This window comes from Balaenoptera ricei, chromosome 10 (assembly GCF_028023285.1).
Source record: "Balaenoptera ricei isolate mBalRic1 chromosome 10, mBalRic1.hap2, whole genome shotgun sequence".
Lineage (NCBI taxonomy): Eukaryota > Metazoa > Chordata > Mammalia > Artiodactyla > Balaenopteridae > Balaenoptera > Balaenoptera ricei.
Window position 1 is genome coordinate 90418827 of NC_082648.1, and position 105350 is coordinate 90524176.

Consider the following 105350-nt stretch of genomic DNA (forward strand, 5'->3'; position numbering starts at 1 on the left):
GTTTTGCCGGAGGTGCTGGTCCCAGCCAGACCCACATAACAGCCCATTTTTCCTAACCTGGTTTTCATCAACCACCGAGGTCCCAGGAGCACCTTTTTACCTGCCAGGTGCACTGCTAAAGTGGGCGCGGAGAGAGGAAAGAGGAGGCCAGGAGGAAAAAGAATGTTGGGGTATGCAATTTGGGATTATTTTGAAATAAAACAACATAGACCATAAAGTTAAATAATAGGCCCAGCCCAGGACTGGCACCGGGTGAAATACTCAGGAGGTGTGAGTTCCCCTTCCTTCAGCTAATTACAGAGAATTAGCCCTGGCGATGCCTGTTCCCAGAACATGCCTAATTCACTGCAAAAGGGAGAGTATAAGATTCTCAAATTCTGCATTTAGTGTCCCAGTCAGGGCTAATATTCAGCCAGAATGCCCAATAAGACTGTACTGGTTGTTTATAGCAAATATCTACCCTAAGTGGATCAGGCCTTTACTTTCTACTTATGACATATTTTGAATATTACATCTGGTTCCAAATATTCATTTATTTAATATACATGCATGAATGCCTGCTGTATACCAGAACCTGATCAAACAGCAATGAAGCCTGGACCAAAAAAAAAAAAAAAATTGAAAATGCTCTCCCTCTTTATGAAGCTTACATCCCAATGGTTGAGACAAATAAAGCAGCACAATACGTAGTTGGTTCTATGGTGATAAATGCTATGGAGAAGAAGGAGGAAAGAAGGCAGCAAGTACAGGAGTACAATTTTTGAACTTTTTATTGAAATATCATACATGTAAGGAAAAGTGAACAAATCGTACGTGTTCAGCTCAACAAACTTTCTCCAAGTGCACATACGCAGGTAGCCAGTTGAAGACACAGAACATGACCTGCGCCTATGGGGCTCCAGTTCACAGCCAACTGCCCCAAGATGTAGGAGTCTCTGGGGCTGTTGACCAAATATTTCCAGCTCTCTGCCTCTTGGACCTGAAGACTGCTCTGCTCTGCCCCCCCCCCCCCCACTAGGTGCAGCCATTTATTTGCTCTGGCCTCTGTTGTGTGAGCAGAAGTGGCCAGGGTCACTTCCCCATGGTCCATACCAGGCTGTGGTGATTGTGGAATCCATGTGGCCATGGAGCCTCCATCGGCCTGGGTCCTGGGGGCCTGTGATGAGCAAAACACCCCTGCTAAACCCCAGGAGGCATGTGGCATGGGGACAAATAAGTCTTCTTTGGTTAAGTCACTGAGATAAGCAGCTTGTGACCTCAGCATAACTAACCCATCCTGACTGATCATGAAGGTGATACCTCAGGAGAGATCTGGGGAGATAAAGGAGTGAGCCTTCTGGAAACCTGGGGGAAGAACAATCCAGAGACAGACAATGCAGAGGAGGGTGTGAGGTGTGAGGAACAGTGTGTCAGGATGGAACCCCCAGAAGCACTCCCTGAGACAAGGATTTGGATGTGAGTGATCCAGCTGGTAGGCACCCCCAGAAACACTAAGACGAGAATGAGGAAGAGAGACAGGGAAAGGAGGAAGCCATTAGAGGGAGGGTTCTTTCGTGAGCAGGTTACCCCCGGGGCTCAGTCCCACTGGGGACATCGGGAGATGGTGCAGAAGAGACCTCCTAGCTGTTCCCCTGGGGTACCAGGAGGCTGGGGTGTTTGTCCTCCAACACTGACTGCTGGCTGAGGCTGCTCCCCACGTGTTAACTCCAAGGCAGGCCAAGAGCTGTGGGCACCTGTCGCTACCGGGAGGGACCGGGACCAGGAACAGAGCACAACAGCATCCGCTACAAAGAGCAAGTGGGGCTCGAGAACCAAACATGTACGTGTAACATGTGTAAATTACAGGAAGCATCCAAAAACCACGGGCAACATCCCCAGATGTTATTCAGGTTCTCACCGCCTCATCCGGACCCTGCAACTCCACTCCTACCTGTTAGCCCTGCTCCAGCCTTTCCCTGATCTAATCCATGCTTCCTACTCAGCCAAAGTGGCCAGTAAAACATGAGAATCTGACAATGACACATCCCTGCCTAAACTCCTTCGTGGTTTTCCGTCTCTGTCAGGATAAGCTCTGAGCTATTTGGGTTGGCAGACAAGACCCTGCGTCAGCCTGCCCCACCCAACTCGACACGCCGTCTCCTCCACTCACCATCTCAACATTGATGGTCCAGCCACACCAGATGGCTGACCACCCACTGCCCCTTGTTCTCTCAAAGCCCTCGACCTTCGCAAACGCTCTTCCCTCTGCCTAGAGTTCTAGTATGTCTCCCCACCACCTATATTCACCACGTTGACTTTTATTTGTCATTCAGCAAACATTTATTCAGGGCATACCATCTACCAGGCATTAGGAGACACAGCTGTAAATAATCAAACCAACCCTCCTGCACTTAATGAAGCTTCCAGGGTGGGGGACGGGGGATGGGGTAGAGACCAGTAATAATGGACTTGAGGACACGGGGAGGGGAAAGGGTAAGCTGGGATGAAGTGAGAGAGTGGCATTAACATATATACACTACCAAATGTAAAATAGATAGCTAGTGGGAAGCAGCCGCATAGCACAGGGAGATCAGCTCAGTGCTTTGTGACCACCTAGAGGGGTGGGATAGGGACGGTGGGAGGGAGATGCAAGAGGGAGGAGATATGCGGATGTATGTATATGTATAGCTGATTCACTTTGTTATACAGCAGCAACTAACACAACAATGTAAAGCAATTATACTCCAATAAAGATGTTAAAAAAAGTAAGTAGGAAAATCAAATAGTAGTAGGGACTTCCCCGGTGACTCAGTAGTTGAGAGTCCGCCTGCCAATGCAGGGGACACAGATTCAATCCCTGGTCCGGGAAGATCCCACATGCCGCAGAGCAACTAAGCCCGTGCGCCACAACTACTGAGCCTGCGCTCTAGAGCCCACGAGCCACAACTACTGAGCCCGCGTACCACAACTACTGAAGCCCGTATGCCTAGAGCCTGTGCTCTGCAACAAGAGAAGCCACCACACTGAGAAGCCCACGCACCACAAGAAAGAATAGCCCCCTGCTCGCCGCAACTAGAGAAAGCCCGTGCACAGCAACGAAGACCCAATGCAGCCAAATAAATAAAAATAAATTTTAAAAAAATCAAATAGTAGTAAATGCAGTGAAGTGAAAAATAACAATGTTCCATGACAGAGAGTGATGGTCAAGGTTGGGAAGTGTTGTGATAATTTTGATTGGGTGATCAGGGAGGGCTTCCTGAGGAGGTGATATTTGAGATGACTGGTTGGAATGAGAAGAGGTTGTCAGCCATGTTAAGAACCGGGGCAGTGTGCCCTAGGCAGAGGGGTAACGAGTGCAAAGGCCCTTAATTAGCAAGAATTTTGGAGCGTTGGCATAACTGAAAGAAGGCCAGTGTGGTGGGGTATGGAGAGCCAGGGGAGAGAGGCAGGACACGTGCTTGGCAGGTAGAAGCCAGGCCAACGTGGAGGGCTTTGCTGGCCATGGCAACAGTGATGGACTTTATCCTACCATCTTCATCCAGGTGACGCCGCTCTGTGCCTCCTTCTCTATCCTGCAGAAAAAGCTGAGGGAGGGAGGAGCCAGTTCTCCTAGTGCCCCTTTCATACCATGAATAACCTTTGACACAGAGGTCCCCACAGAGGCTTCAGGCATCTATTCTTGGCCCTGCCTCTGCCTGGCTGTGTGACTTTTGACAAATTATTCACCTCTCTGTACCTCGACTTTCTCCATAAATTTCTGTTCTGTCCTCTGAGTGGTACTGAATTAACTCAGCCTTGCAGGTAAATTAGGAGGAACAGCAAAATTTTCTCCTGGCAGGAGAGTGTTTCATGAGTCCTCCCTCTGTACCACAGTCATTGAGAACCTGGGTGTGGTTTTTTTTTTAAAGGTAATTTTAATAAAGTTTAATTAATGCAATGACAGCCATAAAGACAGTATTTTATGGGTCCATATATGAGAGACACCTGAGTAGGAAAACCAGGGATTATTTTATTTATTTAGTAAGTTAGTTAGTTAGTTAGTTCTTTATTTATTTATGGCTGTCTTGGGTCTTCATTGCTTTGTGCAGGCTTTCTCTAGTTGCGGCGAGCGGGGGCTACTCTTCATTGGGGTGTGTGGGCTTCTCATTGCAGTGGCTTCTCTTGTTGCAGAGCTTGGGCTCTAAGAGTGCGGGCTCAGTAGTTGTGGCACATGGGCTCAGTAGTTGTGGCTCGTGGGCTCTAGAGTGCAGGCTCAGTAGTTGTGGCGCACGGGCTTATGTGCTCTGCAGCATGTGGGATCTTCCCAGACCAGGGCTCGAACCCTTGTCCCCTGCATTGGCAGGCAGATTCTCAACCACTGTGCCACCAGGGAAGTCCAAGAACCTAGGTTCTGAAGTCAGACAGACCTGATATTGCATCCTGGCTTCACTGCTTTCTTGAGAAAATTATTTAGTCTCCCTTAGCCTTGGTCTTCTTAGTTGTAGCATGGAGCTTATAATTATCCCTACTGCATAGTGTTTTGTGAATGATTTTGTGAAGTAAGGCCTTTAATCGCTTACCATAATCTGCACAAAGTGAAGCCCAATTATAATTTTTTAACGAACCCTTCCAACGCCATCTGGGCCATCTCATTGCTTCCTCTCTATGAAGGCTAAGATTTGCTTTGCAAGGATTCCCACCCATCCTCAAAAGGTTACTCTCAAATCCAAATGCCGTGGAAAGACAGGGGTCCTAAACTAGGATTCGAGTCCCATCTTGGTCAATAACAGGCTGTCTGACTTAAAGCAAGTCCCCTCTGTCCTCTGAGTCTCACCACATGACTTAAGGCAACTGCCTTTCCAAGAGGCCTGTGGCAGACAGAATAATGGTCCCCCAAAGATACCCACACCCTAATCCCTGAAGCCTGTGAACATGTTACCCGACATGGCAAAAAGGATTTTGCAGAGGTAATTAGGTTCAAGACCTTGAGATGGGATGGGGAGATTATTCTGTGTCATCTCAGTGAGTCCAATGTCATTACAGGGGTCCTTAATAGAGTTAGAGATGCCGTGATGAAGCAGGGTGTCAGAGTGACGCCATGTAGATTCAAAGATGCTACACTGTTGGCTGAAGACAGATGACGGGCCCATGAGCCTCTAGACGCTGGAAAAGGCAAGGAAACAGAGGCTCCTCCAGAGCCTCCAGAAGGAACCCAGCCCTGCTGATACCTTGATTTCAGCCCAGTGAAACCAATTTTACACTCCGACTTCCAGCACCGCGAGAGAATAGATTGGTGTTGTTTTCAGGCACTACGTTTGCAGTCATTTGTTACAGCAGCCGTGGGGAACCAATACAAAGCCCCTCTGTGCATGTTCTCTACAAGTGTCTCTACCTGCTTGCTCTCCTGCCCCTAATTCCCCACCGCTAACATTTAAGGTGAGTGACCTGGCAGGTCAGCAGGTAGTTCAAGCTCTCGTAGAGGGGAGAAGTATAAACACAGAGCTTTATTACCCAGAAGCCAGGGATCACTGAACCTTCATTAGACCAGAGCCAGATGGCACAGAACTGAACCGGGAGCTTCAGAATCTCATCTCCCCAGAGCCCCAGAGCCTGGAGAAGGTCAAGGAATTTATGATCTTTCCAACAAACACTTATTATGCTTTCCACCCTTACTCAGAACCAAAAGAGTTTGCCCCGACCAGATCCATCCTGGCAAAAAAAACAGGACCGTCCACAGGAATGTAGCAGAGCCATGGCTCTTTTGCCTCCAAAGTGAAAAGTGCTAAGGAAAAAAAAAAAACGACAGCCTGCTTTCACATCACTGCCAGCTTTTCCCTCATCCTCTGTCATTACCCTGTGTTGTTGTTGGTTCCATGTGGCTTTCTTTTTTTCTCCATACAAAATGTAATTTGCCTGTGCTTTTGAGAAAGTTCTTGGAGAAAGTGCAAAAAAAAAAGTTGTTTTTCGGGATCCCTCCCCGTGGTTTAAAACTGTCAGGTGCCAGATTTTTCTGTGGAAAAGTTCCATAAACATTCTGCCACGCGGAGCGCTCTTGCCTGGCACCAGGAGCGTTGTTTTTGGCAGCCAGGCGGTTCACCAGGGGCACACCTGCTAAAGGCAGCCCTCCCTGTGCTCAGCCAGAGCTGAGGCTGATAGAGAGAGAAAAGGAGCGGGCAGGGCAGGTGGGCAGGGCGGAAATGAGAGCTGGGGGCTGGGGCTGGGCTGGGGGCGCCCTGGGCTTAATGGGACACACCTGTTGGAAACAGCCTCGCAAGGGAGCCCTCGAGTCAGCTGGGCACTTTTTAAGACCAGGTACTTGGAAACTACAAACCAAGAAATAGTGATGATAAAGAAAACAAGAGTCTCGTGTAAGGAGAGAAGGGTGCGTTGATGGAAGTGGATGGAGAAGGAAAAGGAGGAATGGGAAAGAGAGACCGTCAAAAGAAAGGGGGAAGGAAGGATGGAAGGGAGGAAGGGAGGGAGAAACAGAAACCATTAATGTTGGGATATACAGATTATTTTTCAGAATGTATAGCTGGGAAAAATATTCACCCCTCAGCTCTGACATATTCTGAGAGATACAGCGGTCTGTGTAGCTCACATCATTTCAAGATTTTCTCTTTTCTGGGACACTTGAGATATGGGGGGAGGAGGGCAGCCAGTCCCCCTCTTCCTGACTCACCCACCATTGCTGAGGCACTGGGCTCTGCTGGGAGCTGATGCATTGGGGGTGGGGAAGTGGCTCCCAGCCTCTGGGTTTTCCTTCCCTCCACAGGGTTTGCAGTGGATGAAAAATGCTGCCCTGGAGGATGGAAACCCAAATCCCAGGCAAGCCCCTAACTACCAAAATGTGCCCACTGGAATAGACTAACCAGACCCCATCTAGAAAGATGCTAGGTTAACTGCTGGTGTTAAATGCCCAGTGGAGGATTCGGGACCTCATTAAATTATAGATGATGGGAAGCTGGAGAGAGAGATGCCTTTTAAGGGAATGACACTGGTGATCCTTGGCTGGATGGATTACAGAGAAGGTAAAGGAAATAGTATGGAAAACAGGAGAATTTCGTGAATTTTCAAAAGGAGAAGAAAGATACAGAAGCTTTACAAAAACAGATTCATTGGCTTTCTCTTTCCCATCTTCATTCTGGAAAACTTAGAAAAGGATAATGAGGAAAATAAAAGAGATTCATAACCTTACCATCAAGAGATATCCTTTTTTTTTAATTTATTTATTTAATTTATTTATTTTTGGCTGTGTTGGGTCTTCGTTGCTGCGCACGGGCTTCCTCTAGTTGTGGCAAGCAGGGGCTACTCTTTGTTGCAGTGCACGGGCTTCTCATTGTGGTGGCTTCTCTTATTGCAGAGCACGGACTCTAGGCACATGGACTTCAGTAGTTGTAGCACGTGGGCTCAGTAGTTGTGGCTTGCGGGCTCTAGAGCGTCAGCTCAGTAGTTGTGGCACACGGGTTTAGTTGCTCTGCAGCATGTGGGATCTTCCCAGACCAGGGCTTGAACCCATGTCCCCTGCATTGGCAGGTGTATTCTTAACCACTGTGCCACCAGGGAAGCCCCAAGAGATATCCTTTTTAACAGCTTTATTGAGTATAACAAAGGGCATATGTTTAAAATGTGCAGTATAGTAAGTTTTGATATATATGTATATACCCATGAAACCATCACCACGATAATGTAATGATCATATTCATCACCCCCGCCCCAAAGTGTTCTCCTACCCTTTTGGAATCCCTCCTTTCTATCCCTTCACATTTTGTCTCCTCTGTTAGCTTATTGGCTATAATTTAACTCTTTGTTTTTTAATTTAGTGAATGCTCTAGGGTTTATAATAATCATCTTTAATTTATCACAGTCTCCCACCAAGTGATACAACGCCACTTCACATATTATGTAAGAACTTTACAACAATATCCTTTTATTTCACCCTCCTCCTTTTGGTATACATTTTGCTTCTACATGTTATAAATCCCACAATACATTGTTATTCCTTTTTAAACAGTCAATTATATTTTAGAGGGATTTAAATAATATCTATCCATGTAATTAACATTTCTGGGGCTCTTCATTCTTTGTGTAGATCCAAATTTCAACCTGGTATCGTTTTCCTTCTTCCTGAAGGACTTCCCTTAATATTTTTTATAGTGCAAGTTGGCTGATGATAAATTCTTTCAGCTTTTCTGTCCCCTCCTCTTTCAGAGATTCCAGTTACATTTATATCAGGTCACTTGTAGTTTTACCACAGCTCACTGAAGCTCTATTTATTTTTTTCAGTCTTTTTTTCTATGTTTTTTGGAATAGTTTTCATTGTTATATCTTCAAGTTCATTCATCTTTCTTCTCAAAATTTAATCTGCTATTAGTTCCCTTTTGGACGTTGTCATTCTCATCTCTAGAAGTTCAATGTCAGTCTTTTTCTTTATAACTTCCATATCTCTACTTAATATGTTCAATCTTTCCTCTAGCTTCTTAAAAAACATAGAATACAATTATAATAATTACTTTAATATCCTTGTCTAAAACTTCTAATATCTGTGGCATTTCTAGGTCACTTTCAATTGATTGATTTTTCTTCTTGTTATGGTTATATATTCCTGCTTTTTCAGATACCTCCTAGTGTTTTATAAAATGCCAGACATTGTGGATTTTACCTTTTTGGGTGCTGGATGTTTTTGTAGTCTTATAAATACTCTTGAACTTTGTTCTTGAACATAGTTAAGTTACCCAGAAACAGTATGGTATTTTCGAGTCTTGGTTTTAAATTTTGTTAGGCAGGACTCAAGGACAGTTTAATGTTTAATCTAGGGCTAGTTTCTCCTACTACTGAGGCAAAACTCTACTGAGTACTCTACCCAATGCCCTGTGAATTATGAGGTTTTCACTTTGACTGGTGGGAACAGAGACTATTCCCCGCCCTGAGCGAGCTCCCATCCATTTGAGGAGTTCTTTCCCCAACTTTGGGTATTTCCTCAAACACATGAGCTGAAGGCTGTTCACCTGAAGACTTGAGGAGGACTATCTGCAGAATTCCGAAGTTCTCTCTCCTCCCCAGTACTCTGTCCTGTAAATGCTAGCCACTGCGGACTCCTCAGAAGGAGACCTCTGTCTCCTCAACTCGGGGAGACTGCCAAGATCCACCTGGGTTCCCTCTCCCTACACCACAGCCTGGAAACTCTCTTCAGGCTGCAAATTAGGGTAGGTCCAGGGATCGCTTCATTTGCTTCCCTTCTCTCAGGGCTCACTGTCCTTTGTTGTCTGATATCCAATGTCTTGAAAATCACTGTTTCACACATTTGGTTCAGTTTTTTAGTTGTCTTAGATGGGTGGGTAAATCCAATACTGTTACTCTACCTTGGCCCAGAAGCAGAAGTCGAGATGATGAGGGGTTTTGTTTATTTTCTTCTGGAATTATTTTCCTTGCAAATATTAGTCTCTGTAATATATACATGTGTGTGTATATTCAACAAATCTTTATCCAGGGCCTACTATGTGCCAGGTACTATAGTAGTGTTGAGGATACAGTGCTCATCAAGACAGACATGACTTGCAGTCTAGGAGATACATCAGGCAAACCAATGAATGTATAATTACCATAGTTCATCAGCTCTAAGATGGCACTGCTTGTAAGTTGCACCATTATTTTATATACAACTAAAAAAGAAAAACACTACCAATGATACTTCTGAGGCACGTTCAATTGTAAGATGCATCCTGATTTCAGAGACATTAAAGTGTTTAGAAATATAAATATTGGAAAATCAAGGAACTAGAGCAATAATTAATAACAATTATGACAAGAGCTGAGACAGGGAAAGCCAGAATGCCAGAAGACCATATATCAGAAGGATCTGACTTAGCCTGGAGAATCAAGGAAAACTTCCATGAAGATGCAGCATTTGAGCTGGGGTCAAAAAGATGACCAAGTGTTGGCCTGGTGAAGGTTGGTAGTGGGAAAAGTATTCTAGACAGAGGGACCAGATTGTGCCAAGTTGCTGAGGTGATAAGGAGTTTTGCATTGGCAGGAAACTGAAAGGTTCATGTGCTTCTAGTGTGAATTTAGGGACTCCAGTGTAATTTTGGACTTTACCCTCAGAGCAACACAGACACTGTAGGTTTTAAGCAAAGGAGTTATAAAATTAGATTTGTCTTGTTAAAATGTCACTCTGGCTTCCGGGGGAAGGATGGACTGTGGAAAGCAAGGACATCAGGCAGGAGGCAATCACAAGAGTCTGGGCAAGAAAGGACAGTGGTTTAGACCATAGTCATGGCAGTGGAGAGCAGGAAACGTTCTCGAGAAATGTTTAGAAAGATGTATGAGTGAGATCTGGTGACTGGAGGCAGACAGTGAGGGAGAGGGAGGTGTAAGACTCGTGTTTCTGACCTGAGAAACCAGATAGATGGAGAAGCCATTTACTCTGATACAGTTCACTGGAGGAGGAGAGGGTTTCAGAGGAGTAGCTAATGGGCTCGTTTGAGGCACAATGAATTTAGCAAGCTTGTACATTTCATGGTCTTGGCTGCAATCACCACAAAACAGCCCTGGGTTGGAAGGATAGCTGGTGGCTCACTGATGCAAAAGAAAGGCTAGAGACCCCGTCACCAAAAACATTCAAACAAGAGAGAAGCAAAGTTCAAGTGAAAACAGCAATGTTGTGGATGCTGCCAGGGGCATCGCCACCCCTGGATACTTTCCATCTAAACCCTAGACACTCGATTTCTTCAGTATCACTGTAAATGACCTCTGATTATCTCTGCACCTCAAAGGCTGAGCTGAGAGTTCAACGCTCTAGGCTGAGAGTTTGTAATTGGCTGAGAACTGGAAAAGAGAATATCTGTGCCTCTTCCCCCAAATAGAAAGTGTGTTCCAAAGACAGTCTGCTGTGAGGTCTTTAAATGCCAAGTATGTACTTAACCAGAGCTGCTCCAGAACTCAGGAGAGAGGTCTGGGCTTGAGAGAAAACCTTGGTGTCCTCAGCTTATGGAGGTGGCATGCTGAGCCCAGGAACAGGTGGCATCACCCAGGAAGAGAGGATAGAGCAAAGAGAGAGGACTGTCCATGACCAAGCCCTTAGGTCTGGTCAAGGAAGAGAAGCAGGCACACATCCCCAGAGGGAGTGGCCAAGGAAGTGAGAAGAAAACCAGAAGCATGAAGTAACGTGGCCACCAGGGGAGGGAGTGGGCACTTGTAGTGAACACAGCTATGAGATGAGGATGAGGATGAGAAGATCTTGGACTTGGAACCCACTGGTGACTTCCACAGGAACCATGTGACAGCACAGAGGGGAATTCAGATAGCAGGACAGAGGGACGATAAAGAGACAAAAACTGGTGACTCCTTCAAGAAGTTTGCCTGTGGGCAGAGGCAAGAGGTGGAATGGGCACTGGAGGTTTTCTTTTCTTTTCTTTTCTTTGTTTTTCCTGAATAGGAGAGAGAAGAATGTGTTCAAGACTTGACTGGGTAGAGTCAGGGAAGAAGAGGCTGAGGATACAGGAGAGGAGGGGGAGGACGCAGAGTGTCTCATTCCAGGTTGTTGGGGTCATTCATTCAACAAATATCACTGAACACTTGGCTACACCCTCAGACATGATAGCACAGTGGTCCGGAACACAGCCTCTAGAATGTTCAGGTCTTGATTCTGACCCTGACTGACTAGCTAATGGACCTTGGTCAAGTCATGGAAACTCTCTGAGCCTCAATTTCCTTGGCAGTAAAATGAGACTAATAATTTAAAATGCTTCACATGGGCTTCCCTGGTGGCGCAATGGTTAAGAATCCACCTGCCAATGCAGAGGACACGGGTTCGAGCCCTGGTCCGGGAAGATCCCACATGCCATGGAGCAACTAAGCCCGTGTGCCACAACTACTGAGCCTGTGTGCTGCAACTACAGAAGCCTGCGTGCCTAGAGCCCATGCTCCACAACAAGAGAAGCCACCGCGATGAGAAGCCCATGCACCGCAACGAAGAGCAGCCCCGCTCGCCGCAACTAGAGAAAGCCCGCGTGCAGCAACGAAGACCCAACACAGCCAAATAAATAAATAAATAAATACATAGGAAAAAAAATTTTTAATAAATAAATAAAAATAAAATGCTTCACACACTTGTGATGAATAAATGAGTTAAGGCATGAAAACAATAATATCAGCAAACATTTAATAAGCACTTATTATATGTTAGTATTTAGTTGTTTCAGGCAGATGGGCAAATCCAGTCCCTGTATTCACCTCAGCCAGATGTGGAAGTGGAGATAATGGTTTTTTTAATGTGTTTTCTTCTAGGATTTTTTTTTTTCTTTGCATACATTAGAGTCTGCAATGTAGACATGAATATATATGTTCAACAAAGCTTTATCAGGTGCCTACTTATACTATGCTAAGCACTTTCATCCTCACAAATACTCTGTGAGGCAGGTACTATTATAATCACCCCCATTTTACAGGTGAGGAACTGGGGAAATAAGTTAGGTAACTTGCCCCGAGTCACACATCCAGACAGCTGAGCTCCAGAGCCTGTGTTCCTAGCTACTAGGCTATCCTGTCCCCACTAGCTCCAAGAAGTCCAAGGGTAATAAGAGGAAGTGAGGTAAGAGGTCCACAGCCAACAGATGTAGGAACAGGCTGGGAAATGCGAAGCTTGGTAGGAAGCTCCTGAACAAGGCTCCCTGCCCAGAGTTTATACTTTTACAGCTGACTTTTGGGTGAGTCTGGCAGAATTAGAGGCCAATGGAGATGCGTAGACACCAAACCACCAAAAATGCCCCTTCATCTCCTAATGACAAGCTAGACCCTTAGTGCTCTCTTAAGATACAACCTCACTGTCCCTGACTTCTGGGGCACCCAACCAGGGCACCTGATCAAGTGACTTCAGTGGAAAAAGACCCTGCCCAAAATTAGGAGGATGGGGTTTCTAAAGCATAGCAAGGCACTTTTAGTGGAGCTGCTGAGCCAGAAAGGGTTTTGCCTGCTGACTTCACTTTTTATCTCTGCCTAGGGGTACCCTGAGGCCACCACAGGCTCTGCATCAGCCATTTCTGGAAGGAATTTCCATCAAGAAAAAAATAGGCTCCGCTATTACACAATGCAGAGATGGGCAAACCACCAGCGTGTGGTATTTGTAACTGTAAATGCTTTTTCGGGATTAAACAGTGGCACCAACAAGGGCAGGAGCAGGCTACAATGCTGGATTCCAGACTCCTTGGGGTGGTTTGACATGCCTCCCAACATGAGCACGTGACCCTAAAAGAGCTGTTTTAAGGCTTTTTCCCCCTGCTGGATTCACGTAGAGAGGTTTGAACCCTCACAAAAGAAACTTCTCAGCTGCACATACCACCACCCCATTCTCACCCACCCCCCCACTCCCCTCCTCCATTTCTGGTTTCTTACTTACATAAGCCGACTTGGAGTTCTTGGCTAGTTCATCCCAATTCTCTCCTGACAGGCTTGCAGAACCTTAGAGCTGTACATCAGGAAAAATGGGGCCAAGCTTATTGTGCAGATCACAGCTATGTCCTTCCAAGCAGAGTCTGGACTTGAACCTGCGTCTCCCAGGACTAATCTTCTCTGTCCTCTGCACTACACTGCCCTCTTCTGGCAGTGGAGGGAAATTGCCTTTTAGGTCTGCGTGTAGTTTTCAAGACTCTTGAGGCTCTGACACCTCCTCAGGGCAGACTTTCTCTGCAGAGCGACTCCAGGGATTGGGGCTCTCGGCTGTGTCTGCAAATCTCACTCACTTTCTATTGCACCCCTTCTTACCTCCGGAGCCTGGTTCCTCCCTGGGAAGGGTGGGAGGAAAGTAGACATCTGTGGAAGGAGGTAAGGTGGAGCTGGAGCTGGCCCTAGTTCTTGGCTAGCAGAGCCCCCCTGTTCTTGGCAGGAGAAACCATATTGCACGACGAAAGAACCCAAAGATCTTCTCTGATGTAAAAAGCTGTGAAGTTGCAGGTCTTAAAAGAGATTTACAAAGAGTCCCAAGTTTCCATTTCTCGGGGTTGAGAGTTTCCATTAATTCATCTCATACACTGCAAAGGTCAAAATCCCAAATGCCTTTGAGAGCCAGACAAGGGTCCTAAATGGATGGAGAAGCAGAAGTGAGTTAGTGATGGGAACTGAGAGGATCTAGAGGACACAGACCCACCTAGAGGTGCTCGGACTCAAAATTCTCAGCATGCATTTTGTCGGCCAACAACAGGCGAGCTCATTTCACAGGACTCATATTTTCAACTCCCTGCCTTACAGTCAATTTTGAAGTACTACTTACTGAGCACCTTATTGTGTGAAGGGCACTGTTCTCAGCACCTGAGATGTAGTGACTGTGTTAAGGGTCACACAACCCTATGAAGTAGGTGTTATTAGCATCATCCCCATTTATAATGGGAAACTGATGCATGGAGCCCTTGAGTAGCTTTCCCGATGTCCGACAGATAGACATTGTTATGGCTAGGATCTGAACTCAGAGAGTCTGGCTCCAGAACCCAATTCCTTAACCATCAGTATTATATACACAGTACAAGTATGCAAAGTTGTATCCTTGGACATTATGGGACGCCAGTTATATCACTATGGCAAAAAGAATGTGATTTTTGGTAGACAGAGAACAGTCGTTAGTGACAGACCAGTGTGAGTCTGAATCCTGGCCCTAACGATTACTGTGTGATGTCAGGGCAAATTAATAAAACTTTCTTAGCTGCTGTGAACGATCAGCAAATCAGAGACTGCAGTTCTTACTTTCTGCGATAATCGCTAGGATTAAGTGAGATAAATGTGTTTTACCTAATGCATGACATAAAACACAGATACACAATTATGAGTGACTGTTACTTATGTTAATGACTAAGCATTCAGCATTGGACTGCTCTAAAGGTCAGCGCCTGCCCTTCTGAACTAGCTGGACGTGGGAAGGATAAGGCCTTTAGGACTTTCTAAGCCTCTACTAACAAAAGATTCCTATTAACAAAACCCTTTATCATTACCTAAGTTTTCAGAGGGAGCTAATTTGGGGGAGAGTATACATATTAAAAAAAGTGTTCATGTCACATAACAATACACTCATGAGTCTTTTAAATAGTGGGTTTTCTTCGTACCTTTGAATGGTACAACTGGATTTATCCCTCCTTTCTGAAACACAATACCTAAAAAACTGAAGAAATCATTCCTATGATCCCCAACTTAGACACTAGATGGCGCTAAATTCTCACTTCAAGTGGCACCTCTGGTTCCTACAGGCATCAGCCCCACAGATTTGGGGTTACGCCCCAGCTGAAAGTTCAAGAGTTTGAGTTCCTGGTGCATCCGGGTATGTTCTAAAAGTAAACAGACTTCGGATAAGGTTATACAAGATGTCAGCCCAGCCTGGAGGCTATCGCCAATAACAAATCTAACAAATCACTAGCCCCACCCCAGTAAGAAAGACAATATTTGAGCATCCACTGTATGCCAGACACTGATGGGAGCTAGGACCACAGCCTTGGTTAAGACAGAAGTTATCCTTGACCTCTAGGGATTTGCCCACCCTCTAGTTCTTTTTCCCTCAGACCTCCTGCTGCCCACAAGATGCTCCTAAAGAATCATATAAGACGATAAAGTCAAGGAAAGTTGGAGCTGGAAGAGAACTTGGAGATCATTTTATTTTTATCACACGCCTCACTTTACAGACAGCACTGCAGACAGGGGCCCAGAGAGAGAAGATGAGTTATCCAAAGAAGCACAGGCCAGCAGACCAGAACTAAGACCAGCCTCCTGATCCCAGGTCCTTTTCTGCCCTGCCTCTTGTCCTTAAAACTTCAGCCGGGGGTACTTCCCTGGCGGTCCAGTGGTTACGACTCCGCGCTTCCACTGCAGGGGGCACAGGTTCGATCCCTGGTAGGGGAACTAAGATCCCTCATGCGGGCACGGCCAAAACAAACAAACAAACAAACCAAGACAATACCAGCGCATGAGAAACGTAGACCTATGTTCCTGAGCTTCTAAGAGTGACTCCATGGGACGGTAAGCATCTTAATACCAGGCAGCTACGCCCGATTGATAACACGCATTTCAACAGAACATTATCGGGTATTTATACGCAGATAGAGGCTGAGGTTTCCCCACAGCCCATTGCCCAACATGTATTGCTCCTGGCTGTTCATGACCAATACGCTCAGCACGGCCAAGGGGCCACTCGCTTTCCTGCCCAGAATGCAGTTCGCTGCCTGCAGGAACTCAGCTGCCTTGATCCTTTGCTTGCTTCTGGGCATTTCAGAAATTTGCTTAGGCCTGGGATGGAGCCAAAACAACAAGTGGGAGAGAAGAGAAGGAACTAGGCCCTGTCTCCTTAATAGCGAGTCTGTGACCTTGGGGGAGCAACTTACTCTCTCTGAGACTCAGTCCCCCCTCCCCTGATCTATAAAATAAGGGACATTGGAACCCCTTTTCAGCCTTAGCTCTCTAAGGCCTGCCACATGGCTATTTAGCTTGGCTATCATGAAAAGTAATTAGTTATGTTTAAATATAGCACCTCATGAAGTATAGGGAGATGATCATTTGTTTTCTGATATACACTACTTTAAACAATAAAAGTGTGGGTTTACCACCTCACACCATCAGAATGGCTATCATCAAAAAGACAAGAAACAACAAGTGGCGAGGATGTGGAGAAAAGGGAACACTTTCCACCGTTGGTGGAAATATAAAGTGGTGCGGCCACTATGGAAAACAGTATGGAGGTTCCTCAAAAAAACAAAAATAGAGCTACCAGATGATCCAGCAATTTCACTTCTGGATATTTACCTGAAGAAAACAAAAACACCAATTTGAAAAGATATGTGTACCCCTATGTTCGTTGCAGAATTATTTACAATAACCAAGATATGGAAGCAACCTAAGTAGATGAATGGATAAAGAAGATGTATATATATGTATATATATATACATATACAATGAAATATTACTCAGCCATAAAAAAGAATGAAATCTTGCCATCTGTGGCAAGACAAATGTGGATGGACCTGGAGGGCATTATGCTAAGTGAAATGAGTCAGACAGAGAAAGACAAATATGATCTCATTATATGCGGAATCTAAAAAACAAAACAAACAAACAAAACAAAACAGAAACAGAGTCATAGATACAGGGAACAAACTGGTGGTTGCCAGAGGGACAGGGGATGGAGGGAAGAGATGAAATAGGTAAAGGGGAATAAGAGGTACAAACTTCCAGTTATTAAATAAATAAGTCATGGGGATGTAATGTACAGCATAGGGAATATAATCAATAATATTGTAACAACATTGGACAGTGACAGATGGTTATTAGACTTGTGGTGATCATTTCATAATGTTTAACAATATCAAATCACTGTTGTACACCTGAAACTAATATAATATTTTATGTTAATTATAATTTAATTTTTTAAAGTATGAGTGTTTCCCTATGTATTTCATGCCCCTTTTTAAAAAATTTTCATTACAAAACATTTCTGGGGCTTCCCTGGTGGCGCAGTGGTTAAGAATCTGCCTGCCAATGCAGGGGACACGGGTTCGAGCCCTGGTCTGGGAAGATCCCACATGCCGCGGAGCGGCTGGGCCCGTGAGCCACAACTACTGAGCCTGCGCGTCTGGAGCCTGTGCCCCGCAACAAGAGAGGCCGCGACAGTGAGAGGCCCGCGCACCGCGATGAAGAGTGGCCCCCGCTTGCCACAACTAGAGAAAGCCTCACACAGAAACGAAGACCCAACGCAGCCAAAAATAAATAAATAAATAAATAAAAATTAAAAAAAAAACAAAACATTTCTGACATGCAAAAAGTATCAAGAATACGAAGAGATTGGGAGTTCCCTGGTGGCCTAGTGGTTAGCATTCCAGGCTTTCACTGCCATGGCCCAGGTTCAATCCCTGGTCAGGGAACTGAGATCCTTTAAGCCACATGGCATGATCAAAAAAAGATATATGTATGGGGAGATGGATATATATGTGATAGTAAAATGTTCATTGCAGTATCTCAGTGGTAAATGTATGTGTTCACTGCACAATTCTTCCCATTTTTTGTCTGAATTTTCATAATAAATTGTTGAGAGAAGAAAAAAGATATTAAGAATAATATAATGAATGCCCAGGTAGCCCCCACTTAGCCGAAGAGATCAATCTGAATGTGGATAGTCAGTATCCTAGCCATTCCTTGATCCTTTTACTATAATATATAGTATTACTTTGTACGCTTCCTTCATTTTATATACAAGTTTTCATACTATGTATTTTCTTCTGCAGCTTTTTTTTTTCGCTCAGCATTTAGTTGAGCAATCCATCCACACTGATACACAGGATTCTGGTTTAATTCATTTCTATTATTGTTTTGAGGTCCATTGTATGAACAAGTGACAAAGTAGTTATTGATCACGTTACCAGACTCTTTAGGTGTTTACAATTTTTTTAGTCATAAGCAGTTGCCACTATGCCCATCATTTACATGGTCCCATGTCACCTTGTGTCCATATGAAAGGCAAGATGGTGTACAATTCTGTGTGGTAAGGAACATGGCCTGTGGAGCTTCAGGCACAGCTGGATCCAGGTGCTCATACTATGTCATCAGGAATCTGTCTAGTACCATCTCTTGGCTTTGCTTTCCTCTATGCTGGCTTCATTCTCAGTGGTCTCTCCACATAGGGTGGCCCGTAGCAGCTCTGGGCTTATATCCTTCCAGTGGACAGAGGGCACTCCTTTCTAGAAAGTTCCAGCAGCAATGGATAAGATTGGGATATGTGTTCATCTTGAACAAATCAGACCGGGAGAATGGGATTTCTCACTGGCCAATCCTGGGTCATGTGCTTATCCCAGTCAGTCTCATCAAAGCCCAGTGGACTGAGAATGGGGAAGGGGTGATGTTCTGAAGAAAAACAGAGGAGTTCTTGCCAAACAAGGGAGGACTGATGCTGGGCAGGCAAAAACAGAGGTCCAGGACCTCATCAGTCCCTCCTGTATGCACCCCTTTACCGCTACACACGTCACACTACATGTGCCATTTCCATATCTGTGTCCCTTTTTCAGCTGGGAATCTCGCAAGGAAAGGAGGGACCCTTTCCCTGTGGACCCAGCCAGAGAGGCGAGAGGAAGAACATTTCCACCACACCTCACCCTCTTTTTTCATCTCAGAGTCATTGACCAGTAAGATGGAGACCCCAAAATGTGTCATCCAGTTCAAAAATCCTACGCACTCAAACAGATGCTGTTTATTGAGCACCTACTATGTGCCACATTTTTTTTAATATGTGACAGAGGCAAGATTTATCAAATAAGAATGTGTCCAGCCTTCTGTAAATATACTAAGAACAATTGTACATTTTAATAGGGTAGATTTTGTAGTATGTGAATTATTGCTCAATAAAGCTGTTTTGTTTTTTTTGTTTGTTTGTTTTAAGGAATGCCAGTTCTTATATGGTATGATTCCATCTATATAAAAATCAAAAACGGGCTAAAGTAATCTATGGTGAAGGCAGTCAGAAGAGTGGTTACTTTGGGAGCTTATTGACTATGGGGCATAGGAAACTTCTTGGGTACTGAAAATGTATATCTTGATCTGGTGGTTAGCACATGGTGTGTCATGTGTAGAAATTCATTCAGCTGTGTACTTCAGATGCGTATGCCTTAGAGCACCCATGTTATACTTCAATAAAAAGTAAATCCAAGAAGTACGAGGTATTCTTTTTATAAATTTATTTATTTATTATGTTTGGCTCTGTTGGATCTTCGTTGCTGCGCGCGGGCTTTCTCTAGTTGCTGCGAGCGGGGGCTACTCTTCGTTGTGGTGCGCAGGCTTCTCATTGCAGCGGCTTCTCTTGTTGTGGAGCACGGGCTCTAGGCGCACGGGCTTCAGTAATTGTGGCGTGTGGGCTCAGTAGTTGTGGCTCACGGGCTCTAGAGCGCAGGCTCAGTAGTTGTGGCACATGGGCTTAGTTGCTCCACAGCATGTGTGATCTTCACGGACCGGGGATCGAACCCGTGTCCCCTGCATTGGCGGGCAGATTCTTAAACACTGTGCCACCAGGAGAGTCCCAGGACTAGGTAGTTTTAAGTGAAGAAAATAAATCAGTTATAGAGTAATTCAGAGCACAGGTTTTTAACTGGGATTTTCTTCTGAAGCCAAAGGGGAGACACTGAAGGATTTACTGGGGAAAGGACACAGGCTAACTTTTGAGAAAGTCTCTTTCTCAGAGCTTTCGAGAAAGATCACACCAGTTACCCATGGAGGATTCCCTGAATGGGAACCAGGCTAGGGACAGGGGAAGCCAAATAGGGGCTGTTCGTATCCTTCAAGACACGGACTGCAGTTTGTACATTTAGCTCTGTTTCTTTCCACATTTACTGCTGGTCTCCTCCCACCTGGACCACGAGCATCATGAAGGCAGGAACCATATCTGTCTTGTTCCTTGTCATCTCCTCCTTGTCCAGCAAAGAGCGGTACTCTCCAAGTATTGTTGAATGCATATTGAGTGCACAAACCACGTTTCTGTGTTAACAGGCAGGGGGTGCAGTCACGGGTTGCTGCTGGAATTCAGGCACCATCTGGTGATGGAGTGAAGGCTGGGAGGAGTGGGATGGGGATGGCTGTGTCTGGGCTTCAACCCGAGTGGACGTGGAGGGACAGGAAAAGAGAGAGGTGGGGAGACATGGGTGACTCCTGAGCTTCTGGTTCAAGCAATGAGGGAGCAGTGGTTCCACTGACTCCAGGGGAAAGTGATGACTTCAGTTTCGAACCCTGTGAGATGTTAGGCAGTGGGGGCAGGGTGTCCAGATGTTACTGGAAAAACAGATCAGTAGCTCAGAATCATGTTTTGAGGAAGACACAGGGTGATTGCAAAATATTTAACCCCTGGTAAAGCATGGGTGCCCACCCATGAGTACTAATGCTTCCATGAGGGTGAAGCACGATCCTGGAGACCCCACTACACCAAGGTTTTAGCCTATTAGTTGTTGGACTGTAAGGAGGTTAGTGGTCCCGAGGGAGGGCACTCAGGGGGCTCAGGGCTGCAGCTATTTACCAAGCAGCACAGAAGTATTTCAATCTTTTACCCTCTGGTGTGGCTGCACATGAATGAGCACTGGAGCTCTTACTATGTGCCAGGTGCTGTGTCAGGCTAAAGCCTCTCCACCCATGGCCTCATTCAACCCTCACAATCATCCTGTGAGGTGTCATCATCACCATCATCACCATCATCACTATTCTAAGTGACATGGGATGTGGCGGAGCAGTCTCCTTACCAGCGTGCTGCCAGTCTGGCTTGGGGAATTTCACCGCAGCCTATTATCCTGGTGCTGGACCATCTGCAGTTTAATCAATACCTTCAATTACTTGTGCCTATCGCCTGTGCAAAGGGCGGGGCAAACTCATGTTTCCTGAGGGTTCCCATTACTCATGGACACATTCCAAGAGACTTCCCATAGGCCTCTGCAAACCTATTCTAACCACCCCAGCCCAAGCCTGGCAGAACTGGCCACTCCCTATTCTGTACCCCATTACACCTGGCTAGAGCACCTGTAATTCCTTATGACATCTACCAGCTTACATGACTGTCATTCCCACTTGGCTACAGCTCCTTTAAGGATAAGGATCCTGTCGAGTGCATCTTGAATTCACTGATACCTAGCAAAATGTCTGGCTATGGGCTCAATAAATGTCCACTGAATGAATGAGTGAGCAGACACGAGCAAGACTGAATTGTGACTGTTATTTGGGGTGAGATCTATCTCATAATGCATTCCTTTTATTTTCACCACTTGAATTTATATCTAACTACTTCTCTGACCCTTGTAGATGTTTTCAACTATTAATATTAAATGAGAATATATTAAACTACTCCACAGTCTGAGGTTAGACTGCAGAAATGATGGTAAAAGAGCAAGAATATGCCTGATGCAACCAACCAAGCTGACAAGGAACAAGAACTTAATTGGCTCCACACATGGGAGTTTATGCTGTTCAGCACCTTCCCCCAAAGAGGGCAAAACAAGCTATTAAAACATAAACTCTGACCTCAAAATAAAAATACAGATGATTTCTAACACCTATAAAGGGCCCATCCTGATTGCAAACTGCTTTGGGAGAAAGAGTTGTGAAGCCTTAAGGATCTGCCTCCCTCCAGGACGCCGAATGACGTGCAGAGAAGTTCAAAGATGAGGGACCCTCCAGCCAGAAAGGAGGCTTAAAGCTCCATATGCACTCAGGTCTTGGCCTCCCTCTACTCCCTGAGTGGAAGAGAAAAGAGCTCCTGTAGCCTCTGGCTCTGAAACAATGGACGGCAGGTGCTGCACAGGTCAGTGTGACCCTGTACTTGTGCTGCTGGAAGCTGGAGGATGCTGCCACAGTTAAGAGCAGGGGCTGGGTTCAAACCTCAGTCCTGCCACTTCCTAGCTAATGATCATACATGATGCTTCTCAGCCTGCTTCCCCTCTGTAAAACAGGGAATGATACTGCCTACCTCCAGGGAGTATTAGGAGGAATAAACAGAGGCCTATGAAGTGCTAAGCACCATGCCTGGCATACAGGTACTCGATTCAGTAAACAGTATCCCTTATTAAGTGGCAGGTGGATGGCAACCTGGGAAGTAAAGGAAACATGCCCAGGTTTACATGGGGGCCAAAGGTCACCAAGATATTCCAAGACAGTGGTCCTTAAACCTGGCTGTGCATTAGAATCAGCTAGGGAGCCTTTAAAATGCTAGTGCCAGCCCTCTGTACACCCACTGAATCTGAATCCATGGGGATGGGCCCCAGGCATTTCTAAAAGCTCCTAGAAGATTCTAATAGGTAGCCAGGGTTGAGACCCTCTGCTATAGCTAAGATTTGGAGTCAAGCAATGACCTCTAAACAAACCTGCTAATAATCAATCAAAACTATGTCCCCAGGCCTAAGAGGGAGGCCATCTTGGTTTTAGAATTGAAAAAAAAGTCTTAAAATTGAAAACTTCCCCATCTTTCTAATCCTGAATACTGCATGTTAATAACATACATCGTTAAAAGTTACTAAATTCTCAGAAAGCAACCACTCTGGAAAAGTCATAACAAAGCTCAAGTGTTTATTAAGAATTAAAAATACTGTAAATAAGCCATACAGTTCATTTCACAGTAAACTAAACAAACCTTTTTTTTCCGTTTTCTTTTCCTTTTTTTTTTTTTTTTTTCTTTTTTAAAGGGCAAGACAGCCATTAAAGGACAGTACAGCTCAAAGGAGAAGGGAAACAGCAAACAGCTACAGAAAATGCACGTGTTCCTCACTGATGGATGGGGTCTGCTGACAGCAAACCTCTTCAGGGACATCGTGGTAAAATAAAGATGTGGCCTCCATTCCCCAGGGAGGCAGCCCATGCCTTTATGAGCAGCTCTCATAATACATTTCTTTAAAGAATCCAAGGATTCCCTTTTCAGGGATTCTAAACCCTTATTCTAAACACATTATTTGGGGACCCTACCAAGAGGCGACATAGGTCGGCCACAGGGGACTCTGGGGGGGTTGTGCCTTCACATTCTGAACCGTCTGGATTCTTTTGCATAGTTATCATTGAGATGGAGAAATGGTTCAGGAATGAAAAAGACACGTACCCCAGAGAACCAAGCAACTGACTCTTTTCAACTAAAGATGGAGGGGCTTGTCCCCCTCCCAATTCAGAGCTGACATTTATGAGCTGTAACCAGTTTAAAGTGGAAGACAAGAAGTGAGTGACAGCTCATTAAAACCTCGGCCAGAAGTACTAAAAAAAAAAAAAAAAAAAAAGTGAAATGAATTTTCCGTAAAGACAATTAGAAAAAAAAGTACCTCCTCCCCCCACTTTTTTTTTTTTAACGTGAAATCTGCCAGCCAGGCAGGGTTTCTGAGGTTAATCTGCTTCTGTTTATCCTCGGTTGCAGCCACTACGGTTCTTCCCTGACACTAGGGAGAAACATCCCTTCCAGAAGGCACCTCTGATGCACAGGGGCCGGGCCTTCTGGAAACCCACCCAAAGCAGCAGCAGAAGGCCTGCGCAACCGATAGCGCGTGGTAACCATCGTAAATAAATTAACCGGGCACAAAGACACAGAAGGCCCCAGTGGTCCCGGTGGTGTGGCCGGCTCTTCGGGAGGGACCAGGCCCTGGGGGGAGGGGCGCGGGGGCGAACCACACATTTTTTGGTCATGAGAAACTGGACTCGCCATCCGCGCCCTGCACACGCAATCCATTTAGACTTTCTCGTGAATCTTCTCCACTTTCACAAACAACCTATCCAGGTCATTCCTCAGGTCCTCTAGCAAACTTCTGGCTGACTCCAAGTTGTTCTCGTTGGTCTCAATCTTCACTGAGTACGCGACCAAACTGTCCACGGCAGTCCTGAGCATTTTCAAGTCCGCCTCCACCTGGCCCACGGAGGCTCTGAGGTTGTCCAGAGAGGAGAGTCTGTCCAGCAGGTCCTGGGGGGGCGCGGCGGCGTCGCGGCTGAGCAGCGTGCGGACCTGCTCCTGCACCTTCTGCAGCGCCTCCACGGCGCCGGGAAGCTCGGCCACGCGACGCTTCAGTTCGTCCACGTCTCCGACCAGGGAGAGCTGGGCCTCACCGAGGCCGCGCACCCTGCCCGCCAGGCCGCCGGCATCCGCGTCAACGTCTGCGTCGGGGGCGGGGCCCAGGCCGGCCACGCGCTCCTGCAGGTCCGCCAGGTGCCGCGCCTGCTCCTCGCTCTGCGCGCGCAGGGCCTCCAGCGTCTCGCGGTGGTGCTCCCAGGCCGCCCGCGCCGCCTGCACCCCATCTTCCACGCTCTGCAGCCGCGAGTCCAAGCCCTGGCTCTCCTTCTGGAGCGTTTCGAAGGCCTCGGAGGGTCTGAAGACCCCGTCTTCTTCCGGCCTGAGGGCTGCGGCCTTCAGCTGGCCGAGCTCCTCCTCGAGTCCCCGGATCTCCTCGGGGAGGCGGGCGGCCGACTCCTCCGCCCGGAGGACCTTCTCCATGAGCGCCTGCAGGGTGTGGTGCTCCGAATCGGCCGCCTCCTTGAACCTCTGCTGCTCCTGTTTGAGGCTCACCAGCTCTTTGACCTCCGTGTAGACATCAGACTCCACGGTCTGGACTGTGCTTCGCAGGGCCTCAATGTCCTTCTCTTTGGACTTCACCGAGGTTTGTATTTCCTTCACCGCTTCCTTCAAGGCTTTCAAATCCTGCTTGTATCCCTCCGAGTCTTCCAGAGAGGCGACCTTGGCCTTCACGTCGTTTATTTCCTTCTGGCTCCTCTTCTGGACCTCGGTGAAGATGGCGATGTTGTCGTTGATGGACTTGGTGAGCTCAGTCAGCCTTTCCTCCACCGTGTTCTCCAGGGACGTGAAGTCCCGCTCCCGGGCGTCCTTGACCACGTGGATCCCATCCGAGAGGTCTTTGAGGATCTCATTCTGGAGTTTTTGTAGAACTTCACTGATGCGGTTGATCTCGCTCTCCCCTTGCTTCACGGCTTTCTCTGTGAGATCTTGTTTATGTTGGGAGCTTCTCACGAAGGACTCAAAAGTCCCGAACGTGGCTTGCAGAGACTGCACCTGTAACCAAAATCCAGATGTTAACCACGGAGAAGAGCTGATGGGTTTTATGCGATTCAGCCGTATTTCTTTTCGTTTGCCCAGCTTACAGGTCCCTCCTCCTCCAGAACAGTACCATCATTTTTCCTTTAGGGAACCATCCTTGCACACAGCCCATGTGGTTTGGGGGACCAACCCCAAGGCCGGCTCCAAGTGCTCCAGGCCTGACCAATCAATGCTTTCCCTCCACCCACTTCCCCACCTGCTCCTGGAACCACAGTGATTAGCCCGCGGATGGGCATGTGGCCTAAAGCAGACCAACAAATCGATTCCAAAACTTCTCTTAAAACTATTGGGAAAGGAAACCTCTTTCTACTGGGATTGCTAGCTATAGGATGAGGGAAGCCTGGAACAGCTCAGACCAGCACATGACCAACGCCTGCCTACAAATCCAGCCATCACAGAGGGAAGCAGAACTAAGAGATGGCAAGGTCAAGTTCTGAAGACACAATTTAAATCCCTGGATACAGCTATACTGAAGGAACCTACTCTGGAACTTTTTTGTTTGAGCCAATAAATTCTTTCCCTTCCTCCATCTCTGTTTACGCCAGTTTAAGCTGAATTTTTAGCTCTTGCAACTGAAAGAGTCTCAAGTTTTCACAGAAACAAAGCTGAGGCACATGGGTGACACTGGGCAGGGAGGCAAGAGACAAGGTTCGGGTCTCTGCTCACCGCTTGTAGCTGTGTGGCCCTGAACAAATCACTGTCCTCACCTGAAAATGTGATCAGTGGACCAGTGACCCTTAGCATTTTCTGGCTTTGTGAACACATTATGATCCTGTTTGCCACTACACCTTTATTCTAAATAAATTCTACCCTAAACAGGGTCTGACCTGGGATCCACCCCCAGGAGCAGGTTTAATGTACTGAGAGGCTGAGTATGATTATTAATGGCCTGGGCTTCATCCTGATGTGGCACATGGTACCACCTAAAACGCTTTCTTGCCAAAAAAAAAAAAAGAGAGAGAAGAAAAAAGAATCCAAATCTGTCAAGTTTCTAGCTCTAACCACCAATTCACAGAAAACATACAAGAGTGAAACGTGCCATGAGGATACAGTCAAATCCACAATGTAGAAAATTCTGCAGGACAAATAATCAGGATCTTCAACAAAGAAATGGCATATTTAAAGGGGGAAATATAAGAAACTATTAGAGATTAAAAGAAACTTAAGAGATTTCTCAATTAAATGTAACGTGTGGACTTATATGGATCCTGCTTCAAACAAACCAACTGTAAAAGAGACATATTTTTGAGAAAGTCAGGGAAATCTGATTTTGGACTGGGTATTAGGTGATAATCAAGAATTACTGTTAACCTTGTTAGGTGTAATATACTGTGTTTTGTCAAAAGAAGCAAAGAAGAAGAAAAGGAAAGAACGGAAAGGAACTCTTTATTTGTTAGAAATAAATCCCAGAATACTTTGGGTCAACTAATGTGTCAGTCAAAATTAAAATTAGATCACTATCCACGGGGTCTGCCAGGGCCACAGGGGCCCTTCAGAGGGTCTAGAATTGAACTGACAATATTTTCTGAAGCCCTGCACCCACCTGTGCCCACTGAATCTTCCAGGGAAGGACAGGCCAGCTTCTCTGCCCATGCTTAAGCCATTCAGCAGACCTGGGCCATTTCCCAATACCGAGAGCATCAGAGCATCTGAGAACAAGACAACCAACACGTGTGCACCCAACACGGTGGTGGAGTAGAGTGCTTCAGACCCATACTGCTCCACCTCCAGCCCAAAAAGAGCACAACAAAACGGGCGGAGGAAGGGCTGGTGAGGGGATGAAATTAAAATAGCAAAAAATTGATAATTATTGAAAATAGTATTCCCTATATTGATCTCTTCTTTTGTTTATGCTTGAACATTTCCATGATGGACAGCTAAAAAAATAAAATAGCATGGGTTCTGGAACCAGACTGCCCATGTTCAAATCCTAGCTTGGACACTTCCTAGCTGTGTGATCTTGGGCAAGTTATTTAGCATATCTGTGCCTTGGTTTCCTCACCCACAGGATGGAAACAAAGATAGTACTGTACCTAAGTCATAGGCTTGTCTTGTGAGGATGAAGTGAGCTTAATCCACTTTACATATTAATATGTAAAGTGCTTAAATTGTGCCTAACACATAATGATCAATAAACAGTAACTGTCACCTTCATTATCATTTAATCTTTCTTCTGGAGTAGCTCAGAAGTCTGGAGATTCCTAGCCCACCCTTGGCCCAATGCCAAAGGGCAAATGCTATAGGTGAACAGGACCCCGGGCTCTAGTTCCAGCACCACCAATAACCAGCTCTGTGAGCACAAGTAAGTCACACTCATATTCCAAGTCCCAAGTTCGTCATCTATTAACAAATAGGTTTCTAAAGTCCTTTCTGGCTTCCACCGGTCTATGATGTTAAGACAGATTAGAATAAGATTCTCAAGGACTCCAGAATACTAGACGATTTCCCTGCTTAACCAAATATAACCTAGAGCTCACCTCTGAAATTAGGTTATTCAATCACAGAACCTGCCTGTTCTGAGCACAGCATTCAAAACAAAGGTGTGAACAGGTAGGCACACTACCTGCAACATGGCAGACGTTCATCACTGTTTTCTGAATGAATCAAAGAATGAACGCATTTACAGAGAAAGGCCTGATGAAGACAGAGCTGGTCTATTTCCCCCGACCCCTGACTGTCACTCCTAACCTGGGCTGGCTCTTTACAAATGGCTAGGAAGGAGACTAGATCAGAAATTATGGATGAAACCAAACAAATCAACCCGTGACACTGAAAAGAGTACAAAAAGTGTCTCCCTATGATGGTGTTGTGAGCTGTTCACCTTCACATGCAAAGACCTCATTATAATCAATACGCAGGGGACTTCCCTGGTGGCGCAGTGGATAAGACTCCACGCTCCCAATGCAGGGGGCCCAGGTTCGATCCCTGGCCGGGGAACTAGATCCCACATGCAGGCCACAACTGAGGAGCCCACCTGCCGCAACTAACACCCAGCGCAACCAAATAAATATTAAAAAAAATAATAATAATCAATATGCAGTGGATACATGTTTCCCCAACATATGGGGGATACCCACTAAGTGGTGGACAAGATGCCAGAGCAAAGTAACGCTAAGACAGGTTCCCTGTCATCAAGGGGCTCACAGCAGGGGGTAGGAGAAGAGAATAGTGGTGGCTCACATTCAACAGGACACTTGATGTATACCAATGACTATGCAAAGCACTTCAGAGGCATCATCCCAATCCACCCTGATAATAATCTCATGAGTTGGTAGCTCCTATTAATCCCCATTTTACAAAGCAGGAGCCTGGGAAGTGGTAGAACTGAGCATCAAAATCCAAGAATGTCTGACTTTAGAACCTGCGCTCTTAGCCTCCAGTGATACGCTCAGAAGGAAGCATGTTCAAAGTGCACTGAGTGCCTGGAGGAGATGCTGCCTCAGCCTCAAGCCTTGACTCTTAGCCCAGAGTCAAGATGAGAAAACAAAGAAATACGACCAGAGAACTCACTCATCCACAAATAGCTTTTAGTCTCATTAAACTGTCCCCATCAGGCCTAAGCCTACTCCTATACTCTACGCCACCCTGGATCTGCCAGAGCAACCCAGGCCCTTCAGAGGGCCTAGAGCTGAACTACCAACATTTTCTGAAGCCCTGCACCCACGTGTGCCTGCTGAATCTTCAGGGTAAGAACAGACCAGCCTCTTGGCCCATTCAGCAGACCTGGGCCGTGTCCCAATACCGAGAGCATCTGAGAACAAGAGAGACCAGGTGGGCACGCAAAAGGGCAGTGGAGTAGCGTGCTTCAGAGTCACACTGCTCTGACTCCAGCCCCGCCTCCACCGCTGAGGGTCTGCACGTCCCTGAACGAGAAACACAACCACTCCAGGCTCAGCTGGCCCATCTATGAAATGGTGCTAACGCCTCAGACGGTGGCTGGGAATGCCTGGCCCACAGTGAAGACTATGAACAAAATAATACCGTAAGAATATGTCCCTGCGAAGAAGCAAACCCCAGCCCCCACCAAACCTCACAGAGAGGGCAGTGAGAGGCTCAAACTTAGGTTGTCAGAGGGCCCATCCATCACTACTCACTCCTCAATGCAGAATAACATTTCCTGGCCACCCCGGAGGTGCAGAGGGAAGTGGCCACACACTGTGGAAGATCCTGTGTGCCAAATGCCCCCGTTCTGGGCATGTTCTGAGTTCCAAGTCAATGAAATAAGCATCAATTGAACACCTACTAGGTAGCAGGCAAGGCATGGGAAAGATAGCATGATAAACAGGCGACTGGTTAAGAGTGTTCTAGGAGTTCACTGCAGTTTGAGTCCTAGCCCTGCCACTTGCCAGGTGTGTAACCACGCAGAGTTCCTTAGCTTCCTTGTGTTCACTTTCCTCATCTGGGAAAGGGGGATCATAACAGTCCTTACCTGTTGGGCTTGTGACAGTCAAAAGAGATGAGTGCACAGTAAATATGAAGGATTAAATATTAGCTTGATTATACCACTAAATTAAAAGAAAGGTCATGATTTCAATGGTTTACAGCCAGGTGGACTCTTAAAAATCTGGACAGAGCCCTCCCCTTAACGTGGACATGGGAAAACTGAGTCCCCAAAAGGAAAGGAATCTGTACAAAGCTGTGATGGAGGAGGGGTGGGAACCCAAAAGGAGAATAAGGGAGGGGCAGGGAGGAAGCAGAGAGAGAATCAAGTTCAATTTCTTCCACCTCAGTTCAAGACCTCCACCATCTTGGCCTCGACCTCCGCCTCCCCCCTCACAGCTTCCTATGTTACTTCCTCCCCCCTCACAGCTTCCTATGTTACTTCCTCCCCCCTCACAGCTTCCTATGTTACTCTGCTACAGGCAGGGTAGCCACGTGCTGTCCCCCAAACAAACCTGTCTGTTCTTCACTCCTTCTCTCAACAGTTATCCATTACCATCTAGATCTAGACTGGCACTACCCTGGCCACCAGGATACAGGACTGGGCAAACTCCACCCTCTCTCTCTTCTGAACTCGCACAGCAGTCACCCTCAGCTGAAACCCACCTGTGTGCTGCTTCACAAATAGGATTTGTCTTTTGCACCTTCGCACCCTCCACAGGGCCTACGAGGAGCCATATGACCATCAGACTTCACCAAATATTATGATTGATTGGTAAGTGGGTGGATCGAAGAGAGGAAACTGAGAGGCTAGTGATTATACTCCAGCAGTATGTCTATTTTTTAAGAATGATTTGACATTCAGGATAGGCAAAGCAGCACTGCCTACTTAATTCCCTTCGAGAAGTCACCTCCCTTGGCCTGCAGCATGGAGTGAGATGACTCACTCCAGCTGCTCTGCCAGTCTTAGGAGGAAATTCCTAGTCCTGCATATTCCACACAAGTCGATAGAAACTTGGCAGGGCAGGCAGCATGCTGGGAAAAGAAGGCAGCAGTTCCGGGCTCAGAAGTGGTGGCGGGATTTTTTGTTTCGATCATGCAACCAACTTTCATTGAGCAATGACATTAGGGGAGGACGCAGGAATGAGGCTGAGGGAGCTGCACTTGGTGTAGGAAAAAAACAGAAAGGGTTGAACCTGAGCAACTTCGTGTTGAAAGGGAGGTCCATCCATACCTGAAATAGGCCCCTGTGGACCCTGCACTCCGCAGTGGCCTAGACACTGTCATGCAGTCTGCCACTCAAGAGCTGGGGTCTTTATCAATTCACTTAATCTCTAAACCTCAACTTTCTGATCTGGAAAATGGAGTCAAAACTGCCAGTCCTCCCTCCCAGGGTTGCTATGAGAATTAGATAATAAGTGAGTAAGCCCTCTAAACACCATATAAATGTGGTATTATTCACCGGTATGACCTAGTATTTCTGGCCTTTCCTTTCCTCTAAAGCTGAAATATGCTACTTCCAAGGCCCACACAGGTACACTGGTCCAATAAAGGGCAAGGAGCCTAAAGAGATGAGCTATTTCATTAGAACTACACACACGAGTAAGACTACTAGCTTTTCTCTCCCCAGGCTCCAGGTCTACTAAAATCTGGCTCAGATGTCTCCCACTGGGAGAGCAGAGGTGCGGCCTTGCCCGAGGCTCCCAGAGATGCGCTGGCTTCCCTTCCAACCTCCTCTTCAGACAACTCTGCCCATTCAGCGGTTCCTAATCCAAAAAGAATGGGCTTCCCAGAGCCTGCCGGCTTCCTTACAGGTCACCGCTAATGTCCTGTGACAGGCCCTTGGCCCACCCTCCCGGGCCGGCCAGACCATCCTCGAAGCGGTCCATCCCTCGGGGCCGATTCCTCCGCGGCCATTAACAAAGAGGGTCTGGGGACTGCTTCGGAACTAGGGGGCCGGGGCGGGGGCACCCCGGGCCGCTGGCGGAGGACACCGGGCCTAGGCCGGCGAGGGGCCCGGCCGGGAGGGCACGAGGGGGCCCGGCCGTGGGTGCGTGGGCAAGCCGCCGGGCGCACAGGGTCTGCGGGGCCGGGGTACCCACCTTCTGCTCGACGCCCTGCAAGCCCTGACCCAGCTCCTCCCTCTGCCGGGAGAAGTCCTGGTGGCTTCGCCGGACCTGCTGGACCTCCTCCAGGACGTGGTGGACACACCAGCCCGAGAAGGCGGCCGCCGCCACCAGGGCGAGGTAGAAGAGAAAGTTGAGCACCCGGCCGAGCCTGCGCGAGCAGGACGCGGAGGACGAGGCGGCGGCGGCGGCGGCAGCGGCGGAGGACTTGCCGCCGCGGTGGCCGCCCTTGCCGTGCGCCTGGTTCTGCGGATGCTGCGGCGGGTGCTGCTGCGGATGCGGCGCGGGCGGCGGCGGCGGGTGCTGCTGCGGCGCCGGCGGCGGCTTCTTCGCCACGTCATCCGCGCCGCCCGACGGGTGGGCGCCCTTCTCCGAGGGGCTCGCGGCGCCGTGGCCGCCCTTGGAGCCCCTTTGTTTGGCCGAGGGCATGGCGGGCGCGGCGGCGAGTGAAGCCGCGGACTGCGAGGCGAGCGAGCGGGGCGCGCGGCCCAGGAAACTTCCTCGGGCTCCCCCGGGGCTGGGCGAGCGGCACGCGGGCGCTGCTGGCGTCGGAGCGGCCGTGAGAGAGAAAGCGAGCGGGCGGGCGAGGAAGGAGGCCGGACGAGCGAGGAAGGAGGAGGGGGCCTGGCTCCGCCGCCGCCGCCGCCGCGGCGCCGACCCCGCCTCCCGGGAAGGGAGGCCGGCAGAGCAGAGCCGGGAGCGCCTGCCACGCACGCTGGGGCCGGCGGGCGGCCCCTCCCCCTGCCGCCACGACCCCAAAGAGGGAGGGCCGAGCGGGGGGGCGGCTCCGCAGGGTCTAGGGGGCTGGACCAAGTCGGGGGGAGGGGGGCGGTCGAGGGAAAGGTGGCGGCCCAGCGGGGTGTACGGGAGCCGGGGTGGGATGGAGGTGGCCAAAGGGAGAGGGACGGCCCAGCAGAGTCCGGGGGTCGGGGCAGGAGGCAGCCGAGGTGGGGAGCGACCGGGCTGGGTCAACGGAGGCGGGAACCGGCGCCGAGTGGCCGAAGGGAGTGGGCGGAGGGCTGGGTCGACTGGGACCGGGACTGGCGACTGAGCTGAGGCCACGGGGGCCCCGGGGATAGGCGGCCGAGATGGGGGTGGCCAGGCGTGTCGGAGAGGGGAGAGCCGGGGAACACCCGGTGCAGTGGGCCACGTGGGAGCCCCGCTCCTTTCTGGACCTGTGCGGAGAGAGGAAATGAAGGGGGGCACCCCAGGAGCCCTGCCCCTGGGAGTGGGAGCAAAGGGGCGGGAACACACCCCCCCATTCCTTTCTGCTGGGAGTTGGGGAAATCCCCACCCCCCTCCCCCCCATCCCACCCTCCAAGCCTCCGCTGGTTGGACCTTGTCCTTTTCCTGGGGTTTGAAGGCGGAGGCAGAAAGGGCTTTCTGAAAACCAGTTGGCTCCAGGGGCATGTTTAAGGGAAGTTAGCAAAGATTCTCGGACTGTGTGAAGACTGTTCAAGAGAAGACTTGAGCGGCCCACTTAGCCCAGCCAGTCCGCCGTCGACGCTGTTGACTTTTTTCTGAAGGCCTTTCAGCTCCATTTTCTTTTTGGGGGCCCACGCTCTGGCGTCAGCCCCTACCACGGACAGGCTCTGGGCTGCGCGCTGGGAAACCAGCAGCGGCTGCAATGAGAGGGAGGCAGATCAGGGTCACCCCTACTTTGGTAGAAGGAAATATAATAATGCCAGGCTCTGTGCTTAGCAACTTACATATATATTCTCCAGACCTCACTGATAGCTTCTAAGGTAGGAATTATTTTACCCACTTTATAGGAAGGAAACTGAGGCTGAGCCCCGCCCCAACTGATTGGCTCAAGGTCTCATGCACCGTGATTTGAACCTTGGTCTGCTCCTTTCAGAGCCTGTGCCGCTTAATGGGCCCCAGAGAAATTAAGCAATTTGCCCACTCTCAATAAGGCTAGTTAGTGCTGTGGCAGGGACAGAGCTCCACTCTACAAGCTACTTTACCCCTGAACCTGGTGTCTGTGTGTGCCTGTGCGTTAGGAACCCTGTTTCTTCTGCCTGGAAACTTCTCCCTATTCCTTCTTTTTAAAAAAATATTCCAGGGGTTCCCTGGTGGCGCAGTGGTTAAGAATCCGCCTGCCAATGCAGGGGACACGGGTTCGAGCCCTGGTCCGGGAAGATCCCAACATGCCAAGGAGCTACTAAGCCCGTGTGCCACAACTACTGAGCCTACACTCTAGAGCCCGTGCTCCGCAACAAGAGAAGCCACCGCAATGAGAAACCCACTCGCTGCAACTAGAGAAAGCCCACTCGCAGTAACGAAGACCCACTGCAGCCAAAAATAAAATATAAATAAATAAATTTTTTTAAAAAAGATGCTTTTAAAAATCACTCGTGAATGAACACACGTGCCTGCCCTCAAGGGGCCTGCATTACATTTGGAGAAATGTGCAAAAAAATTTCAAAGACTAAATTGTGTAGTTGAGAATATAAATGTAAAGGGAACTTGGAAAGCAAACCACTGGGCAGCACGTGGGGAAGTCTTCTGAGACGGAAAGTTCTTGAGCAAAGCCTTAAAGAGTGGATTTGCATAGGAGGAGAGCAGGGGGGATATTTCTGAGGCGGAAGATTCTTGAGCAAAGCCTTGAAGAATGGATTTGCATAGGAGGAGAGCAGGGGGGATATTTCTGTGGCGGAAATGGGGTGAGGCCAGGACACCTGTCTGACACGAAGGGTGTGAGCTGCGATTAGGAAAGAGAGAGTTGAGCTGGGTGGAGTGGGTCCAGATTGCAGAGGTTCACAGAAGCCAGGCAGGCAGGCAGAAGAGTCGCTATTAGTGTGGGAGGCCAGAGTAGATTATAGCAGGTTCTGGACTAGAAATATAATCATTTGCCCCAGACAGAGAGGAATGTTCCCACTCCTGCTAAATACTAGGAGCTCTTGTAGAAAACACCTAGCTCTGGGCTTACAACTCTGACCTAGGAGAGGGGAAAGGAGATGGCAGAGGAAATCAGAAAACTAACTCATCATGAAGCTGCTAGAAGAACCTTGCTTAAAAACTTCAGCTAGGGGTTCCCTGGTGGTGCAGTGGTTGAGAATCTGCTTGCCAATGCAGGGGACACGGGTTCGAGCCCTGGTCCCAGAAGATCCCACGTGCCAAGGAGCAACTAAGCCCGTGCACCACAAGTACTGAGCCTGCACTCTAGAGCCCGCGAGCCACAACTACTGAAGCCCGCGAGCTTAGAGCCCGTGCTCCGCAGCAAGAGAAGCCACTGCAATGAGAAGCCCGCGCACCGCAACGAAGAGTAGCCCCCCGCTCACCGCAACTAGAGAAAGCCTGTGCGCAGCAACAAAGACCCAGCGCAGCCAAAAATAAATAAATAAAAATTAAAAAAAAAAAAACAATTTCAGCTGAATTCAGATTGTGTTTCAAAATCTCTAGTGCAAAAAAAGTAACCATCCTCCTTCAAGCAGTCATCTGTGTTAGGTCAGAGGTAGTGATAACTTGCAAAGTGGCTTTTGGGGCCCAGACAAGCTCTGGCCTGGGAGGCAGGTGCCCTGCTTTTTAGCCTTAGTTCTGCCACCAAACTAACTCTGTGACCTTGAGAAGTGTACTTAACCTCCTCTCTGGATTTCAAGGTCACCAGTTCTGTATCTCTAAAGGCCTTTCTCATTATTAATCTATTTCTCAGAGAAAATAGTCATCTGATTATTATGAGAAATAATTAAATTTTTAAAAGTTGATTCAGAACATAGGCCAGATATAAGAATGACAGGTTTCTCAACCTTCTGCCTCTACTGAGCCCTGGAAGAATGAAGGGAGGGGGAGGACGCACCGTGACTATCATTAGTGTTTCCCTCTTGCTCTTTTCCTTTGGGAGGTAGTGAAATATAATGGTTAAGACACAGGCTCTGGGATAGACTGACACGTTCAAATTCAGCTCCATGACTGACTGGGGAATGTGACCTCTGTGAACCTCTGTGTCTTCGTCTGTGAGATGGGGGTAATAAAACCTACTTCACCTGGTTGTTGTGAGGGTTAAATGAGAGACACCATACGATACTGGGCCCATAGCAGGGCTCAGTGAATAAAGGGTAGTTAATACAATTTGCAGAGTCACTGAAAGTCTAGCTGTACAGAGCTTCTATGTCTAGATTTCAACGATTTTCTTTCATCATTATTTCTTGGAGCTCCCAGCACCATATGCGGCTTATAGACCACAGGCTTTGATGTGTTTAACTTGAAAAAGCAGCACTGTTTCCCCCTGGAGTGTGGTTCCACTGTGGTGTTCGGCTACACCCAGAGAAGGAGGTTGGTAAGTAGTCATGGAAGTGCACCTTCTAGGGCAGGAAGGCTCCAACGGTTCTTCTTGGAGATTACCATTCTTCTACCCCATTTTCTGAGTCAGCACAACAAGCATTTAGAGGAAGTTCCCTTCTTTTCCTCCTGATTTCTTCTCTTCTATCCCTTTTCCATTTCATCCTCCCTAAAGTGTGTTCAATGGTCAGGAATGTAGGTGGAAAAGAGGAGCCAGAGACATCTCTTCCTTTCCCCCAGCTTATGCAAAGATGCTTCTGAACACCTTGAACTACATGGATCTTAAACTACATGGAGCTTTGTAAGCCTGCAGCCCTCTTGGTTTTCTGCATTTCAGTTAGAGGGTCTAAATAGAAAGCCCCTATTACTTCAATTGCTTCTTCTCTGTTCCAGGTTGACAAGACCCCCAGAGGCCAAGGCATGAGCCCAAATGCCCCACAAACAGGGCCTGTGTTAGCCTCAGTGGTTCCCAGTCCCAGGAGTCCCCCAGCTCCAAACCCTGAGCTCCATGCAGTAGGGGAATTCTTTCTTGGAACTCCCAGCACCATACGAGGCTTCACCTCACTGAGCCCCAGTTTTTATGGAAGAAAACCATAGTCCCTACCTTACAGAGGCAATGTGAATACTCACTTGATTTTCTCCTCCACTCATGGTCTTCCTCATCCCAGCACATGCCAATAACATCTGTCCAGTTGCTCAGGAATCATCCTCAACTCCTCTCCTTCTGTCACCCATCCCCCCACACCCAATATAATATGTTAGCAAATCTTGTTGACTTTACCTTCAAAATATATCCAGCATCTCTGACTTCTTGTGACCTGCACCATTATCCCACAGATCCAAGTCACCACCCGACTCACACTTGAGTTATTGAAATAATTTCATACTGGCCTCCCTGCATAAGCACTTGCTGCTGCCCTATGGTCTTTTTTCAATACAAAAACCAGAGCAATTCCTGAAAATATGTCAGATCATGTCACACCTCTTTCCAAAACCCTCCAATGACTTTTCAAGATAGTCGGAGTCAAAGGCAGTTTCTACAATGACCTCCATGGTCCCCGTGTCCTGGCTCCCTACTGCCTCTCTGATCTCATCCCCTCTTACTTGCCCCCTTGATTACTGCCATCCAGCCACACTGGCCTCCTATTGCTCCTCAATATGCCAGGTATGTTCCTACCTTGGGGGCCTTTTTAATTTCGTCCCCTGTGCCCAGTGAAATTTACCCCCAGGTATCCATGAGGTGGTGTTCTTCACTTCCTCAATTCAAATGTCACCTCTAGGCAAGCTCTTCCCTGATCATCTTATATAAAATAACAACTGCCCAACCTGAGACACTGTCGATCCCTCTTTCCCTGCTTTTTTTCCTCTGACCTACTATATATTTGCTTATTTAATTATTACTGCCTGTTTCTTCTCATTAGACTGGAAGTTCCATGATTGGGAACTTTATTTAGCTCACTCTTGTATCCCCAGTACCTAGAACAATATGTCTGGCACATAGTAGGAGCTCAATGAATATTATGAATCTCTCATTATTTAAAATTTATCTATGTAGGGCCTTCTCTTTCATGAGATAACCACAGTGTCTTATGAAAGGAAGGACAGTGGAGGGGAGGAACCCAGTGAGAAATGACCTCCTAGAACTTCGATATCAAGAGGATGGGGATGATGATGATGATGGCAACGATGATGGGGAAGGGAATGACAAAGAGAGGATGACGGCTAGCTCCGTGAGGCTGTAGGGGAACTGCAACATCACAGTCAGCTGACATTTACGGCTCGCTCACTCCAGGCACTATGCCAGGAATTTCACATGCTTTACCTCCTTCCATGCTCAGTGAGTCTTTGATGTAGGCACCACAGTGGTACTGATCCAGTTTACCGACGAGGGGGAACAACTCTTACACAAGGTGACACATCTTGAGAATGGTGGGAGTTGGGCTAGAATCCAGGCGATTGATCCTGGAGCTCATACCTTCAACCAACACATGAATGTGTAGACCAATAAGAAGACCAAGCCTAGTATGATGAGGTAATTTATCCAAGGCTAGCCAGCCTTCTGATGAAATCCAGACTCTTAATAAGCACCATGAATCTCAGACTGGGAAGGACAGGGGAGGGCTGTATCTCAACCTGACACTGGCGATTTACCTCCACAACTGCTCCTTCTCACCATGCTGCTGATGGACCAATTTTTCACCCCTCAGGAGTGCTGGAGGAAAAAAAAGAATTATGAGAACCACTGCCTTAGCATGACATTAAAAAATCCTTCATAATCTGGGCCCTGCTTCTCCCTCTCTAGCCTCATGTCTTCCTCAAATCTCTTCCTACCCTATGTTTAGCCAGGCTCAGCTTTCCTACAGTTGCCCCAGTTTGCCATATTCTCTCAGGAACTCAGCTTCCTTGACCGTTTTCCTGCCCCACCCCCAGTCTGGATAAGATGTCCCTCCCTGGTGCTATCCCAGCTCCCAGGTGGGTCATAGCACTTACTATGATGTACTGTAATTGCCTGTTTGCTTACTGTCATTCACAGTGAATCTTTCAGGGCAGAGACTGTCATCTGTTCCTTTTTCTCATCCCTAGTGCCAGGAAGTTTGCCTGGATTGAGGAGGTGCTCAGTCCACAATGGATTGGTCATTGAACGGATACAACACTGTGTGAGTTAGAATGCCAGACTTCTGATTCTCAGCAGCCCCCCTTTCAGGGTACCCACTCTTTAATGGGTGGGGGTGTTGGGAAAGTCTCAAAGTTTTGAAAGTTTAGAAGTGGGTACTATGTGGAAATGCAATGTTTTGTGATAGGTTCAGATAATTTGTTAATTTAACCAAAAAAGCAGAAGAGGTGTGTGGGGATGATGGATTCCTCAGTGAATGGAATGGAGAGGTAGCTGCAAAAACTGTACTCTTCAGAGACCATTTTCATCCTGCCCCTGCCTTGCTCAAGAATCTTCCAAGTCTCCTTATTAGAGTCAAACCACAATGGCCAGGAGTGTGTTGGGGGGATGGGGCTGTGAGAACTAAGCCTCCCCACTCACCAAGGATTCTACTCAACCTACCTCTCCCTGACCTACAGCCGCCCGCAAGCCTTCATTCTTTGTTCCAGCTCTTCTCCCCAGCCCTTCCACCTGGAAGTTCCAACTGCCTCCTTCTCTAGGAAAATCTAGTCCCTGACCACCTCCTCCCACCACCCCAGTTAGTCCCTCCATCATGTGGGTTGTTCAGAATGAGGAAGGGTGGTAAGGATACAGATTGGGTTTGATGCTATCTGGTTGTGTCCCTCTGGAAAGTTGTTTAACTTCTCTAGTCCTCATTTATAGTGTAGGATGAATACTTCACAGGATTCATGGGAAGTAATGAGTATGAAAAAGACCAATATAACTGTAAGTTACATGTACATAATTATCACTAATGTGTGCCAACTAGATAAATCCAGCCCCTCTATAATTCAGAGCCTATCTGTGTATTTTCAGCTAGAAAAAAAAAAAAAAAAGCATCCGTAAACTGTGGCTTATAGTACCAATGGCCTAAGGTTGTGGTGAGGTTTCAGTGAAATAATATCAGTAAAGCACCCAGCATGCCCTATTTCAGCACCATGGAGATTATTATGTGATTAGTGTGATATCTTATCCCCACTAGGCCATGGACCTCTAGAGGGCAAAAACTTTGCCTCATTCACTGCATTATCCTTAGTGCTTATTGTTGTGTGGATAATTGACACTAAGAAAACATTTCATGTGATTCATGCGTTGGGCAAATTTGAGCATCTGACCTAGGCAAGGGGGCCAGGGCAGTGAACAAAGCCATCCAAAGTCCCTGCCCTCATGGAGCTTTCATGCCAGCAAGGGAGACCAGACAAATAACACATTAATAACTACAGCATGCTGGATAGTACTAAGTGCTAAGGGCAAAAAGTGTAGTGAGGAAAGGAGAGCAGGATGGCCATGGGATTGGGAGGGGGGTTGCAACTTTAGATTAGGTGGTCAGGGAGGTCTCACTGAGAAGGTGACATTTGAGTCAAGACCTGAAGGAAGCGAGGGGGCCAGCCATGCAAACATCTGGAAGAAGAGTCTTCCAAGTAGAGAAAAGGGTGAATGCAAAGTCCCTGAGATGAATCTGAGGAGCAGAGAGGAGGCCAGTGAAGCTGGGGCAAGTGACTAGTTCGGTCAACAAGTATTTATGGAGCCCCTACTATTTATTGAATAAATGAATAAATGAGCACAATGCCTGGGACGTGGTCGGCTCTCAGCATGTGTTGCTGTTATTATCATCACTGTCATCAACACTCTTTTTTCTTTTTTTTAATTTTTATTTATTTATTTATTTATTTATTTATGGCTGTGTTGGGTCTTCGTTTCTGTGAGAGGGCTTTCTCCAGTTGCGGCAAGAGGGGGCCACTCTTCATCACGGTGCGCGGGCCTCTCACTATCGCGGCCTCTCTTGTTGGGAGCACAGGTTCCAGACGCGCAGGCTCAGTAGTTGTGGCTCACGGGCCCAGTTGCTGTGCGGCATGTGGGATCTTCCCAGACCAGGGCTCGAACCCATGTCCCCTGCATTGGCAGGCAGATTCTCAACCACTGCGCCACCAAGGAAGCCCCATCATTACTCTTATCTCTAGGTCACTCCCACCACCACCCAGTACCCAGCCCACGACCCAGCACCTAGTAAGAGCTCAGTGAACTGAATCTCACTATGTCCCTAACCATTAACACCTTCTTATCCCTTGAAGTTTAGCTTCATTGGAGATATTGTTTCCTTACGGCTGACCTTTTGCTCTGAAAATCCTTAGGTTTTAAAGTAATACCAGAATTGTATGTAAGTGCAGTATTGTATCACTTGGGTTGAATTCCTCAACCTTCAAAAAGGTAGACAGGGCAGTCTACAGTTCAGATTCTGTGACTTCTGATTAGTCCTGGGCCTCTTCGTTTTATAGGGACAAACAGCAAGTGTCTGGGCTCTGGGCCCAGCATCCCCATCAGATTTGGGATATCACCTGGAACCCAGCAGCCAGAACTAGCAGCCTGCTGTCCGCAACTCAGATTAGCCTCTGAAAAGGTTTCTGCCTGAAAGGGGGTGGATGAGAGTGAGGGAACTAGGAGCTCACCAGGAAACTTTCAAACACAGCGACCCTCACGGTGATTTGGGAGGCTTGTCCAGTGATGTGGAAATGATGTGGAAGGAGCTTAAGAGTCACTAATGAACAAACGAACTCCTCTCTGAGTCTCTGCCAGCCAGGAGATTTCAAGTCACTTAGGAAGGAGACTCCTTGGTGAGGTAGGATAATCTCATACTTTTTCTCACAGTGAGGAAGTCAGTATTACTAATTTAAGCCCCTCTTGCTTCAATAAGCCTAGGTCCCCTTGTTCTCTCTTCAACTGAAAAAAATACCATCCCTCTCTTGGTCTATTTCTCTGACACCCAATGAAGGCGAAGCAGACCTCTAATGATGGGAAGCTGGCAATTCAGTTGCAACGTCAGTCTTAATGCATTCATCCCTTCTGCAGCTCAAGCCCCTCCAGGGACTTCCAAGACACCTGTCCTGAAGTGGACCATGACCAGGGGGCAGAAGGGGCCTTCTTTTGCTGTCCCAATGTTTTCTCTCATTGTTCCCAAACACACCCACCCCATAGGCAGCTGACCTCTTTCGCTCTCCTCTCTGGTACCACACAAGTTCCTGCCTTCTAGAATGAATGAATTCGTTCCTCCTCTCCACCCAGGAAAATGCGGTTCTTCCAAGAAGAGAGCACTGGCTTTAGAGCAAAGAAGACATTCTCATTTTAAAGATAAATAAGGCTGGGGCCCAGAATGTTTTAGCGATTGGCCTAAAGTCACACAGCTCGTCCCTATAAAGAGTCAGGGTTTGAACCACGTGTGTCTGATTCCAAACCCCTCTCCCTTTCCACCAGTCCCCACTGCCTCTTGGATGAATGACCTCCAAGGAATACTGACTAGCACCCAATCCCAAAATAAATATTTGGTGTCAATTTGAAATGCAGGGAAGCATGGAAAACAGGTTTAAATGAGTACTATGGAGAGAACAGAAGTGATATCAAACAGAAGTGATATCAATAAATATTTGTCAGACCACTGAATGAATATCAGTGAAATGAAGTTAAGGCAGGTGGATCTTCTGAGAAGGAATGGCGTTTTCCATCCTCGAGAAAGGAGATTCTTTGCACTGTAAACAGATCTGCATGAGAATTTTTTTTTAAATGACTACGCCTGTGTTATCTTCACAACAGCTGTCCTTGGTTTACAGGCTAAGCTGCCCAGGGGCTGGGACTATCTGTGCCACTGAGTAGAGGTGGCCTGCAGTGGAGACAGATTTTGTCTTTGCCTAGTTTATGAAGGCAAGGCCTTGGTAAAGTTCAAAGCATCTCTCCATTTCTCTAAGGGAGAAGGGTTCCTTTCCTAAAAGGTACAGCCTCTCTGAAGGTTTCTGAAATCTCAGGGATTAAAGGACGACCTGGACCTCTTTCCGGTTCTCATCCTGACATGTATTTGCATGCTTTCTCTGGAAATGTCTTACATCAGTTCATCCTGACGCAGCCCTGCGCGAGCCAAAGATTCATTCAAGAGGAAGAGGGGAGAATTAATTAATGTGTCAGGTGCCGAGCCAGGCATTTTATAACTAATTTCCCATTGAATCATCACAACCCTATTAGGTAAATGTTATTAAGTCTGTTTAGGGCAGAAAAATAAGAAGACTCAGTGCGGACAAGCGATCTGCCCAGATAACAAAGCCTGCAAGTGGCAAGAATAGGATTGAAACCTACATCTGCCTGAGTCCAAAGTCCACCCCGCTCTTTCTACTTCTCCCCCAGAGGCTTCCTGGACGTGCAACTGAATTCAGCTTGGCATTGACAACTTTCTCGATCTGCTCCCTACTTATCCAATTAGCTTTAGTCTCCACAGTTTTCTACATCATCAGTGCCCGGGGAGTTTTTAAAAACTAGACAAACCCTGACCCCATATCAAAACTGCTAATGGCTGGCACCTTGATCTTGGACTTCTCAGCCTCCAGAACTGTGAGGAATTTCTGTTTACAAGACACCCAGATTATGGTATTCTGTTACAGCAGCCTGAGTGGACTAAGGCACTCTTCATATTCTTCCTCAATTTTCACAAAGAGAAAACATTTATTATTTGAAGGGAGATTTATTCCAAGTGTGCAGATTTATATTAAGATGTGGTTATGAGGCAGAAAACTTGACTTTCTCCATATCCAGGGCAAAAAAGCTACTCATTTCCTACTGCATCAGCTTGTTCCCAAAGAACAGCCTTGCAACCTGCAAGATTCAAGATTTCCATACAAATACCTAGATTCAGAAAATCTCCCTATTGCTCACACATACGTGAGAGTTGCAATATTAAGCATGAAAGTTCAGGGTCTACAGTAGATATGTAAATGGTAATCATGTTTGTCACTGTAAAATAAGAGTGGGGATTTGCATGATTTGCTATATCGGATGTACAATAGAGGCAAAATCTTTGGGCGTTGCATCTTTTTTTAATAAATTTATTTATTTATTTTTGGCTGTGTTGGATCTTTCTCTAGTTGCAGCAAGCGTGGGCTACTCTTCATTGCGGTGCACGGGCTTCTCATCACGATGGCTTCTCTTGTTGCGGAGCACGGGCTCTAGGCGCGCAGGCTTCAGTAGTTGTGGCACATAGGCTCAATAGTTGTGGCTCACGGGCTCTAGAGCGCAGGCTCAGTAGTTGTGGCGCATGGGCTTAGTTGCTCCGTGGCATGTGGGATCTTCCAGAACCAGGGCTTGAACCTGTGTCCCCTGCATTGACAGGCGGATTCTTTCTTTTTTTTTTTTTTTTTAATTAATTAATTTATTTATTTATTTTTGGCTGTGTTGGGTCTTCGTTGCAGTGTGCGGGCTTCTCATTGCGGTGGCTTCTCTTGTTGTGGAGCACGGGCTCTAGGCGTGCAGGCTTCAGTAGTTGCAGAGCACGGGCTCTAGGCACGTGGGCTTCAGTATTGGTGGCACGCAGGCTCGGTAGTTGTGGCGCATGGGCTTAGTTGCTCCTTGGCATGTGGGATCTTCCCAGACCAGGGCTCGAACCCATGTCCCCTGCATTGACAGGCAGATTCTTAACCACTGTGCCATCAGGGAAGTCCCTGGGTGACGCATTTTGAATTAACACAGTTGAAAAGAAAGAAGCTGACCTGTTGAAGGTTAGTAAGAAATTATTTTTTTAAATGTTTCCACTTCTTATCTTCTAAAAAAAATCCAAAAAACACCCCCCCATAAAACTGCTAAGGACCAAGGCATGAGTACTTCTTTAAATCTTCACAGTCAATAGGTATGTACATTCCTGGTTAAGAATCACTACAACATATGGACCCTTTATTCCAGACAAACCCCCATTAGTGCCTTATATTTCCTCCCTTCCTCACCATTTCCCATGCAAGTTCCCTAAACTGAGCAATTCCAGTTGTCCTTCAACAACCCCTACCTCACCTCTCCATCAGTCACAATTCTGTCTGTCATTTTTACATATCAGTAAAGAAGACTTCAGTAAGTGTTAAATGTTTGGGAAAAAATGACCAATTTTGATGCTCAGATCACCCATACACTGCTACAAATGAATTAAATCATTAAATACAAAAGTTTCAACTTTAGGCAAATAGAAAATAAAGTGAATCATATCTTAAGATTTTGGTGAGGAAATGGAATTTAAACATGGAAGAAAAAGGTTTTATTAAAAGGGGAGAGTGGATCAGATTTAACTACACGAATACATAAGACTACTATATTAAAGAATAAGGAAAAAATATAGGAAAAATATTTGTTGTAAATATGGCAAGCAAATGTTAATATATTATTATCTAAAAAGGTCATACAAATAGGGTAAGTGCTCTGAAGACTGGAATCTTATCTTGTTTGCTATTGTATTTCCTAAATCTATAGATGCTTGCTCTATAATAACAGATCAGTAAATATTTGTTGAATGAAGAGATTTTTTTAGAAACCTTAAAACCCCAGGAGATAAGTGAGAAAAAGACATGAAAATAATTCACAAAAGAAATACGATTACTCAACACATAGGAGCATATTGCTAACCTCACTTGTGATATAAGAAATAAAAGTATTTAAAATACCAATGGGTTATTATTTTTGCCTATGAAATTTGCTGAGATTTTTTTTTAAACCATGACATATAATGCCAAGGCAGGCTCCTTCATGCTGTCATTGATTCGGCCACTTTGGAGGCTAGTAGAAATGGGGTCCAGGTTCTAATGGTATCGAGATGATCACTGTAACGGGAATCATTGGTAGTATCTGACCGCAACCCTCCATCCCCCTCTTCTGACAGACCCTACGATGCTCAGGCAGTGCACCTACCTTCTGAGTCAAGGGGAAAGGACATGATTAAAGGCTGCTTGACCCTTTGCTGGGACTTTCACAACAGCGCTGGCTGGAAGAGAAGCCCTTCCTTTTCTCTGGTTGTGATTCAGTAAATATGTGACTCTGGAAGCTGCCAGCAGTCATGTCTGTTGAAGCATGCCGAGAGTATATCTGTAGTAGAAAAAAAAAGATTGGTTTGCAGAAAGAATACGACTGGCACTAGATTCCCTGGTTCCCATCGTTCCTGAGGTCATTTTCTGTGTCCCTGCCCTCCCCACGTGTTGTTGACATGAGCCAATCAACCCCCTCCCTTAGTGTACACCAGAGTGGGCTCCTTCTGGCTTGCAAGAGCCTATTGTTAAATTTTTAGGAATTTTGCGAACAGGTTGTTAAACAGTTAGAACTTGAAATCAGCCCTGTTAGAAGTATTTACTCTATAGCCACAGGGGAGTTTCCAGCCCATGGAAATCTGCAAACACTGCAAATCAGGATTTTTTTTTTTTTTTTTTTTCTGGAGAGCCAGTTGTTAAACATTTACCAGCACACCACTCTCTGTAAGCTACCTGAGCTGGATTTCTCTAGTAATCCAGAGAACTTCGGGCAATGCAACCAGAGATGCTGACAGCACCCAAATCCCACCTGAAACTTTTATTATCCCCAGTTTACAAATAAAGAAACCTCCCCAGGCAGTCCCCAAAGGAGGCAAAACCCCAAGGGGGAGGTTTATTTTTAGCTGGGCTTTAGGATCTGCACCTCAAAGCAGAACTCTGATGCATGACTGTTCAGCAAGGTCACAGCTAGACACCTAAGGGGGCAGCCTTCTCCCCTGACCTGAATTCTGGGTCAGCCATTTGCAAGGAAAGGTGATACAGTGCACATCCATCAGTGCTGGGTGAGATGGAACCACAGAGAAAGAGATCTCAAGAAAATGTGCATTTGCCTCTGAGCCTAGCAAGAAGCCCTGAAAGGACCAGGGTGGGTCCCAGGCCTGCTTGCCATATGAGAGTTTTGAGAGCAAAGGAAATTCCCGGGCATCCTTCGGGAGTTCATGCTCTGGGTCACCTGTTCTCTCAGACTGCATTCAACAGATTGGCAGAAAAAAGAGAAACTGTACCCATCTCCAGACTTCTTTCTGCCTGGCGATTCTGCCCACTGGCAAAGATGACCCAATGAGTGCCTGGGCATCTGGTTAATCCCTTCCCTCCTCTTCCACCTCCTCTTGGAAAAGAGACAAAAAAGAGGGCTGTAAGGAAAGAATCTGGAGATAGGAACCCCTTCTCCAGATGCCCTCAGAATTCTCTTGACAAGTAGGAACATTAAAACTAGTCATACCTTCTACAGCAGGGATTTCATTTCTAGGAATCATTTCTAAAGAAACATTACAAAATAACAGAAAAGGTTTGTGCACAGACTTGTTTGTTATTGAGTTATTTTGAATAGGGAAAAAAAACCTGGAATCCACACAAATGTCTAACAATAGGAGAATGATTTAGTAAATCACAATACATCAATTCAATTTAATGTATCGCAGTCATTAAAAATGTTTTGAAGAGATTATAATAAGATGGAAAAAATTCTTATGTTAACTAAATAAAAATTAGGGTTTAAATTTTATGTTCGGAATGACTGGCAATATAAAAAGAAAAGAAAAAAGCTATCTAAACTATGCATTAATTGAAAACTGGAAAGGCATACTCCAAAATGTTAACTGTAGTTTTCTCCTTTGGGTGGTGGAACTATTGGTGGTTTTCAGTTCTGCTTAAAGCCCACTATGCACCCCACCTGCCCCAATAAGAGAAGAAAATAGATAAATACTTTATATATAACCATATATATAAAGTAAGCTTCTTTTAAGCAGTAGATCCACCCTTCAAGGCTAGTCCAAGGCTTGCCTCTTTTGTGAGAACTTCTGTTCCTGTCCGTAACTCTGGCACTGACGTTTGCTCTCTTCTTTGACTCTTACGTTGCTGGCTATCTTTTCTTCTCACTCTTATTCTTTCCTTCTTTTCTTCCTCCTTCCTTTTGCATCCTAGATGTCGGCTGCAGTGTCTCTGCACCATAAGGTAAAATGAGTTAGGTGCTCCCAAATTCATGTCCTAAGGGAAGTTTAAAAGCCTTACCCAAATATATGTGTTCTAAGAAAAAAAAAAGTGGTTCTGAAGAACCTAGGGGCAGGACAGGAATAAAGACACAGATGTAGAGAATGGACTTGAGGACACAGGGAAGGGGAAGGGTAAGCTGGGATGAAGTGAGAGAGTAGCATAGACATATATACACTACCAAATGTAAAATAGATAGCTAGTGGGAAGCAGCCGCATAGCACAGGGAGATCAGCTCAGTGCTTTGTGACCACCTAGAGGGGTGGGATAGGGACGGTGGGAGGGAGATGCAAGAGGGAGGAGATATGCGGATGTATGTATATGTATAGCTGATTCACTTTGTTATACAGCAGAAACTAACACAACAATGTAAAGCAATTATACTCCAATAAAGATGTTAGGAAAAAAAAAAGAAAAAAAAAAAGCTTCACCCAAGATTTCTGCAAATTCCCCGGGAGCCTCCTTTCTTAAGATTATTTTCTTAAGGCTGTTTCTGCCTCTAACTTCTGACTCCATTGAACTAGTTCATTCAGGAAATGGTCTCACCTTTCTGTCCCTGACCCAGATGGAAACTCAGCTCCTTCCTCGGTTTCTATAGAAAACCTACTCTAACCAGGCGATCTGAACATGTAGACTTTATCAAAGGCATTGGAGGGCGAGGAGAGGTTTACACAGCTGAAACTCAAACAACTTCAACAGGAATATTTTTCCTGTGGAAACAAAACAAAACAGAACAAAACAAAACACAACCCTCTGGCTCCCAGGCCCTGGAGAGAATGTATTATTTATTGGCGGCTTTGCTCTCTATCTTATTGGATCATCCCTCCCTGCCTCCCTCCCATTGCCCTCCTGTCCCGCCCACACCCCAGAGCCAACCCTAACTCTCTCTCCAGCATGCACAGCACACGCAAGCCCCAACCCCCAGACTCAGTTCCTGACACTTCCAGGTGCCCAACTGAACAAAAGGACCTTTCATCGAAGCCGAATCCACTCCTTACAAGGCAGTTGTATTGGTGACTTCTTCTGTTACTCTTAAATATGTAAATATAATTGAGAACGTGCTTTGTGCCAGATGCTGGAGATATACAAAATTGGAAAAATACACAAGCAACAGTTCTAAGAATTTAATCATTAAGTCCCTTAGAACTCACAGCTTATGCAACAAGTAATCCCCATACTAGATCATTGGTGCTATAACAAAGATGGGGGCAAAGTGCCGTGGGACTTCAGGGGATGGAGCAGCCTGTAGACTGGGGACCCTTAGAGATTCAAGGCCGAGACCCGCAGGAGTCTTGAATTCTGAGTTCCTTTCTCAAGCCATGGGTTCAGCTGGTGTTCCTCACATTTCCCTTCTAAAAGCTTCTCTTTGGCTGTGGCTGCCAAGGTTCTTTCCATTGCATTACACAATATACAGCATTTATGACTGACAATCACCCCAATTTGAAACACGCAGAACATTAGCTCTGCACTAGCGCTGTACCACCCTGCAGGGTACCGTGAACGTCTGCAAGTCTATTTGGTGGGTTGAGCAACAGAGGATATTGAGGATTCTCCAAGGAAGTCAACGTGTGCTAAGATACTCAATAAAGTCCATTTTCAACCTAAGTTTCCTGTTCCCCCCCGCCCCCCACTTTCAAAACCAAGTGCAAACCAGAGCTCTTTTGTCGGATTCTTTCCAAATAAATGGGGCGAGGGAGGGCTGGTGATCTCTGTTATCACAAAGGATGTTGCCTGTCTTGACACTGGTTTCAACAGTTCCTTTACAAAATACTGTGACTGTGCTTTATTTAGTTTTAGCTTGAATTTTGAGCATGGAACCATTGGTTGTTAAGACGCTCAAACTGCTTGTCTTAGAAGCTCTAATATTTGTGAAACACGTTACATGCTAATTATTGTGCTAAATATAATATCACATTTAATCCCTAAAATGAGCCTATGGGGTGAAGGATATGTCAGATTTAAAAAAAAAAAAAAAAGAAAGAAAGAAAACTGAAGCTCTGAGAATTTGCCCCAAATCACACAGCTGATAAGTAGAAGAGCTGGAGTTTGAAGCCAGGTTCATTCCAGTCTAAACTCAGGGTATCTCTCAAATGCAACAATCTAGTGAAATAAAAATATTGGTTTTGAGGTCATTTCCTAGTAATTTGAGATTGGAAACCAAATATTTTACCTTTTAAGGATATAATCAGGATTTGCCTTCAGTATCATCATATACTACTATTAAGTTTGAAGTTCAGATTGTAATTATTATTGTACTCTGGATTGAGATGTTTTAAATTCATTTTATTATAAAAGAGATATACGGTTGCTGTAAAAATTTTAAACGTTATGAAACATAAAGCGAAATAGAAATGTCAATAGCCCACAAAAATTTGAATAAACACTTCACCAAAGGAGAGCTACAGATGGCAAATAAGTATAAAAAAACACTCATCATTAATCATTAAATAAATGAAATTTTAAACCACCCATTAGAAGAGCTAAAAGTCTTAAAAGTCTGATCCTGCCAAATGCTGGCAAAGATATAGAGAAACTGGAACATTCATACAGGGCTGTTGGGTTGTAAAATGGTACAACCACTTTGAAAAACCAAATTTGCAGTTTCTTAAAAAGTTAAACATACACCTAACATATGATCTAGCTATTCCATTCCTAGGTATTTACAAAAGAGAAATGAAAGCACATGCAAGTACAAAGAGTGGTCCATGAATGCTCATAGGAGCTTTATTTGTAATATCCCCAAACTTTTTTTTTAACAAATAATTTATTTTAATTAATTAATTAATTTTTATTTTTGGCTGCCTTGGGTCTTTGTTGCTGCCCGCAGGCTTTTCTCTAGTTGCGGCGAGCGGGAGCTACTCTTCTTTGCAGTTCACAGGCTTCTCATTGGGTGGCTTCTCTTGTTGCAGAGCACGGGCTCTAGGCGCGCGGGCTTCGGTAGTTGTGGCACTCGGGCTCAGTAGTTGTGGCTTGTGGGCTCTAGAGCGCAAGCTCAGTAGTTGTGGCGCACGGGCTTAGTTGCTCCTTGGCATGTGGGATCTTCCCGGACCAGGGCTCGAACCCGTGTCCCCTGCACTGGCAGGCGGATTCTTAACCACTGTGCCACCAGGGAAGTCTCTCCTCCAAACTATTAACACTCCAAATGTCAATCAGATGAATGGATAAGCAAATTGTGGTACAACCATACAACGTAATGCTATTTAGCAATTAAAAGGAATTAATTACTGATACACTTAACAATATGGATGAATCTTAAATTAATTCATTAAATGAAAGAAGCAAGACCAAAAAATAAGACATATTGTCTGATTCCATTTATGTAAAATTCTAGAAAATTGAAACCTTTAGTGACAGAAAGCAGATCAGTGGTTGCCTGGAGATGAGGGCGGGGCAGGGTGGGATGGTAGAGAGAGAATACCAACAGGTGTGAGGAAACTTTTGAGGGTGATGGATATGTTCACTATTGTGACTGTGGTAACAGTTTCATAGGGGTTCATATAGGTCAAATTTTATCAAATTGTACACTTTAAATACATGTAGCTTATTGTATGCCAATTATACCTCAATAAAACTGTTAGACACACACACAGTGAGTAAGCCCAAAACCCTCTCTTGAATTTACCACTGATACCAATTTTATGATCATCTTTCTGGACATTTGCACAACAGGGATCATATTATACACTACGCTAACAACTTGCTTTTTTCACTTGGATATTTTTTATGTGGTACACACAAATCCACCTCATTCCTCTAAATGGCTTACTGGTAATCCAGTGTGTGAATGTTTTGTGATTTTTAACATATCCTCCATTTGAGGACATTTAAGTGACTTCCAGTTTTTGCTGGAGAATTTTTTTAATCAGTACAGCTCTTTTCTGAGTTATGGGCACCTGACTTAGAAGCTTCCTGCCAGTGAAACAACCCCTTGCTGGTGCTTTCTCCTCTTCTTTGCCAGCAACCAAGCTGTTCTGGCTTACTTACTCCACCTGGTAGGCAGTGTGGGAAACTGCCAAAGATTTGTTATTTTTCCAGTGTGAGTGGGTCTTCTTGACACCAATTTGCCCTTCTCAAATCCATCTTGTCCCTGGATACCAGAGTGACGTTTCTAAACATAAATCTGATCCTCTCACTCTCCTGATGAAAACTTATCATGTAGAATAAACACAGAGCCCCTTATCAGAACACACAAAGTATTAATACTCTGGCCCTTGCCCAGCTCTCCAGCCTCAATTTTGGTAACTCCCTTCCCGGCACTTTGTACTCCAGAAATACATAACCAGTTATAACTCTCTAAACACACAGTGCTGCTTCATACAGCCACATCTTTGCATCTGCTATTTGCCCTCCTTGGAGTGTCACTCTGCCCTCTCCTATTCCATGTTTTCCTGGTAAACTCCTATTCAGCCTTCACAACCCTACTGAAGAGTACCCTCCTCTGCAATGGGGTTTGGTTAGCAGTTTACAGTCTTGTCCGTTTGGAGGCTACAAGGAAACTATACTAGCAAATGGGGAGTTTCCTGACTTTTTCCCTATTTCCTCAGGAGAGAAATTGTGAAGTCATCATGACTCTCCTTTTGCCTCATTTGGGATCCAAAGGAAGATATTTCATCCTTTTACGCATTCACTCAGCAAATATTTATTTGTTTCACTGTTTCAGGCACCAATATAGGCAAGTAGGATACATAAGTGAACGAAACAATGAACCCTGCAGTAATGGAAGTTAATTCTAATGGAGGAAGAAAAACAACACTAATAAACACAAGTAAGCACATTTTGTAGTATGCTAGAAGATGTTAGGGAAAAAAGAAAAAGTCAAGCAGATCAGAGGGTTCTGTCTATAAAGATATGCATATCAAAATGTACAAGCAAACAGAATATCGCTGCTGTGGGAGATGATTTCCCTGCTGTTTAAGCCAGTTTGAATTGGATTTCTGTTCCTCAAAGCCAAAAGCATCTGAACTAAACCAAGGCACCCGCCTTGGCATGCCTTCCTTAAGAGCAATGGTTGACATCCACTAGTTCCATCTGTTCCTTTGACAAGGAAAAATTAATTACAAGGAGATGCCATAGTCTCAGATTCCATTTGGGGATTTTCCTGAGGGCCTTTGATGACACTATGTTCTTACTCATGTACCATTCAATTATTTCCATCCCAGGTAATCTCCTTCTCACTGTCAGACATGGAATTAAGACAGCTTCACTTCAAAGGGAACTCCCAGGTCAGGCAGGATTCCAAAGGAGCACAGCCAACTGCTATTCATAGGCATGATCTATGCAAGGGACAAGGCCACCAGCACAACCCCAGGACAACCAGCTTCATCTCCAGCCTGAATAGCAACCGCAGCCTCCCAACACTTCTCCCTGCTTCCTTCTTGCTCTGCTAGGCTGTTACCGTCACACAGTCAGGGTGATTCTTTTAAAACATCTATCACATCCTGTCCCTTCTCTCCAATCGCTTTTCATCACTTACAGGCCTTGTGTGATCTGGCCCTGGGTTACTTCCAACCTCCCACCCCCAACCCCTTCCCCACCACATTCCAGCCACGCTTGCTTCCTAGCTGTTTTTTTAAGTATGCCAATGTGCTCCCACCCCCTTTGCACTTTTTCCCTAACATCTTCTCTTTTTTCTCCATTTTCCATAGGATTAAAAAAAAAAGTAGATTGGCGAGTCTAACAAAGAGAAAACAACTAAGTAATGTGGGATGTAGCCATTTGCCCTTGCTTTTAAAGTCTGCACACATTCCTATTTCTCACCTCTGTGCCTTTGGTCATGCTGTCTTCTTATTCAGAACACTGACTCCCTTTCTTCTTCCAGCTAACGCACTAACTCACCCATCAAGACAGCCTTAGGGCAGCTCATTCATTCATTCATTCATTCACAAAATATTTATGAGGAAACAAACAATGCACCAGATACTACACCAGGCACTGGAGAGACAGCCATGAAGAGTGATGCAGCCCTTACCTGCACGGGGTCCAAGTGGAAGGAAGAGATTTAATAGGATATTTAATGAGACAGCGATGGTATCAGTTTCATCTGCAGCCACAAGAAAGTGGCCGACAACTACTCCCCTGTCTCTAAGGGAGATGTCAGACTACTTAGATAGGACTTACCAATGAGGGGGTCAAAAACAAGTTTTGTGACTGATGGCTCCTCATCCACTCAAAGGTAGAGAGGGTTAGACTTAGAGAGTACAGGAGAGACACAGCACATAAATAGGGAAGTCATGGAAGGGGACGAGGGTACCTGCAGAAGAGATGTGGGCAGGCCGAGAACAAGAGGGACAAGTCATCTAAGGGGCTCATCAGGGGAAGAAGAACCTGCAAAGACTGGGAAGGAATAGACAGAGAGGTGGGAGAGTCTGATGCACAGAAACAAAGCAAAGAATGTGTTTGAAGATGCGGAGGGTGTTCAAACTGAGACATTTACTATACAGAGATCAAGTAGCTTGAGGACTGAGAATTCACCATTGGATTTGGCACATGGAGGTTTTCCAGGAACCTCCTTCACAATTCTCAAACTAGCCTAAATGCACTTCTTCTGTGCTCCCTTGGCATCCCGGGTGCTTTTTAAAAACCATACTCCCTTGAAATTATCTGTATTATTCTCTCCCATGAGACCATAGCTATTTAAATTTAAATTAGTTAAAAGGAAATAAAATTCAACATTGTGTTCCTCAGTTGCACTAGCCACATTTTAATTTCTCGGTAGCCACCTGTGGCTTGAGTACACTGAGATTGTAGAATAGTTCCATCATTGCTGAAAGTTCTATCGGACAGCGTTGCTCCAATCTCGGTCACTGACCACAACAGTAGCATTTCCGAAGTATCACATCGAGTGACATTCTTAGGTCACTACTTCCCATCTTCCTTCTTCCTCCAGTGTCCCCGTCCTAGTGGACATTCATTCCCACAGAACCTCAAGGCCCTTGACTTTATCCGCAGAGCTGAGCCTCAGACCTCAGCTGGGGCACCCATGGAGGGGCATACCATATCCCTTCCAGCCTCATCGTCTCCCTCTAGCGCACAACCCCACCCCAATTGTCATAGCCTCAACAGGGAGCCCCTAGCAAAGGAGAAATGTAACCTGTAGGGTCTCAGCCTCAGCCTTTTCATGCATTACAAATCAGAGCACAGAAGGTGGGTTAGGGGTGAGAGTCAATCATTTAATAACTGGCTGACCCCCTAACAAACCTTCCCTGACGCATTCTCCCATCCACCTCCCCCATCATGTTCAGTCCCCTTTCTGTGCATTATTTTTTCCATAGCACTTACTGATACCTAAAGTCATAGTATATATTTGTGATTTGTTATCCACCTTCCTTCCTAAATTGTAAGCGCTTGGAGGCCTGGGCCCTTCCTTGACTGTCTTGTATCTCGAATGCCTAGGATAGAGCTTGACACATGGTAATTGCTCTATAAAAGCATGCTCTATATTTATCATATGTTATGTAAATGCTATATGTCATGTATGTTATTATTAAAAATTATATTTAATAAAGGTATATAATACAGCTATATTTTTATATAGTTTATATATATTTATTACATGTTATATAATAAATGAAATGTTATACATTTATTTCATATATTGTATATATAATAAATGAAGGTATATATAATTATAATCTATTATTATATATGTATATTATGTATTGATTATATTAATATACTTTTAAATTTTATATATATATGTATATACTAAATGAAGTTAGAGCCAACTGTTCCAAATCTAAATAACAGCTTACTTCTCACTCTCATAAAGTCCAAATGGATTTTCCCAACTGGCAGGCATCCAGAGACCCAGGTTCCTTCCATCCTATGACTTCTATCTTCTAGGGGAGAGTGGTATCTAAGGGCCATCCTGGAAAGGGGCACCCATCCCTCCCCTCCCCTTCCATTGGCCAGAACCAGGTCACATGTTAACATCTAACCTCTGGGAGGCAGTGCACCAGAAGGAAAAGGAAACACAGGTACGAGTGCCTAGCCAATCTCGACACATATTCACATATACATACATTTCATTTTATTTTCATGGGATTTCCAAGTAGTTGGGCATTATTCTTCTCATTTTATCGATAAGATTGTTCAGACTCTGTAAGGTTAAACTGCTTGCCTAAAATTATATAGCTAATAGGTGGTAAGGCTGGGATTCAAATCTAGATTCATTTTAATAAACCCACCTTCTTTTATGCTAATTTAATTTTTGCTAATTTCTCCCACTCCAGCTACTATCCCCCAAAGAAAATGCTTACATTGTTATGTGTCTTCATAAGTAGTTAGAATGGTTTGAAACACTGGTTGATCAAACACCAATTTTCACAAAGTTCTGGGTAGTCCTAACTGATCTTTAATCTTTCTTGGCTTGCCTGGGGCTTATTTCAGCTTATCCTAGGTCCAGAAAATCTACATAGATTTTCCTCAAGAACCTCTCTGGTAAGCTCCCATGTAGTTCTGATCTTATTTAGAGAGACAGCGAGATGTGTTTCCAATTTAAACAGAGAGAGGGGAATGTATTTCCTTCCTAATTTCACAGCTGTCTCCCTAATCCCTCTGACTACCTTGTATATTTCCTGGTTTTCAATCAAAGCAAAAAGGAAAAGGGGAAAAAAAGTTATATTTAAAGTTGTCAGAGTTATTTCTCTTCCCTTCCCCGCTCTGCTCTGGGTTCTTGGGGACTACATTTCCCAGCCTCCTTTGCCAACTGGCTTCAGGGTTTGGCACTGGAGGGAGACAGGAGGGTAGGAAGAGGGGAGACGCACCCACTCCTGTCCCTCCTCCTCCCCTCTTCCACCCTCCTCCTTTAGAAAGCCTCTCCAGCAAGGCTTATCTCCTCTATGGTTTCGCCTCCTACTCCTCAGTCCCTCCTTCTCTGGCCTCGCCTCCCACTGGACAGTCCTGACACCCAGGCTCTGCTTTTGTCCTTTTATTCTTTTAGCTCTACGGATGGAAGTAGCTTTCCCCTGATTCTATTATCTGGATTGTTTCACCAGCCCGTAACAGGACTTTTAGCTCTTCCTTCCCGTCTGTAACTTCTTCTCCCTATTGAATTCCCTCTATTTAACTATATGGAACAGACTCTTGTTTTCCTGAATGGATCCTGAGTTATTGGCCTAATGGGTAGAGAATAGTAATATTCATATTGATATGTCAATACTGGCTACTCTGTCAGGCTCATTCATTAGCTAAGTAAATGGCTCCTGTACCACCAACTTGATGGATTCAAATTTGTTCCCTGGCAGAACTTTAAATTATCATATGTCACAGATCTTTAAGTCATTCAGGAAACTGTTGCCCAGTTGAAACTATAAATATTAAATCAGTATATAACAAGAGTATAATAATAGTAGCTATAGTTTATTGATCCATACAATGTACGTGGCAATCTGCTCAACTCCTTATATACATTATCTCTGAGTTCTCCGACCAACTATGGGGTATTTGCTCTAGTCAACATTCTTAGTGGCAAATTATAGACACCTACTTTGAATAGATATACTAGAATGCTTTTGGGTGGTTCATGGAATTAACAGGAAGGCTGAAGATCCAGGCTTGGGAAAGAACAAAAGGAAGTCAGGCGTAGCTATCTTGTCACAGGGATGATCTGCTTAGGACTCCATGCATTGGGACACCACCACTGCAGGCTCTGTGAATCATCCCTACCTGCCCGTGGTGGGCAGCATCTAATAGGTATGCTTAGGTCCCATGCCCATGGCCCAGTGAGGGTCTGGGAAGAATGTCTTTTCTCCTTTCAGCTTTGGTAGTAAAGTATTAATGGGATTACCACATTACCCCCTTTTTGGCTTCTATAGTAAATAGTAATAATGGGACTACCATTTGGGAAGCTGGACCACCAAAATGACAAATGGCCCCCACAATATCACTATCCATATTTTATACCTATGAAGAGAAAGCATATGTATCGATATAATGAGTGATACATATGAGCCCTCTGGTCTGTGTGAGTCCAAAGCATTCCCTCTTTCCACCAGAATACATTTGTTCTTTATACACAGGTAGTTTGTACCTGAATTGATTTGCTCTTTGAAGACTTTGATCTACATATATTTGTAAAATTTTAAAAATCATTTTTAATTTACAAGTATAATCACAATAGCCTTCTATTAAATAAAGAAGTCGGCTTGAGCATTAAAATTCATTTGACCACAATTATGTTGTACCCAGATTTTCAGGATTTGCTAATTATGTAGTTAGAGGTATACTCTTAACATGAACAATCCCTATCAGGGAATCGGCCAGAAACACCTTGCTGTTTACTTGCTTCTTTACTCCAGATTTTCTTAGCAGAATTTACTTTTTTTTTTCTTTTTCTGACTGCTTCATATATACATATGAGAGATGCATGGACAGCTTCCTATCTTAAGAGAGTTGGCACCATTTCATTCTCCTCGCTACCTGGAAGGCACAGCCACCCCAGTACCTGGTCCAAGCACCCTTCTAGAGTAATGCAATGTGATTATAAACACTTTGGGCACTTAGCTGATACAGTCCTGGTATGCTTGTTGGCATGTTGTTATGGAAATTAAATAATAATGCCAATAGGTAATACTTTGCATGTGACTGTGTGTGTGTGTGTGTGTGTGTGTGTGTACAGAAGCCACGAAATGAGCTTTGTTTTCTATTCTTGACCAGCCAATTCAGTGGGTCACTCAATATCCCTTTGCTCAGTCATAAACCCTGTAATACCTTCTACTAGAACCCTATGCAACTTAAGTAAAAACTATTGTACAGACACCTGAATGTTCGGGGCTCTCAATTTTTTATCCTCAAAAAGTAATATAATTACTTAAGTCCCATACCACTTTGGTTTATCATCAAAGGAAAGAAACCCTTAGAGGTTGCAGGTGGGGCAAAACATGTTTTTAAGATCAAAGTAAACTCCATGCACCTTGACTGTCTAAGAATTGGGCTTGAAGGGAACAACTTAAAAAGTAAAGATGAGTATTCCACCCCCCCAGCATAAATAATTTTGACATACCTTAGTGAAGGGCCTTTTGCAAATCTATTCCTTTCCATAGTTTACATAAAAAGCTCCTTTTCTTATCATGACTTTAAAAAAATATGAATATAAAGGAGATGGGAAAACTATTGTGTAGTGTTAATAGCCCTCCATCACTAAGGCATATTTAGGAGGACATTCAATGATAAGAGTAGTATCATTGTGAGGCCATGTGAAATTACATTAATAATGTATGAATGAATACATTCTCATTGTAAAAAAAATAAGCCATTTGTATGTATATAGAATAAAGGAGGAACATCTGCCAACTTGCCTCCTATACAGTTGGGAGGCTAACTTTTTAGTCCATTTCTATGCATGTCATGTATACAAAATACATACATGTGCTCTCTAGTGCCAGCTCTCTCTCAAGCTGGCATCAGCTTGTTGGAATTGTGGTCAAATGAATTTTAATGCTCAAGCCGACTTCTTTATTTAATAGAAGGCTATTGTGATTATACTTGTAAATTAAAAATCAGCTTGCTTACTGTGTACAGCTCTAAGCACTGCTTTATCTCATTTCATCCTCACAAAAACCCAATGAGACAGTTATCATGTTTCCCCATTGACCAATGGGGAAATGGTATCACCGCACAGTGACTGTTCTATAATTCATGTTTTTATGTTGAATGCTGTATCTGAAGAGTCACATTTCTTAATCTTTTCCTTTATGTCTTCTGGGTTTTCCCTTTAATTTTAGAAGCTCTTCCGCCACGCCATTGGGTGTTCCAACTGATTTTTAAATTGAGGGCCCAAATCTTCATCCATGGTTGAATGAAGGACTATGAAGACATTTAGAAAACAACTGCCTGCTGGCCCAGAGGTGGGGTAGAGAGCATGGCTGTCTTGGCTGAGCTCTGAGCCATCATCTCTTTGGCCTCTCATAGGTGTTCCTTTGAGCTTCATCTCTCCTTGGCCCCTCCCACTTCCTGCCCAGAGTTGTCCTCCCTGCTGGCCCTCGCTCTCTTTTTTGGCTTTCCAAGGGACAATAGTGGTTCCCAGGTAAGTGGAGGGGGCCCATGGAGGGTGAAGGGGGGTACTAATTAAGAATGGTTTTCTTTTTAGTATGGTAGGTGTGAGGCAATTGGAATGAGAAATAATCTCCAATTTTACACCAATTCAGTTGGGTAGAGTCAGGGGAAAAACTGGTTTTGGTGAGTTGGAAACTTGATCAAGAATCAACATTTTGATTCTCTCTCAGAACTGGTAAATGATCTAAATCTGCCTTATATTCAAGACCAAAAGAAAAAAAAAATGACAAATCTGCCAAGAAGGTGTGGTTAAATTTTGAACATTTAGTGACCGATCATCTTGTTCATATATTAGCCAAATTATTTTTCTTCCTTCTACTTTCTATTGCCTTTTTTCCCCCCTTTATTGCTTTTTAGTCCTTCTTAGCATGTTAAGATGGACAGGGGAGAGAAAAAGAGATGGGATTCCATTTAATCAATTTTTCTACTTACAGTGGAGTCATATGTTATGTGAGGGGTTAGGTTCTAAAGAGAGACCATAAGGTCAAAATCATGTGCAGTCAAAGTTATCTTTGAAAATTCCTTAAGTGGACCATAAGACCTTGGAAACACATTTTTTCTTTTCTTTTCTTTTTCCAGCTGCTCAGCTTTCGGGATCTTAGTTCTCCTACCAGGGATTGAACCCCAGCCGCGGCAGTGAAAGCGCCAAGTCCTAACTACTGGACCACCAGGGAATTCCTGGAAACAGATATATGTTTCTTCACCTGAGCACTAGATAAAGTAACTGACTTGCATTTGAGGACAGATAAAGGGAAAATAAGCACCTTCAAACACTAGACTCATATTCTGTGTGGTGAGATCAGGACCAGCGACATGATTTTCGAGGTCTTGTGCAAAATGAAAATGCAGAGCTTCTTGTTTAAAAAATATTGAGAATTTCAAGTTGGCAGCATCAGAGCATTAAACCTAGTATGGGGCTCTTCCAAGGTCAGGGTCTTGAGGCACTGCATGCTCACGACACCAGCCTTGGATAAGAAGTTTGGAACATAATGAGAAGCTTGGAAACTGAGATGAACTCAGGAAAGCGAAGCCTCACAACTCCCACAGAGAGAAGAAGGGGTTAAAATCATTGGCAGAGTTCCAGTTATGCTGCTGTGCTCCACACTCCCGGTCCCATCTCTGTCTAGTTGAATTTGCATTACGCTAGATCAGCACAAGATGCAGCCCCGCTACAAAAGTTAAATGGCTGAGATGTTGCAAATCCATATTAAAATTACATTTTGGGATTTTCTGATTTATACAAGGCTTCACTGTAATTTAAAATTCAGATTTAAGATGTGTCAAAGGAAAAGTAGTATATACATTTCTTTACCAAGCAAAAATTTTGATCTGTCCTTTGTCATTTGCCAAAGGTAACAGATCAAATTTAATCTATTGTGTAATTTAAACAAACTGCATTACCATGAGTTCTCTAAGTGATTCAAAACAGAAAAGTTAGAAAAATTAGGTGTGATGTCTTCTTCAAATAAAAAGCTAATTATTTTACTTACTAAAGAGGTTGCCTTTTCAGACAGTTTTTTTGGAAGGTCATGAACATAATCTGAGCAAGGAGGATTTTATTCTATGACAGCCTGAGCTCTCTGAGTAAGAATATGATACAAGGCTCTTTTTTTTTTTAAGGAAACTGCCTAATGTTTTACAGTACTGTATTTCTTCAAAGTGATTTTATATACAAGCCAGGCTAAGGACAATTAGTCAGGTAATTGACCAAAAGGTTTCCAGATAGCAAGTTATTTAACGTTGATGTAATAGAAGATTGTTTTTCCAGGAGACTTTTTCTCCTTTGCATGGGTCTCTGGTTTTACCCTACCTCTTCTGCCTCAAGGTTCTCACACCAGCATAGGCTGAAACTTGACTCATCTGCTTTGACAAAAATTGATTCCTCATGGCTTTGAGAGTTACATATTTGAGCTTTAAAATAAGTGCCATGCCCAGGGTCAGGCAGCTGGTGACCCAGGTAGACTGGACAACTCTCCGGACTCATGCTTACCTGCTTCACATTATTTAATATGGCAAAACAACACTTAAGCCCCTGCAAAGCTAACAAAGGAAGCAAAGCTGCAATGTGTCATTGTCACAGTGTCCAGAAGTTTGGGGGATATTTTTACTTAATCTTTCTATTGTGGAATCTTTAGGGTGGTGATGGCAGTTGTGTGGTGGTTGTTATTTGGCAAGAATTGAAATTAGAGGCTTCTGTCAACCTGACTTCTGATTCCAACAAACGGTATAAACAAGGTTCATAGGAAAGAACCTGGGTGGCAATAGCATTTTCTCTTTAATCTCTTGATTTGTAACAAGTTGTGTATTTTAGGAGAAGGGAGGAGAGAGTGGCATAAGGAGACACAAATACTACAAATTTATACAGATCACCAGCTAAGGTTGTTCAGAGTGGTTTGCCAAATAGTTTCAACAACACTGATTGAGTGCTTACTGTGTACAGCTCTAAGCACTGCTTTATCTCATTTCATCCTCACAAAAACCCAATGAGACAGTTATCATGTTTCCCCATTGACCAAGATCTCATAGTAGTGTGAGCCCATGTTGTGACACTGAATGATTCCATCTAGGTTAACTGGCTTTCTGCCCTCCTTTAAAAAGTTGCTTGTCTGGTTCCTTTTCTAGAACCAATTTTGCCTTCACAATCCAGACATAATTTCAGCACTAAACGGAAGTACTTGAGCCTATACAAAAGTTACTTACATTCTTGCATGAAACTGTCTCTCAAATAACACCAATGTACACCTGACAGAAGATACAGTGGCTTTCGTGTGTGCGGTTGGGGGAAGGGTGTTTCTGTACACTCTGAAGCACACCCACAGCAGAGCCGAACAGTAGGCCTGACCGCACCGAGCTCCCTGGGACTGCTTATTTACATTAACCACTGTCGAAACTTCTCCGGGAGATAGATGCTGAAGAACCCTAGGGGAAGTAAGATGCTTTATCTTTTGCGGGCACACGAAGTTTATGTCTTCAGAGAGCCTGGGTGGGTGTGACTCCCAGGAGCTAATCGTCCTGTCCAGCCATATGCAAATCTGGACTCCTGTTTCTGTGGAGGTGCAGATACAAAAATAGGTAACAAGTTGGTTGCTGACGTGCGTGGGAATGCACTTGTCCGTTTGTGGGTTGGGTTGTCTCAGTTTAGACCGTGTGATAGTGGGCACTTAACTTGGATCGCCCAGTCTAGATGAGGGGTGTTCGGGCTGTAAAAGTTCCACGCGCGGCCGGGGACCTAGCAGCATTGCTTACGGTGGTGCGCCCCGGGAGCCCGGGGTCGGGGGAGGTCAATCCAGCGCTCCACAAGCACCTCCGCCCTGTCACCAGAATCCCCGTTCCGCCCCCAGAATCCCCGCTCCTCCCCCAGACTCCCCGCTCCGCCCAGTCCCCAGCGTCCCGACAGGCCCCGCCTCCAACACCGAGAGCTGGGGTAGGCACCGCTGCCCCAGTTCCGTAAACACTTCTCTCCCCGCCCCTAGCAGTCCCCGGACCGCACCACTCTCAGCCCACAGGGGGGGAACCGTTCCCTCTCTCACCCAGAACACACCCAATCCGAGCTCTCCTTGGCCTCTTTCATCCGAAGATGAGGAAAATGTCCTGTATTAGGTCAGATCTGTCAGAGCGCGGACATCGAAGCTGAAGTGCCCTAGATTTCCCCTTCTCCCCGATGCCGTCTTCCCCCCTCTCTCCGGTTACGTGGTGGCTACGCCGTGGCTGCCTCTCTAGAGTCCCTCCCGGCCCTTTAAATGCCGCGTGGTGGGGGACCGGGGAGGTTGAGGGTTGCTGGACTCGTGGGCTTCTGAGGTGTTTGTGCCGTGCTGGGCGAGGGAACACCGAGAGACTCCTGAACCGGGCTCATTCAGTCGCCTTTCTCCTCCGCCTGTCGCCGCGCCGGAGCCGGTGCGTACCATTCCGGGGGAGGGGGTCGCGGGCTCTGAGGCGATGGGGCCGGGCCGGCGGAGAGGGACACGTCGCCCCCGGGCAGCCCGAGGGTCTCCCCCACCCCCGCTTGGAGCGCCGTCCTGGGACCCGGGGGCAGGGGCGGTAAAGGCCCGCTCCTTGCTCCCCCAACCCGCCACATCACCTTGTTTGACCTCGAACCGCCGTCCCGCGTGGGAGCGGGGCGAGGGCGCCGAGTGGTCACGGTGGGTGTTGGGGCGACCGCGGGCTTCGGGCCCTGGAGGCGCCAGGGTCGGGGCCGCTTGGCCTCTGCTTACATCCCCCTGGGTCCGTGCCAGCGACCGCGCCGCGAGCGGCTTCCCACCATCGGGGCTCCGGGAGGGGGCATCCTGTGGCCTGCGACCCCTGGCCCGGGTGGGCGAACTGAGTCGCTGTCGGGGCCGGGCGGGGCCCCAAGTGCGTGTTTGGGGTTTGTTGCCTGGGTTTCCTCGGTGCTCGGCTCGGCCTCCGCCGTCCCCTCCCCCAAGGGTTTGTTTTGACAGGAAACGTGCTGCTGGAGGGGAGGGGCGCCCAGAGGACGTGGGCGAGGGGTGTGCAGATGCGTCCCCACGACTGTACCCTCAGTTGCAGGGAAGAGGCGGGACATGCCCACCAGGCCCGGGCTCGAACCCCTGGGGCTGTCAGGGATGGCTTGTGCTTCCCAAGGCTGCTACTCTGTGTGGCGCCACTTCGGGTCACAGCGATGATTTGAGGTGGCACGTGGACGAACGTGGTTAAGTGTTTTCGTTAGTATTAAGAAAAACTGTTCCCTTAAACCGAGAGATTTCACAATGATATAAAGTTTCCTTTCAAACTAAGTGTATCTAAGTGCAAAAATCTCGTTCAGATAAAGAGAAGTGTTTGATAGAGCACAGGTGAGGATGGAAATGTGGAAACAGGCGTGAAGAGTGGCCCTCAAGTGACTAAAGTTTATGCTGTCTTCGATGGTTATCCTGTTACTTTCACCTTGAAGAAACTAGACAAGCTGTCCTTGTCCCCAGTCGGCCCCTCGGCCCCCAAGATCCCCTTGGTCCCATGGGTCTCCAGCCCAGTCAGAGACCTTGCTCTGTCCCACCTGCCAAACTTAATGAGGTTATGACAGTGGTTCCCACTGCAGGAGGCGCTCTGCCTGCCTTTTCCTCTTGCCTCCAGGGATTTCATCTATCACCCTGGCAGCCCGTGGAGTTTTCCCGACTTGAAGTGGCCCAGAGCTGAAGATACCCAGTCATGTGTGGAAGCAGCTTCAATGCCATTTTGTGGAGGGTTGAGGGCCCAGAGGGGGAAACAGGTACTAAAACAGGCCAACCAGGGGTGGGAGAAGAAGTGTTTTCAGGTGTGAAAAGTGCCTAGAAATCCTTCTCCCTGACGTTGTAATGTTATGTGTGGCGTGAACATCTGCTTTTTTGGACAATGACTGGCTTTTGTTGGCTTTTATCTAGCTCTTTGCTGGCTCTAATTTGATGAAGACCAGTATTCTCTAGCTGAATGGAGCAGGCACCTACCTCTCTGCCCTGTGGTTTTTGCTTTGCTGCGTGTGAATAACTTTTTAAGCGCTGCTGCTGTTTAGGACTGGTTCTAAAGCAGCACTTTGCAGAAGATGAAGATTTTTCCTTATCATCTGCATGGTTTTCTTCAGGGCCCAGTCCTACTCCTCTGACTCCCTGCCCTTTACTACAAATATATGAATGCTTGTCCTTGTAGCTGACCTTGATCTGGTCTTGAAGAACGATACCCGCTAGATATTTCTTGAAATTTTCTCTTTTCATGACTTAACCTTAATTGTATGGGTTCCATTCCTCAGGGCCCTGCTGGATAATCTGAATAATTCACTTCAAAATGCTTTTGACTCATGCTAGCTATAAGCAATTAACCCTTTTGATAATATTTGGATTTTAAGGAGGGATTTTGCAGTGCATAAAGAATGGCTCCCTGATAGAGGATTTTCAGTCACTCTAGTGGGGTGGTTGAGAATAATTTTGGTCAATGGACTCTTTCGGTGATGCCCTTCACGGTATAGCACTTAAGCAGACACCCCGGGGGTAAGGTCAGCTTGTTACCCTATGTGCAAGTGTCCACATGGTAGCGGGTAGATCTATGGCAGAGTGGGAGTGGAAAGAATGAGCAGTACGCCAAATTTTCTCCAGCCATCCTAGAGTGGTAAAGAGCACAGGCTTTAAGGACCCACTGCCTGGATTAGAGTTGTGCCTCTGCCGCTGCTATGAACCCTCGAGCAAATAACTTAACCTCTCTGAGCCTCAGGTTCTTATCTATAAAACAGGGATAATGATGATACCTTAGCTAACAAGGTTATGATGAAGATTCAAGAAGATAAAACATTTTAAGCACTTATCATAGGGGCTGAGTCATAGTAAGTACTCAATAACTGTTAACCCCAATTGTTATTATTTGCTATCAGTTAGCATTAGGAGGTTGGAAAGGCACAATATAAGAGTTTCTCTAAGCTCTGGGACTGTGAGTCTTTGCTAATTTGCTAATTTGCACTGGGAATTGGAGAAGGGAGACATAGCTTCTTCACACAAGGAGCTTAAAATTTAGCGGTGAGGCAGATTTGCAGAAAACGACTATCGTGCTTTAAATGACTACATAATGGGAATATGAGCAGTGAGTGAGGCAGAGGAGAAGGGCGGCCCAAGTTGTCTTTTGAATAGAACATGGCTTAATTTGTTCATCAGTGATGCTCACTGAGCTCCTTCTCTATCCCACGTGGTGTTCTAAGCTCTAAGATGACGAATTTAAATGGAATTAGTGGGGGTATTAAGGAAGGTCACTTTGAAGTTGTAACATTTGCTTTCAAATCTGAATGACAACAAGGCTCCAACCACACAGAGATCAGGGAGAAGAACATCCCACTGGAAGAGAAAAGCAGGTACAAGTGCTCCAGAGGAGGAAGTTTGGCATGTCTGAGGAGCCCAAAGAAGGCCGTTGTGTCCAGAGCATGAAGGATTAGGGAGAGAGTGGTAACAGAATGAAGTGGGCAGAGGCCAGATCACAGAGGGGTTATAAACCACTGCCAAGAGACTTCTTAAGAAAAGGGAACCCACCTGGAGAAGAACTCTTAAAAGGGATGATTTCTTTTGCCTTTTCAGAAGGGCTCTCGACGATTTCCTGTTTTATTCACTAGGCACTGTTCAAGAAGGACATTGGGACGGGTTTGACTGTCTAGAAGAGCTTCTGTAATAGAGTATATCTAAGCTATTGTAGTGGTGGGAACAATCAAGATCTGAAAACTACAGGAGACTGGGCTGTTCTGAATTAGACTTGAACTTTTGGTTCAGTACTTCTTCTCTTTTAACCTTTTGCTTGGAAATAATTTCAAACTTACAGAAAAAGTTACAAGAACAGTACAAAGAACTCCCTATTGTCTACCTTTTACTCATATTCACCTATTAACCTTTTGCTTCATAGGCTTTATTGTTTTGTCTTTTTCTCTCTCGTTGGAGAGAAAGTTGCATATATCACGGGCCTTTTTTCCTAAATGCATAATCACAGCACATTTATCAACTTCAGTAAATTTAACATTGTAATACAGACAGTAGATTCAAGTATTGTAACCATGTTGTCAATTGATGTAATAATGTTCTTTATAGCATTTTTTTCTTTGGTACAGGATGCAATCTAGGATCATCTATTGCACTCGGTTGTCAAGTCCCCTTTCATCTGGAACATATCCTCAACCTTTCTTTGTTTTTTATGACATTGATATTTTTTTAAATTCATGACTTCCTCTAATAAGAATAAAATAATAATTGATATCTGTCGAGCACTTAGTAGGAGTTTAAGTACTTGACATAGACTATTTCAATTAATCCTCACAACAATTCTACAAGGTAGATAATAATATTGTCCCCGATTCATAAATGGTAAGTTCCCTGTCTCCAGTCAGTAAATATCACGAGTCGAGTCGAGATCAAGGATCCCGTCCACCTGGCTCCAGAGCCAGTGTTCTTACTGCTTCGGTGACATGTGCATTGTCACTGGTGGATCTTTGCAATCCTGAACCAGTGCAGGATCATTTGCAGATAGAGTTTGCTGCAGAAAGGAAATAAGGAAGTAAAGTCGGTAATCTGGATGCAGCCCGAGGATCACTGGCAAATTAGAAACTGATCTCTGCTCCATATGTGCTGGAACACAGGACTAGCCCCTTCAGGTCTCTGTGCCTGTTCCCTCCTCTCTAAAATGTCAGTGGTCATACTGCCATTCATTCAACAATAAGTATTCAAGTGCCTGCTGTCTCCCAGTCATTGACCTTGGAAGGAATGGCATAATATTGCCTTTATTATTATAAAATGTGGAACGGTACAATGAAAAATGTGATTATTCTCTTTGAATAGTGACACACTGGAGTGTCGGAGGCTTTGTTTTGGCGTTATCTTCTCTCTTCACATTGACTTTACGTTTGGCCAGTGAGTAAATCCTCCCAGGTAGGATGAGAAGTGGTGTTCCTGGAAAGTTGTTTGGTTTGTTTGTGAGTCGCAATGGTGAAGGTTAAGTAAATCTAGGTTTGTCAGTATGAGAAACGTTACCTTTCTTAAAGAAACAACCTGTTTTCGTTATCACTATTCTAAGAGAGAATCCAAGATAGCTTTAAAAACAGTCTAATTACCGTCAGTGTCTTTGAGTCAAGTAGCTTTGTCCCCAGATGACCTGTATGGAAACCCGAGACCAAGAAAGGTAAGAGCAAGTGTGAAGGAACTTGCAGAAAACTGCTTTACACCGTGATGGGCCATTTGCTTTTGACTTTTGTATTTCTAACAAATGCAAGAATTCTGTCCTAGGTTAAATACCAGTCTTTGTTATCTGTAGGGTAACATGCTTTTATCATCATGGAATAGAACTATTCTTCCCGCTAGAGTTTTTAATGACTGAAACGATGATAATAACAACTACTAAAGCAAATAATACTAACAATAGCAAACATCTGTATCCTGTTTACTCTGTGTCAGACACTGTTCCAGGCACTCTACATAGATTGACTGAATGAAATCTCACGCCAACCCTGTGAGTTAGGTATTATTAATATGAGGACGCAGGCGATTTCTTGATAGAGTAATAGTGTGCATTTCGGCCTCAAAGAAAGTTTGTGCTTGGATCCACTAAAACCCAGTTGTAATGTGGAGGCTTAACTAAACAAGAGTTTCTAAACATTTTGATGCTTTTACATTTTCTGTTACATCCCCTATGCCAGAAACTCTACCTCCAGTGAATTGTTGGAAGAGAGCGTAATTGCATGTTATTAAGTATGTCTGCCATGAGCACATTTAATTTCTCAGAGCTTCTAGTGATGCCTCATGGAACTCTGGGTTTATAGCATGTTAGCAATTCCTCACCAAAAGGCACCTGGTAGCTGGCCCAGCCCCCTCCGAAAAATGAGGTGAAGAGAGCAGACTCGATGTGGATAAAGTCACGCAGCAAATCAACAACAGACCCAGGCCTTACACCCAGGACTTCTACCTCCTAACCTAGAGCTTTTTGTTTTTTTTAATCTTTGTACTTAGCTGCCTTGTTAAACACAGTTAAGAAACCTATGAAGTGTGCTGTTCAGCTGGAGTAGAAAAATGAAATGGATAGTTATAGCTATTAACCCAGTTCATAAATTCCAATGGATGGAAGCTCTTATTCACTCTTACTTGGAAAAATAGCCAAAGTGAAGAGAAATTGAGGGCAGAGCGTCACAGCACAGTTGTAACAGTTGAATGAATGAAAGAAATAATAAACTGGAAACAGAGTTTAAGATTTTCTAGTAAGAGTGTGACAGGACCAGGGAATATTGAGTCTTAAGCCTAATAAAGCAGGTTGAGGTGGGAGGTACTCTGCTCCAGGCCTTGAACTTTGACAGCAACAGGCCTGTAAATGTGAAGTGATATCAGTTTGCAAATGTTCTGGCTGCAGCTGTACCAGATGGGATTTAGTGATTCCCATTCAGCTAACACCAAATGCATATTTGTCACGTACTTGACGCTGATGATGGTGGACGAGACACAGTTCCTGCCTATTAAGGAGAGTCGGAAGTAGCCACAGGAGGAAAATAGCTACAAGGGTCTAAGTACTATTGCGCAGATACAAGAAATGTGCTGCAGGTGTACAAAGAAGAGTGCCCTTAGCTCTGGCCACGGCGTAGAGGGAAGGCTTCCTGGAGAAGCTAGCATTTTCGAGAAATGCCATCAGTGAGAAGTAAGATGTTGGCGAAGAGAGAAGGCTAGAGGGAAGGGTAAGCGCATCAGTTGGGATTTGGGGTTCGGTGGAATTGAAAGGGTTAGAGCAGACCCCTTTCTTCTGTCCTCTATCCCCACCCCCACCTGTCCCCCTTCCAGCAGACGGGAGTTAACGCTCAAGGAGAATGTAGTTTGCCTGGGGTAAAGGAGGTGAGTTCACTGCTGAGGATGCCAGGGGTCGGCCCTCAGTCTGTGTCGGAGGTGGTTGGCTTCTGGGCTTTAGGAGAAGGCGAGTGTATCTACTGGAGAGCTTCCTGGCAGCTCGTCCCCACTGCCTGCCCTTCGTTTTGCAGAGGCAGCCTCCAAGTTGGTGGTTTTGTGTTTGCGAAAGTGGTAGGCTGAGCACGGGTGCATTTCTACAAGTGGCAGGACTGGAGAGGTTGTTTAGGTGAGGCCAGGGGCTAGTGCCCTTGGGTTTTGACCTTTCGTAAGTCCCTCTCAGGCCCATCCATTTCTCTGTCATCACCCGAAGGATAAAGAATAGCACTGTTTCTCTCAGCAAAGGCTCGATCCCCCTACCTTGGTCCCAACCCCGCCTCTCCTTTCTCGTGCTTCCTCAGCAATGCCTTGGTTTCCCTCTCCTTGTCCTCCAGCATCTGGCACACACAATTTTAGGTAACTGGACTTGAGAGCCATGAGAGGATGGCCCTGTGTATTTTGTTCACTGTTACTTTTCCCAGTGCCTGGTGCATGGTAGGCACTTAATACACGTGAAAGGAGTCATTGAAGAAACTGCAGGCATTTCCAGGCATTCCATGGGTAGCTGTGGTTTCCCGTTCTGAGAGCTTTAAAAGCTCTGAGTACCTCATTGCTGGCTCAGGTTTAAAGAGACTCAGTGAACCCTTACTATCATTACCATCCGTTCAGGATTTGAGGTGCCTTTCGCCTCGGGCCCAGGTTTCCCCTCGGTGTCAGCTATCACCACACTCATATCAGGGCCAGCTTCCTCACAGGCCTGGCTGAGGATCCTGGGGTCAGGCCTGAGCATCCTGTGTACCCAGGATCTCCTTTCCAGGGGGTGACTGGGCCCAACTGCCCTGCCCTTCCCTGGGAAGCAATCTGATGTCCCAGAAACAGCCGTGGATATAGAGTCCAGGGACTGGCTTTATGGCACAGTAGGTCTCCTAGTGTCTGTTCTCCCCCCAACCTGTGAATCAGGATCTTTTGTGCCTGTTTGTTCATTGGATGGCAGTGGGTACTGTCTAAAGTACAAACCAAATATCAGGCCTTACTCTTCATAGCGTGACAGTTCATGGGAAAATGGAGGAGAAAAACCTATATACTTGCCAACCAGAAATTTTAATTAGTCTTCCTCTTTCCCTAGGAGGCTCACAGACAACTAAAAAGGCTGATTTCAAAAATATTTTATTTAAAACAAAGAGGAACAATAATAATAGCAAACATTTGAATGCTGTGCTAAGCACTTTAATAAGATTAATCCCATTTCATCTTCAAGCAACCCTATGAGGTTAGTCTTTCAGCCCAGCTTGACTCATGAGGTAGGGAGTTAAGTGACTTCTCCAAGGTCACATGTCAAAAGACAGAACAAGCTTCAAACCCAGAGCCCCACACTCTCACTCTTACCCTCCCACGCTTTAGCAACCCCAGGAGGAGAGAGTGTGTGCTCTGCGCATTGTTTTTTGAGGATGCTTTATTGCTGGGGGCTGCTCCACGTTCACACCAAGTATGTCCTGTGTGAGCTCACACCTTGGCTGTGGAATCCCTTTCTGGAAGGCAGTCTTGCAGGCCTAGTGATAGCCTGGCCCAGGTGCCATGGGAGGAAGGAGGTCATCTTCTGGGGGCCTTTCCAGTGCTGTGACACATGTGATACGGCTGTCTACATTGAACAAAGCGCCAGCACCACTGGGGGGAGAACCGCAGAATGTTGACACAGGGTCTGTTTGTCTGTGCAGGTGCTGTCTCTTTACCCACACTGCAGTGATACAAAATGCCCTTCAATGGTGAGAAGCAGTGTGTGGGCGAGGACCAGCCAAGCGATTCAGACTCTTCCCGGTTTTCCGAAAGCATGGCTTCACTCAGTGACTATGAGTGCTCCAGGCAGAGCTTTACAAGCGACTCTTCTAGCAAATCCAGCTCTCCTGCTTGTAAGCCAATGGGGAGTGGAGGTGGTTCTAGACACGCATGTTGGATTTTAAAACTCGGAAATGAATGAGAGCAAAGTACTGACTTTTCCCTTCTAGATGTACTGGAATGGCACTGCCAGGGCCCTGCAGCTGTCTTGTACACGCTCTCAGCAATAAATTGCCACTGAAGTTTACAGTCTGCCCATTTTTATTTTCATCACTGTCTCTGATCTGCTTTGGTTTGGCTATAAATCAGGTCTCCTAACCCCACCTGTCTTCTCTCTCAATTAGCAGAAAGCTACTCCTTCTTGAGATCATTTTTTGAGCCACATTCAAGGGTAAATTCAAATCGATCCTTTCTTATTTACGTGGAACGAAACTTGCCCCAACTCAAGGGTCAGGCAGGAAGTGAAATAATCTAAAGGATTTCCTACTGATTTCAAAAACTGTTGTGCAAATCACCCCCAGAAAAGTGCCCACGAGGAGAATTACTGCACTAGGAGTATGAGAAGGAATGAAAAGAGTGCCATGGTGAAGGGAGATGTCTTTTTCCTTTTTTGTGTGTGGAAGCTAGAAATGTGTGAAGCCATGTGTTTGTCTTTTTTTTTTTTTAGCTTTTTAATTGACATTTTGTATAGGAAATATAACTCCTTAAGCTGCCCAAGCAAATGCAGAGAGAAGCAACTAGCATTTAATATGATCAATGCCCACTTCAGAAAAAGTTTGTTCATTTGTATTTATTTTCTTTTTTTAACATCCTTATTGGAGTATAATTGCATTACAGTGGTGTGTTAGTTTCTGCTATGTAACAAAGTGAATCAGTTATACATATACATATATCCCCATATCTCTTCCCTCTTGTGTCTCCCTCCCTCCCACCCTCCCTATCCCACCCCTCTAGGTGGTCACAAAGCACCGAGCTGATCTCCCTGTGCTATGCGGCTGCTTCCCACTAGCTATCTATTTTACATTTGGTAGTGTATATATGTCCATGCCACTCTCTCACTTTGTCCCAGCTTACCCTTTCCCCTCCCAGTGTCCTCAAGTCCATTCTCTAGTAGGTCTGCATCTTTATTCCCATCTTGCCCCTAGGTTCTTCATGACCATTTTTTTTTTTTTTAAGATTCCATATATATGTGTTAGCATACGGTATTTGTTTTCCTCTTTCTGACTTACTTCACACTGTATGACAGACTCTAGGTCCATCCACCTCACTACAAATAACTCAATTTCGTTTCTTTTTATGACTGAGTAATATTCCATTGTATATATGTGCCACATCTTCTTTATCCATTCATCTGTCATGTATTTATTCTAAATTAGTACATTCTCATTTTAAAAAATGGAAAGGTAGATAAGTAGAAAGAAAAGAAATTATCGCCTATAATGTCACCCAAAGATGACAGGTGATAATGCTTTGTCATATCTTCATACTGCACATAGACATACGTATGTATATGTATGTGGACTTTTTTCACTTACTATTATAACTAAAACATTTACTCATGATAATGTTTTTTTAAAACGTTCTTATGACTGCTTACTACTTTACCAAGTGAAAATACCATCAATTTATTTAACCTCTGATTTATCATTGGGCATTTAGTTCATTTCCTTTTTTATTTTTTATTTTTTTTGCTGTTACAAATAGTGCTTTATGAACATTGTGGTGCATAAAGCCTTTCTAGGAATTCCTTTGGATATAATTGGATTGCTGAACCAAAGGATACAGACATTTTTAAGGAGAATCTTAATGGGAAAGAGAATTGGCAAAAGAATTTATTAGCAGCCCCTCAGCTTTCAGTGCTTTTTCTCACTCTTTATACTATACATGGAGTTGATGTCTCCAGCAGGGTACCTAGGTGTCCTGAAGAAGGGTTTTACTAATTGTATATCAGCATTCCTTCCTCCTCCTCTTCTTCCTCTTCCACCTCCACCTTCTCCACTACCTCCTCCTCCTCTTCTTATTTCTAAAATTATTTTAAGGACTTCCCTGGCAGTCCAGTGGTTAAGGCTCCACGCTTCCAATGCAGGGGGTGCAGGTTCGATCCCTGGTCTGGGAATTAAGATCTTATATGCCACGTGGCGCAGCCAAAAATTTTTTTTAAAATAAATTATTTTAGGTAGCGAAGTATTGCCAGTCAGGATTGTTGTTTGAGGTAATGATTTTTAATTAACAGAAGCCAAGAGTTCCAACAACGATTTCAAAAAGACATGACGTGTTAGAATAATTTTTTGAATAATCTTTACAGATAACTACAATAATTCTTTACCCACTATTTCCTACTGAGAAGTAGATTATCAGCTTATCAGATTTATTTTATTTTAATTATCTACATTTATTGAGTTCTTACCATGTTCTTTACTTAAATTATCTTGTTTAGTCACCTCAGGACAGTCCTATGAGGAGGTAAGTTATGCTTCAGCAAAGTCAAATGATAACTACCAATTAGCAAAACTTAGAATTGTGCTATACGGCGAATACTTTTCGAAATTATAGTTTTAAAAAATCAGTTCATATTGAGTCTGCTTAAGTTAATGGGAGCTATGAATTACAGAATAAAAAGTAGTCATCAATTTCCTGTAGAGTACATGTAATAAATGCAGATATCAATATTCTCTAAAAAATGAGGTGATTTAATTTTTAAAAATAACTTATAATAGCCTATATTAGTAAAATTTTCTCAGAAACATTTGACAATTTATTTTCTTTCTTTTTTTTTTGAAGTTGTAAAGAATAGTTTTATTGCTTTGCCAAGCGAAGGGGGCCACAGAGGGCTAATGCTCTCAAAACTGAGTGTCCTGACCTGGAGGGGGTAGTGAGGAGTCTTATAGTAATGGTTCAAAGAGGAGGATGTGATCAGCTCACGGGCTTTCTTCTGATTGGCTGGTGGTGAGGTACGTGGGAGTCGGCATCATCAACCTTCTGGTTCCAGCCGGTCCTGGGTCTGAGTGTTGTGGCAGCATATAGTTAACTTCTCCCACCTGGCGGGGGTTTCAGTATCTGGGTCAGGACTTAATGAAGCTCAGGTTCTTGATGTCTCCTTGCAGAAAGAATTCAGTGAGAGACAGGGTGATAGGTAAGAAGTGGATTTATTTAGAGGGAAACACGCTCCACAGACAGAGCGTGGGCCATCTCAGAAGGCGAGAGCGGCCGACAGTTTATTTTCAATACAGTAACTGAAGCTATCACAGGAGTTCTTAAATTTTTGGAGCCTTAAGTATTAAGCAGGGGAATCGATCTATTTTGATATATATTCTTCTTACTGAAAATATATGTTGGAGTAACTTAAACCCTGTGTGCATCAGGAGGCTTCATTGGATGACAACTCCTCTTCCAGGGCATTAACTGGTTTTTGTCTTCCTTTCAGCAACAAGCCCTCCCAGGGTTGTAACATTTGATGAAGTGATGGCTGCAACAAGGAACTTATCAAACATGACTCTTGCTCACGAGATTGCTGTAAATGAGAACTTTCAATTGAAACAAGATGCCCTCCCTGAGAACAGGTAACCTGGAGGCATGTGTTGTGCATAACCTGTGCTGCAGACTGTGTGTGTGTGTGTGTGTGTGTGTACTGCGAACACAAATTTTCACACTGATTCCTGGACAGTCTCGTATAATATCCACTAGGAGATAACAGTATTTAGTTCTCTAACAAGGTCTTACAGTTGTTTTTAAAACCACTCCTCTAGGGTATATGTTACTCATAATCTTTAGAATTCAGCTTATATGTCTTCCTGAAGGAAGCTTTTCCTGACATTCCTGAGCCCACTAGACTACATTAAATCCTGTTCTAAAGACTCCTATAGCCCCCTCTACCTCCCTCTTGTTAAGATGTCTTATAATTTTAGGTTCAAAGTCTGTCTTTCCCACTTGACCAAAAGCCCCATTAATGGAGAAACTATGTCTATATTGTTTGCTCTGTCCTTATTGCCTAGCAGAGTGCCTGACATGTAGTACCTGCTCAAGAAATATTTGCAGCCTGACTTATTAAAAACTAATATTCAGGTTGTGAAAGATAAATAAATGCAGCTGAGCTGCCAAAGTGGTAAGAGGTGATCCAGAAGCCTCTGGAGGGAGGAATCACAGCTGCATAGGCACCCCTGGTTAACCTCATGCCCAAGGGATCTCTAGTTAGAGCCATGCCCTTATATCCTACCTCAGTCTTTCTGGTTTCAGTGGCTCACAGGTCCCCTGGGACAAAGAGGAGAAAAGGCTTGCAGCCATTACTGCAGGCAAATCATCTTTAGAGGCAAAATTGGCTCATGGATAACGGCACTGAATCTTAAAACTCACAGTGCCATTCATAAATTGGGAGGCATTCTCTCTGTCAGTTAAGACAACATATAATATTTGATTCCCTTCAGAACATTTTTTGTTTTAAAGCAGGAAAATAGTAAACACAATAATTTTCCTTCTTTAAAATATGGATCATAGTCCTCCTCCTGGGGATGTTGTTTATAATAATCACTAATACTTTTTAAGAGTACTGGCCAAAGTAGGTTTATCTGTTTGGTTTTCTATGGTGACTGCATTTCACCATGATCCTTTGCTTACACCCCCAGGCCAGGCCACCATCGTCTCTGACCCGGACTCTTTGTGTCCTAACTAGTTGCCCAGTCTCCATCCTTAGCTCCCGCACCGTCCATCCTCCACATCCACAGGTAGCCACAGTGATCTTTCTAGTGGGTAAATCAGATTAGATCATGTCTTTGCTTAAAACCCTTCAATGGTTCTGTTACACTTAGAATAAAAATTCAAGCTCTTTAGTATGACGAGCAAGACCCCCCTTCACTGACCATGTCTCTTACTCCTTTTCCTCCTGCTTGCTGTGCTTCAGCCACGCTGAAGCTTCCTCGCTGATCCTGGAGTATACCAGCTTGATCCTGTCCCAGGGACTTGGACCTTCTTCCTTCTTTTTTAATGTTTTTCCCATAGATCTTCACCAGCTGCTTTCTTTTCCCCATTTGGGTCTCAGCTCTAAGGTCACTTACTGTCTTACAGAAGCTTTCTTCAACCACCCCGCCAAATCGGCACCTCTTCATCATTTTGGAGCACATTGTCTTCCTCTGCCTTCCTTGTGGCTCTGAAATTGTCTTACTCACTTTCAGTGTGTTTTTTGTCTTTCTGTCTCTGCTAACATGTAAGCTTTTTGAGAGCAGAGGCTTTCTTTTCACTACACCCAAGCACCTGAAACAGGGCCTACCACATATTGAATTTTGAATAAACATTTACTGATTAATAAAAATGAACTTTTGAAGTTAAAATAAGTATGTTTTATGAAGTACAGAAAAGACAAATTTGGAGTGTTTGTGCTTTAAATTCAAAAGTTGCAAATACAGGCTGAATGAAGGTCCTTTAGGATCAGACAGACCCCGGGGTTTGCATCCTGGCTCTGCTGTGACCATATCTGAGCCTCGCATTCTCCACAGCACTCACTCTAAATGCATGCTCCTGGGCATATAAGTGCCTTGCATGTAAGTACTTTGATACTATGGAAGATATGAATTCCCCTTCTCTTCATTTTCTGCCACGGCTAGAAAATGTGAGCAAGGGAAACAACATGTAGAGTTGGGACACATTACCTTTGTTTAAAAGTGAAATAGCATATCATTAGCTGCTGATTTTTCAGATGACCCTCCACAATCACCAAGTTGTTACTTTTTTTTCTTTTTTTTAATCAAAGCATAAGCGTTTATTATTTGTGACAAATAAGGAGACAGGGTGATAGCTCTCAAAGCACTGTCTCTTGTTACTCTTTAAAATATGGCCGACTCTCATATTTTACCAAGTGGGGGGAAGCACTTGATAAAATAAGCCAGATTTCTGATACCAGGTAGGAATGCTTATAAATGATTTGACTGATTTCATCTCCACCTCTTCCTCCCTACCTCTTCCACTCCCCAAAATTAAAAAGCTTGTAGCCTTTGGGAAAACTTAAACTCCGACATCCCTCAAGGAGCTATAAAGTTGTTTTAGCTCATTCCTGGTTGGTCCATTCAAGCCAAGTACATGAGGCTTGTAAAGGTCAGAACAAAAGTCTGTCCCAGCAATGTTTGTCTTTCTAATTGTTCTGTAATTGCTCAAGAGAGTCTCAAACATTGGAAATGGCATTTCTGTTGAATAAATCTATTCAGGCAACTAGAATAAGTTTTCACATTTAAAGTGGCTGAGTAGAATATAGTACTTGCAGTTACAGAAACAGTTTTAACTCACACTCCTCAGAAAGCTAATTTTCACTTCTCATAGCATTATTGTATATTTAGCTATTTGTACTTTAAAAGAAAAATTAGGAGATATGCTTAACTATCAAATTATGAATTCATTCACCATGCATTCAGTGAACCCTCAGTAAACGACAAGTGCTATGCTAGGTGCAGTGGTGGGTACCTAGAAGAAGTGGCCTCTACCTGAGAGAGGTGTATAGCCCTGTGTGGGATAGAGACTTGCAAGTAATTACAGTTCAGGGAAATACGCGCTTTTCTAAAAACTGTTGTAAAATGGTGTAGGAGTTCAGTAGGGATGTGGGTTTTATTTATTTATTTATTTTAAAATTTATTTATTTATTTTTATGGCTGCATCGGGTCTTAGTTGTGGCATGCAGGATCTTCGTTGAGGCATGCAGGATCTTTTATTGCGGTGCACGGGCTTCTCTTTAGTTGTGACGGGTGAGCTCTGTAGTTTGTGGCTCGCGGGCTCTAGTTGAGGTGCGCAAGCTCAGTAGCTGTGGCGTGCGGGCTGAGCTGCCCCGTGGCCTGTGGGATCTTAGTTCCCTGACCAGGGATTGAACCTGCGTCCCCTGCATTGGAAGGCGGATTCTTTACCACTGGATCACCAGAGAAGTCCCTGTGTGTTTTAACATACACCTATTTTAGGGCATTGACATACAGGGTAAAGCAAGGTGGCCACCTATTCTATTGTTAGCCTGTCCTAGGAAGGCTCCTGTTTCAGCAGTTTTGGTCTGGCCAACTTTAAATGGGACATCTAAGCTGAAGCTGGCAGGCAATCAAATGCATGTCTCCTTGGGCCAATCTGTTCTGTTCCATGCCACGAAACTTCAGCTGTTAAGGAAAGAGCAATTTTGCCATCTCATCCGCAAAATCTAGACCAAGTCTAAAAGTCTGTGTAGAAGAGTAGCTAGGTAAATTATAGTATCTCCTTAGGATGAAATTTTATGAACATATCAAAAGCTATAAGGTGGAAGCATTTAAAAAATCTAGGGGAGACACTTAAGACAGAATATTAAATGAAATAATATTGTACAGACTCAGTATTAAAACAATTATATTAAAACAATGCATTCATTGAACATAGGTCAAATATGTCAAAAGATTAATAATAGGATTATGAGCAATTTTTATTCTCTGTTTTTCTGCATTTTCTAAGATGTATACAATGAGCATCTTTCTTTTATAATCAGGAAAAATAGTGCTTATTTTAAAAAACAATCCATTTCATTCCTGTAGCTTGGCCGGTAGAGTGAGGCACATTGTCCACCAGGCCTTCTGGGACGTCTTGGAATCAGAACTGAACGCTGAGCCCCCTGAGTATGAACACGCCATCAAACTGTTTGAAGAAATCAGAGAGGCAAGTTGATGTCGTCTGTATTAATTAGTAATTTTCCCCCCAAAGCCTGTTTTCATGTCCTGCAAAGAGTATTGGAGACTCTTTTTGAAACACTGAGCCAGTTCAATCACCAGAAGGGTTTTTTCCTGCACCTCCTGGAATGGGGTGCAGGCTGGGAAAACAGGGCAGCGACAGGAACTCAAGCCAATGCTTAGCGTGTAGGGCAGTGGCTGTGGTGCTTCAGAGCACAGAGCCTGAGTTAGATAGACCTGCTTTAGCGACAGGCTCTCTCTTCTTAAGTCTGTCTCCGGAGTAGTTGTGAGAATTAAATCAGATGACAGTCATAGTTAACTTTTACAAGACGCTTGCTCTGTGCCAAGCACTAGATTATTCATCTATCTTTACCATAATGCTGTGAGGTAGTTATGCCTGTTATTATCTTATATAAAGAAACCAAGTTCCCTGACTCACCCAAGGTCACGCAGCTTTGAGAGGTGGAAGCGATTTGAACCGAGGCACTCCAGCTCAGAGCTTGTTCTCCTAACCACGTGCTGTGTGTATAAGTACAGTGTCTGCTGTGTAGTGAATATACAATATAGTTTGCTCATATAATATGTAATATTTCACATGTAAATATACTAATAGAGCCCATGGGGATGTTTCTATTTGCCCTTCTTTAAAGGGTTCTTTTGGAGCCATGATCTGCAACTTGTCTTTGCGTGGTTTCTCTGTAAACTTTTTGAATATCTTTCAATAGTATTGCTTCCTTGCCAGTTGTTTTCATTCCGATAGTGTTAGTAACTTCCCATGGGAGGGGAGGGGAGGCTTTCATTCAGAAGACAGAGGTTTCTTTTTAGAGTCAGGACCCTGGAGTGCTCCTCTGATCCACCGCTCAATGCAAACTTCTGTGGCATCCGGGGCATTAAAATATGGACAGGGAGCTTGGTCATCTAGACACTGAAATTAGAAATGACAACCTTTATTCATGTAAGGATGCTGTTAATTTTTTTTCCTTTCCCTGTACAGGTTCTCCTCTCTTTTCTGACTCCTGGTGGCAACCGGCTTCGCAACCAGATCTGTGAAGTCTTGGACACGGACCTCATTAGGCAGCAGGCTGAGCACAGTGCTGTCGACATCCAAGGCCTGGCCAACTACGTCATCAGTACGATGGGAAAGCTGTGCGCTCCTGTGCGAGATGATGATATCAGAGAGTTAAAGGCTACCTGCAACATCGTGGATGTGCTGAGGTTAGCGGTTCTGCTGCTTGCATTTTCTTAGAGTACCTTTGAGTTCATTCAGAAAGGAAGTGTGGGAATTGAGGAACACAGAATAAGGGTTCCTCCTCTCCCAAAGGAACCCTTGACCCTAGGAAGAGACCACCTAAGCAAGGGACAAGTCAATCATTTATTGTGTGCATGGAGTTTTCACATTGAGTGACCCAACAAGGTTGTTAGTTGGCAGTGCTGGGCCCTAGAGGTGCAGTGATGAAAAAGGCAGATGCAGTCTCTGATCCCAGGGAGTTTACAGTCTAATGGGGAGACAGCTCTTGAACAAGGAATTACAGTTGTGATAAGTGCTATGAAAAGGGAAGTAGAGGGGATTAATGGAGCCTCCAACAGGGGGACCTAATCTAGTTAAGGATCCAGGAAGGCTTCTTCATTAGTTAGGGTACTGCTAGCTGCTATGACATGTAAACCCTGAGTTCTCAGTGATTTAACCAATAAACGTTTGTTTCTCACTCATGTCAGAGTCCGAGTCAGGGATTCTTGGTCAGGCAGCCTTCCATGTGTCATTCAGGGACCCAGGCTCCTTCTCTCCTTGGCTCCACCCTCGCCCAGCTCCTTGGAGTCCTTTACATTCAGCTGGTGAATGGGAAAGAGATCATGAGGAAGGCATATCCAGTGTTTAACCACCTAGGCCCAGAAGCAATGCATTACATTGACTGTACCTAGTCCCGTGGTACCACCTACATTGAAGGTGGCCTGGGAAATGTGGCTGCTGTCTGGAAACACATTTCCCAGCCGCACATCCACACCGCAGGAAGGCAACATGGACCTTTGGTGGTCGGCCAGCTATCTCTGCCACAGCTTCCCTCAGGAAGTGATGTGTACAGTAAGATCGTAAGACTCTAATCTGGCTGTGTAGACAGTAATTTCTTTGTGATCCCAGAGGAAAGAGGAGTCTGCAGTACTTTTTGCCATTGAGGGGAATTCTTCTCCTTTTTTTGTGAATACAGCCACATTGAGAATTAAGTTTCATGTAATAGTATAGGAAAGGGAAGGGAAAAGGAAGCTGGTTTGCATATAATGGGTTACTTACTTTGTGACTCTGGGAAAGTTGACAACCTCTCAAAGTCACACTTTCCCCCCCTGTAAAATAGGCTGAAAGTATCCTTAGAGTTGCACTCAGCTCTGGCAGATTGAGATTCTCCAGTTGTAGAATCCTTGCTTTGAAGGATTTTCTGTGGTGTTCATCTTCCTCATGTATTGAGCACCTACTGGCTGTCACTCTCCTCTGCATTTTGCATTCATTATCTCATTGACTCTTCACAACATCCCTCCAAGGTTGATCTTGTCCCTTCCTTTCACAGATGAAGAAACTAAGGCTCAGAGAGATTGAGTAACTTGTTCCTGGCCACAGAGCTGGTCAGTTGTAAAGCTGCAATTGAATACAGGGCTGCCCAACTCTAAAATGCAGTGTTTTTCCCCTGTGCTTTACTGCCCTGTCCTTTCTTTCCTTTTCTTTTCTTTCCTTAGGAACAGAAACAATGTATACTATGTTCAGACTCCATAATATTTCAAATGAAAATTCCTTCTTGAATCTTTTTTGTCTCATTGTTAAGACTCATTGTTTATGCTTCTTAGTGTCTATCAGTTTATGGCTGAATGTAATGGATCAGCTGGAGGTATATTTGCTAAAGCAAATACTCTTGAGCTCTCTGGAAGAATACATTTGGAATGCATGTATAATGCCTTTTGTGAAAAGTGACATTGTCAAAGTGATTGGGATTTCAAAACCATTTCGGGGATGTTTATATTTTCCAGCCGGTACAATTAGTAATAGTTAATGAATTTCAGATTGATTTCTTAATCACCTAACTATTTTAACCCTAAAATTTTTAGACAAATATTTCATGTCCTGGACCTCATGAAAATGGACATGGTCAATTTTACAATTAGGAGTCTGAGACCACATCTTCAACGCCAGTTGGTAGATTATGAGAGAACCAAGTTCCAAGAAATTTTAGAAGAAACTCCGAGTAAGTACAGTATAAGTGTGTATATATATTGAAATTGAGTAAAAATATGGTATTTTTATTTTTGACATCTTAAATAGTATCACTAAAGACTTTTGGCATTTCTGTTCAACATTTGTTTAACTTCTAAAATTGACATCATAAACTTATAGCTGTTGACTCTGACCCAGGAACTGTGCTAAGCACTATTCACTTTTTTTTTTTTTAATTTATTTATTTTTGGCTGCATTGGGTCTTCGTTGTGGTGCGCGGGCTTCTCACTGCGGTGGCTTCTCTTGTTGCGGAGCACGGGCTCTAGGTGAGCGGGCTTCAGTAGTTGTGGCATGCAGGCTCAGTAGTTGTGGTGCACGGGCTTAGTTGCTCTGCGGCATGTGGGATCTTCCCAGACCAGGGCTCGAACCCATGTCCCCTGCACTGGCAGGCAGATTCTTAATCACTGCGCCACCAGGGAAGCCCTTCATACATTTAAAAAACAAACAAACAAACATTTATTAAGCACCTCCTGTGTCCCAGACACACCTTGGGTGCTATGGATAGAACAAAACAGAATAAAGCTGCTGCCCCCAAGGAGCTGACCTTCTAGTAGGCATGACAAACAAAAAACATGTATTGTCGGATGTGTTATTAAGTGCTATGAAGAAAAATAGGATAAAGGGACGGATAGTAACAGGACAGGAGTGAGGGTAGGGGGTGTTTTTTCAGATGCGGTGGACTGGGAAGGCCTCTCTAAGAAGTAACTATTTGAGCAGAGTTTACAAAGGAATGAGGAAGGGTCATAGGAAGATGTGAGAGAAGAACATTCCAGCTAGAGAGAACTGCACCTTCAAAGGCCCTGCAGCAGGAACTTGCTTATGAAATTGGACAAACACAAGGCAGACTGTGTGGCTGGAGTGGAGTAGGCAGGAGAGAGTGGTAGCAGATGAGGCCAAGAGGTAGGCAAAGGCAGGTCACAAAGAGCCTTGTTAGGAAATGAGAGTAATTTAGATTTCATTCCAAGTGTGATGGGAAGTCACTGGAGAGTTTGAGCAGGGGAGCAACATCTGATTTTGATTTTTTAAGTATACACTGGCTCCTGAGCAGAGAACAGATTGTACAGGAGCAAGAAGGGAAACAGGGGTACCAATTAGGTGGTATCACAGATGGTGGACTGGTCCAGGTTGTAGTGGTGGAAGTAGTGCGAAGAGGTCAGGTTCTGGTTGTATTTTGAAAATGGAGTAAGAAGTTTTGCTGAAAGTTGGATGAGAGAAAAAAGAGAGTTGAGGGTGACTCTAAGCAACTGGGTGAAGAGTGATGCCTGTTAGAAAGATGGGAGAGACCAGGGAAAGAAGGGTGGGAGATGGTATGGAGTCAGCATTCAATTTTAGATGTGTGAAGTTTGAGATCTTGTTTGACATCAATATGAAGATGCCAGGAGGCATTTAGATATAAGAGACTAGAGTTCAGAGGAATGGTGGGCACTGGGGATATACATCTGGGAGTCATCAATATCTTTATGGTGGATAAAGCCATGGAACTGGATAGTAGCTAACATGTATAGAATGCTTACCACATTCTAAACACTTTACCTGTTTTAACTGATTTAATCTTTACGAAAACTTGAGGAAATTACTCCCCATTTTATGGATGTGGAAACTGAGGCATAGAGAGGTTAAATCACTTGCCTCCACAACACAACCTGTGAGTTACAGAGCTGGGACTCACCCCAAGCAGTTTGACTCCACGCTCTTATCCACTCCATGCTCTTATCCACAGTATTATACTGGATGAGGTTACCTAGGGAGTGAGTGTAGATACTGAGTGGGCCTGACCTGGGACTCTAGAGCATCTAGAGCTTGAGAAGAGGAGAAGGATCCAGCAACAGAGACTGTGACAGGGTAGGAGAGAGGTGAAGACAGCCAGGAGAGGGTGGTGTCCTGTAAGACAAGCGAAGAAAGTGTTTCAAGAAGGAGAACACGATCAGCTGCGACAAGTGCTGCTAAATGGTCAAGAAAGATGAAGGCCAAGGCTTGACCATTGGATGTGACTGTGTGAGGATCCTTGGTAACCGTGATAGGAGCAGTTTCAGTGGACTAGTGGGCATTAAAACCGGACTGGAAGAGACGTCAAGAAAGAATGGGAGTAGAGGAAGTGTTACCTCATTGAATCCTCACAGTTGCTCAGTGAGAGAGGTACTGTTATTCCCTTTGTTTCACAGGTGAGGAAGCTGAGATGCCAGATGTTGGACAGCTGGCAAGAGGCTGGTTAACTGCTTCCCTCATTGGCAAACCCTTGACAGCAGCCTCTGGGCTTCGGTTAACCACAGTCTAAGGCTGGGTTAGGTGATGCACCCACCCCACCCTACCCCTCATGGACTGAGCTTTTCTGTCAAGATAGTCAATATGATAGCCTCATGTAAACAAAGCCAAACAGATGCCACTTTAAAAGGGGCTCCAGCAGGCTGGAGCCTGTCCAGGGAAGAGGGCATGGGCCATGGAGGGTGACAGAAGGAACAATCAGTGAAGCTGGGCCCATTCTGCTTGATAACAGGGAGACTCAGGTGGGCCATGAGCACTGCCTTCCCTGTCGATCGTGATTCAGGGCTTTGGTTAAGCTCTGTAGGGCAGACTAGGACCCATGGGAGGGAAGCAGCAGACAGCCAATTTTGGCCTTCCTAGCAGCTGGAGCTGCTGTTTTAACTTTGGAATGGGCCTCTCTATTACTGATAGTAGCCCATGCTAGCTAACATTTTGTTTGAGCACTTATTGTGTGCCAAGTCCTTACTATGTGCCAAACACCGTACATTTATTAGCTCATTCAAGCTGCACAAGTCACCCCATGAGGCTGGTACTGTTATCACCTACTGTTTATAAAAGAAGAAACTGAGGTTAAGGTATTTACCCTAGGTGACTGCTAGTAAGTGGTAAAGCCTGGATAACCCAGCTATGTCTCTGCCCCAAAGCATGTGCATTCAACCACTATGCAAAACTGACTCTCTCCAGACAATATATCGACTATCTTGGGGGGATTTGCAGAGGGAGCTCTAGCATCAAGTGACAGATATGACTAGATGACTTCTAAGGATCCTTCTACAACAAAAATTCTATGACTTCAGAGCTATATTGTTTTGGCTTCAAAGGCAGAGAGGGATTATGGGACATAGAACCCTACATAGAACCTGGATCTGAAACCTGAACTATGATAACCACATTCTTAGCAGCATTTTCCTGAGATTCATTGGTTGGTTTCATTTGTGTCCCTGTATATGTGTATATACACATGTGTGCAAATGTCTCCATGTCTTGAGTCAAGATAGCCTGTAATTTTGAACAAATTCCTTACTGTAGGGTTGAACTACAGCTTCGTTCATCTCAAATGATTTGCTTCTCTCCTTAAAACCCAGGCTTAGTGACTTATATTTCATTTGCATCTTTCACATTGACTTGGATATTTCCAGAGATTTAAGAATAGAATAAATCCAGCTGTGCAAGTAGGTCATTGTTGCCCAGATCTAAATATGTTCCCAGAGAAATCAAGAGTCCAGGAAGCAGAGTGTATGTCAACTATTAATTATATCCTCAAGTCACTCTGCCAAAAGTCGGCCACTGTGACCTAGTATCAAAATAAGAGTCTTACAGTATTGCACAGAAGGACAAAAGTGTTGGATTTTTGTGTGTACATGATTTTTATAAAATAATTATTGAGAAAATTAATACAGAGAAGCACTCTGGGTTTCTTAATTGACTCCCCAAAAAATTGTATTTTGCCGACAGAGAGATTTTATATAATTGCCCTATTAAAATATACCCAAGAAAGCCTTAGGCAGTGGTTGGGTGAATGTATTAAATGTCAGCAAAGTAACCACATTAGATCCAACAACCAAATTATCTGTAGAAAGAATGGCACATTACCCCTGGGGGGCCAGGCCACAAGTACTTTTTCAGATAACTCAGAAAGAAAAGGTTTTATTTATTTAGATAATCTCTTATATCTGATAAAATGTTCTCAGGAACTTCATTTCATGTGATTCAGAAATCCTTATGGGACATAAATGTTTTTCAGAAATATATAAAACTGCATTATGATTGTCTTTGCCTGGCACCCAAGGCATTCCGGAAATGTTTATGAAACACTTTAGATATGAGCAAGCTGATGCTCAGCAACGACCTGCCCAAAGACAGAGCTGCACAGCTGAGAAGTAGCGGAGCTGGGACTGGAAGCCAGGTCTCTCATGGCCAAGTCGGGAGTAAACCAAGCTGCTGCTTTGGCTCCTTTCTTTGGATTTTTCAATTTTGTGTTATATCAGCTGGGGCATATCGCAGGCAACAGAAACTAACTGGCTGATTTAGCAGAAAAGGAAGTGAATGGAAGGAGTGGGGCAGTTTACAGAAAAGCGAAAATACCTGAGTCTGTGCAAGGCCAGAAACCGGGAGGACATCAGGAATCTGGGGAGGAGAAAGCAAGGGAAAGTTCCGAGCTCCATCCTCAGACGGTTACTGTGCACTTCAACATGGGCCATCCTTGAACGCTGTGGTCATCATTCAGAGTCCTAGGAAGGAGTCTGATGGGCATATGACTCAGCGAGGCCAACCCCTGGTCAGGGAGGTTGCCTGGCCATGGGACCTCTAATTGATGTTCACAAAAAGAAAGCATGGCGTGAGGGAAAATGATTTCTCAAAATCAGTACCAAAAAAAAAGGGAAGGTGAGGTGTTGCTAGGCATAAAAGAGTGGATGTCATGGATAAGAGAACTACATTCTTCTAACTGAAAATTGGGGTATTTGCTCTTAATATTTTCCAGAATATTGAGAATAGAGGCCATCTAAAGCTTTGGACAACATCAGGTACTCCCATCCATGTATTCTGCACCATTCTCCTAGTTTATTGAATGGTGCCTGTTCAGAACTGTACAGACCAAGAGCTAGCCTGGCCATCCCCCAAGTCCAGGATGTAGAGTCATTGTCTTTTTAAGGGTCACTCAGATTTCATGCTTAGGTACCATATTAGAAGTCGGTAGAGAAGGGAATTGTATTCCTTGATGCATCCATACAGGGATACCCTTGATGCATTCATCTCAGAAAGCTCAAATACTAAACTCATTCATACCAAACTGGCAGAGTCCACAGGGCATTCCCTGGACTGAATTCTCTGAAGCACTAAATAGCACAGTCGATGGCTTTTATGTAATGTAAATATTTACATGTGTGTTTTGTGTTGGTAAAGCTTTATGTGACTTTATCACATAGGTTGTTTGCTAGGTTTTTGCCTTAGACTCGGTGATTAGTTGGCCAACCCATAACCCATATCTTTTTAAAAAATCTTTATTGAAGCATTCAATACATACAATAAAAACACGCCAACTCTAAGTGTATAGTTCTGTGAGTTTTGACTAAAGAATATGCCCATGTAACCACCACTAGAAACAAGAAATAAAGCATTTCTGTCACTCCAGAAAGAATCCTCAGGCCCCTTGCAACCAACCTCCCCCCATCGAGGTAAAACTGATATAATTTTTATCAATGTAGATTAGTTTTGCTTCTTTTAGGACGTCATATTAAATGGAATCATACTGTATGTTCACTTTTCTGTCTAGCTTCTTTCACTCAACATAAGGTTTTTGCTATTCATTCATGTTGTTTTGAGTATCCATAGTTTATATTATTGAAAGTTATCCTATTATATTGTAATCCTATATGATTACATACCTCATTTATCCATTTACCTGTTGATGGACATCTGTGTTGTTTCTGGTTTTAGGCTACTATGAATAAAGCTGCTGTGAACATTTGTGTACCAGTCTTTGTGTGGGCATGTGTTTTCATTTTCTTGGATAAACACCTAGGAGTGGAATGGCTGAGTCATATGGTAAATATATGGTTAATTTTAGAAAAAACGGCCAATTATTTTCCAATGTAGTTGTGCCATTTTATACTCACCATCAGTGTATGAGAGTTCCAATTGCTTTACATTTTCACCAACACTAGGTATTATCAGTCTTTTAAATTTTACCCTATATATATTTATAGAGAATGTGAAAGTATCTCATGTGGTTTTAATATACATTTCCCTGATGACTAATGATGTTTAGCATCTTTTTATATGCTAAATGGCCATTTATTTATCTTCTTACATGAAGTGTCTGTTCAAATCTTTTGCCCATTTTTAAATTGGGTTGTCTTATTATTGATTTGAAGAGCTCTTTATATATTGTGGAAGCAAGTCCCTTGTCAGATTTTTGTGTTGTGAAACTTTCTTCCCATCTGTGGCTTGCATTTTTCATTCTCTTAACCCTATCCTTTGGAAAGAAGAAGTTTTTTATTTTGATGAAGTGCAAATAATCAAAATTTTCTTCTATGGTTTGTGCATTTAGTGAATTGTTTACAAAATCTTTGTATATCCTAAGGTCATGAAGATTTTTTTTTGGGTGTTTCTTCTAGAAGTTTTAGACTTTTAGGCTTATGAATCATTTCAAGGCAATATATTTCAAGGTTCAAAATTTTCCATTCATATATCCAATTCTAGAACTATTTGTTGAAAAAGACTATCTTTTCTCCTTTGAATTGCTTTGGCATTTTTGTTGAAAATCAATTGACCGTACATTTGTGAGCCTATTTCTGAACTCTTTATTCTTCTTTTAAATTGAGATATAATTTACATACCATAAAATTAAATTTTAAAAGTGTATAATTAAGTGTTTTTTAGTATTTTCACAAGGTTATGCAACCATCACCAGTATTTAATTCCATAAGATTTTCATGCTTCCAGAATAAACCTCAAACTCATTAGCAGTATCTCATCATTCCTCCCTTCCCTTAGCCCTTGACAACCACAGTTCTACTTTTTGTCTCTATGGATTTGACGGTTCTGGACATTTCATATAAATGGAATCATATAATACGTAGCTTTTTGTGTCTGGTTTCTTCCACTTAGTATTGTGTTTTAAAGATTTACCCATGTTGTAGCACATATCAATACTTCATTCCTTTTTATTAGACTCTCTAGTCTTTTCCATTGATCTATATTTCTACTCTTAGCTGATACCACACTATCCTGGTTACTGAGGCTAAGTCTTGAAGTCAGATAGTGTTAGTCTTCCAACTTCATTCTTTTTCAAAATTGTTTTGCCTATTTTAGGTCCTTTGAATTTCCATATGCATTTTTTAATTAGTTTATCTCGTTCTGCAAAAGAGCCAGCTGGGATGGTGATTGGAATTATGTTGAATTGACATCTTAATAATGTTGAGTCTACCGATCTGTGAACTCAGTATCTCTACTTAAATCTTTAATTTATATCAGCAATATTGTTTTAGTTTTAGTGTACTGGTCTTGTAATTTTTTTTTAAATTTATTTTATTTATTTATTTTTGGCTGCATTGGGTCTTCGTTGCTGCGCGCGGCGTTTCTCTAGTTGTAGTGATCGGGGGCTACTCTTCATTGTGGTGTGCAGGCTTCTCATTGCAGTGGCTTCTCTTGTGTGCAGAGCAGGGGCTCTAGGTACATGGATTTCAGTAGTTGTGGCACGTGGGCTCAGTAGTTGTGGCTCGCCGGCTCTAGAGCACAGGCCTAGTAGTTGTGGCACACGGGCTTAGTTGCTCCACGGCATGTGGGATCTTCCCAGACCGGGGATCGAACCTGTTTCCCCTGCATTGGCAGGCAGATTCTTAACCACTGCGCCATCAGGAAAGCTCCATTTTGTTACATTTAATCTCATTTTATGTTCTTCTGGTGTTATAAATGCTATTTTATACAACTTTTTGTTTTCTAGCATATAGAAATATAATTGATTTTTGAGGATCGACTTTGCATCCTGAGACCTTGCTAAATTAACTTATTAATTCTAATAGCTTTTTGGAGTATTCCTTAGGTTTTTCTATAGTATATACAATCATGTTGCCTTTTATTTCTTTGGATTATCTTATTGCACTGACTGGGACCTCCAATCAAATGTTGAATAGAAGTCATGAGAAAGGGCATCCTTGCTTTTCTAGCAGAAGAATGTTTATTGTTTGACCATTAAGTATGATGTTAGCCGCAGCTTCTCATAGATGTCATTTTTTGGGGTTAAGGAAGTTTTCTTCTATTTCTAGTTTGTTGAGAATTTTTATCTAAATAGGTCACATATTAAACTTGTTCACATGCTTTTTCTGCATTTACTCAATTGGTCATATTTTTCTTCTCCTTGATTGTGTTAATGTGGCGAATTAGAGTGACTGATTTTTTTTCTAGTGTTAAACCAAGCTTGCAATCCTGAGATGTTTATCCAATCACTTGGCCCTGGTATATTATCTTTATCTTATTGCCTTTCTAATGCTTCCTTAAGGATTTTTGCATCTGTATTTATGAAAGATGTCCCTCTGTAATTTTCTTTTCTTATAATGCCATTGCTTGGTTTTGGTGTCAGAGCAAAGCTGCCCTCATAAGATAAATTAGGAAGTGTTCCCTCCTCTGCTTTCTGAAAGAGTTAAAACACCCTGTGTCTTCCAGTTTGATTTGCATGCACAGTGTATATTAGTAAACATTTTACTGCATGACAGTTGAAGGGAAAGATATCTTCAGGCATATAGGACCAAATCAATTTGTCAGTCTAAAGGAGACTATTTGAGTCAGTACTTAAGCCCATGGTTACCTCCAGAGATGGTGAATTAAATAGGAAACCTACCGGGTCTCTCATGCCAGATATAGAGAGCAGAGGCTTTTTGAGAACCTACTAAATGACAAGTACCACTGGAAAAATGTTTGATTAGTTTCCAACGCAAAGGGGTCTGCCAAGACAAGGCCAGATATCTCACACACCTATCAGGTTGTGCTATGAGCTAAGTCAAGGGAAAGCTATATAAAAAATAAACGTCATAGGCTTGGACTCTCAAGGAGTCTCATTTTCATATCACTAGTAATATTAAAGGCACATGAACAATTTAATAACTTTTTTCAATAAATAGAGAAGCTGTTTTTCAGGTCAGCTATTTAAGAGAAATGACAGCCAGATCAAAAATTCAAAGGCAGATGTGCCTCAAGAAGGCAGTGATAGGGCTTCCCTGGTGGCACAGTGGTTAAGAATCCACCTGCCAATGCAGGGGACATGGGTTCAAGCCCTGGTCCAGGATGATCCCACATGCCACGGAGCAACTAAGCCCGTGCGCCACAACTACTGAGGCCCGTGCACCTGGAGCCCGTGCTCCGCAACAAGAGAAGCAACTGCAATGAGAAGCCTGTGCACCGCAACGAAGAGTAGCCCCCGCTCGCCCCAACTAGAGAAAAGCCCACGCAGCAACAAAGACCCAACACAGCCAAAAATAATAAATAAAATAAATAAATTTATATATTAAAAAAAAGAAGGCAGTGATAAGGATGGGTCCATACAATCAAGAAAGGCTTCCCATAGGAAGAGGCTGGACCACTAAGGACTGGCAGGATATAGATTGAGAGAACCAGAGATAGTTTCAGGGGGGTTAGGCCAAGCCTTCCTGGCAGGAAACAGGAACATATATTGGTGGGGAAGTGCTCTTGGGCCTCCACTGCCCCTGAGAAATTCTTAGGTAAATGCACCTGTAAAACCATTGCCTATTGTTCTGTTTCTCTCTCCTGGTAGATAAGGAGGTTTTTGAGTATAGGGACTGTGTTTACTCATCTGTGAATCCTCTGCACTTGGTATAGTATCTGGTGTATAGTAGGTGCTCAGTTGTCATTGAAGAAATGAATGGAGAGGCTCTTCTCCATATGAAAAACCAAGGGTACCAGTGCCTCATAGGGTTGACCTCGATTTTGGAGCCACATAGAACAATCAGTGTACTAGCTTGTGGGAGTGAAATCTCAACAGACCCCTTAGAGAAAAGCCCATGTTTCCCCCTAAACTCATGCTCTTTCCACTTTACCAGTTGTACTCAATTCTGGCTACATATTAGGATCACCTAGGGTGTTTAAACACAGATGCCTGAGCCCCATCTCAGACTGATTAAATCAAAATCTCCAAGAGCCAGTGCCCAAGATCACATTTCTTTCTTTTTAAAGTTCCCCAGGTGATTCTACAATCAGCCAGGATTGAGAACCTCTATGCTACACTGTTGCTTTTGTTTGAGATAAAGAAATGGGCTTTTAAATCTGTCAGCTGTAAATGATTAAGCTTGCAGCATAAATGCTTATTACCACCATATTGTAATTATATCCATGATGGTTTCCACTGTTTCTGTCTGTTGGGTACCTTTTAAATAAAAGACTGCAAGTCTTTTACATCTTTATAAACAGAACTGGGAAAACCAAGAACAACATTTGCCAAGTGAGGAGAAACAAAGTTGTGAAATTCTGGGGGTGGTGTTGCTTAAGTGTGGCAAACTGAGCTGCTCATAAATTACCTCTGTTTTCAGGGTGACTATTCTTTATTTTGTTCTCTGGGTCTTTTTAAAAAATCTGCACCTGTGTTCAGTCTGCATTTTTAAGCAATCACCACCTTATAAATTCTACCAAATACATAATTTTATAAGAAATGTGGTATAAAAAGCAATTTATTTCTAGGGAGAAACCTTAGAACTGGGTCTGAAGTAAAATAAAGTGTGCACACCAGCATGCTGGGAAAGGCATAGCTCTACTCAGACATTCTGAGGGGTCTGGAACCCAAAAATGTTTAATCATCAGTGCCTTTAATCTAAATACCTTCTCTGCACAAGACTCAAGGTCATGTGTGAGCTGGCCTGTCTATCCATATCTGATGCCATCTGCTGCCACTCTCTCTCCCGCCTAGTTCTTTATAGACCAGCAGTACAGATTTGCTTGTAGCATCCAAATTACCATATTTTCTCACTATTCCGGGTCTTTGTGTGGGCTCTTCTCCTAGCCTGGAGTGACAGCTCTTTCCTCTGTTTGCCTTGTATCCTGAAGTGTCACTTATGGAGTTCTTCCTCTTACAGTCTGTCCTGGACAGCCTCTCCTCCCTCCACTCCTGCTGTGTCTTCTAGTATTCACTGTATTCTGCTGTAATTGTGAGCTTACAGGTCTGTCTGCCCATCTGGACTCTAAGCTCAGCTCCTTGAGCGCCATGGCTGTCTTGTCATTCATGCCCAGCACCTAACCTGACATCTGTCATGTGGAATGCACAAATGAAGGAATCCATCAGCTGTAGGACAAATATGTGGCCTTTGCACTTGCAGGTGCTCTTGATCAAACTACAGAATGGATAAAAGAATCTGTACATGAAGAATTACTTTCTCTTTCTGAGACTGCTTTAACTCCCGGGGCCAAAAACAGCTCCAAGCCAAGCCTGAGCCCTACATTGGTGCTAAATAATAGTTATTTGAAATTGTTACAGTGGGATTATCAGAAAAAAGAATTACCAGAGGTGAGTGATTTTTTTTTTTTTCCTTCACTCAAGTTTTCCAGTATTCTAATTCTTAAGTTCAAACTGTAAATCAGCTGGTCTGTCTGTGTTGCATGTGATTTAATGGCTTTACTGAAATCAGATAAAAATGGGAGTTTGGATGTAACATTGCTTATTTTACGTGTTCATGGTGTTGAGCTTCCCTTACTATTTTTACATTTTAAATAAACATTCTAGACACTCATGACAGATGGAGCACGTCTTCAGGAACTGACAGAAAAGCTGAATCAACTGAAAATGATTGCCTGCCTGTCCCTAATCACCAACAACATTGTGGGTGCTATTACAGAAGGCCTACCTGAGCTTGCAGTCAGGCTAAAAAGGATTGCAGCTGTTCTACTTGAAGGCATGAACAAAGAGTAAGTTCCAAGCATTTTTATCTGCTCCCCTTGTATTCAGGGTCTGCATGTGTTTCAGAGAATGTGAATAACCTTGACATCTAGATGTGATATTCGGGACTGTGCTTTAGAGAAGCTTAGCTCACACCTTCTTCTTCTAGAATTTCTTTTAATATCACCGAAGGCTTAGATGTCCCATCATAGGAAAGGAGAGGTCTTTTCCATAACAAGTGCCAGGGTGAGTATAGTGTTTCCACTTAGGATGGGTGTGTGCAAAAGCTCTTCTTTGACAGTGTTGTGGAAAAAACCAACAAAACCCAGAAATCCACCACGCTCAGTGTTTAGAACACCCTATCAAAGAGGCTTTCTGATTCACTTGTTCCAACTCCATAGGTTTTCTGCCATGAAATGTTTACCAGCTTCACTGATCCAGCCTCTGTGAAATCTTCAGAGTGGTGACATCTCTGTCCTTCAGAGGTGCTCTGCAAGTCCAGTGAAAGTTTTGTTTTTGCCAAATTCATTTCCCAGTATCAAACCTTCATTGAATACTAGAATCCCATTTCAATTTTGCATTTAGATCATCCTATTGGGAATCCTGTCCAAGTTAGAAAATTCCTAGTCTTAGCCAATGGCCAGATGTTTCCATGGGTCTCATATGGGTCAGCTCCTCTTGCTGGTTCCCCTTTCAGGTGTTTTCAGGGACTTTATTCCTCTCTTTGAAGGGAGATACACCCAACCTCCCATCCTCCTGCCCATTACTTAGAGAGCACATAAATGACTTGATAAAATCCTAGAATATTAAAAGCCAAAAGAAGCCCAAGTGGTTATAGCATCCAAAGTTCTCATTTTGACCTGAAGCTCAGAGGGAGAATAGGATTTGCCTTGGGCTGCACACCATGAAAAGGACAAGCCAAGGCCTGAACCCTGGCCTATGTCAAGGCCCTGCCCTTTCTACTAATCCTGGTGCTAACTTGCCAGGCTCTTTTATTTCACGTTCCAGGACCCAAGACCTATAATAAAAAGAAACCTGCTCTGGCTCTGGTTTTGCAATAGATCTTATCTTAGCATTTTCCCACACTGGGTAACCATTATTTTCCAGGAATTCTAATTTATTAAGCCTTTAGTGAACCCCCAGTACTGCTTAAGTATTAATATAAAGCACATAGCAAAATGGTTACTAAGAGGACAGGCTTTGGGGTCAGACAAACCAGGGTTTAAATCCTAGCTATGCTACTGACTTGTTATGTACCATTGAATAAGATCTTGAATCACTCTGAGTCTCACCTCCTCATTTGTAAGAAGGGAATAATTGTACCTACCTTAGAGTTAATGAGAACTTTAGATGACTCATGTGAAGCACTTAGGGCAGGTGTCTGGCACATGCTAAGTGCTTGATAAACGTTAGCTTTTAATAACTACTTAGTTGTTAAGTCATCTTCTTTATAGTTGTTCTGCCTATCTGATTATATTATTGTTTTGTCTAATTCCCCCCACCCCATCCCCCCATCTCTTATCCTTTAATTCCCATTTTGCACAAAGTTGTCTTAAAGACCCTTTCTGAATAGTGAGCAGCAATTTTCCATCATCATTCCCCAATAGTGTGGATCCAACAAACGCTGTTTCTAATTACACCTTTTTCCTTACCTGTTAAATAACCTACCACTAACTACTTTTTACAATTTTCTGGACTGTATATATTTGGGATTACTGATCAGTTACTTGAAAGTAACAATGCGAAGGAGTTTCTTACCTTTCATCATGATAGGTCAAGAGTTTTAGGTAACTTGTCTTTATGGTATTGGCTTCTGAATATCTTCATTTCTTGTTTTTGATTGGTGTTAGAGATTTACTGCTCAGGCATGGATAAAGGAATTGATAGTACATCATTTTACAAGCACATTAAAAAAAAAAAATCTATGAATGAATCCACTCAGACCAGAGGGTTTATTTTAAGAAGTAAATAGGTTACTTTTTAAAGAACCTACTCTTTCCCTTTCTGATAGCCCTGCCTGAAGATGGGGTTGCAGACTTATTTTCAGAGACCACATTTTTCTGTCTGTGCTTTCCTATTTAAACATTACCCACAGAATTGGGTGGTTTTAAGCATTTACAAATCTGCTACATATAAAGGATGGTTGGGAGGAGTTACTATTTTCTAAGCTCATTCTAATAGAGGTAATTATTGTCTGTATAAGGGAAAATTGGTAGACATTTGAAATAAGTTGGTATATTTTCAAAACAACAACAACAACAAAAATCCTGCTAAATAAAAACTATCCCTGATGGGATTTTTGTTTCACGTTTTGTAGGACCTTTAACTTGAAGGAAGTCCTAAATTCTATCGGTGTTCAGATTTGTGTTGAGGTAAACAAGACCCTGATGGAGAGAGGTTTACCTGCTCTAGATGCTGAGGTTCAAGCTAATCTTGTAGGTCAATTCTCAAGCATTGAAGAGGAGGACAATCCTATCTGGTCCTTGATTGGTGAGTCTTCATGTTTTTATTGGTTTCTGCTTCAATTCCAATTTGCTTTACCATGCTGGTTTTGGCTAATGTTAAGTGTCAGTCAAATTTTAGTCTTAAACAGATTACCTGCTTCTTTTGGTGAGTGAATAAATATTGAAAATATGAAGAAAGCATTAATATTTTCAAAGGTTTGGGACTCATTGCTGCTTCTGTGTGTATATGTAGCAGAGTGGGGGGATGTTTCAGAGCCTTCTACCTTACTACCCAGCCGATAGGTTTTTATGAAGAAAATAACATCATGCTGCCAGTAATGTTAAATTCCTAGATCAATAGAGCAATCCAAACCAGCTGGCAGTATGTTCACAGAAAGTAGACACGGGCTTTGCTGGGAGCTCACCTGAGTGAGCTGAGGGCCCTATGTTGGTCAGGCTTAGGCAGACAGAGTTAAAAAGACCCTGGAACTGAGAGGCATAGTGGGTAGACTTTTTTTTGTACTTGATTGCTAAGAAAATGAATATCTTAAGGTCAAGTTGTATTGGTGAGTTGGGGAGAATGTATCAGTTAGGACTTTTTCTATTACTTGTGACAGAGAACCTAAGCTTCTAAAGTGGCTTAAGCAAAAAGGGAATGTATCTGCTCATATAACAGAAAAGAGCAGGGTGGGATTGGCTGCTGGTACAGCTTAATCAGAGCTTAAACTATGTCCTGGGCGCTGGTTTCTCCACTTTGGTCCCTCAGCACTGCCTTCCTCTGGGCTGGCTGTCTCCATGGATAGTCTCTTCCCAACATAGCAACATGACTTCAGCTCCAGCCTACATCTTTCTGTGTTTAAATCAAGCCAAAAAAAAAAAAAAAAAAAAAAAAAGGAGTCAGTTTCCCTCCCCTCTTAGCTCAGACAGTGACCCCAGAATTGAGTCTCATTGACTCCAGATGGTGGATGTCCCATTGTTGACTCAGTCATGGTGGCCAGAGGGGAAGAAACTTAAACTTGAGACGTGTTCAATTCCTGGAGCCAAGGTGAGTCAGCTTTACCTGTAACACCTGGTCTGAAACTAGGGAAGAGATCGTTTTCCCCCAAACAAGATCAGGGTGCTGTGGCCTTAAGAAGGGGAAGAGGGCGATGTGGGACACAAAGCAAGTGTCTACTGCAGAGGGTGAGGAATGGACCAGACAGGGGAAGGAGTGTGGCATTCGAATATACTAACATTCCGGGACTAACCTGCAAGTTTTCAAAGTACAGCACTGACTTCCCTAAGAATACAAGTATTTGTTATTATTTAGTTGAGGCTCTTAAATAGTTTCTCTCATCCTTATCCCTGGGGACACGGGATGCTGGAGATCTAGGCCACCCAGGCCACTTAATAGCTCTAGGCTTCAACCCCACCCCCAAGAAAAGAGCCGTCTGGTGTGTAGCATGTGGGCTGCTGAGGGGTGACGTGTGAAAACAGTAACACAGCATAATCGCAGCTGCCTGTGGCTGAGCCCTTCCCTGCGTAACCTTCACTGCTGACATGCATCTCATGGCCTGTAGTCTCCAGCTGTACACTAACACCTGGGAGACGGTGTTCCCCGGAGGAAGAGGGGCAGGCCGTCTGCAGTCTCTGCCACGTACCAAGAGACCCCCCACTAGTGCACAGGCCTCACGAGGACGGGGCGCATATTTGCTCACTGCTATTTCCCCATACCATGCTGGGCCCAGAGATGACCTTTAATAAATATCTGTGGAATGGGTGAATGCATGGAGACTTAGAGCAGGTAAGTAACTCTCACCTGAGGTCGCATAACTAGCAGGTTGCAGAGTATGGCTTCTTCCTGAGCCTCTCTGACTCATATTCTTAACTGCTCTAATGGGCATTACAGTCAAAGCTGGAGCCCTGCTGCTCATTGGCAGGGTGGCCAGAGCATCGGGTGTCCTCCATGCCCTTGCTTTAGATCAGGGAAGTACTTGCAATGTCAAGGGAGAGGGAAGCTGGGGTTGAGGAGATGCCCCACCCCAAGGTGGCCTCTTAAAATCCAGTCAAGCAACTTTTTTCCACCCAGCTCTCCCCAGTCCAAGTTTCCTGTTCTTTTGCAAACTGGAAGTATTTTGTAACCTCATTCAAAGTATTGTTGCCTAGCAACTTGAATGACTCACTTGAGCGTCCCTCCCTGGGCTCTGGAAGCCAAGGGCACGTCTTTGGCAGGGGCTCGGTTTGGCTGCTCCTAAATGGACAGACGCTTCTGTCACCTTAGTCTTGGCCTAAAAACTGACTCATCCGCAGAGGAGATAGAACCACTTGTCAGCCTAATAACAGTTTTGAAAAAGTTTCATTCTTTAAACAGCCTTGTGAAAAGTGTTTGGACCATATCTGTGATGAAAATAGACGCGGCTTTTGAGAGTCGAGCAGCCAGCCTAACAGGGAATTTAGTAGACAGTTTCCTCTTAATTCTCTGCCTGCAGAGGAGCTGGAATACATTAAGCACTTAGAGGGATCCCTGGGACAGAAGAAGGGTTCCCGTTTACCCCTGGCTTTCCTCCCCTGTAGTTCATGGTACCCACAGTCTGCCTTCTTTTGTTCTTAGTTGATGTGCTATTTGTTTACAATGGAATTACAACTCCCACTGTGTTCTTAGCCATTAAAAAAGGTAATTAGAGAGGGAGTTTTCCTTCAAACCATTTTTTTTCAAATATATACCAAAACCATATAAAAATGATTTATGGATTACCTGCTGTGTAAATTATTTGCATGCTAATAGCCACCTACATTTTTTAAAAGTAATTTTCAATTATACAAGTGATACATCCATGAATAATTTCCTCTTGTTGACAAATTATGGATAAGGCCCAAGTCATCTTTGACTGCTTTCTCCAGCCCCCATTCCTCTCTGGCTCCCATTGCTTTCAGTTTGGGGTTTATCTTTATAGACCTTTTTCATTCCAATCTCACTTTAATTCAAGCAGCATTTATGACGTGCCTGCCACATGCCAGACCAGGGATATAATAAGACAAAAAAAATAGCCCTGACCCTTAGAAAGCCCACTGTCTAAGAAGGGAGAGATAAATTCTCAAGTAACAGTAATATGGGGTGATAGTGTAACAGTTGCTAGGAAAAGCCACAGAAAGTAGGTGACTTTAGCATCAGCATTGAAGTATGCTCTCGACTTGGGCAGAGATGAGGTGAGATGGAAAGGCATTCTAGTAAGAGGAAACAATTTGGGCTAAGATATGGACATGGGACACTGGGGACTTTGAGTTCTAGATCAGGTCTGGCTGAAACGTGTGATTTTTGGGAGAAGTGTTTAGAGATAAGTTTCAGTAATACAGTTATCTGTATTCGATGGAGTGTATTTTCCTTAGTAAAGTTCCTTATTTGTGAGATTTCTGTTTCCAAAGCCAGAGAACATCCTTGGAGCAGCATGGGCTGGGGCATGTAAGGCTTGTCTAGTACCACTGCAGCTTCACTTATTTATGCATTTGCGTGCTTTTGTGAAGTCGTCTCAAATGCAGATACATTGAGGCACTGAAGCAGGAAGAATGGAGAAGGTGGCAGTGCCAGTTGGGGTGGCCCTTCCTTAGTGACTCCAGATTGTTGCCCACATGGGGGGTGATCATATAATTTATTTTCCACCCCAGGGCACTTTTGAGAGTGCTCTTTTTAATTATGCCAGGACAGCAGGTGTCAACTTTAACTGTCCTGTGAAAACTCAGATGTGTGCTCACCCTTGCCATGCGGCGGTTTGGGCCCCCAAGTTTGCCAGATCTGTAGATTTTTCAAGAAGAACCAAAAATTTGATTTTCTATGTGAAATCCCCTCATTTTAAATGACTTCTATTTTTAAAAAACACTACGTGGACCAAACTGGCAGTGCCAGTTTACAAACTCAGCTTTAGGATACATAACTAAAATTATGGACATTGAGTTTTTGTAAAAGATTCCCCACCCTACCCTGAAAATGCTATGCATGTTTTATTAGCTAGCTATTACTGCATAACAAATCACCCTAAAACTCCGTCACTGCTTACAAGTCTGTGGGGCAACTGGGTAGTTCTTTTGGTCTTGCTGGACTCACGCGTGCATTTGTGGTCAGCTGTGGCTTGGGTGGGTAGCTCTGCTGATCTTGCCTGGGCTCTCTTAGGTGTTTGGGAGTTGGTTGGCTACAGGTTGGTCTAGGATGGCCTAAGATGGAACAACTGGGCTTCCCTCAACATGGTCCCTCATCAGGCCCAGGCTTGTTTACATGGTGGTGGTAGGCACAGAGAGTGGGTTCAAACCATGCCTCTTGAGCATGGAACTCACATACCAGCACTTCTGCCACATTCTGCATTGGCCAAAGCAAGTCATAAGTCCATCCCTGCTCCAAGGCATGGGGAAACAGACTTCAGTCTTTGATGGGAAGAGCTGCAAGGCTACTTTGGAAAGGGCATGAATATAGGGAGGGGTCAAGAACTGAGAATGTTTCCGCAATCCACCTACCACAATTACTATTCTCATTTTTTAAAATCACGTGCTTTAATAATGGGACAGATAAAGATGCCTTCTTTTTCCCCAGAAAAACGAATCCAGCTATACATGAAAAGCCTACTTTGTCTGCCAAACCCTCAAAAATGCATGCCTCCCGTGCCAGGAGGCCTCACTGTCATTCAGCAGGAGCTAGAGGTGCTAGGCTCGCAATATGCAAACATTGTGAATCTCAACAAACAAGTGTATGGACCATTTTATGCAAATATACTTCGAAAGCTGCTCTTCAGTGAGGAAGCCACGGGGAAGGCGGAAGCTTCATCATCTACTAACTAAAGAGGAACTGACGTTGGATAAGAGATTGGAAGCCCAGCACTTAGGTACCCAGTCTGTTTCCATCCATGGCATTTCAGATGCGGCACGTTCTCAGTCCTGTCTGTGGCACAGTGTTAGCCCAAATCTGTGTAATCCAGTAATATTAGCATTGCAAAGACATGCACGTCGTAATGACCCTGTTTGTGTACCATCTACAAGTCCAAAAGAGATGTTTTTAATGAACAGAAAGCAATTTGTAATTAATTATATTACCTATATAATACTTGTAAATGTTTTCTTAAGCATATAAATCTGGCTTATTCATTCAACCCGTAAGGAGTTGTATTTCACATCAAATCTAATGATTTTTTTAACTTTGGTACAGCTTCTTAAAGGGTTGAAAGTTGTGAACATAACCAAGGGGATTGATGTTCTGAATAAATGATGTGAAGTAAGGGATAATCGTATTTGAAATGTACAATTAAATTTTATTAATGTGTAATAGAAACTTACACAGTATAAGTCCTCAAATTCTACAAATATACCAAATCACATTTTGTGATACCAATTGTCAGTATTTGTTTAGAATTTCAATGTATTAAATACATTTTAAAGCTACATACAAATTTTAGATAAAACCTCCCTTGTTCATTTAGTGAAAATAGAAACAAACCCCTTCTAAAATTTTATTCTAAAGGGTGGATTCTTCTCACTTATCCTGCTCTCTGAGGGAAACAGTTTTTGCACACATCTCTTCGTGAATGTCCCTGCATTTCTCAGGCCATTGATAAGGTTTATATAAGATTTTAATATTTTTATATAAGGCAGGAGTGGTTTGAATTGTTTTACTTGTAAGAAGAAGAAAAATTGATAAAACGATATCCCCATTCTCAGTGAAATTCATGTCTGAAAAAGAAACAGTTGAACTTTGGAATTTTTAACCATATAATGTGCTAGCAAATGCCTTCTGCGCTGATTAAATTCTTAACCTGCTGTGACCAAGATGCTCTTCTAAGTATCATCATCATTTGCCATGCTTATGCATTAAATTAAACTTTGCCAAGCTGGCACTGGTTGTCAGGATTCTAGAGAAATCTGCATACCGTCCTGGAATTACATACTTCTTCCAAAGTGTTAAGAGAAGTACTACCTTTTGGACGGACTCAGCCTGGAAAGTGCTTTATTTGCATGAAATGCATTTTGATTGTTTGGTTTTCTGAGGACTCATTGAACCTTAGTAATTTGATGGGGAAGAGTGGGTAGGAAGTAAAAAATAATGCTCCTTTCTTCCTCACCACGACCTTCACCATTATGGTGCTACCTAATTATTTGATAAAGTTCTAGGAAATGATTGTGTGAGTAAATTATCTCCGGTCTTTACATTTTGGAGGGATCTGCCAGAATTTGAGGAAATTTTGAAAGTCAGTTTTTTTTCTCACATGACCAATACATAAATCAGCCATCCTGTCCATTTGAGCAGCTGTGTATAAATGGAATTTTACTGAAGAGCACATCATTGGTTTCACCCATTGTTTCCCTCTTCCTGTATTTCCATTCTGCCTGTTTCCTATGCTTAGAAATCATAAGGTGCTGTAGATTTTTGTTTTCATTTTCTCTTAAGTTGAAGTAGTTTTCAACTGTGTTCACTTTGGGGCCTGGACAGCAGGGAGGGTCTGACATAGAAATGTAATGTGTAGCATAACTTTTTGTTGCTTTCTGAGGTGAACTGTATATTTAACCAGAAGACCAGGTGGTACACTTTTTTATTATCAGATTGGAATCCGTCTGGTATTCTTATATACTTGATTATACATTTTTTTAAAATGCATTTAACATGAAGGGCATTCTGCCTTTTTTTTTTTTTTTTTTTTTAAGTGACAAAGTAAATCTCAATGTCTGAAGTCTGGATTTAGGCAACTACGTTTATTAGGATTTTAAAATCGTATCCGTTAGCGTGTTGTTTATTTGGTTTTTACTGAAATGTTTACTTCTACTTTTGAGAATTTTCTTAACATGGTCTTGTTTTGTAATGTCAATTTTATTAAACACCATACACACATTTCATTCTTCTACTGCTAAAACATGTATTGTGTGCACTAGTTAAATTTTAAAACATTAAAAATTATTTCAAGATAGCTGGTGTCTCTTTGTTTTCTAAACCACCTTTGGGTAACTCAGGGCTGGAATACTGCACAGTCTTTATTGCAGTTGTTTTAGAAGGATTCTTCTGCTGATCATCAGAGCCTCACAGACATCAGGTCATGTTCATTCGTTCATTCAGTCAACAAATAGCTATTGAGCATCTACGGTGTGCCAAGAAGTATCCTAGATCTTTCATACACAGATGACTAGACAGACACTGTCCTGAAGAAGTTTGTAACCTAGTAAGAAGGACAAACTTGTGAACAATTGCAATAAGGTGTAATTCGGGCAATAATACACGTAGTGTTAGAAGAAATACTGCCAGTCTGTGTTTCGTGGAGGTCACCCTTGAGCTAAAGCATGAAGGGTAGGCAGGAACTTGCCAAGAAAGGGAAAGGCACAAGAGGCCAAGTGCACAGTGGGTACGACGGTGTGGAGAAATGGTAAGCCAAGGGTCAGCCTATAGAAGAGGGGAAGTGATGAGAGGGGAAACAAGCAAGGTAAAAGGCTTCTGGGATGTCATGCTCAAAAGGGAGGGTTTTGTCCTGAAAGAGATAACCATTGAATCTTTTGAAACAGGAGAAGGTTACAAGCAATTTATGTTTTGGAAGGATTGCCCTGGCAAAGAACACTTGCTGTTGGTGCTAGAATATTCTGTGTTGTGTGCGTATGTGTATACACACTCACACATGAACACATGGCACGAGAGTCCGTGTAGAAATGGACTCTAGCTAACAAAAGCAGAAAGAGAGTTTATTGGAGAGGTTTAAGTACCTCATGGAATCTGTTTTACCTGGGGAATTAAGCTTGGAAAATGGGTAAGAACCAAGGCAGTGCAAGCGTAGGACCTCAGCCAAGCTGGATTCAGAGATTGTTTTCTCAATTGTCCTTGCTGCTTTGCCTCATTTGCTCAAGATTTAAAGTCTCGGATATCAACATTCAGTTGGAAGAATCTCTGTCAAGCGCCCAGGCTCTAATTTGCAGGGGATGGAACAAGACAGTAGCTGACCCTTAGACTCCTGTGTTCCCACCAAGGTCACCCAACTAGGGATTTCTTCCAAACAGGAAGGAGCAGAAAGAGAAAAACAAATCCACTATCATGTGCACTCATGAGGTCTTTAAAACTTGAATGGGAGAAATGTGTGAAGAGGTCCCCCAATCCAGCATCACCTCTAAGAATGACACGAGAAGATGATTCCAGGAAGGGCATAGTCATTGAAGTCAACCTTTATTGGTGTGTGTAGATGAACTGCTGAGCAAAGCCTCAGCATAACCTTATTTCTCAAATTGTAGTTCAAAGTTTAGGGAAGGTTCGTGTGTGTGTCGAGGACCCTACTCCATTCAGCCACTTAGAGACTCAACTTCCATCCATCTTGTAACTCAACAGTCCCTGAAACCTTCAGCGTCTCCTTAATCACT

General features: G+C 44.2%; 2 protein-coding genes across 3 annotated transcripts; one reads left to right on the plus strand and one right to left on the minus strand.

Annotated features, from left to right (window-relative positions):
- Nucleotides 1–22996: 22996 nt before the first annotated feature.
- Nucleotides 22997–32455, minus strand: CKAP4 (cytoskeleton associated protein 4). Its single transcript, XM_059936813.1, has 2 exons — nucleotides 32002–32455; nucleotides 22997–25474 (listed from the first exon to the last, which is right to left on the minus strand). Exons 1-2 carry the CDS (start codon nucleotides 32452–32454, stop codon nucleotides 24146–24148), a joined length of 1782 nt encoding a protein of 593 aa, XP_059792796.1. The 5' UTR covers nucleotide 32455; the 3' UTR covers nucleotides 22997–24145.
- Nucleotides 32456–63550: 31095 nt separating this feature from the next.
- TCP11L2 (t-complex 11 like 2) lies at nucleotides 63551–103850 on the plus strand. 2 transcript variants are annotated; one of them, XM_059936814.1, is made up of 10 exons: nucleotides 63551–63711; nucleotides 71897–72088; nucleotides 75439–75574; nucleotides 79535–79655; nucleotides 80661–80881; nucleotides 82757–82893; nucleotides 94007–94194; nucleotides 94411–94592; nucleotides 96881–97053; nucleotides 101566–103850. In XM_059936814.1, exons 2-10 carry the CDS (start codon nucleotides 71932–71934, stop codon nucleotides 101808–101810), a joined length of 1560 nt encoding a protein of 519 aa, XP_059792797.1. In that variant the 5' UTR covers nucleotides 63551–63711; nucleotides 71897–71931; the 3' UTR covers nucleotides 101811–103850. The 2 variants fall into 2 exon arrangements, with proteins under 2 accessions (XP_059792797.1, XP_059792798.1); XM_059936815.1 differs by lacking the exon at nucleotides 71897–72088.
- The last annotated feature ends 1500 nt before the right edge of the window (nucleotides 103851–105350 follow it).

Bases quoted from the DNA above. Each gene is read 5' to 3' on its own strand.
- CKAP4 (XM_059936813.1), bottom strand. From the start codon at position 32,454: ATGCCCTCGGCCAAACAAAGGGGCTCCAAGGGCGGCCACGGCGCCGCG. The intron at 25,475-32,001 runs GTGGGTACCCCG...TTTTGGTTACAG, and splicing joins TGCAGGGCGTCGAGCAGAAG to GTGCAGTCTCTGCAAGCCAC.
- TCP11L2 (XM_059936814.1), top strand. From the start codon at position 71,932: ATGCCCTTCAATGGTGAGAAGCAGTGTGTGGGCGAGGACCAGCCAAGC. The intron at 72,089-75,438 runs GTAAGCCAATGG...TCTTCCTTTCAG, and splicing joins CAAATCCAGCTCTCCTGCTT to CAACAAGCCCTCCCAGGGTT. The intron at 94,195-94,410 runs GTGAGTGATTTT...TAAACATTCTAG, and splicing joins AGAAAAAAGAATTACCAGAG to ACACTCATGACAGATGGAGC.